Below are 121,896 nucleotides of genomic sequence, written 5' to 3'. Positions count from 1 at the left end.
TTGAACACCCGAAATTGCATTTATTTCTGTTAGCTCTTAAATTGTATTCTTTTAATTTATTGAAAATTTCTCTGAGACTTTCTATATGTTCTTCAAATGTTTTAGATCTCAAATGTAGATCATCTAAGTACGCTAAAATATATTGTGATTTCAGCCCACGAACGAAACGATCCATGAGCCTCTGAAAAGTTGCTGGAGCATTGCGTAACCCAAATGGCATTCTCTTAAATTTATATGTTCCGAAGGGAGACACAAATGCTGTTTTGTCTTGGTCATTAATATTTACAATTATTTGCCAGTAACCTGACTGTAAATCAATTGTAGACATATATGGCATTGCTTTAGCTTGATGTAATAAATCATCCATCCTTGGCAAAGGATATCGGTCAGGTTTAGTTATTTCGTTCAAACGTCTGTAATCAATACAAACTCTTACATCGTTTCCACCTTTAGGAACGAGGATAACTGGTGCTGCCCAAGGTGAGTCACACTCCTCAATGATATCATTTTCTAGCATTTCATCAATTTTCGTCCTTAATTGTTTCTGACGAAGAGGTGATAATCGATATGGTTTTACAGATACTGGTTGATGATTACCGGTATCAATTGTATGCTCTATGTTTGTAGTTGGGAAACCATTTTTATTAAAAATTGTTTGATACTCAAACAATAGATTATTTAATTGCGATCGTTCTCTATCACTTAATAATTCAGCCTCATTATTTCTTAATAAAATATCTGGTTGATCAATGATTGAAAAATCAAAAGAATAAAGTTTAATAGGATTTATTGGTATGTATTGTACACGAGGATCCTTATGCTTTAATGTGTCTTCGTTTTCTGCTCTAGGCTCCCTAGGACGAATAATTGGAGGTGGTGTATTCAATCGCCTTAACTTCCATTCTCGTTTATGTACGGGGCTTGTTTCGGATTCATCTTTAATGTAAGGAGGAGTATCCGGAATAGGAGATAACATTTTAATTTCATTAAACCATTTTAAAAACTCTGTTGGACTGTCGTTTGTTTTTGAAGTTAAATTGATATTTGTAAAATCCATTTTTTTTACATTTTGGGAATTCTTTATAATGAGTGCGGGTACGTTTTTAATTTGTAAGAATGGAAAAATCGTTTCTGGAGCATCAATGAAATACCATGACCTCTGAGGTAAGTTAAGTACTATTCCTGCAGATTCTAGAAAATCTATTCCCAACAATGTTCTAGTATTCTTTTCATCTGGCATTGCAGAGAATGTAATGGGAACACAACGATTACCTATATTTATTTCAATGGTTATAACTTTGAGCTTCGTGTGTTTTGTGGAGACATCAGCTAAATTAATTATAGCTTCCTTGTCCGTGAAAGTGTAGCCTTCTTTTAATAATAATTCGTATAATGTAGAACCAGCGATACTTGTACGAGCCGCGGAGTCTAAATAAGCGTACCCATTTGAATTTTTAATCGTTACTTCAATTATAGGTATTTTTACGCCATCTTCTATAGTTTTATTAATAATAGAATAAAATTGTACCGGCTTTGGTGGCGTTTCCTTACTTTTACAGTTCAAGCAATTGCTCCTGTACACTCCCGGAGTGCCACAACCATAACACTTAACACCTGGCTTCTCCATATTCTTTGCTTTCTCATTATATTGTTTTTTCCTGCACTCATCTTCTGTGTGACCCCTCTTGTTACAATAATTGCACCTTTTGGTTATTAATTTTTCTCTCTCTTCATTATTTTTTAAACTTTGAAAATGACGTCCTTTTGTAAGTAGATCCCGAAAAGTTTTAATTTCTGACCTTGGAATATGTTTTTTCAAATAAATGTTTAGCAAACCATAAATTAAATCAATTTGATCCTCTTCCTTGTGTCGTTGTGTTGGTAATTGTGACAAAAGTGCACGTTTTGTACAAAGAAATGTGTCAATTGATTCCTTGAGACCTTGGCGTGTAGAAAATAATTCTAAATAAATTTCGTGAGGTTGCTTTTTCGGGGCGAAAGATTCTCTTAACAGATTTATTGCTGAAATCCAAGTTTTTGCCTCCGTTTTTACTCCTTGCCACCAAGTTGATGCTTGACCAGTTAATAATAACCCCAAACCTTCTATGGCATCATCATCCGAAATATTTTCAATTTTCTTGAAGATACTTATAGTGTTAATAAATTCTTCCACCACATTGAAATCTCGTTCACCACTAAACCTTGAAAAACATTTAGCAAAACTTGTACGTTGCATATTGGTATCTGAAGTAGATATCGACGAAAAAGATTGTATTAGTCGTTCAAAACTTTCTTCTCTTGAAGACAATGATGTTCTTGATATCGCTTCAATCAAGTGAATGAGTTGATTGTCACTCATAACTATATTTGTAGCTTGTTCGCTCATTTTGAAAAAATGCGGGTAGTTTAAAATTTTAGTACACCCGTATATTTATTTTTACTGTTGCCAGTTGAACGACGCGTAGATAAACCAGTTGTTAACCAGTTGTAGGCCAGATGTAAGGCGCGTTAAAAATATTGCGGGTCTGTTTAATTTTAATATACCCGTCTTCTTCTTTTACATTGAACGCCAGTTGTAAGGCGCGTTGATAAAAAATGCGGGTCTTTTGAATTTTTAGTATACCCGTCTTCTTCTTTTACGTTGGGCGCCAGTTGTGAGGCGCGTTGATAAAAAATGCGGGTCTTTTGAATTTTTAGTATACCCGTCTTCTTTTACGTTGGGCGCCAGTTGTAAGGGCGTGTTGAGAATTAAACTCAATTGTCCTTAAGAAAGTAATTTATTGTTCTTCTTGTTACAATATTGAAAACATTACAGTAGGTAGGTACAATACGACTAACCTAACATTGAACCGTAGGGAGGACGCGGGGCATCGCAACCCTTATGTTCACCTAGCTAAGGCTTAACTTAACGACGCGGGGCATCGGTCAAGAAAAGCTACTGAAGATCCACAAGCAGACGACCCGGTGGGCTATCGTACTTGCAGACGTCTAGCTAGCGAATGCCACGAGCTTGATCGGACATCGCATTATATAGAAGCCGCGCGCTTCTATGTGTGCGTTGCGTGTATGCGTCTTGGCCGTAGTGTGACATTGTTTACGCCAACGCGAGTCTGTCGCGTTACAAACTATATTTATTATAAAATACAACTTTATAGACCACAAGCCCATGAACAAAAAATACCTGTGAAATGACCCAACCTGAATTACGCTTAGAAGGCTGTTACTATATCTGAAAATAGCTCTGAGCACTATGCCGTCATTTCTGAGCGGTACATGTGAGTACGTGAGTGAATGGACTTTCTCAGGTACAATGGGGGAATTTCGACTAATTATTAATGTACGGCTTTGTTATAAGTGTATAGATGATTAAAAATAAATGTCGAAAAACCTAGTGCCGTACAAAAGTGATGGTGCCGGAAGTCGGTGCAAATTTTTTATTCGACGACAGTTGCAGAAGCAATATAGGTCATTTATTACTGTACGGCATTTGTGTGATTCCTTTTGGACACATATACAGATACTTTACCCGTAAACGCCGTACATATTTCCAGCGGAGCGGTCGAAAGCCAAGGGTCGGAACCCTACCCCTACACCCATATACCCTAAGGTCATTGTAAAATGTACGGCAACATGTTCAAAATATTATTTAACACGGACAATAATGTTTTATAATTATGCCGTCCAAATATTATAGTTAATATTTGTGTAATTAAATATTTATCGAAATTTCAGGATTTACCAAGTTCTTACTGCTGTAAGATCAGAGAATAATGTACGGCAACTTGTTTTTTTACATAATGTTACTAAATATTACCGTTGTACATTATAGCCGTTCATTATAAATGGTAACAAATAAAAATATTATGATAAAAAATATATGAAATTTCCGAAATTTTGATGACTTTTCAAATACTCCTAGAGTAATATGGGGAGTAATATTTTCAAAGATTATTGTTATTTTATATGTAACAAATATAAATAAACAAAAAAAACCAGATGCCGTACATTTTACTCCAGATTATTCTTTACAGCTGATAAAAACTTCGACGACGTTTGAGGTGTCCCTTAAGGTCATTAATAACTGTACATATCTGAGTATACTACCATAAGGCTGTAAAGTATATTTACAGCCTTATCGTACCAGCAGAGAGAGGTAAAGGAAAAATATTTTTAACAAAAATAAAAATATAATACAGGGCGTCCCAAAGTTATGAGACATGAAGGGAAAGTACCTTAAATATCGCAGATAGGGTATTTAACTAAAAGAAGACTTTATGTTATTTATAAAAGTTAGTAATTCTGCATTCAAAGATTTTTTAAAAACTACTTGCCTCGTCTGGAAATCGAACCGGCTTAAATTAAAAAAAAAAACACCCCTACTTTTATGATGCCAATCGAAAGAATGGCCAAAACCTAATAACTTTTCTAAAGTAACAGACTCGTAGGGGATTTTTTTATGCCGAATACGATAGATGTTTTTAATTTGATTAAAAAGATATATTCACGCTGTTCCTTTCTTTTAAAATACTATGTTACTTAAGAAGAGTTATTAGTTTTTGGCCATTCTTTCGATTGGCATCATAAAAGTAGGGGTGTTTTTTTTACATTTAAGTCGGTTCGATTCCCAGACAAGGCAAGTAATTTTTAAAAAATCTTTGAATGCAGAATTAATAACTTTTAAAAATAACATAAAGTCTTCTTTTAGTAAAATACCCTATCTACGATATTTAAGGTACTTTCCCTTCATTTCCCATAACTTTGGGACGCCCTGTATTGGTAGGCGGTGTTAGCGGACTATCGAAAGTGTACGGCATTTATCTTTTATTGAAGATTGTCTAAAGTATTAATAACCTGTGTTATTGCCGTACAGATAAAAGTCACCGGAAAATGACTCTTTTCTGAAGAAAGTAATTTACCCCATACACCTATGTGTTCCACAAAAAATGTACGGCATGCTGGAAAATGTTATCTATTTGTGAAGTACTCTCAAGATCATTTAATTTTATGTTGTTTCATATCATCATCACCTATATGCTAATCAGACATATGGGTCGCAACACCCTTGGCTTTCGACCGCTCCGCTGGAAATATGTACGGCGTTTACGGGTAAAGTATCTGTATATGTGTCCAAAAGGAACCACACAAATGCCGTACAGTAATAAATGACCTATATTGCTTCTGCAACTGTCGTCGAATAAAAAATTTGCTCCGACTTCCGGCACCATCACTTTTGTACGGCACTAGGTTTTTCGACATTTATTTTTAATCATCTATACACTTATAACAAAGCCGTACATTAATAATAAGTCGAAATTCCCCCATTGTACCTGAGAAAGTCCATTCACTCACGTACTCACATGTACCGCTCAGAAATGACGGCATAGTGCTCAGAGCTATTTTCAGATATAGTAACAGCCTTCTAAGCGTAATTCAGGTTGGGTCATTTCACAGGTATTTTTTGTTCATGGGCTTGTGGTCTATTATTCGGAATAATCAAATCCTGCGAAAGAAACGAAATATTCTATCAAATAAAACAAAATTTAGTCTATTTTACCTGTTTACTATTCGGAAAAAATATAGTCAGTTTACGTTTAGTTAGTTTACGCGTTAACATTCCAACCAGTAATTTGGAATGTTCCTTATAAAATCGGTAGATTATAATATTAAACCGGTAGATAATAGACCAGTGCCGATAATTTTTGAAACCTAAAAAAATAATAGTAGAATGAAACCTATTGGAAAAGGAGGAGAATATTATAAAAATTAAAGGAATAATAATTTACGGGCGATCTGAGGTCGGGAAGGGGTAGGGGGGAGGTTTAAGGGTAAAAAACGGTTTATCTCGATTTCCGGCAAAACTAAAAGTCCTATCGAAGAAAGTTAAATGGCAAAGTTGTAGGTAATAAAAAGATCTAAAACTTTTGTATTCACACATTTTTCACATAACCTCAAAATTTATGTGAAAAGTTCAAAAAACCAACTTTTTGGTTTTTTATTTTTATCTTTTACAAAAATTTATTTTTTCAAACGAAATTTGGTAAAAACTTACCTTTCTATGTCCCAAATACGCTGTAATTTATTTGACTAAAAATATCTATTTTTTAAAGAAGATTCATAGGGAAGGGGATGACGGGTCTGGGCGTTACTGCATACGATTTTTTGCATTTTCTGAGAAGATTTACTATGGCAATATATATATATTTTTTTACCATAGGAAAGTTAAGATTACAACGAACTTTTGCACACCAACTTTTTGAAAAAAGCTGATATTTTGACGGGTGAATTTTCGATTGAAAATTAGCGTGTTTTTTCGATATTAATTCAAAATAAGGTGAAAAAATAAATATTTTTAGTCAAATAAATTACAGCGTATTTGGGACATAGAAAGGTAAGTTTTTACCAAATTTCGTTTGAAAAAATTAATTTTTGTAAAAGATAAAAATAAAAAACCAAAAACTTGGTTTTTTGAATTTTTCACATAAATTTTGAGGTTATGTGAAAAATATGTGTATATAAAAGTTTTAGATCTTTTTATTACCTACAACTTTGCCATTTAACTTTCTTCGATAAGACTTTTAGTTTTGCCGGAAATCGAGATAAACCGTTTTTTACCCTTAAACCTCCGCCCCACCCACCCCCTTCCCGACCTCAGATCGCCCGTAAATTATTTTTGCTTTAATTTTTATAATATTATCCTCCCTTTCCATAGGTTTCATCCCACTATTATTTTTTTCACTTTTTATTTATTTTAAAGGCTATCTGCACTGGTCTATAATGCTATAAAAGAGGACGATTACGTGGGTAACACTGAAAATGTTTAGAATTGGCCAATTAGAAACATTGCCAATAAAAACTTTTTTGCATTTCAATTTTAGAACTCTTTGGTAACCTAATGTATAGTATATTGGCGGCAATTCTAAAACTTGTTACACGTGGAAATTAACCTAACGCGAGAAAATTTTCGGTCAATGATTTATTATGACTTTCGTTTTGGGCTTACTCTACAACAAAGCTATGATAGCCTGCGGTTAGCATTTCTTAATGAAGCCTTATCTCGTGCAACTATTTACAATTGGTTTAAGGAGTTTAAGCGTGGACGTAGCAATCTCAATGATGATCCGCGTGAGGGACGTCCTTTATCAGCGACTACTGAAGATAACATCAGTGCTGTGCGACGCATGATAGAGGAAGATAAGAGAGTGACCTATCAGCAGATACGGGCAAGCCTAGGCAAGTCAAGTTCAAAAAATATTACACGATCATCTGGGCGTCAGGAAGCTTTGTGATGCATGCATGACCAGATGCATTCCCCATACTTTAATTGATAACCAGAAACACCTTCGCATGGACTGGTGTCGCCAAATGTTAGATAAGTTCAACGGCGGCTCAAATGCTGTATTTGACATCGTCAGACGTCACAGTTGATTAAAGCTGGATGTATTACGAACCCAAAACTAAAGATAAAATTCGATGTATACGCTTTACGAGCCCTGAAGATGCGGTGAAAATGAAAATTCTATAGAAGAGACCTCAGACCCCTAAGAAAGAATGGGCCCACTGCTTTTCTCAGTGGTTCCATCGAATGTGACGATATCTAGAGAGGAACGGGTTTACTTCGATAAACAATAAAAGTATCGGCAACTTTCTACATTAAGCCGTTTTTCATTTTCTAAACATTTTTAGTGTTACCTAGGTATGCTATTGAACCGTTAGATTATGCGGCATAATAAGACACCCGCTATACATAATATTTGTGTATAAAGCTATCCGTTGACGATATAGGTTATCCTCGTTCTCTGTTTGTCTGTGCTTATGTCATTTTGACGTACGTCAAGCTAGAATGTGATACGTCTAGTTTACGTTTTCTCGAAGCTCACTCGAGCTAATTTGTATTTTGTTACATTTTAAATATTTCTACGAAAAGTATGTTATTAAATGTTTTATTTAACATAAAAGTAGAAAATCGATAAGATATTATTTTGTGTTTATTTAAAATTGCAAGATGGAGGCTCCTTCAATGGATACAGTTTATCAGGCCATAAGCGCCTTATATGATAACCCTAATGTTAATGAAAAAGAAAAGGCTTCGTTATGGCTCGGAGATGTACAAAAATCGGTATGTTACGTGTTTTATAGTTTAAAGTTTTGCAAGAAATTTTGAATATATGACATGTATTTATTTCAGATACATTCTTGGAAAGTAGCCGACGAACTGTTGCACCAGAAAAAAAATTTTCAAGCTTGTTACTTCGCAGCGCAAACAATGAGATCAAAGGTTCAACACAATTTATCTGAACTGCCCGATGATGCTGTAATTTCTCTCCGGGACTCTCTCATATTGCACTTAGAATCGGTATCTCCAGATGTCAACTCAGCAATTCTTACTCAACTATCTTTAGCCTTAGCTGATCTAGCTTTACAGATGCCCACTTGGCAGAACTGTGTTAGTGACCTTATAAAAATATTTTCTAATAAAAATAATTTTGCTCTGCTTGAAATATTGACAGTGCTACCTCAAGAAATAGACTCATCAAGTCTAAAATTAGGAGACAATCGTCGTGAGCAGATAAAATTAGATCTAAGAGGAAACTCTCCCATTGTAGTCATTTTTCTTAAGGATTGTATAAATAGTTCACAGACTTCTAACATAGCATTGAAAATAATAAGGTGCATGACATCATGGACCCAAGTGAAAGCAATAAATCTTCAGGAATTAGCTCAGAACCCTGTGGTTGGTTTATGTGTGCAAGTTTTAAGGGATTATAATACAAACAATTCATTACATGAGGCAGCTACAGACTGTATGTGCGCAATACTAGACTGTTTAGAGCAAAACAACAATGGAGACGAGGTTGAAAGAATGTTATTTGACAGTTTGTCAGCTTTAGAAGAAAGCTATCACTTAGCAGTAGCTCATGAAGAAGAGGAAAAAGCTGCAAACTTAGCTAGACTATTTACAGAACTGGGAGAAACATTTTTAGAGAGAATAATAATTAGTACAGCAAATGGACAAGGCCATTTTGCAATTCGGTCTCTGGAGCTTGCTTTAGTATGTGTTGGACATCATGATTATGAAGTAAGTATTTCACATATAGCACTTGTCAATGATTATCCTAAATAGCTTTTATAATGCTTAGCTGTTATATATAAGCTGCAAAAAAACAGTGAAAATAGAACTTATTTTTATTTCCTATTAAATTTTTAACAAATCACAAATACATAATTTATTACCATTACAACAATAAGATCACTGAAATATTTGAAATTACAGATAGCAGAAATCACATTCAATCTGTGGTATAGATTATCGGAAGAAGTGTACCAACGGGATTACCAACAGTTAACGGATGCTTTTAAGCCTCATATCGAAAGATTAATAGAAGCTTTAGCACGACACTGTCAGTGTGAACCTGATGACCAGAGCTTGCCCGAAGAAGGGGACGAATTCTATGTTAGTCAATATGTTAAATGTTCTCTAGAAAATTTTACGATTTATCTAGACAATCAAGTCTTGTATCCTTTCTGTGAGGCCTGAGGTCTTTCACTGGCAATTTTTCTAATATCACAAGAGGACAATCATTAAACGCAAACATAAATAAACAATACACATTTTTTTCAGGATTTCCGAGTGAAAGTATATGAGCTTATAAAGGATGTGGTTTTCATAGTCGGATCTAGTTCTGTTTTCCGAAAGATGTTCTCAGTACTACAAGCAAACTTGCCATGGGAGCAGACAGAAGCTGCGCTATTTATTATGCAAGCAGTAGCAAAAAATATTCTTCCGTGAGTACACTAGAGATTGTTAATTATTAAAAGTTATTTGGTCAACAATGATTGACTAATCTTTTCTAGCAGTTTATTTACTTAGTTAGAAAGTTTACGACATCACGCACAGTACTAAATCTACTAATTATTTTACAAAATCTTACATCTAAAATGTGTGACAATTAATGTAAACATAAGTTTAACAAAAAAAAAATAGAGGAATTAAAAATACAATTAAAACATATACGATAATACAAGCTCACAATAAAATAAAATTATAGAAATTTGTTGGCACTTAGAGCAGAAAAAAAAGAAAAATCATCAGCACAACAGCAAAATTAGGTTCGAGAAAGGCACCCCACAATGCCTTCTCTAAAATGATTTTGAATGAAATAGAATGTAGAAAACATATTTTACGTATTTAGACCCCTAAAATAGACCCCAATAATCATGTTTTCAGCAGAGAAGAATATGACTTTGTCCCTAAAGTCATAGAAGCAATTTTGTCTATGCCTGAGGACAGCCACTTAGCTGTTATGAATACTTGTATTCAGCTTCTTGGGGAGTTGTGTGACTGGATTGAGAAGCACCCGCAATGCCTGGAGCCATGTCTCCGGTTTTTAGTCAGATCTCTGGTGCAACCTAAATTGGCTAATGCTGCTGCAGTTGCTCTACAGGTTATAATATATATCTACAGGATATTATAATAGGAAATGTAAAATGAAAGCCTCACAAAACATTACATACTCTAACAAGCTATTTTATCTTCAAGACATTTATTTCTCTGATAAATTGTTATAACTGTGCGATGAGAAGAGACTAAAGTTACAGTTAGTTATTAGACTAACAAAATTTAGTTTTTTAATATTAATAATGTTTTGAGAATTGTTTCTCCATATTCCATTAGGGAGCGTTCAAGTATTAGGTAACGAATTTTAGGGGGGGGGGGGGGGCCTTTTCTAAAAATTTACGATGCGGGTCGGGGATTCAATTACGCGGTATTGTTAATATTATTTTCGACTTTCCAGTACTTTACACCACATAATGGTATGGTAACTTTTAGGTATAAAGGAGTCACTGGGTGGTCACGAAAAGTTTAACTATACTTGGGTACAGATAAACGTTACGGCGCGTTACATGGGGGGGTCAATAATCTCCAAAAATGCGTGACGTAATACTTGAATAAACCTACTTTATGAATTTTCCGAAATTATTATAGTTTTTGACAATTTATATGTATTTATATGCAATACACCTATGCATATTCGAGAAGCACCCAATTCCATTAGTAATAATACTTCCAAATTAAAATTCTGTTTGTATGTATTAAATTATTCACATTTTGTGCAATCTCTGATTTCTCATAGAACATCTGCAAAGCCTGTCGTAGTGAGGCGTCGTGTCATGCAGCATTAGTGGTGGAAGCAGCTCGAGCAGCAGATCAACTCGCTCTGCCCATTCACACTGCTTCTACACTCATGAGAGCCCTCGCTGCTGCCATCTCCCGGTTACCACATGATCAGGTAAATAGTTCTATTATGGACCATTACTGTAACAATTTTTTTATGGATGTTCTCAAAAATTATTGGTGATGAATATTCAACAAAATTAGGAAAAGTATCAGAACTCGCGCGAGCAACATTAGAGGTTTTATTAATGGTATTCAATTTTAATCTCTCCCTAAAATATGGCGAGGGGGCCGATGGCTGGCCATGCGTCGTGAACGGGTGCTACTTGTGGTGTCTGGTCGTACTTGAATTCGGTCGGTGATGTTAGTTATTTCGACTATGTGTTTGCGTGTTCCCACGATAATGTTAGTGCGTGCTCCTATTTCACCATGCCTCCTGCTGATAGAGGACAACTATTTGTTTTTAATTTATGTTATTATTATTAATTACCTAAGAAGTCATGTGGAACATGGTTTAATGGTTGCAGCTCCTTACAAACGTTGTGTAAAAAAAAACATGGCGATTAAAAAGAGTGGTGGAGAGTTTATTTGCCAGTTCTTCTCTTCCGTTCTATGCCCTTGATTTGAGAACTGGCACTAAATATAAAATTAGAAGCATTAATATGTATTTCTTTACTGACAAGTCATAAGTGTACAATGTGTTACCCATATGATTAAATGTTTTTTTTTTGAATGTTTTAAATTATTTCAACGAAATGTGGCATAGACAATACAACAACGTGTTATAGACAATACATGAAATTCAATACCCCATGTTTTATAAACTATTATTTTTTATCAGCTATGTTCAGCGATGCGCGAGTCAGTAGGAGTGCAGTTGGCAGGGCTGTCAGCCCTATTGGAGAGTAACACAGAACTGCGCAAGGGGTCCCCTACTGATCCCGTTCTGTGGCTCGACCGGGTGGCAGCCCTGTTCCGCGATGTGGACGTGGCACCCCCTTCTGACCCCACAAAGGGCCACCCTTGTATGCCGGCCTTTAAGGACGCCTGGCCTGTGCTTCATAGAACAATGCAGAAGTTAGTTTATTTCTTGATTCATTTAGAATTAATAGAAAATTATGTATTTTATCTCCATTCACAATTTTAATAAAATCATTCCAGTAGCACACTAAATAAAGGCTTAAAATTACAAATTTCAATAATTTAATTAAAAGGCTGCACCACATTACACACCACTTAAATCCAAATTGATTCAATTTAAATCAGTTAAAAAAAATTTAACAATGTCCAAAAATTACTGTAAATGGTGAAAAAAAATAAAAGAACTTTAAACAAAAGTTTTATTCATGTTTATGTACACTGCATGCAAAGTAGTTATAATGAAAAAATAAATATTGATACTAAAACAATAGAGAATGTTAATTAGAGTAATAGTATTTTTGGAGATGAGCCTTTATTTATTAATTAATTGTATTAAAATTTATTTATAAAAGTTGACATAAGAAAAATTAACTTACAATGTCTATTGTCATATGCTTTATATGGGATAGCAAAATTTTACGATAAAAGCAATAAAAATTTCAGATACGTACGCGAAGGGCGTGTAATGGAACGTGTGTGCCGTTGCGTACGTTTCTGCGTAAGAGGCACGGGACGTGACGCAGTAGAACTGCTTCCCGCTCTTGCTACTTCTCTTCCCCCCCTTTACGCAATCTACCAGCACTCCTGTCTTCTCTACCTGACTGGAGTACTGGCAGATGCATTAGGAGGACCATTGAGTGCCCCGCCTTTAGCCCATCTCCTACATGCCCTTTTGCCCCCAGCGTTAGAACTCTTAGGTAAACCTGACGGACTCAAGGACAACCCGGATACAGTTGATGACTTGTATCGGCTTTGTGTGAGGTAAGGAATATTATTTTAATAATAATAATAATAAAGCCCGTTTTATTTCCAATCATGACAAAAACAAATTATAATACACAGCTTAGATTATTTTACATTTTTAAACATATTTTTTTTGAAGTTATACTTCTTTAGGCGCGTTATGAAAAATTGATAAGAGTGAAATTTTACGATGCGCGCGCACCGTGACACAAAATTAACAGAATGATGTTGCCCACGGAAGATGCTACGGCATTGGACATAATTTAAAAACAACATTCGAATAATAATATAGTTTATGTTACACTTAATGTAAGAGAATAATAATAAATTTTGCTTGTTATGATATATTCTAGCTTCCTTCAGTACCGTCGATCAGACCCCCTTCACGGGTAAAGGCCCTACTCCAGCTTTTTCCAACTGTCTCTGTCTCTCTTTCTCCATTCGTTCCCTGCTACCGCTTCTATTTCTTCTATCCACCTTGTTTTTGGGCGACCTCTTCTCCTTCCTCTTGGTGCTATCCATACAGTTGTCTTTAAGGTCCACCTATCTGGACTATTATTTTAACATGCTTTAATTATGCAACTATATGATTGTACCGCAAATGTTTATCTATTAACAGCATTACTTTTTGAACCAGCGTTTACATGATGAATTACGGTGCTGTATTTATGTTTTTTTGTTACATTATGTTCTATGATCTATGTAAATAAAATCGTGCTCGGCCTTTGATCCATACTTTTAATCGCATATTAGTTTTCTGCTTACGGCTCGTCTTGTACTTAAGAAATTCCTTTCTCATTATTATTATTATTTACTGTGTGAAAATCTTTACGAGTTTATAACGTATTGGTATAAATGTTAAAATGCATGACACTGCTTTAACTTGAAAATTTATTTTAATAATTAATATCAGAAACACACTTCATCGAATCACCATAAACAAAATCGTTGGCCACAGCTAGTTTGGAGGTATAAAGTAAAATGAACAAATTAAATTATTTTTAGGTAGTTTAATTAATTCTACTTTTGCTTTTGAATAATAACCGCAGTTGTATGATATTCATAATAAATTGTATGTATCTTCAGTTTTTACCTCATGAAATACGTTTTGAAGTGCGCAATATATTTGCTACTAACCTTCGAACCATAAGACATAACGAAAATAATATTAATTGTATTTTAATCGAGCATCACTCGGATGAATGTGCGTTTCCAATATCGGGTGGTTGACTACACCCTCAATATGTCAGATTCTCTTCTTAACATACAAAGTACTACTCTTCTGTTGCTCTAGGTACCTCCAGCGGATTCCTCTCCAATTCGTGGAGTCGGGATGCTGCACGGCAGTTGTTTCTTGTGGGGTGAAAGCTGCGCGTCTCGATCATCGCGACGCAAGCTGTTCTCTCATGAGCTTCCTCTACGATCTGCTGAGGCTTGCGCACGAGTCGGATCCCGCTACGCCTCTCGGCTGTGAGTATCATTTTTACAATACATGCAGGTTAAGTCTAGTAGACAATTCTTAATGCTGCTGATAAGGGGCCATCCATAAAGTACGTCACACGAATTTTAGGACTTTTGAACCCCGTCCCCCCGTCCTTGTCACAGGTTGTCACATTTTTATAAACCCCCCCCCCCCTCCTGATGTGGCGTCACACATTTTTTAAATTTATGTATGTATTTACCATTCAAAATTCTCGTGAATTTGAGTGTCTCACTTGCATTACAACGCCGCTCTAGAAGTTAAATGACGTTACGAATAAATATACCTAGATCAAGTTCGTAAATTTTTAATTCACATCCAAACTTTGCGTTTTAGTATTTTAAATTTTAACATGTGACGTCACAAAAGTATTGACCCCCCCATGCCCCTTGTCACACGATGTCACACTTCGGTGATACCCTCCCTCCCCATTAACGTGTGACGTACTTTATGGATGGCCCCTAATATAAGGTTCAAAAGTATTAATTTAATTAGTTTTACTATGAAAAATTGTTCTTTACACAACTAGGTATTCTCTACCTGAATGAGGGATTTCATTGCCTTAAATTTATGCGATGTATTTTTCACCCTTTCGATAATTAAGGGATTGGAATACTGTGGGGAAATTTTACTTGTTAGCTTTAACATAGCTCTAATTATATCTGACGGTTTAACAACTGGTAATTATTAATGATTTTTGTTTGACAGCACAAATCAATGCAATAGTGTCAGAATATGGTGAGGCGCTGACGTACGCATTATTGGAAGCTTCTGCGTTGTATTTACACGCGTACATGCTTAGTGAGGTAAGAAATATATGATTAAACATTACGCTTCATTACATTGCTTTATATACTGTAACGAATTTGAAAATATATGTTAATGTAAGTATTTGTTAATAAACATTTATTACTACAACGGGAGTATAATAAATGACATATTCAAGAAGATCTAATGCTCTAACAGGTGGGTAAAGTTCTACTAGAACTCGTGGATTGGCAACGGCGTCATGGAGTAGATTGGGTCGCGGCCGCACTACCGAGGTTACCGAGGGGTCGCGCTCATGCCACGGAACAACAGTGCTGGCAGTTCCATCAATATGCTGTCAAGTGAGTTATATGAAAAAATAGTTTTTTTTAAAAGCTTGACAAGTTGTTTTCTCTGAAATATTTTTAGCTGGAAAAATTTGCACATTTAATGTGGTTTATACAGATTTAGAATGAATATTGGTCAAAAATTTAAATTAGTCTAATCGCATTTACTTACACACTTCATACAAAAGATATTACACCCTCAATGGTCAAGAACAAATCAGTAAAATTGCAGTTTTACTAAAGTACTATTTTATTTCTTTCTACTAAATTGTTTTTACACTGCGATGAAGAGATAAATGATTATAATGGTGCTGTTGGACTCGTTTATTTAATAAGAGTTGTGTATTTCTAAATTAAAAATAGGGTACTTACTAGAAGTGGGAAAATAAAATTAAGAACATATAATAATTATTTAATAATACATTTCTGTGTCAATGTTTTTTCATATTAAAACCATTAGTGTTAAATTTGGAACTGATCTGATTACAGTTTTTGGACAATATTATGTACATATACAATTTTACGCTTAAATATTCATTTTTTGTTTCAGAGCGGAAAAGTGTAAAGAAGCAACTCGACTTCTGCGTGACTTTGCCCGGCTTTATCGATAACTCAAGACTGATCCCAATATCTGATCCATGTTCAGTGGAAGTAAAACTATAAGAATGTTTTGTAACTTTACAAAACAGTATATGAAAATATATCATGTTATTATAGTTCGAACAACTAATCATTAAAAAACATTACATCATTCGATTGTAAGATTTCTCCAGAATCTTGAACATTTAGGTAAACTCATCACTGACTCAGAATTGTGGATAACAAAACGGCATATTACCATATGTGAAATTACAAGGTTTATTTGAAAATCAGTTGTACATTGAAATCAGAAAGCAAGTCATACTTTATGTAAATTTTTTGTGTTTCACCGTGATTTCATTTTGACATACAGAACAGGTAGGTAAGTAAAGATATGTTTAATTGATAGAATATATTTTGTTACAAACGTACATGCTCTTTTTCATTGTGATAAACACCATAATATTTTTAATGTAAATATTTATTAAATTTAATTTTTATCACGATTCGTTATTTATTCAATTTAATCTTTTTTCAAATATTAATCGAATCTATGGTGAACTTATTTTAGTACGTACCTGCAAGCGAAATGCTTCCTTAAGTACTCTTTAAGAGAGTACAAATTCAAACAGTACCCTCTATTAATAAATAACGTATACAGTTTGATTGAGTTTTATAGGTCTACTTAATTGCATAACTTTTAGTCCTATCCAAAGATTAGTTGTATATTGCCCTCGATTGTACCAACACTAATATTTTAGATCAAACTCTAGTTCTTGTGATTACTGAAGATATTTTCTCTTAGAGATAATTCAAAATATTAAACCTTCAAATACCTGTTAACCGAAATTTAGTATTTTCTTAGGTACCATATACACTTTCCACTTTATTCACGCGTGGATTTATCAAAAAGATTTTTTTTTATTTGAGGGTAATCTCATTATGATTAAGTTACCATGAAATTTATGGACAAACTTACTAAATTAAACTAACATGCTTGGATACTATAAATATATCAGACATCACACTTCATATCCAATCTTGTTTTCACTATAACATATGACATTTTCAATGTTGGTTAAAAACGTTTTTATTTTAACATGACTTTTTATTCTTAGGACTGGAGAGTGTCACAAAACTGACCCTTCGCGGTGCTTTAGGGCTCGGAGCTGATTTCACGGCCACCGCTTCTTTTATATCCGTCACTTTAGCTTGTTTTAAGAAATCCACGTTTAGAGTGCGTTGTCTTGAGCCCTGCGTTTTATTTTTAGGCGAAATTTTAACTGCCTCTTCGGTTTTAGGTTTTTTTGGGTCATCCGAGTTATTTTCAGGAGCGTCCGATTTTTCCGTTACACTTAAAATATCCGACATTTTAGTATCCATTTCCTTGTTTGGAGATATTTCCTTAGCTGCTGTTACAGAACTCTCAGATTCTTCATAAAAAAGTTTAATATCCGAACTGTCTTCCAGCACAATGATTTCAGTTGCCGATTTACTATCCGGTTTATTGACCTCACTGTTGGAGTTATCTGACCAAGAAGACATCGCCGTTTCCACTAAGAGGTCCACTTTGACGGGAGTTTTTTGTTTTATCGTTTCAACTTTTTGTTTTTTTGGCGACTTTTCTGTGGGCGTTTTGAATTTTATAAAAGAATCTAGTTTTGGCAGATCATTTTTACTCTTCACTGGTTTTTCTTCTTTTAGCTGCTCTGGCATGATTTCCGGAGCTGGTTCATCTATTTCCATCGCTTCTGTAATAAAAAAAATATAGATTTTTAATTATGTGTACAAATACTTTTGTAAATTTGTTTGGTTGATTACTCTGTAAGGCAAATAAGGAATCAGTTGATCCAACCTGAAATGTTTCTTCAGGAATCAACTTATAGAATATGTACTCTTACCTAATAGTTAGCCCTACTCGATAGTAATTTGTATAAATGTACGCGCTGTTTCTGCACATTTATTATATTATTAGTAAACACAAAAGATTAGAACGTGTAGGTACTTTAGACTTTTAAAATCTACTGAGGTTAGGTTAGCAACAAGTCCGTTCCGCACGAAGTCTCGAAATAAAAGTGAGTCAACGCCGGTGTTGCCACGCTTTATATAGGTTTCTGCTAGAAGATGGCGTTAGTCCGCTAACAATATATATTTATATATAAGATGAGACTATTTAGCTTCTTATAAACAAATGCATGCATATTATCGACTTATCCCAAATTTACCTATAGGTGCATCATTAGGAATCACTTCTCCGAGTTCCCCTTTCGAAAAAGTGACGACGGAACAAAATCCATCTGTGCTGGAGGCCACCAACGCTTGACCCTCATTTGACCAGCTTAAGTCTGTCAATCTGCAAAATATAATAAATAATTTTGTAAAGAGTTTTTTTTGTAGCTGATCAACTGAAATCAGTGCCTATACTAACCTTGTATAGTGTATATTCGATATAAGCGCGATAGGGCTCTTTTGCTGCGTGTCATATATAAGTATGGAGCGCTTAGTCGCCACTGCAAGTACAAGTCTATGTGGAGTAGGAAACGCCGGGGTGGGACCACTAGTGCGCAGAGCATATCGCCGGCTGCTCCATCTCACTGCTAGGGCAGGGTCCGCACATGGTAGGATACAGGCTGGACTGAAATTTATATCGCTTACAGTCTTACAGAGTCATACATTATCTCAAATGATATTACAATATCCATATATATTACTTTTTTTTTTAAATTTCTTTATTTTACAAAAAAAATATAATACAATCATAACAAGTTACATTAGCAAACCGCTGTGGTTTATATTCATGTAACCATAACAATCTTGTTTAGGAGCGCGACAAATGCATATAAAAGTAGTTTTTTAGTTTGCTGTTTATATTGGTTGGCGTTAGGCAATCTAATATGTGATTTGGTAGACCATTTATTAGCCGCGGTAGCAAATACCTCAACGTTCTCTCGCCATATACGTTGTTTGCTCTTAATGTACAGAGCCGGACTTGCGTTACCGCTCGGGTCTGTACGTCATGGTCTACTCGTTTTTTTAAGTCATCTCGAAAAAAGTGCTCGACTAGAAGACATTTATTAACTTCTTCTGATACCGTCAATATTTTACAGTGTTTGAAAACTCCTTTTTCTTCATTTTTATATGAGACGAGCACATTTCTCGAGACAACGTGTTTGAGGATTCGCATTTGGAGGTTATGTATTCGGCTGAGATACGTTGGATAAGTTCTCCCGTAGCTACTTAGACCGTAATTGATGACTGATTAACTACCTTATATATGGATATTGTGCTACATTGATATGCAAGACCTAAAAATCCCTTTTTCCAATAAGAAATTATGTTTTAGTTTTAGGTGTAATTTCTGCTGCCGAAATATATTTAAATGTATTTGCCTTAATAACATATCTATTTTTATTGTGTCATTGATTAAAATTTCCAAATATTCCATTTCTTGGTTAATGTTAAACATAGTTGAGGGTGTCAATTGATGAATCAACTATAATTTTTTTATATGATTGGACAATTCACACCAATTGACCTAGTCCCATGCTAAGCTGGTGAAGCTTGTGTTATGGGCAACGAATATACATACATATTATAGAAAGATAGACATATAAATACATATTTAAACACCCAAGACCTAAGCACAACACCAAATGCTCATCACATTGATGTTTGTCACAGCCGGGGATCGAACCCGGGACCCATGGATTCGCATGACCAATGAGCCGTCTATAATAAACATACAAACAACTTACACTTTAAGTGAATAACGCGTATAAATATAAACTGCATTCATTGGCTTTACATCTACTTTGCCCTGCTCTGCTTCTATTCTTCCCCCAGGCACTGCAATAGAAATAGAAAAAAAGAAGCTGAAAATTTTGTTACTACTTAACATGGAATTTTTATTATTTCATATATAGTAGCTAGTCCAATTTTGCCATCTGTTAGATAATTTCCAAATTGCTTTAGAACTGAAACTTGACATGGAAATTATTTTCTTATAAAGAAATATTAGATATAAATTTAAAAGCTAAAATCTCAAACTTTGCAAGTCAAGCTTAACATGATATATAGTATGGTTTCTTTATACAAAATCTTAGCAGAATATATAATATTAACTGACCAGCAATAAAGAGACCATCAGGGCTAAAATGTAACCGTCTATAGTATGTCTGCAGCGTGTCATCATGATACAAGCGAACCCTAGTGTCATATAGTGTATGCTCCTTTGAAAAGGGCAGAACGGCTTTACTGCTCCGAGAGTGAACCTTTTTGGTTGATATATCAATTGTTCTAAATTCTCTGTAATTGAAATAGAAGTCAATTTAATAAATAGCTCAGTAAACAACTCATTAAGTTTGTGTATCACACAATAGAGAGAATTTTAATGTAAGATAGTATCTTTTCTGTGAATAAATCAACAAAAAACATAAAAGTGTCCTACCTATCTGAACAGGCTGTAGCAATTAGCTGCCCCAGAGGATCCCAAGCAACACCCTGCACAAAGCCCTTATGGTCAGACACTATGTGTGTGTAACGACCACGGGAAACATCCCACAAAATTAATTTGTTATCTATAGAACCTGATGCTAAAGATAGAGAATCACTGCTCCAGCTTAAGTCTAAGACATCTTCCATGTGCCCTCGCAGAGTCTGTAATGTGATAATAAACTTGTAGAGTATGCAATTATGGTCTAGAATGAAAGGAATATAATATATATATATAAATTTATACTTCATATAGCAGAGTTAGATTCTTAACAGTTTAGAATGAGAATATTAGCTTTCGTAAAGGTAATAATTTTTTTTACTCACTTTATGTATAACCCATGTTTCTTTATACTGTTCTTCGCCTTCCAATGGTGGAGCAAGGTCCTCCGTTTTTTGTTTCCAAACAAATATGATAGACTCATCATCACCAGATGCTAGGAGTTTCCCACTTGGTGACCACCGGACAACATTGACCGCTTTTTGATGTCGGGTTAAATCGGCTGCCACTTCTAAATTCACAGAGCCTGTATCGCTTATTGAAATATACCATATCTAAAAAGATTTTATGCAAATGATTAACTCGTCCTTACTGTATCCATTAGATATTCAATTACAAGATTTTTTTTGACTAAACTTACGACAACATGAGTATCAGTGCCACCAGTTGCTAATCGCAATGGATCGTTCTGTTCATTTTTAGGCTGAAAATCAACGCTCAACACAGGATCCCTATTATGCCAAGATATTTCAGGAATTGCGAATTTCATTTTACTGTAAGATATTTTTTTATAACTATTTAAATTCTTATCATTGAAATAAATTTTCTTTGGTAGAAACTAGAAACAAACTGTATACTATTCGGTTATCGGTAATAACTTTTCACTTTAGTGGCGCGAAAATGAATTGAAAACAAGTAGTTAGTAGACGTTGTTAATGTGTACAGTACTGTCAATTGTCAAACAAACAATTGTAATGGGGCGTTCCCACGGAGCGTTAATCACGACAGTCAACTACGCTAGTCAACTGTCGTTCGTGACACTCACGAAAGTGTGAATTGATGAAACGTTCACATGGTTGGGGGATTTCGTGCCGTTCACGCTTCGTGTTTCGACTTAGTCATTATCGAAACATCGATATATAAATCTCTATCACGGTATTCCTCCAAACTTGGATCATATAACACCTTTTCCATAGAATATAACTCCAAAAAACGCGTAGTTTCACTGTCGTTAAACTTAATTCCACGTTGTTGTGACGACATCTTGGCTTCACGAACGGTATATCACGACTGAAAATCAAACACGTTTGATCTATCCACGCTTGAGTCGTGCGCCGTTCCTCACGAAAGCAAGTTTAACGCCTATGCGTTCACACAGAAGTGTATTTCACGAAAGCGTGGTTGACTGTCGTGATTAACGCTTCGTGGGAACGCCGCTTAACGCATCTTTTCAGTTTTCCGGCACTCTACTCTCGCGAGTCGCGACATTGTCCCAAACACTTGTAAGACTGCCATTAATTCATAATTTTTAAATGCTCTGATCCGCCCAACTACCACCCTATAGTCATCACCCCTTGGTTGATGGTTCTAAAATAATGGGGTCCATTATAAACAGCCAGCTCCTCAGTAGGTGGTACCTAGTAGCACCAGCTGATTAGTGACCGTCAGTACGGCTTTCGTCGAAGTCGCTCAGCTGGTAATATTTAAGCTTACCTCATACACTAGTATAAAATAGAAAGTGTGGCGGAGAGTTTATTGCCAGTTCTTCTCTTCCGTTCTACGCCCTTGATTTGGCACTGAATTTAAAAAGTGTTTTACACTGGCAGTGAATGTAAAATTAGAAGCATTTAATATGTCTCTCTTTTTTGACGATCATAAGTGTACATTGAGTTAACTATTTGAAGGGCAGAGTCCAAAGGGGAAGCACTGGCCGTCAGTTTGGACTTTACGAAAGCCTTCGCTCAGGTTTGGTTTCTCTCAAAACTCCTACTAGGTAATTGACTCCCTGTGAAATCATTAGGTTTTTGGCCGATTAAAACATCGTGGTCGAAGATGCTGGTAAGGACTTAAATCCAAAAATGCTAAAGTTCCCCAAGACTGTACTATTCCGTCACTGTTTCTCCTGCATATCGATGATATGTAGCAGTGTAGCAACGTTTATTGCTGTGCAGTGTGCGGGTGTCTGCACTGGGCTTGACACCTTTTCTACCGGCCGTGCTAATATTTTTCGGATTGATGTCGAGCAGTGCCACAGCCACATGCCTGTGGCTGAAATGAAGACCCTTTTTACATGGTGTCTCGGACTGTGGTCTACTAAATTTAGTCAAATTTATCACAAGTTCGCGGATGATGTTGGGGAATTCCCTGAAGAATTGATCGGACTAATACACGCGGCTGAATTGCTTCAACGCATATCGAGGCAGAATGCGAAATGCCAGCCTTTCCATCTCGACGCCTGGTGTTCCACAACAAAGCGCTTTCTAAGGCAGTTTCTGCCGCCCACCAGTAGAGATATTTCCAAACCAAAACTACTTAGGGTGCGCCTGCTCGTTTGTCTCCTGACCAAAAAAAAATTAGTATAATATGTATTATAATAGACAACCCAAACAATGATTTCTTGTTATTGTATGGAGGAGAAAATGCAAAGCTAATTGCAGATGTCGCTATCATCGCTTGACCCATATCAATACGTTGACAGTTTTCAGCAATTTTTACGTATATCTTAGGTACGATTTAGTAAATCTTAAAAGGTGTTTACAAGTGAAAACTGCTGAATAATGTATTCGACATGGACTGTTCCATAATTATAAAGTAGAATTGAAGACCCGGGGAGATTATTTAAAAGGAAGAAAGGCAGATCTTGTCACGAAGTAATGACATTGGATATTTTTCAAAATTCATTGAATTTTTTTTATGAGGATAGGGATGAAGAATTTTATCAATCATATGTTATGTATAAAAGTATTGAACAAATTTTATGTGGAATATTTTAAAAAGGCCCTACTTTATAAATATGCTTATAAGAATGACTAAGAAACAATAAAACCCACTAATTACTTTGGACTTTTATTTTACAATTCCTTCTTTAAAATTACATAGCATAACACAATTGAATCCACGGTCAACCATTATTGCATCTTTTTCATCAATAACAGCTTAAAGGGAACTTCTTTCAGTTATTTGATCACCGGTAGAGCCTGCATATCCATCTGAACAAAACGATACGAGATGAACTGAACAAACGCCACCAGATGTTTATATATTATAATTTATATATTATTGGTATATATAATAATGTTTATATATTATTAGTTAGCCAACGTTAGTAACTGAATGCAGTTGCTAAATTAGTTATACTTTTATAAAACATTTGTTGTTTCATAAAATTATATTGCTTTATATAGCCTAATCTTTACATTCATTTACAAACAGATTATTTATTAAAGCTTAAAGCTGATTACGATTATTGTACGACTCTGTGGTATGAAATCTGCCTATCGATCATAGAGTACATTATAATACATAGAATATACATAACGCTATCAATTGTAAATTGTCTAACTGACAATCACAATATAGAACTAAATTTTATAAATCTTTCTTTCATTGTGACGTTTTGTTGGATAGAAGACGAAATAATAAAATGGTGTGTAGTTTTATATAAATCCACTAAAATCGCGTCTAGTTTTGAGTGAAATAGAACTATTTTGATTGTGATAAGTTTATTTGTGTATTAATTGTTGGGTGTCGTGTGTATTTTATTAACCGATTTGTTTATTTCAGGTTAACGTACCAAAACAACGCAGGACTTATTGCAAGAAATGCAAGGTTCACAAAGTACACAAAGTGTCACAGTACAAAAAATCCAAGGAAAGGCATGCTGCTCAGGGTAGAAGACGTTATGACCGCAAACAACAAGGTTACGGTGGACAGTCAAAGCCCATCTTCAAAAAGAAGGTAAAATCCTAACCTCAACCTCCAGTCAAGATTAGCCTTTGTAATTTTTTGAAAATATGTTTTTCTATATATCCATACTATTTTATAAACAAACAGTTTTGTAATATAGGTGTACAATTTAAAGCCATTTATGTTTAACTTTTAACTTTTCCCCAAAAGAGTAATTGGTTGCTATAATAAAAAAAAACAATCATGTTTTAAAGTTTAGCTTAAATGAATTGCTAAAAGCTGTTCAAAATTTTGATGCATTGTTTAATTATGTTTGTGGGTGTATTATCTGTTGCTAACTATTCCTAATTTCAATAATAATCTGAGTTTTTAATTTTACCTTATTCCAGGCTAAAACTACTAAGAAAATTGTGCTCCGTCTTGAGTGTGCAGATTGCAAAGTGAGGTCCCAAGTGGCTCTAAAGAGATGTAAGCACTTTGAGCTTGGAGGAGACAAAAAGAGGAAGGGACAGATGATTCAGTTCTAGATTGGTTAATAAATAAGTCACAGCAGTTTTTAGTTTTATTTTATATATTTAATAATGTCTTTCAACTAAAATCAAGATCTATGTCAATACATGTAACACTCTTTCAATAATTTCAAATATGGTCTCTGTTGAATTGACCACCTAGACTAAGCCTAATCTACTATTTTGTGAAATAGTTTTGCGGGGAAAATGTGGTCTCATGCTCTATGGATAAAAAAACATAATTAACTTTAATCCCAAATCCCAATACAAGGATTAATAATAATTCTCTAATTAAAGTATATTTTCTTCAATTTAGATCGAACAATAAAAAGCTGAAATTTTCCCTATTCTACTTACAGCAAGTGATTAAAAATTAATTAAGTACATACATCAAAGGTATATTTAAAGTCAATAACAATGGTATTATGGAGTTGATAGTAATAAAACTTTTAGTTAAATAATTTATTAATGCAATTGTGGTATTTAAACATTAGTTTATTACATTAATTTAAACTTTCAAAATGATGTCTAATTCATTAGGATCCAAACCTTCTAATGACACCTTCAATTTGACTGCTTGTAAAGGCACTCCAACATGTACCATTTTTACAAATCTCACATATTCCGGTTTTATGGTTTGTGTTGGGTTTTCTTCTACATCTGTTGTTTTTTCTTCTGCATCTGTTGTAGCTTCAGGTTGAGTAGTATTTTCTGATTCAGTTTCAAATTGTTGATTTATTAATGTAGGTTCTGGACCACTAATTTCTGGTAATGATGACAACTGCAATTTATATTAAATGATTATGACAGCAACAAATTTATTTATATTCAACCAAATTTTTCTTAATTAAAAAAAATGACTACTTTTATAATTAGTATCTAGTAGTAACTGATCATATAAACAATTTAATTACCCTTGTTTCTAAGAGAACCAAAGATGCATTGATTTTCTCTAATTTATTTTCATAACACATTAATTTCTGTTCACACTGCTTAGCAAAGTTGTTTAAAAATTGAACTGTAGTTAATATGAAATGATTTACAAAAGCCAGTGTTCTTTTTTGTTGTAATGCAGCCATCTAGAAAGTTAAAGATAAGTTAATCGGAATATTTTTTTTTATTTGGATATAAGTTAACATCAAATTCCTTACGCTATCATAATCAATATTCCCTGATACAGGATTCGACAAATTATCATGCATGATGTGAATTGTGTTCCACAGTAGAGTTAGTAATATGATAAGATTCTAATGGTTTGTGTCGTTTTAAATTAGGTATAGCTATTCAAATCGTAACTAATTAGATATCAGGTTGTATCTTTTGATGTCAGGTTCAGGTCAACGGAAATTGATTAAAGTTGGAGATAAACTTAGATTTTTACTCAAAGTACTTTTAAGTAATGTTGTATTTTAGTATTTATAATATGATGTTAAATTAATTAGTGTTATTTTTAGTGCACTAAAATTCACTAAATAAACAGATTTTTTATATTCTATCAAAGTATAGTTGTCAATGTCAAATATCAATGTTTTCACAGATAAAATAATATCAAAATTTAGAGACATAAAGTAAAGTAAGAAATATATTTTCATTTTGCATGTGTAGATGAGAAGTTGCTGAAAATATAATTAATAATAGTACCTCCACTTTCACGTCGTACGGTCGATTATCTACTCTGGTCTGTGGTATTACTTTTTCAAGATTGATTCGTTCTCCACCATCTTGGATTTCGAAGACCTCTAGAGTCTAGATCTGCATAATATCATGATGGCTTTGGAATAGTTTGTGCGCTATTAGATAAATTGAACATCCTATTATTAGTAATACGACGATCTAACAAATAAAAAAGTACGCAGTAAAAATAATTATTATATACAATGAATTTAAAAAATATTTGGTTCATCATTTTGGTCAATCATGGTTCGTGTATTTACTTACCTTTTGACACAGATTTTCCGCGGAAAAAGCCTGCTTAAATTTTCTGAAATCCACACATAATAATAGTTTGGTTCATAATATTGATTGAATACTTTTTTAATTGTGTTAAAATAAACAATCATCAAAAAGATGCAGTGACTTTTATGCTAATCATATTATGTTCACTGCTATGAGAAAAACGATCTCGAGTTGCCGCCGTCAACCGACCGATGGCGTTGCCGTAGCTTCGCCACGATATCCAAGAGGCCTATAGCCAAAAACGTGTTTTCACCCCTTTTTCCAAGATGGCGGCCGAGGGACAAGGGCGCCAACCCCATAAACTTGGGTTTAAGCTTGTATTGACCCCCCCTACATGTCCCATAAATACAATTGCATCCTCTAACAAATGTTTAGCCCATGTAATATTTCATTGGACTATTATGGTAAAGACTAAATATATCGACGCTGGAAACGTGTGGAAACGTGTGTGCTGGAAATACATAGTAAACGACACATTATGAAAAAACATTTTATTGTGTCATGTAAATTTACATAGAAATTACACATACATTATATTTCAATACATTAAATTTAAATGGGATTGTTGTCAATATAGGCCATTATTTTTCTATTTTGAAGCAAAAGCTGTTAAAAACAAAATATTCCAACATTGTTTTTCAACATTTGTGGCAATTATTTTAACAACCTTAAATGTGTAACTTACAACATTACTACTTTTTCATCTCTAGTATGAGGGCATTTTTGCAGGTCGTACATTTTGTTTATTCATTTTATTTATTTACAGCATTACTTGGGTGATCCTTATTAAAATTGTGGTATTTGCCACACTTTATGCGGTATCTAGTTTTTAGGGTTCTGATCTTCAAAGGCATAACATAGCTTCAGAAGAAAAACCACTGTATGGAAATTGTATTCGTTTTTACAACGAACTCCCAAGCGAAATTAAAGCATTATCACTGAATAAATTCAAAACTCTCGTTAAACGTAAATTAATCAATAAAGGTTTTTATAAATTTGACGATTATTTAAATTATACTAATCATTAGGATTGATTTGCTCCAGTTCAAATATTTATGGCTGCTCTATAGTAAAACAATTTGTATGACAAAAATTGGCAGTTAAAAAATAAATTATTAGTTTAAAACTTTTAAAAATTAACTGTATTTCTTTTCTATACCTCTCACAGCAATCTATTTTGCATTTACTGTTTAACAAATTTATATTAACCATAACATTTTCACGTTACGAAAAATAATGCTATTGACAAAATAATAATTGATAGATATTATATCGTAATGCCGTTTTTTTACGTTACCTAAATTAATAAATGTTACTACATTTTCGGTTTCTATATAACATGCATTTAACATCGTATCATCAACATCATTGTTCAAATACTACATATTAACAGGTAGTAAAAATATTTTTCAAATGCTATATCTAGGAAAATCATTTAAAACCTAGTTTTACAACTTCTACATTATCTAGCTTAGCAAGATTCATGAAGCAAAAAAGGATTATTATAAATTTGGTTTTGCTGCTTTACGCTTTTAACCGTTGAAATATTTATGATAATTATATGTCATACCAAGAATATACGTACGTCATGCGTTTATTCCCAGTTTTATTTATATATATTGCTAGATATTCTTATGGGATATTTAAGACATTCTCATTTCAAATTTACGCGTATTCGAGCGTATACGACAAACAATTTTACAATTTGTAATAAATAAATCATAATTTTATAAAAGCAGGACAGTAGAATTTATTAACTATTCTATTTAAGTTGGTCATCATTTTATTTGGTAAGAAAATTCTAAACAAAATCAGAAAAGTATTTTTCTCGTTTAAAACATATATATAGGAAAATTTCTTATGATTTTACAAACAAACTTTCAATTTATAGTATTTCTCATTGTTGTTTCTAGACGCAAAGACAACTTTGGTAAACTAATTTACCAACTGCAAGGTACACCAGCGGTAGTGTACCTATTACCTTGTACTAATGAAGTTTATTTAACCAGCGACAATAAATTTTACGATTTTTCAAAATTAAATCATGAAGTATTTTCAATATTTCCGCGCTATTATGTCCACCTACGGTCAAAGACAACAAATTATGATTATAGTCTTGCTTCTGTGTGCGTACAATGCGCAAACTCAATATTGATTGTTGACATCGTGATCGGAATTCGGAATCACTATTTAAATTGTAGTGCCGTGTGGTGTTCGTTCACAATTGCTTTTTCATGAATCTCTGTTGATAAAAAAAGTCTCAGCAAACACTACAATGTAATAAAACCGAAAAATATCAAACACCTAATACATGTGCTATTATTTTTACAGTCATTTGTTTGACATAAATAAAACCCAGAAGAGGCTAATATTACCTTCGTGGTGTAATCAAAATTCTTTAAAAACAGTAGTTTTTTTGCCAAGACAGAATTTTAAATTGTATTTTAAGTGTACTGTGTAGTATTCAAAGTAGTATGTCACTCGTCAGTTTAAAAGGGTGAAACTTTTCAATTCCTTTTAGATATTAATGTTTTTAAGTATTTTTTATCTTCTTTTCTTTTTGGGTTTTACTTTAAAGCATAAACTTTACATATTTTAGACGAAAAACATATTTAAAAGCTTAATAATTTAAAGTGAAGAAACCATTCAAATTAATATGTTTACACGTGATCGTCGTTTATCACTCGAGTGCCATCTAGCGGCACTATTTTCGCCATTTTTACTAATGTCGAATTATCCTAATATATCATATTAAAGCAAAATATTCCTTTACGAAATGGCATACGGCCTAGTGGTAAAAGGCGGAACTATAATTTGAATTGGAATCTTCCAGATTCTGTTATCGCATCAACTCATCTATTCTAGCAGAATTGTTGCGAAGTGGGGCTCCGAATGGGAAACATCAACGTTACAACTGTGACGTTACAGTAGTAAAGAATATAATTTAGTACGGAGCTATAAGCCACGGAGGAAGTGTGAATTTCTGTATCATCGCTTCTGAAAGTGTTGATTAATTAATACTTAATACTAATTTATAAAACATAGAAAGGTAGATTTTTCTGTAATTTGTTTATAAATTGGGTGAGTTTTTACTTATTAAATTACGTTAACGATTGGTTAAAACTGACCATTACCTATTATATTATTATTAATAAAAATCATTATCGCAATTTAAAAGTTTTTAAATAATTACTGTGTATCTCTTAAGACGTGAAAGCGACAAAAAGGAAACAAAAACAAAATCTTTAGATATTTAGGTTCAAAATTTTTCATTATTATAATTTTACGCCCATATATCGACAAAATTTAAGTGTTTATTATATGTGCTTCCCTCCATTTTGCAAGTAGATAAAATTATCAAAATCAAACCGTTAGTAAGTAGTAACGTTCTGTGCTTGGCCGAAAGCCTTGCGAGTTGCGGCTTGGCCGCTAGTGCTCTATTGCCCTTAGACTTCTTGACCCTGAATGTAAATTGAGTATCATCAACATATGTTATCCAAATTATTTCGCGTAAAAGCTTATCTATTTTAAACACAAAATCGATGAAAAAATTCTATAACGAACTTTGAGCGTCACAATTCCAAGGAATTGATTGTGAAGTAATATTTAGTAATTAATAAGTTTTTATCCACTTAGTGCAATTAAAACAATGTTCTGTAGTCTTGTCTGTAGCAGTAGATAACAAATATCTGCCCATCAGTGTGTCCTTGGAAAATTTGCGTTGAATATATTTTTACGAGTCACTTACAGTTATATATAGATTTTTATTGAAAAAAAAAAAAAAAATTTATTAACACACTCAATAAAATAATGTACTTATACAAACTAATATAATATTGTACCATATTGCATCATCATAGTAACTGCACAACAGTTTAAAAAAATGAGTTTCATTGATATTGTTTCATCAAGCTAGGAGTATCGAGAGTGCTGTCTGATAAACGGCATCTTATGTTAGTCGCTATGTACCCGCGGCTCTCAGACTCAACCATACGATAGATATATTTTCGAGGCCAATCATCATTATAATTACAGGGATTTTCAATATATTATATGGATATTCGACGCTCCGAGATAGCCTCTTAATATCGTTTAGCTTTAGTTATAGCTAAGCTTCGGGATTGATCTCGAAAAATGGCACGAGATCTCGCGAGATCCCGATCCCGGGATCGCATCCCTAACTGTCATACATCGTCGCTCTTTGCGTATAAATACACGATGTTTTACGGTTTCGCCGCGATGTATTCGACGTACGAGTACGCTGTCGAACTCTACATTGAATTGAGGGTCGCACTTTTCCATTAATTAGAATATGTCAATATTTTTTTTCAGATAATATGATGTCCAATAACTATGAGCCTCGTGTCGAATTTGATGTGAATGTGGCTAAAAGATATTTAAAGTAAGTTCGTTTGATTGAGATTCGTTTATTATATGAGCATTGTTTGTGCAAATTCGTTAAGGCCCGATCCGCTCAAGTAGCAATAATAAGCTAATTGCTAAAAAATAATTCAACTGAAACATACATAAATACACGACTCTAAAAAAGAATTATGCTCATGCTCAAAGATGTAATAGTAATGATACTCATGATTTTGAGAGTGGAGTTTTTACGTTCAAATAGTGCCGCTAGATGGCAGTCGAGTGATAAACGACGATCACGTGTAAACATATTAATTTGAATGGTTTCTTCACTTTAAATTATTAAGCTTTTAAATATGTTTTTCATCTAAAATATGTAAAGTTTATGCTTTAAAGTAAAACCCAAAGTTTGTTTTATCTGTCTGCCTCAATCCATTTAATGTATGCTGAAACAATACATATGGCTAAGAAGGCGTATTATAGTATTTAAGAAAATAGGAAAATATATGATTAAACTTTTAAGAAATAATTATTTCTTTTAGATTCCGCTATGAGGAGCAGGGCCGCAAAGGTACCCCCATTTACGGAGAAACTAATGGTTCAAGGCAAACATTTCCTGCAATAAAAATTCATTGTCCTTTTGACACAACCGCAACAGTCCTAGTTTCTTGCTTCACTGACGACGTCAACGGAAAATACATGTATGTATAATATTGTATTTTGCATATTGCAAGTACCAAGTGTATGGTAATAAAATATTTGTAAAGGATATAATCGTTAGTAGATTATTTCGATTGCCAGATGGCTCGCAAGTGCGTTGCCGGCCTTATAAGAATTAGTACACTATTTTCTTGAAGGACCCTCAGATTCTACTGAGGGTTTGGAAATACATTTGTGGGCAGATGATTCGACATAGTGGTAGTGAGCGGCAAAAACTGCCTTAACCGTTTGTTAACCGCAACGGCCGCTTGTGGCACGACGGAAGTCGAGGTGATAGGATGGCATTTTGTATTCTGAATTTACGTCCGATGATGAAACTCAGCTGCAGGTATTCATCCCAACAACTTCTCTGAACACTCTCCATGGTAAATGCGGTAGAAGATGCAGAGAGACCCCACATCTCTCTTAAGAAATACGTTGCGTGTGCCTAATACTGTCTCCGAAAATATCGATATTTTTATTGGTTCACAGTGCGAATTCGTAAAAGCGACATTTTATGTTCTATGTTAAATATTATTTAATTATATTTTGTATATTATTATTAAATTTTCTATACTTAAGTTAACAAATAACAATAAATAACCCTTCTAATGTTTTTTTTCAATTATTGATATGATACACGAGATAGTAATAAATAAATATCACGAATACATTTAAATTTTAGGCCTCATCCAAATAAAATTGTGCGGCATCCCAAATGTGAGAATGGAGTCTCTGTAGTTGATGTGACAGTAAAATCCGGTCAGACAACGCATATATTCAAGGATATTGCTTTACAGCTAATTAAGAAAAATAGTGATACAGTCATCAAACAGTTAGACAAAAGAGTCATGTTTATGAGGAGAGCCGGTGCCAGAGACAATCCTTTTGGAGGTTAGTATGGCGATTGGCAAATGGTCGCATGGGGTTTCTTGGGTAATTTGTCAAGAGGCCAACTCATTGTGAACTTTATTAGGTGGCTAGCCTAGAATTCGAATCGATCACCCGTGGGTGGGTATGTGTTCCCCGGCCTCTACACATGCTTATGAGCCTTTGAGCACACTTCAGCCGAACTGGAACATTTTTTATTGATTGTAGTAATTTAATACTAACAACTTTAGTTTTAGTTTTATTTCCTTTTTCTATATTAGTTATTACGGATATGGAGTTAGATAGGTTCTTGGAAACTAATATGGATACACAAGATATTGTTTCCTTCTGGTATTCTTCGTGGGATAATTTTGACGTCTTTATATACCTGCATTTGTCTGTTTCGTTATTGCACATAAACGAATGTATAATATATAATAATAATAATAATAAAGCCACTGTAATTTCATACTACAAAAAAAACAAATCAGATTGGTGTTAGTTTTATTATTACACACACTTAGTCTACGTTAGTTATTGTTATTTCCATTCAAACTCAAAATAACTTTATTTACTACACTTCTGAACATCAGAAAAGAAGTTAAATTAATTCTAAATTTACATTTACTACCAGTTCGCAAGTCAAGGGCGTAGAGCGGGCAAGAAGTACTGGCAAGAAACTTTCCGCCACTCTTTTTAATCGCTAAGTTTTGAGTCATACAAATTGTTTATTATTACTTTGTGTTCTTCAGTATATGGACCCCTTTTGGGTAATCTGTTCTTTGCTTCCTCCATCTATTTTTCTCCAGAAACTTTTATGATGTCGTAAGCTTATCGCTTTTGTGTCTTCCCACGTTTCCTGTTCCTGGAAGCCCCCTCCAGCGTGTTCGGCGGTCCATCTTTTGTCTGTACAGCTTGCAATGTGGCTTGCCCATTTCAGCTGTAAAGCGTTGGTTAGCGCGTCTGTGATCTTAGTTTTCGCCCTGTTCTGAACGTATTTAATCTTTTATTCTTAGGATGCTGATGGATCGGCCAATGCTTGTTGGGCAATAGTTACCTTCGACTTCGCTCATTCCGCAATCGTCCAGGTTTCGCTTCCGTAGACCAGGGGGAATATGTTATTTCCTTTTAAAACTTGGTCATTAAAAGAAGTTTTATTAGCTATTCCAAGCTTTTGATATCTTTATTGCCACTTCTAATTATTATTTTTATTAAAATACATATGTTTACCTACATAGGTATATTTTCACATTTAATAATTAATAATTAATTTTTTAACCTGACATTCTTGAATGTATCTATCTTTAAGACAGGCGCTTTTTTTCAGGACAGTACGCCTATCCCTTAAAGTTCGATATGTATCGTGTTAGAATTTGTTTTCAAGTATTGCTGAAAAAAGATGGTCGCATCATAGAATTGGAACCTTTAATAAGTGAGCCATTAATTGATTATCATGCAGTTAGTGATCTAAATATTCTTGAAATGTGTCCGGATGAGGGCAGAATAACAGGGAATACAAAAATAATGCTGCTTATAAAGAGAGTAAGTTGTATGTAGAGTTTTCTTTTTATTTTTAAAAAACTTAGTAGCTTGGCACTCGTTATATTTTATTAAAAATTTCCTTGTTCTTTAATATTAAGGACCATGATAAGGACATATATAACATCTGCTGTTCCTGCAACCAGTTCCTTGGTCAGTCTGAAATGACTGTCTGGTCTGGTGGCCTCAATGCTCAGTCATTGAAAGTCAACAGTCAGTGAAATAGTCAAAAACACAATTCTGGACACGACATCATCGTTCCGTTTGTTACTGATTGTATATTACGCTACATGATCTTCTACCATTCTTACATTTTATGTTAAATCTGATTTAATTTTAAACTTGACCGTAATTTTTAGGTTAAGAAAACGGACAAGATTAGTGTTATATTTATGGATAAGGATTCCAAAGAGATCCCCGCAATAGTAGAAAGCACTCAGCCCTATGTCTTATCTAATGGCTATGGTGTACTTATATGTTACACGCCTAAAATCTATCTCGAAGATTCTGCTGGGTGGAAAGAGGTATTGTTTTATTTATAAGATTGGAGTTGAAAAGACCCTACGGAAGAGCCACAAAAGACAACCACCGCAGGACATATACACATATTTTAGTGAGTGGTTTGCCGGCCTTTAAGGGAGGAGTAAGCTCTCTTTTCAAAGCCGGAAGCCGACTACACAGTTCGCTAGTACCTAAGCAAAAATTACTAGTAAAAGCGGAGCGTGGAGCCACCAAAGTGGTGTGAAAAACTAAAGTAATATGTAATTTTAAATCCTTCTTTTGTGGGACCTCTGATTAAAATATTATTTTATTTTAGTTTGCAGTCAAAGTGAGATCAAATAACGTTGAAACTCTTGCTGAGAATATGCGAGGTTTTGTGTATAAAAGAATTTTATATCCTGATTCAGGTAAATATTGATTTTTTATGTATTTTACAAGATGGCCACACAAATATTCCTAACATTTTACCTAATTTATTTTTAGTTTTGTTTATAATTATACGCAATGTTGTGTACGCATGAATGCGTTGTTTAATGGAACGTCAAAAATCAGTTACGTGCGAAGGCATTCAAATTCGTCTTGACTAATATTGAACTTGGGCAGGCCATGGACAATGGACATGGCACCAGTTTCACATGTATTTTTCCATGAAAATAGTTGTTAGCCTTTGTATTTTGCACTTAAATCAAGGCAGCCATCTAAGTTTAAAATGTTTTCCTCTACGTATAAACCAATACTTTTTTTTAAATTATATTTCAGATTATTCGGAGGAAGCATATTTAAAAATGCTTAAGGAAAAAAAGGTTGCCTACAGCTTCATTGCCGAATTTGGTAAGTATAACTACTGCTAAGTATATCTGTAATGTGATATAAAAATAAGTCGGGTTTTCCTTCCTGACGCTATAACTCCAGAACGCACGAACCGATTTCCACGGTTTTGCATTCGTTGGAAAGGTCTCGGGCTCCGTGAGGTTTATAGCAAAGAAAATTCATATACGAATTATCAAAAAATTAACATTTGCTAGATATAAATATAAGGATTTGTTAACTTTCAGGTGAAACAATGAGCATTTCGAGTGACCAAGAAAATACTCAAATGGCGGCCCAAGAAGTTTATAACACACCCAGCACAAGTAACTCCTTCTATACTCAAAACATGCAAACTCATCCTGATGCAACTCCATCTGATTATCTTTTTCAAAAAAATTACTATATCGAAAACACCAGTAATAATTTTCATGCGAATAATGTTTACCTTACAAATAGCATGTATGAAACTCCAATTGATGTGTTACCAAACTTTAATTCCCTAAATTTACAAGCCAATAGACAGGACTACTTTCAAGATAACGGAACAAATACAGGAATTCAGCAGGACCATAATTCCAGAGTGGAGCAACAAAACACACAAGATAGACCGTTAATAATTGAACCGAGCAATAACATGCAAATTGATTTGGACAATTTAGATTTAATTGATTTATATCAAGATAACGGAACAAATACAGGAATTCAGCAGGACCATAATTCCAGAGTGGAGCAACAAAACACACAAGATAGACCGTTAATAATTGAACCAAGCAATAACATGCAAATTGATTTGGACAATTTAGATTTAATTGATTTATATCAAGATAACGGAACAAATACAGGAATTCAGCAGGACCATAATTCCAGAGTGGAGCAAAAAAACACACAAGATAGACCGTTATTTCAACCAAGCAATAACATGGAAATTGATTTGGAGACTTTAGATTTATTATAGATGAACGTTTTGGACTATGGTAGAATTTCTAAGTTGTCATGATTTTAATAAAAACGTCAATACGTCAAAACATTTCATAATATCTGATTGTTAGATTATAGTATATGTTTTAAATATATCAATCTCTTTATTTAAAAAAGTATGAAGTTTAATGCTTAATTATAAATGTGTCTATATGGTTTATATGTAGTCTTTAGTATATTGTATTTAGGGGAAAGAAGACTGTCGGTCGTCGACCAGCCATGCGATACTGTAACTCACTTCACGAACTCACACAGCGGTTTTCGCGTCGGCGGTCGCTCTCAAATCAGTCGTGAAGCAGTCATTTTATGATTTGGCATTCTGAAAAGGTGGGAGCTTGTACTTTATTGTTTATCAGAATGCCAAATCATAAAATGACTGCTTCACGACTGATTTGAGAGCGACCGCCGATGCGAAAACCGCTGTGTGAATTCGTGAAGTGAGTTACAGAATCGCAGGGCTGCTCTGCCAGGGACATAAGGCCAAATCACTACGACAGGCGTGACCTACTTCTACGAATTTCACGGGAATGAAAATAGCTTGGTAACGAGACTACGAATTTGTTTGTTAAAGTGTTGCCACTTTTACGGTTATAATTGTGTGCGTGCGTCTGACGCACACAATTATAACCGTAATAAAATCTATCCCTTATATAATAAAACTTTTTTAAATCTACTCAACAAATAACATCAAAATCATAAAAGAAACATTAGTTTCACATGAAACAAATAAAAAAATTAAATGAATATATAATGACTTGAGTTAATTGGAATTTTTATTCTATAAAACAACAAAATATTATATAGGCGTTGCAATAAAAACGGAAAAATTAAGTAGGTATGGCCAGTCCATTCCCAAGTCTAACCCCATTACATTCATCTATTTTGTTCTTAGCGTTTTTTATCATTTCTTTAGTATGTCTCTATAGTGTAGGTACATAATTATATAACTTGACTTGTGACCTATGTCATAAATGTTTTATTGCAATCCGGGGCACAAAAATATATGACATTTAAAAAAATCCCTACTTTCTTTCAATAATAACACAGATAGGCAGGCAACAGACCACATCAAACTTAAGATTTTACCTTCAAGTTTAAAATTAATGTTTTCCAGTTGTAAGAAAAATACAACAAGACGCCCAGATTTGGAATTTCACCTTGCAACACAGAAAATAGTACACCAAAGATCCATCGCTGACCCATAAATAATTATAAAGATCCCATGAGTCCATCCATTATTAATTTCGGCGGATAAACTATTTTATATTGGCGGATAATATTATTTATGGTGGATTAAACATCCTAGTGGTCCATACACATCTTTAGCATTTTACCCTCCCACATATGACCAGGCCTTCAAATGCGGTCAACGGATGAAATTCTTAACGAGAAAAGTCTATTGGAAGACACTATTTTTTTATATTAATAAGCTTATAATAATGCTTTGCGGGGAAATAAACCCAGCTATTACCCTCTTTTATATTAGGAAAAGATTCACTTCGAATTACTAGCAGTCTTCGCTTAGGAGTGAAGTAGCCTTGGGCACCATGGCCTCCATCACCAGAAGAGTACAAGTTGTTTTTGCCACGGTGCGCTCAACGGCATGCGGTTGGAGGGTGTGACGGGCCTTGGGGCGGGATGTTAATTGTGTAGACATGTTAGTCTTAAGCTTAGGTTTCCTAGAAAAGCGGTGCCGTTATCTAACGGCCGTAATGTAGCGATGGGTGACGTCACGCATACGTTGTCTAAAAATTACATCAGAGTAGGTTTCCTAGAGAACGTTGAGTGGAACGATTTCGCGTGTAGCGGTGCCCATATTTAATTAAAACAATAAGTGGAAACATGAGTTGGATGAGCGAAAATGATGTTTTTTTGCATTATGTTAAAAAGTAAAGACGGCCGTTATTAACAACCGTAAAATGACGGCCGTTAGTTAACGGCACCGCTTTTCTAGGAAACCTAAGATAAGTTGGCGCCTGGTAGATGGTACTGATGACCCCAGAACTGATGCTTTCCTCACTCCACGAATTAGGATAAAACATTAATATTATGTACTAACAAATTATTATTTAAAAAATATTCGAATTTTCCGCGTCCTTGCATTATATAATACGTATTCTTTTATTTCAGTCATTTATAGTCTGTCACTTCAAAAGTTTAGAGAATTTGACATTTCGTTAATATATGTGACGTGTCGCTCGAGAATTTGACTTAAACACTAAACATTCCAATTTCCAGCTAAAAGAAATAAGATCATATTTTATTTAAGTTTAATTGTGGTTCGTAAATAATGAAGTGAAAATCATAAAATATTATTTAAGTGTAACTATAGACTTATAATTTTTCATCATATATGAAATAAACCCATTATAATGTCTACCTTACGCGAACGACAATTAAGTGAGTTTTATTAAAATTGCCACAAAATTGATACATTTATTTAAACTGTCTAAATTCGCCACTTATTTTTATTATAATTTACGGTGGAATTACACAAATAACATCATATATTTCAAGTCATTATACAATTTCAATTATACCACAAAAATATATTTTCAGATGCTTTGAAGCAAATGTTAAATCTTAATCAACCTCTAACTAAAGCAGTTGCTAATGAGCCTACATGGAAGGTACTTGTGTATGACAGGGTGGGACAGGATATTATTTCCCCCTTAATATCAATTAAGGAACTGAGAGAATTAGGAGTTACACTTCATGTGTAAGTATATATAAAGTTTAAACTTTATTGCAAATGCTCGGATAATGTTTTTTTAATAGAGAGTTGGGGTAGGATGTGAGAGTGCTGCACCCGAATCTGATGATACTGATTATGCAGGAGTGGGGGGTGATTACTACACCCCTCTCCTCACCCCTCCGCAACCCCAAATTTGGATTCATTGTTTTCGCATCGTTACTGAGAGTTGACTCTATGAATTTGAATTATGCTGAGCTTAGATATATTTTTTATGAAAACTGTTTGAGTCTCGATTAGCTATATATATGAAATGTTTCTTATTAGACAAATATACTTTATTGTAAATCTCATATTTAAAATGATGTACTTATGTGTGTCCTAATAGTAAAACTTATTAAGCTAAAAGCTAATGTAACAAAACAATAATTTCAGCCAGTTGCACTCTGACAGAGACCAAATTCCTGAAGTGCCAGCTGTATATTTCTGTGCACCTACTGAAGAGAATCTGGGACGAATTTGCCAAGATTTAGATAATGGTGTCTATGACCAGTATCACTTAAACTTTATTTCACCAATAACAAGACAGAAATTGGAAGATCTTGCAGCATCTGCCATACAGTCTAATTCAGTTATGAGTATACATAAACTGTTTGATCAGTATTTGAATTTTATCTGTTTAGAGGATGATCTATTTATTATGAAACACCAGCAATCTGATTCACTATCTTATTATGGTATGTATAAATCAGGAACAGGACAATTTTAATTGTGAATAAATAAAACAAAGCCGCTTTTACAACAGATAGTGCTTATATATTGCTATACTCTCTGATTATATATTGCTATTCTATTTATTAATTTCTAATTTCTTTCTTAGCCATTAATAAAGGTGACACAAAAGATACAGAGATGGAGGCTATCATGGATGATATAGTGGAAAGTTTATTTTCCGTTTTTGTAACTCTAGGTAAGTCTTAAATTATTTTGAAAAATACATTTTAAGAAAGAAAACATTGTGATATGTTATTATATTTTTAACTCCACCGCTAAAACGCAAAAGATAGATTTTTAATTTAGTCTGGCTATCATAGTTATTCAATGGGTACAAACTAGCATATAAAATAAATTATAACTTAAAATAAAAATATAGCCATGGGTTAATTACTCTTTTGTTTACCATAGCTTCATTTCACTGATGTCATTATATTTTTTCAGGCACTGTACCAATTATTCGAAGCAGCAAAGGAAACGCTGCAGAAATGGTTGCAAAAAAACTGGATAAAAAGCTTAGAGAGAATCTTTGGGATGCTAGAAATAATCTTTTTCATGGAAATACTGGACAAGGGAGCGCTTTTAGTTTCACTAGGCCCATGTTAATACTATTGGATAGGAATATTGATATGGCTACACCTCTTCATCACACTTGGACTTACCAGGCCCTGGCTCATGATGTACTCGATCTTTCACTAAACAGGTATATTAAAATTTAAGCTAGGTCTGAATTTTAGTTAATTGCTTGAATTATTATATGGAGTATAGGGGCACATTCAATAAGAGACAAGTCAAAAGGCAAGAAATAAGGAGATATAAATGGCGCTGGGCTGGACACATGATAAGAGGAAAAGACAAATGGAGCCAAAATTGTGACACAATGGTATCCTAGGGAAGGCAAAAGGAGTAGAGGAAGACTACAAAAGAATGGGCGACATCAGACAAGTGGCAGGAGTGATGTGGAACAGAGTGACCCATGAAGGACACAACTGTAAAAGGTTGAAGGAGGCCTTTACCAACTGGCAAACAGATCTGCAGAAATCAAGCAAGATCCAAATATTAAAATTGTTTTTTTAACCTTCTAATACCTAGTTTAATATAATAATGTATGTTTATGTGTATACCTAAGTCAATCTGAATAAAAGGCTATTTTATTTTTATTAGGGGCACTTTAGTGCTTGAATTTTACTATCTTATAGATACCGGCAAACATCTTCAATAAATATCCTTGCCTGCGCAGAAGCGATTTTTAGGTATCACTGCGAGGGGGGGCGGTGGTGCGCGGCGGCGGGAGAGTGACGTGACGATCGCGTGATTGGTAAATCAGTTGACGTTAGTTTCCGCGCTGCGCAAACTTTCCCCCACTCCCTTGTTTAATGTTCAAGATGTTTGCCGGTATCTGTAGCAATTGTTGTTCTGAAAAATGTACCAATATTGTGATTTAACCGGTTTTAGCTAATTTTTTGTAATACTGAGTTTCGACAATATTTTTGTTGCAGAGCTGTAGTACCAGAAAACTCTGGTCCAGCTTTACCTGGACAGAAAATGAAAACCAGAACTTGCGATTTGGACTCCAAAGATCCTCTCTGGTGTGAACATAAGGGCAGTCCATTCCCAACCGTTGCTGAAGCGATTCAGGAGGATCTTGATAAATATAGGTACTTTCAAAATTTTATTTTTTGTTTTAATTGCTGTTTTATTAGATCAGTATTTCTGGTCAATTTATACTTTATGGTTGCAACTGCCAAACGTCAAATCCAATAGGTTTTGACATAAGGGAGTGACACTTAGCGCTCAGAAATGTATATTTATTATACAATCACATGGATTATGAATTACTGTTATGTTGAATAGGAGTTCAGAAGCAGAAGTGAAAAAGCTGAAAAGCTCAATGGGTTTAGATGCAGATAGCGATTTAGCTCTGAGTTTGGTCAGCGATAACACTCAGAGGTTGACAAGCGCTGTCAACTCGTTGCCACAGCTTATGGAGAAAAAACGGCTTATCGATATGCACACTACTATAGCTACAGGTTTGTGCTATTATTATTACAGAACATATAAATAAACGTCAAGCCAAATTCTAGTTATAGGATACATCCTAAACGAGTTTAGAATGGTCTAAGGCATGCCGGTTTCCTAATGATGATTTCTATTACCGTACAAGTGAATGATAAATCCGCACATAGTAAGTCCATTTTTGCACATCCGGGGATCGAACCTATGACCTCAGGGATTAGAGTCGCACGCAGAAGCCGCTGGGCCAACACTCTAACGTATTTGCAATCCAAAACAATTCATAAAATATCTTTTTTTTGCTTGTACAGTAAAAACTCTTTATAACGTCATTCGTTTTGACGAATAGTCTAGTCGACAAGTTGAAAATGGAACAAAATAGAGATACTGCTCTTAAAATTATGTGCGATAGCTCATTGGATCCGGAATGACGTCTTGAAAAATGTGCTAAAAGCGTGTATTAGCACAAAAAAAATTGCAAAAGTTATAGACCATTAAAGATGAAAAAAAAATGGCATTTAGTTTTTTGCCAATATTTAATAAACTATTAATATTTAAGAAATTTCAAATAAAGATTCTGAAAGAGGAGGAATATTACTTATCATGAATATTACTTTTATTTAAAATTAATTTTTTTTCTATATTTTGTTATATGTATATGGTTGTTTTTGTTAATCTTAGAAATTTTAGAAAAAAAATAAAAAAAAGTTGAATATTTGTTTATAACAAATTGGTAAGTTAATAAACAATAGAATTGTTGATTAAAAAAAAATATTTTTCTGTTACTTTATAGAGGACTGTCAATTATGATTTTTAGAAAAAAAAATTTTCTTAACTAATTATTTAAACAATAGAAAATTAAAAAAAACGATCATAAACAATTAAAAATTGTTATTTAGGAAAAAATTTTTTTTTTAAAATCATAAAATTTTTAATGTAATAAAGTTGTGTTAATTTTTTTAAAAAAAATATTGATTTAATCAATTTGTTTAAAAAAAATTTATCAACAAATGGCGGGAATTTTTTTTTTTGCAAATCAATAAATATCTTGTATTAATAAATAAAAAAACTATTATGTGATGATTTAGAAAAAAAAAATTTTTTTTAACAACATTACATGGATTTTTAAGTTTTTGTTTAAGTAAAAAAATTGTTATAAACAAAGTATAAATATTTTTTTAACTTTTATGGCACGATCTTGTTAAGTATGTATGTGAAAAAGGCTCTACGAAGCAAAATATTTTTACGACCATTATTTAAACATTTTTTTTTCACTTACAATTAAGACGGTCGTTCGAGAAAATTTCGTTAGTTAACAATTATTTAACTTGTTGAAAAATTAACTTTAAGTAAAATTTTCAACGGGAATAAATTAATTATAGTGTTCAGAACACACCATAATTTTTTCGAATTTAAAAAAAAAAATTCAATACCTTAAATAAATTAATTAATGTGCCGTAGTCGCTTTTGACGCCACGCGCGAATCCTAAAAATGTCACCCGCAGACCTATTTTCAGCGTTAAATTAAAATTATAAATAATGGATATAGAGTTCCGGGAGTCAGGAGTTTTTTATTGGAAATTTCCTCCTCTTTCAGAATCTTTATTTGAAATTTCTTAAATATTAATAGTTTATTAAATATTGGCAAAAAACTAACATCTTTAATGGTCTATAACTTTTGCAATTTTTTATGTGCTAATACACGCTTTTAGCACATTTTTCAAGACGTCATTCCGGATCCAATGAGCTATCGCACATAATTTCAAGAGCAGTATCTCTATTTTGTTCCATTTTCAACTTGTCGACTAGACTAGAAAGACTCCATATAACAAAAAAAAATGTGTTAAATTTGTTTGGTTTAACATGAAACGCATACATTAATTCAGTCTTTATAACGTAACAGCTCTTCTCTATTACGAAGAAATATTGTCATATTTAGATACCATCAACATACTTAAGTGTAATTGTTTTTATAACCAGCTTACAAAACTAACCTTTTGAGATGTCGAAATTTTAAAGAAAGATACCTGAGCTCATTGTAGTTTAACCAATTACAATAATTTCTATAAAAAAAATGTTTTTTTTCTCTTCCCTCCCTATAACGAAAAAACATGCTCGGTTCCATAAATTTCGTTATAAACAGTTTAACACTGTACTTACAAAAAAAATTTAAGTATTTCCACTTTAGACTAAATGCGCCTTTTATGTCACTTGGATTGGAATGTTGTATTCACATCTCTCTGATGAGATCGGTGACGTAGCGTAAGCGCGGCCGGTGCAAAGAAAAAACTTACTTCAAAGAAAAATAAAATCTGCACAAATAAAAATTTAATAAATAATTATAATTGTTGTAATTATAAGTTGATAAAAAATGCTATGCAATAGCTTTACCGCGGCAGTCCACGAGTGCCACACGTTTTATTTTTTTGTTTATGGTTTTTCTGTATGGCAATAACTTTAAAAATTCGTGAAAGATTTATAACTTTTCTCCCGATTTCGACAAGCCTCAGTGGTTATGACGGCCCAAAGCTTATAACATCGCTGCAGTTATCAGTCCAGACTTATAATAACTATTTTAATCCACATTTTAGCTATACTAAACGTAATAAAATCCAGGCGGCTGGACTCGTTTTTTGAATTGGAAGAGAAAATAATGAGTAAAAGCAGCGCAGTTGAGAGCAAAACTGTACTAGATCTTATCTCTGATGAGGAAGCCGGTACTCCAGAAGACAAAATGCGTCTTTTCATCATATATTATCTGTGTACTTCGCAATTAAATGAAGAAGAATATAAGAAATTCGAGGCCGCTCTCCAAACGGCCAATTGTGACATTCAGGCTATGGCGTATATGAAGCGATTGAAGTAAGTTTTGTTTGAAAAACAAATTTGGTTGCATAAAACATTTTTGGGGGTGATATTGCGGTCATTTTAATATTCTCTTGAAATAAAACCCGTGAGATCAGGATTTAAATTGTAAAATAAATTAATTGTGATATCAATAGAATATCTATATATATAAAAATGAATTGCTGTTTGTTAGTCTCGCTAAAACTCGAGAACGGCTGGACCGATTTGGCAAATTATGATCTTAAAATATTTGTGGAAGATCAGGGATGGTTTACACGATGGGAAACGTTAATCATAATTAAAGAAAAATACTAAAAACGACAATTGAATTTCCCAATACAAATTGTTCTTAGATGGGGAATTGGACGTCTTTTTAGAAATTAAAATTATCACTTGGTTATATTTGTCGATATATTTGTAGATTCTTTCAAAAATATGTGTTTCATAGTATTAGTATGTAGTCTGCTGTATGAGGGCCGACCTCTTTGGTCTGTTTTAAAAGTTTTGACACAAATATATGTTGGTGAAAGTTCACGGGGTCATCTAGTAATATATAGATATATGTATGATAGAAAAGTGTCATTTTTGAAATTTATCATCAGATGTTAACTGATACCACTGCCCATAGACTCTCAATACCAGAGGGCTCGCGAGTGTGTTACTCATACCAAAATATAATTTATTCATTCAAGACTAGCGACCTGGCAACTCTCTGTTTACCTTTTAAATCAAATAATATTTGTAGGCTGCTATTACATCCTGGTTATCGTCACTTGTTAAAGTAGTTAATAATAAATAAGAATAACAAACGTTTAACCTTCATCAAAAATAGACGTAATGTATTGTGTATAATTCACATTTTCATGACTTTATTTATTTAGATTTCGATGCGAGAAATTAAAAAAAATATATGAAAACGAGGGCAACTGGCGGCCTTATTGCTTTCGAGCGAACTGTGCCAGGAAACACCTTATTATAAATTATTAAATTTCAGGAGCTTTACAAAGATGTCGAGCCAATATGAAGGTGGTGGAACTAAAACAGTGTCGATGTTTTCAAAACTCGTATCACAAGGCTCTTCATTTGTCATGGAAGGGGTCAAAAACTTAGTTGTCAAGAAACACGTAAGTTGCATTTACTTTTAAAAAAATGCTTGTGTTTAGTGAGTCAAATGTGACAATCGGCCGAGTTAAAATACCCTCATCAAAATTTATTAAATAAACGAATTTCGAACTGACTGCCTGTCTTAATTTTTTTTATGGCTCTGGCACGGTTTGTGCATTAGCCAGCGTCAAGTATGAGATTTTTATAATTCGTGCTTTTTGCCTTAGAAATTCGATCATATCCATGTACGGTTTAGGCACTCGCCCGGTACCGCACAACCCTCCCAAAGGCCGAGAACAAATTTAAATTAAATTAAAACTTGCCCTCGAACCGGGAATCGAACCCGGTACCCCGCACCTAGCTGCTACTTAATAAGACCGCTAGGCTATGAGGCCCCCGCCTGTCTTCGTTAGACTAAGGTCTTTTAAACTATCCTTTCCAAATTGTTTGTTTGCATAAAATTTTTTTTTTTATCTTAATCAGAAACTGCCGGTAAGTCGCACAGTGGAGTCCGCGTTGATCGGATCGGGAGATGATTTGACATGGTTCGACCCTCGCACGGCGCGAACGGACGCCGCGGCTCGTGCCAGGGCGGCGAGGCAGCCGCCGCCGAATGACGCGGTTGTCTTCATTGTGGGCGGTGGCAGTTACATCGAGTATCATAATCTTATCGACTTTGCTAAGGTATGGCTTATATTAGATATTGTTTAACCTCAATAAGGGGTTTCGCTGTGTGTGTGTGGGAACATTGACGTAACAATAGGGTGGCAGGGCTGGCAAGGGAGACCCAAAAGGTATTATGTTCTATGGATGAATGTGAAGGCTCCATTACGCATTGGGCTAGCGTGGGGACTACAGACCATTCCCTCTCGCCTAAGACAGGAGGCCTATGGACATTAGTGGGACATTGGAACGTGTAACTGAGTACGCTGAAAATCTCGAAGTTTATTAATATTAAACTGAGTACAACGTGAAGATTTTTACTGATAGGGCCCCATCAAAAGAATTTGCCACGGGCCCCAGATGGTATAGTTACGCCACTGTGTGGAAACTAGATCTTCTAATATATAAAATTCTCGTGTCACCAATGTTCGTTCCCATACTCCTCCGAAACGGCTCGACCGATTCTTATGAATTTTTTATCCATATTCAGTAAGTCTGAGAATCGACTGCTATCTATCTTTCAACCCCAACCTTAGGGTTGCCCACCCCAAAAAAATATTTTTATTGTTTGGATATTTTTTTTAATTTTTTGTTTGCTTATGTGTCATTAAATAATAAATACAACCCTTAATTTTCACCACTCTACGATTGAACCTATTTTTATTATAGTCGATAGTTATTTTTATTGAACTAAAAATGTTTCCTAGAAATAATATATGTACATACATGGCAAAACAACGTTTGCCGGGTCAGCTAGTAATATTTAAATATGTTCTGTTTAGAAAGAACTCAATGGCGAAGCGTTGTGGACGCCTTCTTGCCCCACCTAGGGGTTATAGGATATTTAGTATGTTGTCCACAAATTTATCAGAAGTCAAGTTTTATCATCAGATTTAATAGCGTTTGAGATATTTAATTTCTAGATGGAACATATATATTGGTACTTAACTATGTTGTTGCAGTTGACAGGTATCCGGAAGTCGGTTTAATTTTTCTATGCTTTTTATTACGCCAAAGTGTTTGTTTGACTCAAATTCTAAGATACTGCTGGTTCATATTTAAAAAAATGTATTCGATAATCCATATCGCAGAATATCGATTTGCAAGTTACATATGGCTAAATGTATAAAATATTCAACATTAATTAGCAAATAATTTCTCGAACTATACGATTGTACCGCGAGATATATTTAATATTGGTAAAAATATTTGTAAATGTTACAGCAACAAGCGGCGAATGGGGTGAATAGAAAGATAATTTACGGAGCAACCACACTTCCAAACGCATCGCAATTTCTCAAACAACTCTCGCTTTTGGGTGAAGAACTACAGTGAACATTCCTTTAATAATAAAATGTGTTAGGTATAACTGTGTTACCGTGAGTTCTACAGAACCATATTGTAACCTTTTGACCTCATCCTTTGATCATTTTTATTCCATAGACAAGTGGGCCATTTGACTTCTGACACTATGGATTTGAGACATGCTGAGTGTGCCATGAGTTAGACAAAGTCTATTGGTGCCGAGGATCAATCCTATCACCTCAGGGATGAGAGTCGCACCTTAAGGCCATCACTGCTTTGTCATTAACATTGAGATATCCACTATTTATATATTTTTAGCCTTAACAAGCTTTAGGTGGTATATTCTAGAAAATGTGTGCTTAGGGTAAAAATTATAACATGATTATTTTGTCATGTACATTTTAATTGTATAACTTTCAGCTAGCTCACGGTAACCCTAATAAATATATTTATTAAATCAAAACTTTTAAACTAGTAATTACATGAAATTACCAAATTTCAAATAAGGTTATGCAATTTTGTATTTAATTAATGTGTACATAATATATGCTGTGGATAAATAAAAAACTATTCAACAAGTTGGCATTTTATTTACATTGACATTGAAAATAGAGCTAACATCTATTATCTACTAATAAATTTTGATTGTTCAGAACAAGAAGTATAAAATCTAAATCACAAGATCACTACAGATTTTAACCCATAATTTCACTTCACACCTCGACTAACGGACAGACGCAATGTGGAAAAAAAATCACAACCAAAATTAAGAAAATGTAACTTTTGAAAATTAAAATCACATCCAAAATCTACAATCTACTGTGCTAAATAAAAATGTGTTAATTTTCAACACAACAATTTTCGAAAAATATCTTTGGTACGTTCAAAACAACGTACAAATAACGATACATTTGAAAAGGAACTCGTATATAAGGATGTTTATAAACTGTTTACGCATTGTGAGATGGTTGGCTTGGCGTCTAGGAGATATTTTATTAGGATCTATACGGAATATAGTTGAAAACTTTAATGGTGGCTGTACACACTCGTCGAGACACCCCGAGACAGGCCGAGTGCGAGAGTGTACAGTAGAGCTCTCGTCTCGCCTCGCTTCCTCGCAGTTGGTCTCGCCTCTCTCGGTCGCCTTCGGTTTTTTGCGCACGAGTCAAAGGGTCTCGCGAGTAAAACGAGAGCGACCTGTACAGTGTACACACTCGTTCAATCATTAAATTTTGGATAATATTAAAACTTTATGATCCTAATTACCAATTTCTGTTGCGGTGTATAGTGACCATCTTCTTCTTCGCCATGGCTTCGTATTTTTTTTAATGGTTAACGTGAAGAAAATTATAATAAATCATTGCACAAAGACAAACAGCAGCAGCGGTTGCCACGTCCATTATTAACGGTGTTTTAAATACAATTAACGTAACGAGTGTGTACAGGCTGCGCTTTTCTCTCGGTCCTCTCGGTCGAGACTCTCGGCGAGAAGCTCTCGCCGAGTGTGTACAGCCACCATAAGACTTAAATATTGCATATAATTTTCGACAGATAAGTGTGACATCCGTGAGCCAAAGCGTGATACTTCTACAAATAAATAATATAGACAAACCAAACCGCTCGCTAATGCGTAATTTGCCAAAAAAACATAAGGAATACAGTCATGATATGGTTTTGGCACAGTCAAAAAAATAAGAGCAGATGATATAGATTCTGGGTGAAACATTGCTTTCCATAAACATTCTCTATGCAAAACCATTGTGCTCAATATTTTATTAAATAAAAGAGATGAAGCATCCAGAATAAGAATTCACAAACATTTAGAACAGCTCTTATTTAAACATTAGACATAAGGCGAGACCTTAATTATATTAAGCATTAGATAATTTCTTATATAAGCTGTATAGAAAAAAAGTAGAAACAAAATTCTGACTTATTTTAAGAAAAAACGTCTAATAAATCGAAATTTTAGGATGGCTATTAAAATTAACGTAAAATGCCATCGTATTAACCGATAATCTCTAATTAAACATAATTTTATAAATATAATTTCGTTTCATAACTTTTAAATTTATCACGATTATGAGTTAATGATATTGTTTAACAAATTTACCAAAATAATCATTAATATGCAGTATTTAGTGATTACTTAAAATTGGCAAGTTACAAAAAAAAACTCATATTGTCATTCATTCTCAAATGATTGTACAGAGCGAGTAATCGCTTACAAAACTATTATGATAATAACAAGGCTAAAGGTTATCCAATAATAAACTACAGATTTTAATACATAAACAACGTATCATTAAAGATATTAAATCACATAGACACTTGCATTATATTGTTAAAGAAATTTAATTTTTTTAATATAATTATAAAATGTATGCACATAAGAAATTACAAAAACTTAATACTACATTAAAAAGCAAAAGAAGTTGAATATATATTACATTTATACTTAGATAAAATATTATTAAGTAAATATGGCTTTAATGATGGCACACATTCAGACATTATCATAATGGCCATAAAGTATACACTGATTCAAGCCACAAATTAATTTCACAAATACTATAGAATACCTATAAACAATACAATAAACATTTAATTGGATGATAATTTTAATAATTAAAGTCATGGAATGTTTTTAAAATACCAATAAGATTATTAGAGGAATGTTGTTTAATACAGAAAATAGTAAAATTTTATATCAAAATAAACTCTTGACAATTCTAATTCTTCATAAATTTTATATTTTAAAAATATTATAATTATAAACAATTTATTTGTGTTAGTTAAAATAATATTAAGGAATAAGAAAAAAATGAGATTCAATGGTCAGAATATATAAGATCTATTTTGTCATGATATTAAAATAAAGAGAGCTATCAGAATTTGAAGGAATAAACAAGAAATGCATTAAAAAATCATTAAGGTGAGAATTAACTATGTTGAACATTTGAAGGGATACAGGCTCATTAGTAACAATTATCACAACTTTGATCACATTTTGTGAACCCACCTAGATATTTTTAAATATTTCAACCTACTGACTTGATTTATTTCGATAATATGAATAGAATATGTTAAAGATTCAAATAATAAAATTTATCTTTTCAGTCTTAGACAGATATTTAAAAATACTTTTCCTACTGATGTGTTCTTTCTATACAATTTGCAATATAAGAGGCAGACACTAGAAGGCTGTTGTTGTTTTGTTTCCTTGAAGTACAAAGACTGCTTGACAAAACAATGAATTTTGCTAATGGTTATAGCAATTTGTCATTCAGCTAAGGAAGCGTTCAAGTATTCGTCACGCAATTTTTGGGGATTATTGAAACCCCCCCCCCCATGTAACGCGCCGTAACGTTTTTCTGTTCCCAAGTATACTGAAACGTTTCGTGACCACCTAGTGACTCTTTATACCTAAAAGTTACGATTATGTGGTGTAAAGTACTGGAAAGTCGAAAATAATATTAACAATAACGCGTAATTCAATCCCCGCCCCGCATCGTAAAGCACCCCCCCCCCAAATTTCTTACGTAATACTTGAACGCTCCCTAAGGAATATCCAGCTATGGCATTAACATTCTTTAGGCCCAGATGAAATGCATAATTCTATCATAGTCATAGAAGAGTATTATAAGACAACATTGAATCCAACAGTGCAATAGGTATATATAATATATTATTTACTTGAATCATGTATTCTTCTCTAGAGATAGGAAGGATTCAGTTTTAGAATAAGTAGTAAAACTTACAATCTATATTAAGCATAATATACCTTTTAATGGCTATAATATATAGGATTATTATATAGGGCTTACAAATGTACCATAATATATTGAATTCCAATAAAAATTGTCAAATAAAAATTCATAAGTAGCAAAAATCAAGTACACATAATCCAGATCCAATATAATCAGTTTAGGGGTTTTCAATTTTACCTTACAAGGCTTTTTCTGACATGCAAGGTGCAAATGAAATTTTACCGAACATCACATATAATAGCAAAACAATTAACAAACTGCTTTTAAATAAAAATATAGCCCATTTGATTAATTTACAACAATAAAAATTATGCAACAAAATCTCTAGACAAGATGGATAATTCAGAAAGACTTAAAGAAGGTATACAATTTCACACTTAAAAATTACACATCTAGGTGCCTTGTGATCAACTAGCAGTGACTATCAGGTTATCACAACATCCCATGTCAAAACTATAAACTATTTTTCTTTAAGTTCTTTCTGAAGCACCGTTTTATTCAAAACCGTTGAAATATTTTAAGCCTTTTCAAGTTAACATTATTTGATAATTTGCTTTATATTAACAACATCCGCAACAATCCTAAAAATTGAAATTGATAATCACCATTTATTATTAATAAGTGTAACAAGATTAGAATTCTAAAGAGAAGACAATCTACCTATAATATAATAGTTATATAGTTAAAACTTTATATCAGCTATGATTACACATTTTCAGTAAAGCACTCACATGGACTTCATCATTTAACTGACATGTTTAATGCCTAGGTTCTATATCAAATTTTCTATAGCGAAGAATGGTTGTAAGTGGACTTCGTCTTAGGAAAATTTACACCTCATAGCAATTAGCTTTGGTATTGTCTATATAGAACTTAGGTGTTTAAGAATGAGATTCTAAATAGAAACAACTTATGACAATGAAGGTAAACATATATTGGTTTCATGAAAAGCCAGTTTTGATACCATAAAGCCATAAAAAGGGTTTCTTTACTATTAAGTAAACATAAAATGGCTGTATAGTTGTTCAAGTACAGCATACATTTGTTAGTTCCCTATGTAACCATATTAACTGTAAGAGTCAAGGAAATTTTAGTAAAATATAAGTTGAATAATATTGTTAAGTTTTAGTGTAGGTAAGAATATCCTGACTAGTTAAAAATATACCATTATACTTCATTGATTAATTTGACACCTTTAACTTCTTTCATTAAAATGATGTCATTCAATGTAGTAGTGCAATTAACACTTCAGATCTTAGCATATTAAGTATCAAGATAAGTTTATCCTTTTAGCTTAAATATTCAAAGCATGGCTGAGATTTACATAAAAAATTATTTATGAAGTACATAAGTAGTAACATAACCTTGAAAAAGAAGACATTTAATGAAGAAAATCTCAAACATATGACAGTAGAGTTACTGGCCAATAATATATATATATATATATATATATGAAATCTCAGCCATAATAAGTACCTTTTTAATGACGATTACTGCTGTTGATTTTGAGACTTAGTTGGGGCATTTGTGTTGCGACTTGAGCTACTGCTATTAAGTATCATAAGTTTCTGCATTTGACGGATGACAGTTGTCGCATGGTATGCTTGTTTCCAACGGGATTTAGCGAAGTTCTTCTTGAGTTGCTCTGACACAGTACCATGGATGTTCTTGCTGCTGGCTTCATTACCACATATCCATGGATGGGCCAGAGCTTGTCTGATAAAAGAGGAAAAAAAATATTCAAAACTGACTCTGCAGCTTAATTGTGTCTTAACAGTGGTACACATAGTATAAATGTCTGATTTGTTTTCCAACACTAAATTGTAGCTTGGTACAGAAAGCAATAGAAAGCCTTTGGTTTTTAGATGATCACTAAATCACATACTTGCCCTATAAAATGTTGAAGTGTAGGTAAATCTATGCTTAATAATAAATATTTGTTATAAATTGTTTTACAACAAATATTTTGTATTTTATAATGATTATAAAATGTATATGAGAAAATTTTTGCAAAAAAACTTAACATGTACATTAAATGTATTTAAACTTAATTTGAAGGTCATATTGATTAACAACATAATATTCAACACAAAATATCAATACATTATTATTTTAATTATCATAAGGATATAATACCTAAGAATGAGTAAGTTGAATATAAACTTTCTAGCAATCATACTTTTTGTCTTTAAAAGTAACACAACCTAAGTTGGCACAAATAGGATAACTTACTTGCAAGTGTATCTTTTCTCAACATCCACACACATAAGATGTCGGATAAAGTCCTTTGCAGACTCACTTATATCATCCCAGTAGGGTGAATCAAACTCAAAATCACCCTTGAGAATCTGTGCAAATAAGTTTGAATCCTGCTCATCATAAAAAGGTGGATATCCACAGAGCAATATGTAGGATATTACACCTATGCTCCATACATCAACTGCTTTGCCATATGGTTTTTGAGCTAATACTTCTGGAGCCACATAACCGGGTGTTCCACAAGCTGTTGCCATTATGCCTGAATCTTCTATTTTCGATAGACCAAAATCACTAATCATAATCTTGCTATCTTCATCAGAACTGTAGTATAGTAAATTTTCAGGTTTTAAATCTCTATGGACAACTCCCTGAGAATGCATGTAATCCACTGCTTCTAAAACTTGTCTGATAAGATTTGACGCATCTTTTTCAGTATATGAACCCTTTTCAACGATTCTGTCAAACAATTCACCACCAGTAACGAGTTCCATTACTAGATAAACTTTATTTTTGTCTTCATATGTTTCAAGCAGCTGTACGATATTAGGGTGTGAAAACATTTTCTTCTCTCCACCATCTGCCTTTGCGTTCTCGCTAAATCTTTTGAGAACTCTGATCTCATTCTCTAAGGAATCCTCTTTACCCTTTAAAGCTTTCTTGTCTATAATTTTGCATGCAAACAGCTGTCCATTTTCCTTACTCTCTATCAATCGTACTTCGGAAAAGGCGCCTGTTCCTAAAAGGTCTTTTAGAACATACTTGTCCTCAATGGATGGCTGCTTATCTGTTTCTTTCGCATCCTTTTTTGACTTTCTACCAAAATCCTTTTTTCCAAATAGAGGCATCGTTTAGCCCAACACGCACTACACAGTGATATTATTAAAATACACTACTTCAATACTACGCTATGTGGAACCATTGGAAGTTGGAACAAAGATGAAAGATGAAAATTGAAAGATCAAAGATGTTACTTGTTAGATGAGTGAATGCTGATGTCCGATTGGATTACCGAAACCTTTACCTAGGTGACCTCTGGCAATTGACAAAAGGCGTCACGACAGCCAGTCACAGTTAAATAATATTTTATGGGTTACCTATATTAACTAAAAAAAATAAACTTTCGATAAGTGCGATTCTGCGATCTTCGACAAGAAATTCGAAACCACAATTATAATTACATATTTTAAAATTAAATAATAGAATTATGTGTATTCCGATTTAACTTGAAAAAATATTTCTTATCTATAAATAAGAATTTCGCGCCAAGAAGTAAAGTCGAGCAAATGTAATGATATGATCATAAGGTAAATTATAATGATCGATGTTTAAGCCCAATCTTTATATTATATATATATTATATATATATTATATATATATATATATATATATATATATATATATATATATATTGGGCTTAAACATTATATGGAAATTACATTAAAAAACTAAACAAACTTTCAAAAAGTTGAAGTATTCTCCTTTTTTTCTTTAAATTCCTAACAAAATTATTTGAATTATTATATTTCAGCATCAAAGCTGTTTTAATTAGGTAAAAACCAATTTATATTTTATTTCATCGTTCAATCATTAAAAAAAAGATAAAAGATTTATTTACATTTGCGTATGTGTAAAGGCTATATTTTTTCCTTATCGTAGTATTATTTGTCAGAATTAGTACTTATAGATTTGTATTTTTAAAATCATAGTGCTTCAGTTTGAGTTTGCTTCAGGCGAACATCAAAATCCTCAGGGCATTCACTCAATACAAAGTGCACAATGCGGTCATGCGACACAACGTAGTAGTGGCGACAGCCCCTATACTTTCTCCCCTACCCTTACAAATACAAAATATTGTCTATGCTTCCACCCTATGACGTCACACTGAAAATCGACCAATCCCATCGAGAACAGTGCTAGACGGCCCTCGTAAGCGGAATCACTACCGCAAATATTTTAGGGCATCGTTTTAATAATTTTTAATGTTTTTGTTATGGGACCATATGTGCCGTGGAAATGTATTCGTCTGTGATTGAAATTGTGAAATTAATCGCGATTATTTCTTGTCCTATGTAATACGTTTTAGTCGTAAAATATATTCTTAGTGTTACAATATTACGTTAGGGGGCGGTATCGTGATGCCAGTTCGAAAGCAAGGTGAATATGCTTATAAAAAATATTGTTCTTTAATAAGGGACTAATATTTACTACAAAGTTTTTAGCAAACAGGCTTTTACAGATTTAAAGCTATGATTATTAACTGACGCTGCAGCTGCTTCAGGGATTGTGTGGTTTCAAGTCATATTATCGTATGTCCAATCAACTATTATGACATAGAATTACAGGGTCTATTCAAATACTACCATAGTGTAAATATGTATCATAAAATTAGGGTATATATATATAGGGTATAGGATTATTAGGTTACGCTATGAACTGTAATATAAAGGTCTTCTATTGTGATCAGGGTCAACCTAGATTTAAACTAATACTCAATACATGTCTACCCATGATTATTTTTTAATGAAATATAACACGCTTTAAAAAATAAGGGAGAAATATTGTTGCTATATTATTTGAATTCTCATATATTGTAATGTTATCTTTATTCCTATCAGTTAAGTTGTATTTTACATTGCACAGAGTAATGTTGTATCACGGTTGCTCTGACGGTCATCCCCCGTTTTGCAAAAAATCTAATATATAAAATTCTCGTGTCACAGTTTTCGTTGCCAATATATATGTCCTCCGAAACGGCTTGACCGATTTTGATGAAATTTTTTGTGCTTATCCGGTATCTATGAGAATCGGCCAACATCTATTTTTCATCCCCCTAAATGTTAGGGGTAAGTCCACCCCTAAATTTTATTTTTTATTTTTTAGACAAAATTTTTGATCTTTATTTTTTTATGATACAGCATTAAAAAATACATACAACCCTTAACTTTCACCCCTCTACGATCAACCCCTATTTTTTTATTATAAATGATATACATGGCAAAACGACGTTTGCCCGGTCAGCTAGTATATATATGAAAGTACAGACAACAAACTAAACAAATCGTAATTTTACATTACATTGTTGCCGGTCTCTTCGGTACAGCTTTTTAATGTTATTGAATTGGAGATTAGTGAAAAAAGGCATTTTCGTGTTTTATTATAAATGTTTTACTGTAGTAATTAATAAGTTGAATTACTTCTTAAGCAATTTTACGGCTCTCAGTAATGATCGAGGACTATTCTCATGTTTAACAAAAATCAGTTCCAGGTCGAATGATGCGATAACTGCAAAATCAGAATCAATAACTATTAAAAATTTATAAAGGGGCAATTATTTTGTTGCTTACTTGGCGGGGTTCTGTTTTCACAAATTATAGAGTGTTAGCTATGGTTCAGCTTAATTGGCCATTCGGAAAATAGAAAAAACACTAACTAGTAGCGATCCGCGATTTTTGTATTACCAGTTCACAAATTGTTGTTAACACGTTATTTAGCGGATTACCAATACATAGTAAATAAAACTCAGTCATATTAAAAGGTATGTATTATTAAATATAGTACATACAAGTAATACAATCTCGTCACATTCCATTAAGACATTTGGTATATATGCCATATAGCAGTCGCAGAACGACACAATTTACTTTGAATTGAATCTGAGACCTTCGAGCGGATCATCGTGTGCGATACCAACGACACCACGGAGGTCTGAGTACAATTAAAAAGTATGTCATCGGTACGTTCTTATCGTGAACTATTTCTATGAAGGACGACTAATGCCGCGATGCTTTTAAAAAGTCACATTACGGTAAAAAATAAAACCTACATTTTATACTATTTCGAGCTTATTACCTTTAGAAACGATACCGGCTGCATACATCGCATTTAACAATTACGAAACAACTCATAGCAATTACGATTAATCTAATATATAAAATTCTCGTGTCACAGTTTTCGTTGCCATACTCCTCCGAAACGGCTTGACCGATTTTGATGAAATTTTTTGTGCTTATCCGGTATCTATGAGAATTGGCCAACATCTTTTCATCCCCCTAAATGTTAGGGGTAGTCCACCCCTAAATTTTATTTTTTAGACAAAAATTTTATTTTTTATTTTTTTATGATACAGCATTAAAAAATACATACAACCCCTAATTTTCACCCCTCTACGATCAACCCCTATTTTTTATTATAAATGATATACATGGCAAAACGACGTTTGCCGGATCAGCTAGTTTTACATATAGAACTCCGGCTTAGGTATTACGTTTTCGTGCAATAATAATAATAAATAGCCTTTTATTTCAGATACTTTGACACTTAAACGCATTTATATTTCTATCATCTCATTTATTACTTTCATCTTATTACTTTTTAAATATCTGTGTGATCTTTTTGGCCTCCTAAAATCCTAAATCCCGCCATTCCTGTCTGCCACGTACCACCTGCTCTTTCTTTAATCTGGTCTATCCATCTTCTAAATTGTCTTCCACTTTTGCGTTTATTGTGTCTTGGGCACCAGTTTGCTGTTCCTCTTGCGTTACGTTTTCATATAAGATTTAATAATAATTATAACGTTACATTGAGATGCTAAAACGTATAATATGATTTTTTATGTACTCTCTGCGTGTGGCAGTTGCGTCCGATAGTTGACATGGCCACTTTAAAGATTGTTTTATTATTACTTTGTGCAGTAAAATATGTTAGCTACGCAATTACGATTCACCACCGTTGTTTGAAGGTATGCAATCTTGGAATACTCAAATTGTTATATTTTCAGAAGCCCACCGAGCATTGGAATTGCTTGAGGACTACCATAGCAAACTCATAAAGCCTCAAGATCGTCAGCTTCGTCTCGCTATCGAAAGAGTCATCAGAATATTTAAATCACGCCTTTTTCAGGCACTTCTTGGTAAGTGTTTCTAAAACATATTTATTAAACATAAAATAAATATATAATACTAAAAAAAACATGTTACAAAAATTCTAGAGCTAAGGCAAACGGATTAGCTCTATAATGTACATTATGACGATATTGTACGTATATTTTAGCAAATAGATATCACACTCAAAATTATTAAAATTAAGTTTCATTAATTTCAGTTAGAATTAGTATTGTTTTAGTAATCATGATAAATATATATAGTTAATTTAGGCGAATAGCACACTTGTGTGCAGGTCTAGCACAATTAATGATAATAAAAATCTCATTTTAATATCACAATTGTATAATTAATTCTACAATGGGTGATTATAACATACGAATGTATTTTAATCCGTTAAAAGTATATTTTCTTTTAAGTGAGGGAAGCTCGCGTTAATATAAACAAATTTATATGATATTTACTTAATCATTATAAATTTAAAACTATGTTAAATAATTGTAAATGTATAATAATACATAACTTTAATATGGTTAAAAAGTTTTTTCTTTAAATGTGTCAAGGTTATGTCAATAAAAGACAATACTATGATATTTACTGGGCAATGGAAGGTGTACTTCCTCTAATAATGAACTAAATAGTTTTCGTATCAGTTAGCTATAAATACTCAATACGTGCGCGTGACCGCATTTTACGTCACAATCGCTCTTGAGTTTTGTTTGTGCTTGACCACGACACTGTTATTGTAATACATAGTATATTTAGAATGTAATACATTAATTTTGTTCGATTCTCATCTATGTTTAATAATTAGTTAACAACAATTGCTTCTATAATTATTGTAGGCGCTATATAGTGGTTTATCTCCGATTTAAAATTTGGCTTGGTTATTTAAATCGCGTTTAAATGCGTATTTTATAACCCGATGGAGAGTTCTCAGCCAGTTTTAATATTGTACTATTCTCATCCCTGTCACGAATTGACTTTTTGTCTTTGTGCGCATTTAACACTCGTAAAAGCATCGTGCAGAAAACCCAAAAAGTCAGTGTGTATCAGGCACAGATGGCTAATCACCTACTTGTCTATTTGAAAAACAAATGTTTGCAAAACAGATATAGAAATCTGAGGCTAAGAGGTTACTGGTTTTTTATAGTTCTTAGGGTTCTACAATATGTTAGTTAAATTACATAAGATAAGTGGATGTGCGATTTCACGCAAATTTGAGTTTAAATACATGGACATTATTGGTAGAATGTGACCTAGTTATTCTTATACGGGTCATAGGTTACTGGGTACCTTCAATCATACGTGGAACGGCATGTCGACACAATTCGTTCGTGTTCAACTATTTCCAATTGATATTTTAATAACACTGTTTAATGGACAAATGGAATCTGATAATTAAGAACTCTAGAAACATGCAACGCACTTTTGAAGTTGGATGCAATTTTAATTTTAACTTTGTGAGTACACTTTTTAGTTTCATTATGATGCAGGTATAAATACATTTTAAATCGGAGCATTTATCGCAATACATGGTTACATTTTTGGTAGAAATATTTTATATAGGACTTTTTATATGTAAATGTCATGAATGTATCCTCCTAATAATATAACTTACATTTTTACTAAAATAATTATGAAAATATATTCGGAATGCTTCATCGTTAAAATGTTAAAGATCCATTAATTAAATTATAAGTTAGGATATAAGGAACTTCCTTAATAAGACCGATTAATTATTACATTTAATCTACTTCGATAATTTAATTAATTGCAAATCCATCTGTTGCCAAAAATGCTGGAATACAGCGCAATTAGTAAATGTAAATTTTAGGTATTTTTAATATTATGTAGGTAACTAGTAGGTAACCAGTAGTATTTACACCGCCTCCGTGGCTTAATATCTAACACATATATAACCAGCAGTGTCCTAGTGGATTAAGGATGAGACTCTCAACACTGAGGTCGAGCTTTCGAATCACGAGTTAACACCAATGGATTTTTCATACTAAGTATGTGCGCAATTTACTCTTGCTCCTACGATGAAAGCAAACATCCTGAGGAAATCGTATCATCATAACACGGAGATAGTGCAAATATGCAAACTAGGTTTTCATATATTTATTAATACATTTACCCATGTATTATTGAAATTATACTTCTTTAGGCGCGTTATGAAAAATTGATGAGAGTGAAATTTTACGATACGCGCGCACCGTGACACAAAATTAACAGAATGAAGTTGCCCACGGAAGATTTGACATAATTTAAAAACAACATTCGAATAATAATATAATTTATGTTACACTTAATGTAAGAGAATAATAATAAATATTTATTTATTTAATTTTTCAAATGTAAACTGAACTTTATTGACTATAATGACTCCTTTTCCAGTCTTTGAATATTTAATTGTAATTAATTATTTGCATGCAATCAAAAACTATTGCTAATAATGCCACAGAAGTATAACTTCTTACGCGCGTACATAAGTAAACGCACCCTTTTTTATTTGTTCGATCGTGTCGTTTAGACACCTTCAGCGACAACACTGTCTTAAGCTTAGAAGCCCCACAATGAAGGGATTTCTTATCTATTCTGTTCTGTTCTTCAATTAATGATTATTGGAATATTTTTTTGATGATGAGACAACCACTTCAGGAACGAGAGCTTTTGAGACTAAAGTTCTTTTTAGAACACTTGATTCAGAAACGAAGATAAGGCAAATATAGCTTATGTTTCATTTTTAAGCTCGCTTCTTGATCGCCTTTAAAATATCACGTTTATTTTGACGAGTAAAAAATTTAATATTATCTATTATTAGAGTCGTGTTAGCTAGCCTAAAGGTCGGTTAAATCCTACTGAGGTTGATTGTTCGAACCCGGACCATACACTGATGGATTTTTGAAAAAATTACACGATTTAAAAAAAAATACAGTGTAGACTCTTTATAACAACATCGTTATAACGAAAAAGTCTATATACTTAACGTAAAAATGAGTTAAATTTCTTTGGTTTAACCCAATACCTATACATTTATTCTTCCGTCCCTATAACGACGCCTCTCTATAAGGAATAAAAAATGCTCGGTCCCTTGAAATTCGTTGTAAAGAGTTTTCACTGTGTATGAAAATTCATAAAGGGTTACTGGATGATTATTAATTTCTGTTAGGTTAATTAGTATCGATGAATCACTTCTAGTTAATATTCAAAGCATATTATTAATCAGACGTCGGATGTTTGCTTTGATTAGCATAACCTGAAAATAAAAATTTCGTGGGGTTACTGGCCGTTCTCAATATCGATTTTAACACTCACGCGATTTGCCAAGCAGCCGTGGGATATAACATAGTTGCTGTGTTAAAATGTCCTTGTAATTTTATGTAATAAAATTTATAAAAGGTCGCTTTACCACTAAATTGATATTGTAAGAGGGACACATTTTGTGTCTGTTTTCTCAAACTCTTGTCTATTTATTTCATTGTTTCTATTTCACTGTTACAAACTTGATTGAATAGGCGATGGTCGAAATACTTGTTAACTTACTGATATAAAGTAAGTAGCCATTTTAAGTGCAAACAATTAATTCAATTGTAAACCCGAATTATTGTTTAATTTAGATTTACCGATCATCAGTCGACAATTAGACAGTCCGTATAATACTGGACTGGAGGACTAAAGGCCGATTTACATTATCTTAGTGTTTAGGAGAGTGCTTTAGTACAAGTTGAAAGGCAAGTTCTTTAGCGTAGCGTTTACTAAAGCAAGTAGCGTTTACATGTTTCAACTAAAGTACTATCCTAAAGCACTCTCCTAAACACTAAGATAATGTAAATCGGTCTTAAGACATCACAGACCCAGGAGCGAATGGCCAATTTGGGTTCTGCAGAGACCTAATTATTTTAATTATAATTGCAGATATTCAAGAATTCTATGAGCTCACTCTACTTGATGACAACAAATCGATTCAGCAAAAGACGGTAGAAACTATACGTATCGCCAACAAATGGGAAACGGATGGAGTTCGTCGTGAAGTGAGTTTAAAAATAAAAACTATGGTCATATCAAAATATCGCGTGAAATGTCATAGATCTAAAATCGACCTACATCTGAGTCAAAGACTAATCACCTAGTTGGGTTGTACAAGACGAACATGGCCAATAAACAAAAAAAACTGGTTATAGCATTTTCGTCTTTGTATTTACCTATATTAAAATATATATAAAGTCTAAATTGGTATTATTCAAAATGTTTTCTATTATTTAATATAGATTCCAAATGATGAAAGTGAATACAGATTAGTATCAAATGCCTTTCTCCAGGACAATAGAAAACCGGAACGGAATGTCGACACTCCGGATTCAGCGAAGGTTTGTACACTATTTTGTAATAGGTACCTACTACCGTTCTTTAAACGATACAATGAAAAAAACGTACTATTAAAGTTCCTGATACTACCAAAAATACTGTCCGCAGAGTAACTGACCTAGTAGTCATAGCTGTGTAGTATTAATGTTTAAAAATAATTGTAAAAATTTACAAATAAGATTTCTCTAGAATTTTACAATGCCCAGGTATTTTTTTTATCCCTTGGCCGATCAGCCTGATAGAGGCAGCTTAATAGTGACAGTGCCATTTCTTATATTTTTAAACGAGTTTTGTCAATGACTGGCTTTAAAAGCCAGTTTAGTGATAATTTAACTTTCTTTATTTAAAAAATGTTTTATTGTATATAGTTCTTATTATCTAATAATATTTTAGCAGATCGGGACAGTGCCGACTACAATCATATCACCGAGTGCAGACACGGATGAAAAGAAGGTAGCTCTTTTGTTATTGTTTATTAGTCTAAAGGGTTCCTTCAAGACAATTGGTTGAAAAGCGTAAACGTATTAACTAGTAAACATATTTTAAATACAGACCGACAAAATATTATAACTATTTATGTGTGCTTTGCTTTCCAGGATTCCCTTATATCTTTTTAATCATTTTTATTTTTACACCGATATATAAGTCGGATATCAATGTTGCATGTTCTTTGAACTTTTCTTAATCTGTGGACTGTTGAGGTCAACTGCAGTTTAGCGCATAGTGCACTGTTTAAATCAGTTATTCAGAGCCATCTAGGGCAAAAACTTCAAACTATCTTAGTAAATACGTATACCGTACATCATACAACGTCATTCTTGCAAACTGCAATGAGAAATGGCGCAAGCGCAATTTCTAACATCAAAGTTTTAGTTTTCAGTTTAGATGGTTGGGTTTCTTAAACGCCTTTTCAGTTTTTGACCTTTTTGATGACGTGAGGTCTACAAAGTTATATTAAAGTAGTGAAACTACGAAAAATCTCTAATGGCGGATCGTTGGTGCTTCGCGTCTCGTAGTACTATTTATAACCTACAACACAGTTCTAGTTTTCAGCGATATGTATACTAACGTTTGTTCGTTCTGTGGATTTGTGCTGATAAACTTCACGACTGTGCCAATATCAAACGAACGCTATATCAACTAAAGCCTATTGAAAACTGCACATATACCTTATCCAGTGAAATGTTATTGCACGTAAAATTTTGACATTCACACAACTGTACCTACTGCTGTTATTTCGTACCCGTCTCAAGTAAGGCCATATAATGTACACTAATCTATTTTTAAACATTTAGTAATTTCTTGATAATTTGGGAACGATTTCAACCATTTGGGTGAGACTAATGCAACTTATAGGATAGTTTTGCTTGTTAAAATTCGCTAGCTGTTACTAGCTGATTGATTTAATAAATACTTCAGACTCAAATGATACTAAAGTGGTCTCTATTGCACATAAATAACGTAACACGGACGTTCTAATTAAACTTCATCGCTTTGACATTCATACTATTCCATATCATCATTGACTACAAGTTGATAACCAATTAACTACATATCCATACTCTAATAAACACTATCAAAAAAGGGCTAGGCTCATGTAATTAGATAAGGATTGGTGCAATTCAAAATGGATCTAACAAGATAATCAGCTTACGCAGTGGGACTTTGTGCAAATATTTAGGATGTGGATAATAAAGTATTTTGGTGTAAGCTAGAAATGGGTTCTAGGTAAATAATGGTGCATGTCAGAGATCGTCCAGTAAGATGCTGACAGCAGTCACAAGTGTGTAACTAACAATGCATGCTGTGTACATATTGTAGTGCAAAAATACAAGTTTTGAGACACACTGGTCAACAAAATGACTGAAAGACGGAAGAAAAAAACCCATAATGGATTCCTTCGAAAAGTGTCATCCTTATTTAATCTTGACACGGTAAGTAGGTTTATTGTACTGTACTTGGCCAACTGGCCATGAATATGTTTACTTGTTAATACTTTACTCAACCAAGCTTACCTATATGATGAAATAAGATGTTCATGGTCATTTTTGTATTCAAATTTAAAACCATTCTACTAATCATCAGATTTTAATAACAAGGTAAACAAAATAATTTGTATAGGTATTTATGTTTATTTAAATTTTTGGGTAAAATTCAATTAACAGCACATAAAAAAAAACATTAATACATCATGAGGGAATATGATTATAAATATTAATCATTATAGTAATCATTCTAGATCTTAATAATACAGTTGAATTCAAACAATGCATTCCATCACCATGTGTGAACCCGCAGTTACATTATAACAGTAAACAATGAAAAAAGTATTGATTTATTACTGTCATAAGGTGTAGATTACCAGATTCAAGTACGTTGTAGGAATATGAACGTAATGATGTGTATTGTTTTCAGGCTCATGTTTCCTCGCCAGAAATGAAGCAGGTAACCTAATAAAATATTCTAAGGAAAATTTAAATAATCAAGTCGTAACATAAGAGCCCTACAATCTAAGCATGTATCAATTTTTTATCTTTATTTAATAATCAAAACAATAATTTAGCTGAGAGCGGTAATTGGTTGTTTTTGTGTAAGTGCTAATAGTCAAGCTATTAGCATCCTATAAATTGATAGTATTCATTAAGTTAATGGAAAATGGTGTAAAACAATATTCTTATATTTTTCTTTAATTATTTATTACTAGTCAATTGTTTTCCTATTCTTTAATTATTGAGATAAATTATATAGCCAAAATACATATAAAATTCATTTGACAGTTACAGGTAAATGGGATTGAGGGGGGTGCTGTGACAGGTGAAGATGGCCACCAGTACCTGACAGTGGTTTTATCAAGGGCTGGCGGTGCTGGACTCGGATTCAGCATTGCTGGAGGTTCTGACAATCCCCATGTGGCAGATAATCCCCATATCTATGTCACTAAGCTCATTCCTGGCGGAGCAGCGGCAGCTAGTCAGCTGCAAATCAATGATGCAATATTACAAGTAGGTTCTTGTTATTCTTATTATTAAAAATATTTATACCAATTAACTTATTATTTATGTTTTAATTCTACCTGTGATGAATAATTAATAGAAAAAATAAAATAGATATGGAACTGTCTATGTCAAATATGATAGCTAAGGTTTTATATATTAGATACTAGCTGACCTGGCTAACTTCGTTCCGCCCTACAACCTTACAATATCGTAGTTACTTTAATTTAACTTATTTTAGGATTTCATTAATGTTAAGTATTACATTAATACAACTTTTTTGCAAATACAGAAATGTTTTATTGCTTGCCATTGCGAAAGAAGAATGGCAGTTTTACACATTAGGCATCTTCTCTCTAGCGTCAATATGGCGATACTGCATGTTAAGCACTTTCTGATATCCAACATCTTTTGATCAGGATCAAAGCATGGTTATGCATCTCCTCATTCACCTCAAGATCGGAATTTCTAGAACTGACACGAATTCGACGTAAAATGATGCGTAGTTTTGTCAACAGATGGCACCATATGGTTTTTGCATTCGTAAAATTAATTTATTTATTGTTATTCGATAACTTATCCGATATTTTATTGCTTATTCTGCTATTCGGGACGGAAACAAATCCAACAAATCAAAAACCATGGCAATCGGTCCAGCCGTTCTCGAGTTATAAGTGTTGTAACAAACACGACTTTCTTTTATATATATAGATATACACTGTCTGTATGCTTCTAGGTATAAAGACAAAATTTATATTTTGTAATTAAATGCATAAAAATTTAATAGACTTAATTTAATATTTCTAATAATTAAAGTGATTTGAGTTTATCAAGTACAAGTAATACATAATTTAAAGACATTTATAATATTAGTGTACATTCAAAGCATGCAAATATTGAGTAAATACAAATAACACGGTTTAAATTTTCTTATCCTATTCAGGTTAACGACGCGAATGTGGAAAACGTGACGCATGCAGAGGCAGTAGACGCATTGAAAAAAGCCGGCAATACAGTCCGACTGGTAATTATACTTTTTAAATATTTCGCTTTTTTATTAAAAAATTACCATTTACTAAAAAAGTTTTAAAGCTTTTGTAATAACACAAATAAATGTTTGTTAAATTTATTAAAAATAATTAAGTAACACATTAATATTAAATTTCCAATATTCACTTATAATACCACAAGAGCTTCAAAATTATCGGATATTTCCCGATAGGTTCGTTGCAAACAATTAATATAGTCGTCATGACGTCTATATTTGTTTGCAGGGAACCTTGAGGGAAATGGCCGATAATTTTGAAGCTCGTGTGGTATTCGGGGGATTATTTTTCCGACCCAAATGTCGGCCAATACAATTGCACCATGAGACGAAATGTACAGTTAACAAATAAGAATTTCATAATGAATAAAACAACTACTTAATACTTTTCTTGAAGCAACGACCAGAGAAAATTTTCACAAAAAATTTTCAGTATAATACCATGTAGGTTGTACCACGTGACGTCGAATGGTGCAATTCTATTGGCCGATATTTGGGTCGGAAAAATAATCAATATTATAAAATTAATAAGAATATTGTAATAGTATTTACAATATTCTTACCCAACATAGTACATATTTTGAAATAATAATTATTAAAAATTGATAAATAGAAAATAAAGTTGAGCGAGGAACGCACCTTATTAATATTAAAAACAATGTTTTATACAGAAAGTGAAACGACGAGCGGGAGAAGCAGATCACCTGAGCGTGTCACAAATATCAAATAAGGAAGAAGCTGTTGAAATAGAACTTGTTAAGGGTGGTTCAGGGCTTGGATTTAGCATAGCGGGGGGTCTTGGAAACCAGCATATACCAGGGGATAATGGTATATATGTGACCAAAATAATGTCTGGTGGAGCTGCTCATAGAGATGGACGCTTGAGGGTTGGAGACAAACTGTTAATGGTCAAAAATACTTCGGTGAGTTGTAACTATTGTATTTTAAACGAGTAAAATAAATTTGTTTGAGAATTGATTGTCTTTAAGTTACGGTCTTATAAATATTTTAAAAATACACTAGGTACAGTGAAAACGACGGTTTTTAGCCCATAAGCATATAGTAGATGTATTAGAGTCTGGCTAATGAAAGAAGATAACGAAAAAGCGCGGCAAATTCAAAAAAATATTATTAACTTAATGATGAGGGGCCTCATAGCCTAGCGTTCTTATTAAGTGGCAGCTAGGTGAGGGGTACCGGGTTCGATTCCCGGTTCGAGGGCAAGTTTTAATTTAATTTAAATTTCTTCTCGGCCTTTGGGAGGGTTGTGCGGTACCGTACATGGAAGACACGGTCGAATTTCTAAAAGACAAGCACGAATTATAAAAAATCCTATACTTGACGCTGGCTAATGGACAAATCGTGCCAGAGCCGTTTTAAAAAAAAAACTTAATGATGGATTACTTTATCTGAACAAATAAATAATAATAATAAAATTTGAATTATATAAGGAATATAAACGATAACATTATGTAGTCTCATTTAATTATAAACCCTAAAACGTCGAACTTACTCAACTTCGGTTGGTGGTCTCTATAAAGCCTGAAATATTGCAGTTCGCATTTAACTTTTACTATACAGTGGCATATTTTCAGAAAGGCGATGTAAATCTTGACAACGTGACCCATGAAGATGCCGTGGCGGCGCTTAAAGCGTCTGGTGAACGAGTTCTCTTAGTACTCATTCCGGGACCAAGACATGGACAGCCTTCACCTAGAACTTCGAGAGCTAATACACGTTAGTATTTCCATTTATCATAATTGATTAATCTTAATATATAAATTACGTGTCACGTTGTTTGTCCGCTATGGACTCCTAAACTACCGAACCGATATCAATCAAATTTGCACACCGTGTGCAGTTTGATCCAACTTAAAAGATAGCGTACATCTCAATTTATACCCGCAATATTATTTTATTGCAAAATAGTTGTTTATTATTTGATAGTGACAATTTTAACAGATGGCGCTGTGTTGAAAGTACCAACGTTTCACATAAGCTACAATTTAATGGCATAACCACCAAAAACGCATGGTGGTCCCAGTGACTGGTGTTCTCCGTTTCCCTTGAATTACTATTATTATTTATTACTATGTAATATAACTAAAACCTTAGCCACATCAACGCTTGGCCGGTCTGCTAGTATATTTATATAGTAATAGGCAACACATCCTGTGCCGGTATTCAGTGATTTCCAAAAGCGATTGTATTCCCGATTGTTGAGTTTTTGTGGCGATTCCAAGGTTGCGTCATCAGCGCTACGAATACTGAGAGAACTGCAGCGAAATCGTTATCCATATTAGACGTTAAAGAGTAATGGCGCTGGTTTGAGAACAATTAATTTACAATACCAGCTTAGAAATGTACACAACTCATTTCACCAACAAGTACTAAGACGAGAGTCAAACTTGGCGCTAAATCTCGTTTCTAAAGATTTCCCGACCTTATCAGACCCTTCAAATAATTCTTTAATAAGATACGATTACAAATTATCACAGAAACATAATGATATTTAAAAAGTAAACCAACGTATTTTTGAAAAATCTAGTTACCCTCATTATTTAATTCTTGAACAAACTAACTACCCTCATTATTTAATTTTTGAACAAACTAACTACCGTCATTATTTAATTTTTAAATCAGCCTGCCCAACATCGAGTACGACAAATTCGCTGCGACGCGAGGACGTAACGGATAGTACCGAGGAGCCCCGTGTGGTGGATATTGAGAAGGGAACCCAGGGCCTTGGGTTCAACATAGTAGGGGGTGAAGATGGCCACGGGATATATGTCTCGTTTCTCCTTGCCGGGGGCCCCGCGGAAAGATCGGGCGAATTACGCAGAGGGGACCGTTTGCTTGCCGTTAATGACACTGATATTACGCATGCCACACACGAACAGGCCGCTAAGGCGTTGAAGGTAAGGCTGTTTCTATACTGTTGTTTTTTTTTTTTTTTTTTTTTAATGTTTCTTTTATTTAGCTACTCGTTTGCCAATAAAAATGTATGTGGTATGGCGCGGAATTTTGGCTCTAAATGTTTGATGCTTGCGAGAATTTAACTGATTTTATATTAATTATTAAAGCAATATTAATTAAGAACTCATAATTTTAGTCTTACCTGATTATCTTTTGAAAGAAAGAAAGAAGATAACATCTATCTATCTACATTATGATTAATGCACACATATATAAAAAGAAAAGTTACTATCGCTATCACTTTAATAAAAAAATTGAGCCCAGTTTTTCTAATAATTAAACAAAATAATGTAATATCAAGGACTCCTTTATTTAAACATCAAAACAAATACTTTTGTTTATAATTTAAAAAATATATATATAAAAATTTAAAATAAACATATACTTAATGCAATTTTTTAAATAATAATATAAAAAGACACACCATTGTCAAAATACTTAATAAAAATTTACGTGTCCTTGAAATCTAAACACGATGAGATACAATGATCTTTTTATTAAAAAGACTATACAAACACCTTTAAAAACAACGCAATGTACTTTATCGTAGGTTATTAATAAATCACGTAAACGGTACTTTACGCATTGCGTCATAATCGATTGTCATTGCTTATTAGAATATGTATTTGGTCAGTGTTAGTCATGCGATATGTACGCAAACATCGTGAGTGAATTTAACTGCTGTGATTTTTAATTATCGTAGTTATATCTAAGTGTTTTTAATATATCATATGAACTGATTTTTTTTAAAGTGATTTAATCGTGTATGACAATTTACACAGTATTCATATACACTTATAACTATTGATAAAAAAATAAATATTACATATAGCTTTAGTGTTGAACATTAAATATGGTTGCTTAATTTAATAAGCAGTTCACGTATTGTAAGTAGAACGCATAACGCGATCGTAAGGATGCCAATCAACCAGAGAGCAAACAGGTAATACAAAATGTCATTTATTTACAGAGTACCGGCCAAAATGTAAAATTAACAGTTGTATATAGGCCGCAGGAATACAACAAGTTCGAGGCACGTATCAATGAGTTGAAGCAACATAATACGCTACTACGAACGTCGCAGAAACGATCTTTATATGTCAGGTATGTATTGCTTAAGTGTTACCTTTTAGGTCTGGGGATCAGATATCTGTTTCGTGATCATTTGTTTTTATAATAGGAATGTAGGTTGTGCCTGACACACGCCTTTTTTTGGGTCAAAGTCTAAGTTTCCTCACGATTCCTTCAACGTACAAGCGAGTGTTAAATGCGCACATATAAAGTCCGTCAGTGAATAACCGGGATTTGAACCTACGACCTTAGGTATGTTAGTCGCTTGATAAGTAGACAAACGCGCTATATTGGTTATTTTACATACTTTTGTAGAAATATAAAAACTATAACTTCTAATGTTTTGTTTGATAGATCATTTTGTTTGAAAAGAACAAATTCATACACCAATCAAGCTTTGGTGGTGACTTTGATCGTGTTTTAGATGCGAAGTCTACAATTACAATTTCAATAAGTAAAAAACAAATTAAAAACGAGTTATCTTGATGTTATGATAAATAGGTACCTTATTAACATATTTATCGATATCAAACTATTTTTATTACAAAATTTGAATATTTTAAATAACTATTGCGTAGTTAACACTTCTTACGATTCCAAAACAATAAGTGTGTCCCGACTTCGCATGGCTGGACTTTTAGTTTTTTTTTAAATATCCTTGGAAATAAATAGTCTTTGTTACTGATAATGTATCATTCTCTTGTCTTCCCTCTAGTAGGTTTTTTAAAATTGTTTCTTTCGAAGACGTAATGATGAAATAAAAGTATTTTTGCTAAAATATGTTTGTTAAGTATGTAAGACAAAGTTTGCAAAATCTGTTTGCAAAAAGTTCTCGTTTTGATTTAAGCAAATCTTAATATATGTAAATAAATTACGCGTCACCCTGTTTATCTACTATGGACTTCTAAACTACTTAAGCGATTTTAATAAAATTTCCACACCGTGTGCAGTTTGATCTAACTTAAAAGATAGGATAGCTTACATCTTAATTTATACCCGCAGTATTATTTTTTTGCAAAATTATTTGACACTCACAATTCTAACAGATGGCGGCGCTCTCTTGAATGAACCAACGTTTCACATAAGCTACAAATTAATGAAATAACCACCAAAAAAGCATAGTCCCCATGGGTCCCCATGACTGGTGTTCTCCTACCTTTACCCTTGAATAGTTTACTACTATATAATACTAGCCGTTTCGCGCCCGCTTTGCTGGACGAATTAAAATAAATTTTATGTTTCATTATTTTATTTTTTTTTCATATTTTTATTATTCTTCTTTTTAACTTCCCGCTAAGAAAATTGAAATATTTCGAAAATCGAGTTTTTAACAGATGTTGACGTTTTGCGGTTCTAGGAAGCCTCTTTTGTTTTTATTAGCGGGAAAAATTTTCATAAAAGTAAAACAGAAATAAAAAAATTAAGGAACGTTGGAATTAATAGCCAAAATAAATAGCCATAAACCATCTAGGAAAAATTTCGCATCGAATGGTGGTAGTTTCATGTCGATACGATCAGTGGTTTAAGCGTGGAAGAGCCTCAAACGAACACCATTTTCTTTTTATATATATAGATAACAAAAACCTTAGCCATAGCAACGCTTGGCCGAGTCTGCTAGTATATTATAAGTTAGAGACACAGTATCATTATAAGTTTTGATGGTTTTTGTCATTATTTTCGCACATAATTCTCTAAGTAAACTCGGATAGTGAATATAAAATAATATAGATTCAATTTTCATTGATTTATTAAAAATTTCAGAGCGCTATTCGACTATGACCCGATCCGTGACGATGGCTTACCTTCGCGAGGTCTTCCATTCCGTTACGGCGATATATTACACGTCACCAACGCTTCGGATGACGAGTGGTGGCAGGCCAGGTAAGTCACTAATATGTCTCTCTCCCTAAAATATGGCGAGGGGGCCGATGGCTGGCCATGCGTCATACTCGTGAACGGGTGCTGCTTGTGGTGACTGGTCGTACTTGAATTCGTGTATGCGGTGATGTTAATTATTTCGACTATGTGTTTGCGTGTTGTTCCCACGAGAATGTAAGTGCGTGCTCCTATTTCACCATGCCTCCTGCTGATAGGGGACAAGTCTTTGTTTTTATTTATGTTCTTATTATTAATTACTTAAAATGTCATGTGGAACATGGTGTAATGGTTGCAGCTCCTTACAACCGTTGTGTAAAAAAAAAAAAAAAAAACATGGCGATTAAAAAGAGTGGCGGAGAGTTTATTGCCAGTTCTTCTCTTCCGTTCTACGCCCTTGATTTGAGAACTGGCAGTAAATGTAAAATTAGAAGCATTAATATTTATATCTTTAATGACGAATCACAAGTGTACATTGTGTTACCTACGTGAATAAATGATTTTTGAATTTGAATTTGAATTTATTCCAACAGTATTGTAATCAAAGAAGGTCTTATATTGTTGAAAAAATCTTGACCAATAACAGATAATATTTCAATAATTTTAATTTCTAGTTTAAACGTTGCCTCTATTATATATTCTTAGCCTAGCGGTCAAATTAAGTGGCAGCTAGGTGATGTGGTGTGTGTGTGGTGAGGGGTACCGGGTTCGATTCCCGGTTCGAGGGCAAGTTTCAATTTAATTTAAATTTGTTCTCGGCCTTTGGGAGGGTTGTGCGGTACCGGGCGAGGGCCTAAACCGTACATGGAGTACACGGTCGAATTTCAAAAGACAAGCACGAATTATAAAAAATCCTATACTTGACGCTGACACAAATCGTGCCAGAGCCATATAAATATATATATATATATTCTTGTCATAGATTTCCGATTTGTTTCTTTATTTTCGTAGATTTTCTAATAATCAAATATTGTAGGCGACTAGACAGTACTGATCCAGATGCGATCGGCATAATACCATCGAAGCGTCGTTGGGAGCGGAAACAGCGTGCACGCGACAGGCAGGTCAAATTTCAAGGACAAGGGACCCCTGTTAGTACTGTAAGTATTTTTTATCCGTAATGATAAATTGTATGCATTTTGTATTCGATATCCGGCTCGAAGGACCACGTAAAATGCTCCCAATGTCTTTGATAAGGTTTAAATTATTTTAGTGTACTGTTTTGCATCCATATATCGCGGTAAACAATAGTCATTATTTAACCTTTAAGATTCTAACGCTTTGCTGCACTCGATTTATCGAGTTGTGTGAATAATATTAGGGAATTGCCTTTATTTCCGTTCAAGAAGTTTTATTTAAATGTCTAGTTTTCAAATATAACATCCACCATATATTAAAGCACCTATATCGCCTTTTATTTAGGATGTTAATCAAATATAGATTCTTTTTCAAATTCGCTTCAAATCCGAACCATTTGACACCTCCATCGACTAGATCAATCACGGACGGCGGAGCTAGGCTGAAACATACACAAAAAAATTACTCGTCGACTAATCCTCCTTTTTTTAGTCGGTGAATATTTTTAACTTTAAAGGAGACTTTAATAAGTCGTCCTTTTAGTGAAACAAACCCCAATTTATGTATATCATACCTGTGTAAAACAAATCTTAAATATTTAATCGTATTTTTAAATTGAAGCTATATTAAATTTCAGAGCCAATCAACGCTGGAAAGGAAAAAGAAAACGTTATCGTTCAGTAGAAAGTTTCCGTTTATGAAGAGTCGGGAAGACGGCAAGTCTGAAGATGGCTCGGACCAAGAGCGTAAGTTTCATAATCAGATCATCATCATATTTAATAACTTCATCTTCTTTCAGCTTAAGATATGCCAGGAGTTTGCTGGACTTCTTTTAACCACATTATATATATTTTTTAAATTCACCTTAGGCACAGAGAGCAAATACCGATAAGGGATATTTATTTTTTAAAAACGGCTATATGCAATAATACCAATCACAGCGGTTTTCTAATGTAACATATTATATTCTGTAAAATAAATTAATTAAAAAAAAACTAATTATTTCAGCTGTTAAATAATTTTATACGTAACATTGTAAATATAACGACACTTTTTAGATATAAGAGTAAAAAATTGGCATCTTCAAGTGTCATCCAATCATCGCTATGTCTAAGTTGGCGGTTTATAAATTATGAGGGTAATTGTAAATTCTGTTACAGCTTTCATGCTTTGCTACACGCAGGAGGACACGAACGCGGACGGTGAGTGCCTATCTCTTTCTATATATACAGCTATCTCGCTCTTGTCGTAGGACATTCTCTTATCGACCTTCAAGCTGATATGACGTCTTTTAGCCATTGTTGTGTGTAATTGGATAAAGATTTCTACGAAAGCCGATTGGAAGTTGGCTAATAGGCGTATTGATGCTGTTTAAATTACAGAGTTCTTGGACATTTAAAAAATACCAAATATTTTAGAATTTTCAGAAATTAAATTACTAATTAATAGGCGGTTGGGATTAAAAAACATTTCTTTTTAACATGTCTGTTGCGCTATATTATGCATTACACTTTCAATAATTTTTTATACTTTTACTTAAATCATGACGTGGTCGATAAGATTATGTTGGTGAATACGCATTTTATCTCATGCGGCTGCTAATATACACTGTATGGAGGTTTATTATTTATTATATTTATTAAGTTATCTGCTTTCTAACCACGATGTTTAAGGTTTAAATATGTATCGATATTCAAATGTTCATTTATCGTACTTTGAATTCATACTGTATTTCAGTAGTCACCGAGTTTTCAGTAAAATAGGTTAAATCTTATATTTCAATATATGGTACATTTATCTAATACTTAGTAAATTGGTTTTATCGATTGTTAAACAAATTTTTTCTGGATATGTGTGAGTAAATTAACGCTTGTAGTGTATATGAAAGGCATGAAGGTGCTTAATAATTCGCAATTAATTATATAGAGGTTTAGTTATTTGACGCATTTGTTGCTTGTCAAATAATACGCGGGCTCGTACGTGGGTGCGCGTATGATTTAGACGTATGCGTCCATCTAGTTTGTGTGCCACACAACCGTATGGGCCGAGTGTCATTTTAAAAGATGGGGCAGCCTCTTCCTTTTGTTTCTTTAAAAGGCCCTACGGTCTTCAAGATTTCTGGATGCGATACAGTTAAAGCACCCATACCGTCCCAAATGAACATTTGAACAAGCAATTATTTTATTTAATAATTGGATAAACGCTTACGGCTGTGTGGTTGTCGTATAGTTTACGATTTATTTACATGGCATAAATGTTGTAGCCTGGTCATACAATAATGAGTCGTAAGCACACGGATGGGTTTGACAGACGGCCGCCGTCCCGTGCTTCTAGTTGCCTAGAGCGTTAACTGTCGTAAATAATCTCGGTAATTCTCGATTCAGGCGTCGGCGATCTAAACACGTAAAATGATGGTAAATGTGCCAAATTGTTGATAAAGAGTTTTGGTGAACCGGTTTCAAAATGTTAAAATACTATTAAATTTGTTAATTTTTCTACGTATAGGAGAAATCTTGTACCGAGTGGAACTTCCCATGATGGAGGAGATAACGCTCATTTATCTCGAGGACGAGAGTAAGTGTTGGGAGTGAGGCGTAGCTTGCGAGTGCCGTAGCCGTTACCTTACCTCCCGCATTCTGGTTATGATCATCAATTAGAAACGTAGTATTCATTTAAATAACACTCGATTTTCTATTATTTGTCATTTTACGTTTAGTTGTTTTACTCTCTAATTCATACGCGATGATTCTAATAGCCTCTCCACACATCAATGTTTCAAAATCACGAAATTTTTTAATTGAAAGAGCACTCGTAGAATGGGCGACGGCCGCCAAGTGCAATGAAATTTGATATATGAATAAGGCTTTGATTATTTGTGGACGGAGAGAGGGCCACTGGAAGCACACGAGGACACGAGAGCCGCCTCTTTCACGCAGCTTCACGCCCGCACGCGTATGCGCTTCCTTTAGTTGCATTACATCCGTCATCAAGCATGATCAGCTACTCGGATTTATCAGTACTGCGAGCACTCGATGTCCCAGGCTAATCTTGAGAAATTTGACGAACCTTAAGATTGGGTGAATGGGTACTGGTCGTATTTGTCGTTCATATGTTGTCGCTTAAGTATTGGGTTCGCATTGTCGGACTAGTGAGCTTTTATATTTGCTTTGTAAATATTCGCTATATTTAATTAGTTTGAATTTAAACGCTTTAATTTGTATACAGAGCTGCTGCTTATAATAAAATATCTATTATTTGCATAAAATGATTATGAAATGGTAGGTTTTAATTGTATTACATTTTACAGGTGGTAAGAAATTATAAAAGTAGAAAGAGTTGATATTAATTAGTCTAAATGAATATGTATAAATTATTAGCTTTATTACTATAGAATAAGAGTTTGAAATGTATCCAATTGAGTTCACATTATTATGCTAACTAAGCATATGCTTTAAGATGACTCCATTGGTTACGAAGTTAATTTTAATGCACTTAAGAAATTAGAAGACACGAGTTTATTTAGTGAGGCACGCTAGTTTGAGTGATTGATTGCAACACAGATAGATAGCGGAAGTTTTATAATTCTATAGACAAGGGCATCATAAATAACTGTCACGGTATAATGCATTCTAGAGACTAACGCATAGACCCTTAGTGAAACGCTATATTTAAGAGTTGTATGACCAAAACAAATGTATAGATTCAAATATGCTCCATATAATCTGACATTGACATAGGAATCATTTTGAAATACAATGATGACCAACCAAATTAAAGACTCATTTCAATGTATGGAAAGGTTATTGATGCCCATTTGTTTTGGTACATCAAATTTGAGATCATTCCATAGAGTCTAGAATGCTTACTAAATATTTTTATTGCAGGCCAAGAGGAGAATGTATTATCATACGAAACGGTGCAACAGATGACCATAAACTACACAAGACCTGTTATCATCCTTGGCCCGCTTAAGGATAGGATCAATGACGATCTAATATCAGAATTCCCTGATAAATTCGGCAGCTGTGTTCCCCGTAAGTTTAAAATTTTAATTAAAAATAAATAGTATGTATGTACATGTGAAGTTGCAAAATATTTTTCGTTATTATTTCATTTCTAATTGTAACCGACGGAGACTGATGGAACCCTATATTTTTTTATACAGTAATGATATAATTTGATATCCCGTCCCGTACCCACAAATGGGAGCAAACAAATTTTAATCCGTATCGATGATATATTTTTAAGTCAAGAATATAAAGTAGACACAAAAGGCTGACCTTTTGTATCCACTCAAAATATTATAAACACTTATCATAATAATAATAGATACGACGAGGGCGCGACGCGACTACGAAGTGGACGGTCGTGATTATCATTTTGTGGCGAGCCGTGAGCAGATGGAGCGAGATATACAAAATCACTTGTTTATTGAAGCTGGCCAATACAATGAGAATTTGTATGGAACATCTGTTGCATCCGTTAGAGAAGTCGCTGAAAAGGTAATTATTAATACTAAAAACGTCCACTATTCGAATCTAAACGTTATCACTTATTCCCGTAATTTATATAATTTAATTAGTTTAATTACGCTGTTTAAACTTCTTTCGTCTCAACCTGTCGAAACTGTGTTGTACTAAGTTATATTAAAAAATTAAAAAGAAATTAAAATATTTGTTTATTATAATACCTAGGCACATTACAAAACAAGATAAAACTTTATTGAAATCTATATCCGCGAGGAGCGAAATTATATTTAATAATAAATATTTTTTTAACAATATCTAATGTATTTTCAGGGCAAGCACTGCATTTTAGACGTAAGCGGAAATGCCATAAAAAGGTTACAAGTTGCGCAACTGTTTCCCATCGCCATATTCATCAAACCAAAGAGCGTAGAATCTATTATGTAAGTTTCTTTCAAAATAAAATTTATCCATTTTTTAAAACAATATTAGTTATTAAATCTATTATTCCAGGGAAATGACAAAACGAATGACCGAAGAGCAAGCGAAAAAGACTTACGAACGCGCACTAAAGATGGAACAAGAATTCGCTGAATATTTTACTGGTATATAATTTTTTTATAATTCAAGGTATCTTAGCAGATTCCAGAACTTTGTGCCGTGCGAAATGAAGACCTGGGTCTAGCCCAGATCTTATTATTTTTTTTATTAGAATTGAACATTGGGGAGCGTTCAAGTATTACGTAACGTATTTTGGGGGGGGGGGGGTCCTTTTGTAAAAGGGGCGGGGATTAAATTACGCGTTATTTTTAATATTTATTTCGACTTAAACCACATAATAGTAACTAAAGAGTCACTAGGTGGTCACGAAACGTTTTACTGTACTTGGGTACAGTACTGTTATTGGGTACTGAATAACGTTACGGCGAGTTACATAGGGGGGGTCAATAATCTCCAAAAATTGCGTTACGTAATACTTGAACGCTCCCTTGAGGAAAAAAGGCAAGCTCATTAAATCTACGAAGTTGAAATTGAAAGTTGCTTGCAAGGTTGAATATGTATTGAAACTATTGATTTAATATTAAAATTGTATTTCCAGCCGTAGTGACAGGCGACACGCCCGAAGAGATATATGCTAAGGTGAAAGCTGTCATAGCAGCGGAGAGTGGGCCCTCTGTTTGGGTGCCACGCCGCGATCCGCTTTAGGACTTCATCAGCTATTAGTGCAACACTTGAACTATTACCACCTGCCGATAGATGGCGTTGTTTTTAAATTACTCAAATTGTTAAATTAGTGCAGGGTAGGATTACCATTACCATAAGCTTCGAAGCAGGACTGATACACTGAGGCATTTTAGAATGCATCATTACAAAGCAATAAATCGATTTACTAAAACTCAAGTATATGAATCAGTCCCGCTACGCAAATTCAGAATGCAACTACCGCTAAATTGTATAACGCCATCTGTTGGCAGTTTTGAAAACGTTACCACGGGATTGCACTGAATTCGAGATACTAACGAAAGAAATCGCACTTAATTAAAGTACCTGATTGTGACTATTTGAATTTTTCAACTTTAAGGGCTCAAAACTTGAATCTAAAACTTAAGTGTGATTTCTCGTCCTTAGTATAATAAGAATACAAGGACTCAGAATTATTCGGAACTTCGATGATCCTTGTATTTTTAGAAGTAGATTAATTCTTATTCCGATTTAGACTGCTTCAACCCGCCCTTGTATTCCTACGGACGATCAATTGTGCCTCCAGATATGTTAAGTCCAAAATATTTTGAATATAGATAGAATCTCCTATGGCCCCGGCCAAAGTAGCGACAGGTCTCCCTCCAAACTGAAGAAAAACTAATTTTACATATAGTTTTGCGGGAAGGCCCGATAGATAGCTGCACGGCTAGTGGCCTACCGTGAACTTCATAAAAACATGTCAAGACAGGTCAACTCCTGCTGACCTGCAATTGCCCTATTGCAGGTGTTGTTTCTGGCTAACGTACAGAACGAGGTTTTGGTAGTCCAAATATGGGCCTGTTTTTATTTAGTACCAAATAACCGGTCAGTTTTAATATCGCCTTTGATTGACCGGATATGACGTCACGGTAGACCCCCAGAGGTTCATAGTAGTCTTAAAGTTTGACTTGATTTGACAATTTACATTGACACACTCCTATTACATTTTAACGTTCTAGTTATAAGTTGGTTTTGAAATTAAGATTTTATGTATCACTTAACTCGAACGTGAATTGTTTAATAAAGTTTTCGCTACGTTTCAACGCTTTCTCTGTAGAATATTTACGCTTACGTTCATTGTGCGTTTAATAGCCGTATATGATTGCTTTATACTAAAAATTATTTATTAAAATCGGGTATTAAGCTTCATCTCGACTATGTAAATGAAATTGTATATTGTAGAAAAATAAATGGTATTATTCATGTTGATTTGTTATCGGATTGCTAGAGTAATGTGAATTTTCTTCAGCGTTAGAAGTATACACACGGTTAATAAAACGACAAATCACAGCACAGTGATGTTACATATTACAAACTAATTAGTTATAACTTACTTTAGTCGGAACCCACCTCCTCACGGACCCAGTCCTGCATGGCTAGGCTAAGACAATCAGAATTATTTGCTCAAGCGGCATCCAATCATAGCCATTTGAATCTCATGACACACACCGCATGCGCCGGAGTCGATTAGGTGCAAGTTGTTTGTTGATCATTTTTATAGTAAGGAATTGTGTTAACGGTGTGAAATGTCTCACCCAGAATAGCGTTTGACATTTATTTATTGAGAATTTTATTTTCTTACGGAGTAACAGTATGCTCATCTGCAAATATGGCACATTGCGAGGACATAATGCTTTAGATTTTATTTCATACATATTAATACCTATGTAGGCTTTTACTTTTAAGAGCAAATATTTTATGAATTGATGTGAATTATAATATTTCCCTTGTACTTAATTTTGTTTACTGTGTATGTCGAGTGTTTAATTATAATTGACTTGTATAGTTATACATATTGCAATGCAAACTATGAATTTATTTAACCCGCCATTACATAAATATATGTAAACCAAAGATATTTGGCAACATCCCATTGCTTTTACCAATTACTGATGTAATTACTTAACAATTTTTGCTTTTTATATCCCTGCTTTACAAATATAATGCCATAATAATGATTGCTTAATAAGCATGTTTTTGTAATTTTTTCGGAAAGTTTTTAATATTATTTTGTGTCTTATTTTTATGAATGATATCTAACATGAATTATTGTGAGAATGTTCTTTTAATTAGGTATTTATTGTCGTACTAAGTAGCTATTTTATTAAATTAATAAAATGTGTTTATTTCTGTATAATAAAATGTAAGTATAAATATTTTAACAAATACATAGTTATTACCTATTTTAACATTTTATTGAAATCCATATTTGCAGATGTTCAATGTTTATCAGTTAGTGATGTTCAATAGAATTAGTTTGAATAAAGTTATTTACGTTGAAAATTCTATGTTGTCTTATTTGCTAATTGTTTAATTATCGTCGTGATTGGAGTTGGTGTGGCGTATCTACATAAATACCCTTCCCCTTCTTTAAATTATAAGATAAGACATTTAAAAAATTCAAATTTTAAACCCCATTGGCTAATATTAAATTGATTTAATTACACTTCCGTTTTTTCATCGGTTTTGTTTGAAAGAAACTATGAGCACTTTAGTATTTAACAAGGGGAAGACTACGAAGTGCTGCAATAGAAATAAAAAATACAAACTTAAAATTTGTAAGTACATAGTTTGATAAGCACACGGGCGAACTCGCGGGAACAGTCTTTAAATAGCTCTTTTAATAGTGTCCTAGGGGACAAAAGAATTGTTAGTGAAGGGACGGACTAGTTGGCACTTACAAATGAATTTTTAACTTGAGGTACGCGATTGATATTTCTCATGCAGGTAGAATTTCAGGAACTTTATTAGTCAGTAAATCAATATTTCATACTTAATGCAAATTTGTTATTATTTCTGTGGCTTACTAAAATTGTAAGAAAATACAAAATGGCTCAAAATGATCACGATGCTGCCAGTAAATTTTTTGAAGTTATACTTCTTTAAGGTCGATTTACATTATCTTAGTGTTTAGGAGAGTGCTTTAGTACAACTTGAAAGGCAAGTTCTTTAGCGTAGCGTTTACATGTTTCAACTAAAGTACTATCCTAAAGCACTCTCCTAAACACTAAGATAATGTAAATCGGCCTTAAGGCGCGTTATGAAAAATTGTTGAGAGTGAAATTTTACGATGCGCGCGCACCGTGACACAAAATTAACAGAATAAAGTTGCCCACGGAAGATGCTACGGCATTGGACATAATTTAAAAACCACATTCGAATAATAATAGAATTTATTTATTTAATTTTTCAAATGTAAACTGAACTTTATTGACTATGACTCCTTTTCCAGTCTTTGATTATTTAATTGTAATTAATTATTTGCATGCAATCAAAAACTATTTTTAATAATGCCAAAGAAGTATAATTTCTTACGCGCGTACATAACTACACGCACCCTTTTTTTTTCAAATAAGAGACCCCTTTGACTAACCCATATCTTAACTACCAAGTTAATATGGAATACGAGAAAGACGAATAATAACAGTCAACCATTTTTTTAGTTTTTCTATCATGATAAGTTATAGATTTTAAAGGAATTTGTGTTCACAAGATGGTAAAAAAACGTTTTTGCATTGCAATGTCACTATGTTTACAACACAGAATTTTTGGAAAGATGATGAACCGATATTTATGATATTTTGGCTGTCAGAATTTGCAATACAGTCGGCCAAGCTTAGGCCAGTACTTGATTAACAAAGTTTCTGTACCTGACTTTAAATGGTACAAAGCAATATGTAAAAAAACTGCTTTAGGTTTAATACCCACAAAGCCCCTACCCATATTTTTATGACTATGGATATGAATCATTATTTTGTCTTAGTACTAGAACACCATTTAAATTCCACATAATTTACCTAAGTTAAAAAACAAGTGTGTTATACAGGTCATATTGTTTGAGAAATTTTCATGTTAATTGTACAAAGTTAAGTCAAATTTATAGACATCAACATTAAGCCATGTTATATAGTTGAGTACCTTCACCTTCACTTTAGACAAGAAATTACAGTGTTGTTTATATATTTTAAACAACTTTGCATACCATTTATGGTAAGTAAATATAATAAAACACTTGAATACGGCTTAAAATTTATTACCCTTACGCTTCATCTACAACAACAGTTGTTTTATCAGACACATATAGACCGTCCAAGAACTTTCTGATGTCCTTGTTTTTAACTGTGGTAGACTGTTGGATAAGGGCTGCAGAACTGGAAACATCCTCCAGGGAGTTGCCTTCAATGATCAACTCATCCTTTTGTTTAGTGGAGTTGACTACTGTTACACCAGGAGCCATCTTTACCCTTCTGATGTATTTTTCACCCAAGAAGTTACGAATTTCAATAACCGTGTTAGCTTCTATGGTGACACAGTTGATGGGGAAGTGAGCATATACAGCCCTCATTTTGTATTGGAATCCTTTAGTTACACCTGTAAAAAGCCAAATTGTTGCTATGAAGATAATATAAAATAATAATCTATTAATAACATTTGAGAATGTAGGATGTTTAATCTGATCTCTACCACTCATTAAAGGGAAGGGAAAGGGTAGATGACTAATAATTTAACATTGTTAAATTATTATTCATCTACCGTAAGTATAATGTATTAGTATAATAGTAAGTGTGGCAAAAGTTTGATAGATTTTAAGATATAAAATCATCTACTACCTAGGTTAAAGTGAACAACACCGGACTGTTTATGATTGCTTATATATTTCTAACTGTGTTATTTTAATATTTGATAATAAACATAACTATTTACAAGCAAATCATAAAACATTTAATTGAGTTAAGAAATTTCCATTAAGGTACATTTGAGTATAACCTATACTAGTTTTGACTAATGAAAGAAAAGGAAATATGTTGTAGAAACGAATCATTCAATAGCTATATATAAATAAAAAGACCACATTGAAATGTTTTCGTATAATATTGTAACGAAATTGTGACTGAAGTGACGCCTTGTTTATGATCTGAACCTCAAAATAAACACTAATCTTACCTTTGATCATGTTTTCAACGTGAGAGCACACAGTTCGTACTGCTGCAAGTTCTTTTTTGGAACCGAACCATTTTTCCACTTTAAGTAACCTGGGGTTTACCATCCGAATGTCCACAGCCAAGTGTTTGAAGTTCCTCTTTAGAACACCTCGCGGGCCTTTTACTGTCACAAGGCGAGATTTCACATGGACTGTAAGCCCCTCGGGGATTTTCACTTTTTGATTAGCAACGATTTGCTTCATCTTGAGGCCTAAAAAATAATACGCTGTTTCAAACTTGTATCAGAGCAACACTTTAACCTATGTGTGTATTTTGGTTATTTTTCACACTTAACACAAAAAATACGAAAAATATGAATGAAAACGAACGTCAAAAACAATTACATATAACTGCGTTACAGCAAATTTATAAAATTGCCAATTTCACTTTGATTTTATTAGATTTATTTTAAAAATTATTTCATTCCTTACTTTCAATGCCACAGAGAGCCGGAAAAAGGCAAAATTTTATGTTGCCAACTTAGTTGACGTAAATCGTTATTATGACAGCTGTCAGACTTCAAATTGATCATTGACAACGATGAGTTTATAATATAGCTTAAAATATATTATGCACGATGTTTCGTTTTCATGCGCTTTTTTTAAGGTACGACCTAAATAAAGAACACCAAACGTTTCACCTCTATTAGCAAGGCACGGTAAAATAGAAGGACTACAAGCTACAATACTTACTCGTATTAGGCTAGTCTCATGAACTCGCAACGTAAAATCCGTCTAAAATGTACATGTGTATTTTACCTAGATATTTTACATGCTTTTTACTCTATATCTATAGTTAATCTGTATTCTGTAATAGATAATACAATACTTAATAGTATTCTATAAAGTATAAACTGAAAAAACGCGGGAAACCTTCGAATTTGGCGGGCGCAGTTTTTGTTTGAATTTGTTGTAAAATAATATTTTTAATCAATTAGGTGATCAGAATAGTTCAAACTTGTATATATTTGTAGTTTGTATTATTATTTATACTTTCTTCGAGTTGGGGTAAGCTTTTCGGATTTTTATGAACGAGCCTCCGGACCCGGGGGGCACGGCGCCCCCCGCGGTTGCATTTATCACGATTTCTAACGAATCCGGTATGGATTCTGACTGCTCTTTGGTTTCTAAAAGGAAGCTGAAGCGCAGCCATCTCCACAAAGTTTGTAAACATTGCAACAAAAAAAAACGAAAAAGTAGTACTGAAAGTAGTAAACACTCAGACTGTCAATGTAAAGATGTATTTCCTGAGAGCACTGTTAATTTGCCTGCTATTCCTTGCACTGATACTACTTCAATGCCTGTTCCTCCCACCAGCAATTCTCCCAAAACCCCCACACAAATTGGTAGGGCTAGTTATGATGCCAATGACCATGGCCCGTTTGTGGTACATGTGCAGAAAATACAACGTGATGATAATGATAGTACAACTTTACACCCAGTTGTGTTTGGCAGATTTTTAAAAAATTATCTTTTTAAAAATATTGTAAATGGAAGCTTAAAACGTATTGGTAGAAATAAAATGACACTATCTTTTCATAATTACACAGACGCTAACAGCTTTATCACTTCAAACTGCTTACCTGCTAACAACATGAAGGCTTTTATCCCAACTTTTAATATTACAAGGATGGGTTTAGTTAAGGGAGTCCCAACCGAGTGGTCTCCTGAGGATATTATGGAGAACACTAACGTACCCATTGGGTGTGGAGAAATTCTGAAACTCAGGCGACTTAACTATAAAGTCATGGTAAACAACACACCTACATGGAAACCTTCGCAAACAGTTGTGTTTACATTTGATGGACAAGTTTTGCCTAAACGTGTATTTATGTGTTACAACTCTATGCCCGTTAATTTATATATATATCCGACTATTCAATGTTTTAATTGCTGCCGCTTTGGGCACACTAAGGTCCAATGCAGGTCAAAGCCTAGGTGTTACAAGTGTGGTCAGGGCCACACTGGAAATACTTGTAATGTGGAGGAAGACCACGGTTCTTGCTGCTCATGCTCTGGGCTGCACTTTGCTTCAAGCAAAAAGTGCCCAGAGTATGTGAGACAAACCAACATTAAACTATCAATGGCAGAGAATAGCCTGTCCTATGTTGAAGCATCAAAACTACATCCCCCCATATCTAAGTCATTTGCAGATATAGTATCCTCTATCCCAAATAAATCTCTTCCTGGTGGAAATACAGTTTTGCCTGGTTCACCACCTACACGTACACTATCTTACAAAAAAACTTTTTTTACTAAACCTAGAACCCCTCCTCAACAAAGTAAAGGTTACGATCATGTTGCACATGAGTCTCTTGTAAGAGACTATAATATGCCAGAGCCATCTAATGGTTGTGCATATCCATCATCCTCTAATGTAAACTCACAGACAATAGCAGAGCTAATTACTACATTAATCAAATTACTTTCACAACCCAATTTATCTATACCGTCCCACGCTGCTAATTTAATTCATACCTACACTCATATTAATAATGGCCAACATGGACAGGCTAGTTCAATGGAACTGCCGCAGTATAATTAACAAAAAACATGAAATTATACATATTATAAATACTTTTAATCCTTTTATTTTTTCTCTATCTGAAACCTGGTTAAAGCCAGATCATGTATTTAAAATCCCTGGTTATTTATGCTTAAGAGAAGACAGGGCTGATGGGTATGGTGGTGTATGCCTGCTCATCAGAAACTCTAGCACCTTTTCTTCCTTCCCTCTTCCTTCACATAGTGACAGCTTTTCTATTATTGCAGCTATTGTTGATGATATCTGTTTTGTCTCTATCTATGTCCCTCACCCCTCCTTGCAAATTTTCAATGAAATTAAAAACTTTATTTCAGTGCTTCCTCAGCCTTTCATGATTCTGGGTGATTTCAACTCTCATCACACATCTTGGGGTAGCTCGGTTTCTAATAGTTATGGGTATGCATTATTGGATATCTTAGACATGTATAACCTGTGCATTTTAAACTCGGGTTCTCCTACTCGCCTCACAAAACCTGGTGAAGCAATTAGTGCCATTGACCTGTCCATTTGTACTCCCAATTTAGCATCTTCTCTATCTTGGTCTACTTTATGTTCATCTTACAATAGTGATCATTATCCAATAATCATTTCATTTCCCTGTAAAAAAAATAGTAACATGTTTATTCATAACTCTCGCCTCAAACACAAAATCATTGACTCTAAATGGAGTCAATACACTTTATTAGTAGAAGAGAAAATTAATACTTGCTCAGAAATTAATGTCACAGATAGTAATTATTTCAAAACCGTTTTATTAGAATCAGCTGATAATGTTTTTCCAAAGAAAAAGTCGCGTAGTAATAAGTTGCCATCTCCACCATGGTGGGATGAAGAGTGTACCACAAGTATTAAAAAACGCAAGGCAGCTGAGCATAATTATCGCAATGATATGTCTATGGAAAACTACGAGACCTTAATGAATGTGATGAAAGAAGTTAAAAAGCTATTTAAAAAAAAGAAATCTGAGGGGTGGAGGAAATATTGTAGCACCTTATCACCTGGAACACATTCAACTGTCATTTGGCGAAATATCAAAAGATTTAGGTCAGCTGTCAATCCTTCTAACACGTCGTTACTTCCTATAGAGTTAGCTGATCAATTCCTTGATCGCTTGGCTCCTCCTTCTGCTCCACTTAGAGATTTTATCCACTCTTCTAAACAAAATAACTCTGATGCCGCCCCTTCCTCTCTAAATCTACCTTTCACGTTAGTGGAATTAAAAGGTGTATTAAATTACGTCAGTGACAGTGCACCTGGGGAAGATGGGATCCCATATTCATTTCTGTCTCACCTTGGTGAAAATGGATTAAATTTCTTTTTAAATTTAATAAATAAAGTTCTATTGACAAATGACATACCGCCATCTTGGCGAAGTCAAATAGTGCTGCCATTTTTAAAACCGTCTAAGGTACGATCTGATATTAAATCATATCGTCCGATTGTCTTGTCATCGGTGATAACAAAAGTTGTTGAACATTTAATTAAAAATCGGCTTGAATGGTATATAGAAAATAACGAATATCTGTCCCCAACTCAGTTTGGATTTCGAAAAGGTAAAAGTGTATGTGACAATTTAGGCATATTAGTTACGGACATTCGTAATGCTTTCACAGATAAAAAGTCAGTAGTCGCTGCTTTCTTGGATATTAATTCGGCTTATGATAACGTTTTGTTACATATTCTTAAAAGTAAATTAAATAAATTAAAGGTTCCTTATTTTTTAACTAATTTCATTGTAAATCTTCTTTCGGAGAGGAAAATTATTTTAGATGTTGGCGGCCCTTATATGCCTAGTAGGCTGGTATGGAGGGGCTTGCCACAAGGGTCTGTTCTGAGCCCTTTATTGTACAATATTTATACATATGACCTAGAAGATTCAATTGGAGATTCAGTTAGTTTATTACAATATGCCGATGACTTAGTTATTTATGCCTCTGATATGTGTGTAAGTATTGCTGAACAACATGTTTCCTCCTCTTTATCTTTGCTAAAATCCTGGATGGATGCAAATGGCCTAGATCTGTCTCCCTCAAAAAGTTCCGTTGTACTTTTCACTAAATCCCGAACTCCTCCCTCACCTACTATAACATATGATCGTCATATATTACCCGTTTATAATCAAGTAAAGTTCTTAGGAGTTATACTTGATTCTAAACTAACAGGTCAACCACACTGCGAATTTGTAGTTGGTAAATGTGAGCGACACTTGAACATGCTGAGATGTCTCAGTGGAGTTTGGTGGGGTGCTCACCCAGCCACATTGAGGTTGGTGTATAATGCTGTTATTAGAAGTGTACTGGATTTTGGGACCTTTTTCTTAGATCCAGGTAATGTAGCTGGCTTTAGAAAACTAGACCTCATACAGTCTAGGGCTTTAAGGATTGTTTCTGGTGCCATGAAATCAAGCCCGGTTAATGCTTTGCAAATAGAATGTTGTGACCCTCCATTAAACTTAAGACGTCAATATCTGTCAGATAGATTCATTTTTAGAATTGTCCAGTTCCATCATCCCCTCATCTCCAAACTGGAGTCTCTTTCTCTAAAATTACCCTCTTCACATAAACCTATACCTTGTCTATTAAAAAGCTTCCTGAAATTCAAACAATTACAAGCCCCAACTCATTCCTTTAATGTACTTCCTCTATTTAGCTCTTCTTATGATTCTCTTCTTCTTTCTCCAGAGATTTGCTTTTCTCTTGGCATTGAAAAATCTGATTTTAATGCCAATGCAATTTTTAATTGCAATGTTAATAGCAAATGGCCTAACTGGCATCAAATGTACACAGATTCATCTAAACACTCCAATGGGTGTGTTGGTGTTGGAGTGTTTCACAAACAATACAACATAGTTCAGAAAATTAAATTACCTCCGGAATCATCGGTCTTTACCGGTGAATGTTTTGGACTACTAAAAGCTCTTGAATATGTGTTGTGTTTCAAACTCAAAAAAACCGTTATATTTACCGATTCCTTAAGTGCTTTACAGAGCTTAGCAAAATTTTCACTAAAACTTAGCCCATTTTTTCATGTAATATTTGAATGTAAGAGAAAGCTGTTGCACTGCCAATTACACAACTATTTAGTTTCATTCTGTTGGATACCTAGTCACTGTGGTATCTCTGGAAATGTAAAAGCTGACAGTTTGGCTAACAGTGCTACTGAGACCGGTGACGTACACCCGTACAAGAATTTTGGCCATGATCTTGCTGCTTTGCCCGGCATATATCTCCACAAATCGTGGAATATGTGTTGGGAAGAGAAAGGCCGGATTAAGGGTCGTTTCTTGTATGCTATACAGTCTTCCGTTCCCAGGAAGCCATGGTTTGCCAAATTGTCGCTTGGTAAAACCACCACTTCTACTATAATCCGTATGCGTCTGGGACATAACAGCCTTCCAGTTCATTTGCACAAACTTGGTATCGTAACTAGTACCGCCTGTGAGTGTGGCGAGAGCTATTCTGACCTGAATCATGTTTTCTTTTCTTGTCCTAAATATGACCATTCTTCCTTATACACTTCTTTAGTATCTCTCTCTGTTCCCCTTCCTACCAATATTTTTTTACTTCTTCGAGATTTAAATCCCCTTGTATATAGTATTATAAGTATATTTATTGTAAATAATAACATTAAACTATAATTTTGATTAATTTTTCCCCTTATGTAACTATTCTGATTTTGTTGTAAATTTAATGCGTTTTCAATCATCTATGTTATGTCGCGATTAGTTTCCTTCGTTTTTTATTATTCATAAACTGTAAATAATTAAAACAGCGACTTATAAAAATCTTATACCTACTTGACACTGGCTAATGCACAAACCGTGCCAGAGCCATAAAGGAAAAAAAAAAAAAAAAAAAAAAAAAAAGTATAAACTGTATAATTATTTAATATTTATGGTGCATATTTGTTTTATTGTAAACAAATGTATTTATTAAAATTATCTGTAAATATATTACAATGAATTTAATTACAAATAAAATTGTGTAAAATAAAAGTGATGTAAAATGATGTTGATATTATCATCATAGAGATGCAATTAAGTAACTAAGAAACTGAAATTGACCATATTTGTAAAATAAGTAAACAGTTACAATGGATATACCTGTACAAATAGCAGTGCGTCTTAAGCCTCCAGGTATTGCAGATTCTCTACAATGTATATTTAGCAATCCTGTAACACAAATCGTCATAACAGAGAGTGGGCAAACATTTCACGTAAATAGAGCACTACCAGTGGACTGCACACAAGTTCACTTATTTAATTCTTTTATGATACCACAAATAAATTGCTTTCTGGATGGTTGTGATACGTCAGTCGTTGTTTTTGGGCAATCAAAGTCAGGAAAAACATACACTTTATTTGGACCAGGTTAGAAGATTTTCTAGTATTTGTACATATTCATAATTTGAACGCTAATAATATGACTTTCGATTATTTCTAGGTTTTGAATGCATTCACAGTGAATGTGATCAAGGTATTGTACCACGATTTTTATCTGAAATCTTTCATAAGCTTAGCCAGATGCCAGAGAGAGAATTTATATTGCACATAACATGGATGCAAGTAATTAATAATAACATTTTTGATGTGCTGGGTGGTGGATTAGTCCGGTGCTGTAATATTGAAGAAGCATTTCAATATCTTCAATTAGGCTGGCGTCAGAGGTGTCATGGTAACAATCATACAGTTTTCACTGTTAGTATGGAACAAAAGTGGGTGGGAACAAATGGTGTCCTTAATCACCGTATGTCTACTGCTAGTTTTTGTGAGCTTGCAGCATACCCTGAACCAGGATTGTTTGCTTTAGAGAATATTATTAAGGAACTAATTGCGGGTAATCCACCTAAACAAATTAACTATGATAGATGTATATTGACTGCCATGCTACGTGATTCTTTTGGTGGGCGAGCTTTTACATGGGTCATAGGCTGTATTAGTACTGAACCTGAAGAATACCAAGATACTTTAAAAATACTCAATTTATGTTTATGTTGTCGAGGTATAAAGAATTTTGTAACTGTCAACTTATTCGCTGACAATAATACACCAGTGTATTCTGAAAAGACTTTACCTTCAGATAATGCTTTCAACTTACAATTTGCAACAGCACAGTGGATCAAATTAGTGTCCAATGCAGAAGGTTTATTCAACAAAATTTTACAATCTAAATCAGTATCAGATGCAGATATGAGCCAAGTCAGTGAATGGTTGTTTCTGAAAGCAGAGTGTGATGAATGTCTGAATAATGATATATCTGTGGATAATAAAGAAGCCAACACAAAGCAAGGACTACCAAGAATAGCTGAAGATACTGAACCTAGTGAACCCAGTGAATCTGATGTTGAATCAGACTCAGAAGACAGTGATTCAGAAACTGTTTTTCAAGATAAAGTTGAGAAAATGATGGAATATTTTAGAGAAAAGAATGATCAATTGTTTGCTGACAGATGTGAAGACTATTTGAATCATATTGATTCAGATGATATCACTATATCTGAAACAAGTGGCTCACAGTCACTACCTATCTTAACATCTCAATCAAATTCAGGTCGCAGAAGAACTATACAGCCCGGTGAAAGTTTATCAGGAGCTCAGCTAGAACTTCTGAGAAAAGTTGCAGCTAATGCTATCTCTCCAGAATCTCAAAAGATTATTATAGAATCTCATAAAAAAGAAATTGATCCAGAACCTAAGCTAATTGAAAGAGAATTATTAAAAATGATTGACTCGCCAAAAACAAATGAAATATGTAAAAAATATAAAATGACAAAAGAGAAGTATGGGCAGAAACAAATTTTAGCTAGAAAATTATCGAAAGAAATAAGCACAAGTCAGTCACAGCTAAAAGAGTTAATTAATCTTTGTATATCAAAGAAGAGGTTGATTGATGATCTGGGTAAAAGCATTTCTAACAACACCCGAAGTAAAACTTATACAGAGAAGTCAGAATCAAATCTTATTGATATTGATGCAATTAAGGAGATTAAAAGGCATGAAACTAATCTTAAAACATATAAAAAACAAATAGATCAAATAAAAAGACAAATAAAGAAAGACGAAAAACGAAAAAACACCTTAGATGTTGAGTTACTTAAGGATAAGTTGAAGTTAGATGAACTCTCAGAAACATCAGTTGAAATAAAAGATAAAAAAGTACATACCATAAAGCATTTTACAAATAGAATTACTCAGTTAGATACTATATTAAAAGAGAAGGCAAATGATTTGGCTAATTTGGAACTTTCAAGAGAAAAGGAGCTCATGTTAAGAAAAGAAATTAAAAATCTACGGAAGACCAGGGAATGTTTACATGAACAGAGGTGTAGTTTAGGACACAAGCGAAAATTATACAAGTCTTTATCAGATTCAGAGGTATGTTTTATTCTACCAAATTATATAATTTTTTTAATAAGTTCCATATTCATTAATATATGTACAGATATGGTTGCCTGGAAGAGATCGCTTGAAAGGCCTCCAGTTGCCCTCCTTTTTGTTGAATCTGTTCTGTACATGCAACAAAGTGTTAATAATTTAAAAAAAAAGGCATAATTCTGCATCTTTTTTATAATTTTTTTTGCTTAAGTAACTAATATTTCTTGTGAGAACCAACCTTACCGCCATGTACATGCAAATGTTGAATTAAAGAGAAGTAACAATTAGTATTGAAACGAAGTTCCTTATCGCGCGTTGTGAAAGGGGGCTAGACGGAAAAAATTCTTACGAAAAGTTGTCACGACACTTTTTTGCTATTTGCTATTGTAATACACCGGTTCTCGTCCGATCACCGAAGTTAAGCAACGTCGGGCGAGGTCAGTACTTGGATGGGTGACCACCTGGGAACACCTCGTGATGTTGGCTTTTTTTTTCGTCGTAAGATTGGTGTCGAGAAAATCTATCATACTGTTATGATACCAATTAACATATAAATTAATCGAAAGGAATTTCTTTCCATCCGGGTGTCCCTTGACACCTCTAAAGTTTTTTGTCTCCTTTCTGACTTCTTTTTCTTTATAAAAAATTGATTACAATTTATAACATAGTCTTCTACCTATCTATACGACCATAAAATCTTACCAACGAAATATGTCAGTAAAGGTTTATTTTTACAATTATTTCTAGGAACGTAAAATACTTGAATGCGAAGAAGCAATAGAGGCAATAGACACCGCTATAGAATACAAAAACAATTTAATATGTGGCCGATCCCCGTCAGCTTCACTATCAGACTCACAGGATAACAAGGACAGTAGGAATAGAGGTGAACAAATGTTGATGGCGAGACTGGATAAACTGTCCCACGATGAAATTAAGACTTTGCTTTATAGGTATTTTCAAAAGGTGAGATTTATATTAATAGATGGTGTGATGTTTTTCTGAAGTTTGAGAAGACCGAATCGTCTTATTTCTGGGGAAACAAAATCGTAGTGTGTGCAATACTCTTCTTTTTCTTAAATTTTTTTTTATTCTTTGAAATAAAAAACGTAGTTCTACCATAGGGTATACTTTCATTTATTATGTTTTTATTTCCTGTGATTATTTTATCTTTAAGGTCGTAATATTGCTATTACAGATAAATAAAGACATGTGTGACTTATTTTAAAAACGCTATGTGTATAGCCAATTAAAGTTGAAGTTTAACAAAATAATATATTTATGGCAAAGTCCCAGTACAAAATCATATTCTTTTGGCATTTTTGGCAGAGCCCGCTAGATATTTAGATTTTCCGTTTTCTTTGAAAAACTACTGCTTAATCATATATCTAAAGTATATATGATAATTAAGGTGGTGGACCTCCGTGGTGCTTGTGCGGCGTTAGAAGCCAGTGCCTCCGCAGCGGTAGAAGAGGCAACCACATGGCGTGCACGCGCAGCTGCTGCTTGGAGACACGCGCAGAGGTCCCGACCGACCACCAATAGGTATGTTTTTTTCTCTCACAATTGTATTAAAAGTTTTTTATGTATATTTTTAACTTTTAACCAACCAAATAGCAGGAATTCTATTAGAATATTATATAATACTAGCTGCCCGTCACTGCTTTACACGGATGGACATTTTTTTGTAGATATTGATATGTTCTTTAATATAGTATGACATTTTTTTTTGTTCTATCATCAATAGTTTTTCGCAGCGCATGTTTTTTTACACCCTGGGTAACATTATTGTAGTTTGTGAAGTGTGAACCCTACTAGGATTCCTTATTTTTTTCTTACAATTAAAATTATTATATATATATAATCATATATTATCAGTGATAATGTAGCATCAAAGTGGTAAAAGAATTTTTAAAACGGTCCAGTTTTTGAGCCAATTTGTTACAAACATACTTATCATCTAATATATAAAATTCTCGTGTCACAGTTTTCGTTGCCATACTCCTCCGAAACGGCTTGACCGATTTTGATGAAATTTTTTGTGCTTCTCCGGTATCTATGAGAATCGGCCAACATCTATTTTTCATCCCCCTAAATTTTAGGGGTAGTCCACCCCTAAATTTTTATTTTTATTTTTTAGACAAATTTTTAATTTCGATTTTTTTATGATAGAGCATTAAAAATACATACAACCCCTAACTTTCACCCCTCTACGATCAACCCCTATTTTTTTATTATAAATGATATACATGGCAAAACGACGTTTGCCCGGTCAGCTAGTACATATATAAATACAAATCTTTCCTCTTTATAATATTAGTATAGAACTTATAGAAGTATAGATTGATTCTTAAAGTAAAAAAAATAGTTTGAGGATAGCGAAAACTTGAAAGTTTTGGTAATTGTGGTGAACAACCACCACATCAATCCAACCCATAGGGCTAGTCTCCGTTAGTCTCTCGATACATAAATTGTAAATATTGATTTTTTCACTATTATAATATGTGGGTTACAACTCTGGGCTTAAGAAGCCGTAGGGTTGCTAGGTTCTTAGTTTCCCTGTACTATACTAAGTCACCGTACAGTTTGCCTACATTGATTGATACACAGTCCACTGGTAGGCAAGCTGTACAAATTATATTTTTGTGTATTCATTAGTGTTTATTAATTTCAGGTGTCTAGTAGGCAACATGGATAGAGCACTTTCATTGGGGCTGACTACAGATTCTGAAACATCGGACGATGCCATGCGTTTAATGGATAGAATGCGGCAATTTGCTAGATGTCCACCGGTAAGACCATGGCTGTGTTAATAAAGATATTGTTCTGTAGTCGTTTTTTAACGGAACAAAGTGGTTAAAGCCGATTTAGAATCAAATATCAAGCTTATAAGAAAGTTAGAATTTCTTTTTATTAAGCTATTGTATAGATTTTATCGTGGGCTTTGAGCGCGGCGACCGAATCAAGAAATTCCGTAACGAAAATAAATATATAACACACGATGACGTAATATAGGTCCGACCAATACGCGTTAGAGCGGGATAGAACGCATACTGCGTATTCACATCTCTCTGACGAGATCGGTGACGTAGCGTAAGCGCGGCCGGTAACGCGTTAGAGTGAGACAGACTATATAGGCGTGTTAGTCTATATAGAGTCTGGTAGAGTGGTAGGTTGAATTAATATCAAAGAAAAAAAATACTGCATAAATAAAAAACAATTATAATTGCATAAGTTGATAATAAATGCTATGCAATAGCTTTACCGTAGCAGTCCCCGAGTGCGACACGTTTTTTTGTTCACTTTTACGTTTCTCATATCAATTCATAATTAGGCGATAGTGAATAACTAACTAGCAAGGAACTTTGTTCAATAATGTAAATAATTTCAAGCTCACGACTTTTAACTCATTAACTAATAGATAATATTATAGAAAAACACGTTTCTTTCCGGAACAATTAAATTTTAAACTTACGTTTACTTAGAATAATCAAATGGAGGATACTAAGCATTAGCTACTACCCTGAATATCATAATCCCGCAAAAAGTTTGAATAATAATTGATTTCCAGGTCCCTGTAATTCCCAGTCAAAACTTGCGTCAATTGATGCCGGCGACGCATATGCCAGCGGCAAAGGTCACAAAGGAAAAGAATAAACTCGTCATTGTCCAACAAAAAAAGCACTAAGTACTCATTATATTTATAATACTCATGACAATTTATAAATCGTGTTTGGAAGACTTACGGCCGTACTCAGAGTCGTTCATTATTATGTATGAAATGTAATGCCCAATTAGCTAAAGATTGAAATTTAAGCTTCCTTATTTAAATTATAATTAAACTTAATTAATTCTTAATGAACGACTCTAGGTATGGCCCTGAATTTTATAATGATCTCTAAATTTTTCCATCACATTTGAATAGTTCTAATTGACTAGTTATTGAATTTTACATTTATGTATATAGTATTATAATTAAACACAATTTTATGAATATTTAACTATTATTTATCACTTGAAATTCCACGGTATACATAAAACTCCCTCGGAGAGTACAGAATAGTAGTGTGTCACATACAGAATATTTCCTCGCAGTTTCTGGAACAATTAAAATGATTTTAAATCTAGTTTAAATAGTAAAAATATGATATTGATAAATCATCATCTCTCAGCTCATCGGATAAGTGATACCGCAGCCCATGGACACTAACACTGGCAGAAGGCTCGCAAGTGCGTTGCCGGTCTTTTAATAAATGCTCCTAAGTCAAATTGGTTTGGAAATACTTGTGGGGAGCTGAAAACTCCCTTAAGAAACGCTCCGTTGTGGAACGACGGACGACCGATGATATAACTCAGCTATTAATCAGAATACTTTAATGTGGCTATATATTACATTCAGTAATTTATTATCCAAACCACACAGAGCCCACAGTATAGATAAAATCATTAATCAATTTGTAATCTCAAACATCACACATGTTAGAAAGAAGACTTTCAAACAATTATGATTCTCTTAGAGATAAATTCAAGGAAATTAATATACTTACCTTTCCCTCGCAATATATTTATGAAAATATTATGTATGTATACAAAAATAGTGATAAATTTACTAGAATAGAACATACGCACAATGTTAATACACGGAACAAACGCAGGCTGCATTTTCCCCGTACTAGACTATCTAAAGTTAGTAATTCTTTTTTGGGGAAAGGGATACTCTTCTTTAATAAAATCCCAGAGGCTCTTTTATCTTAGGCCTTTCAATAAATTTCAGAAATGTATTAAAGAAAAGCTGTGTAAAAAGGCTTACTATAAAGTCAATGATTATCTAGTTGATAAAAGGGCCTGGGGCTAGTGCTAGACAGGCTACTTCTAATTAATTTGCGATATTTGTTTTAAATAAGTGTTGTTTGATATATATATGTTTATAAGAAATCAGCGGACATTTCATAAAAAATTACCTCGTCTATGGTGTCAATCCGAGTGAGAAGCCTTTGGCAGCAGAGTATCATCAGCCCAGGTGTAATACTGTCATCTTTAATTAGGTCTAATAATTGGAATCGTTCTTTTACTTCCTTATATAATGCCTTTTCAACATGTTTATTTCTGAAACGACATTTTTGTAAGGTCTAAGTTGAATTATTTTATATGGATTTGAAAGTAGGATTTTAGACGTAACTCTTTAAATGCTTGCGCGTGACGTGTTTAATGATTTGATTACTTTTAGTAATTGTTCGCTTTTGAGAATCAAATCAAATTCATTTGAAATTCAAAATCAAAATCAAGTGAAAAAATAAATACATATTAAATGCTTCTAATTTTAAATTTACTGCCAGTTCTCAAATCAAGGGCGTAGAATGGAAGAGAAGAACTGGCAATAAACTCACCGCCACTCTTTGTAATCGCAATTTTTTTGGTTTGTGTAAACAAAAAAAATTGTTTACAAACAAATGTAGCTGCAACCATTACACCATACTCCAAATGACATCTTAAGTAATAATAGGTAATTAATAATAATAAAATAAATTAAAAACAAAGATTTGTCCTCTATCAGCAGGAGGCATGGTAAAATAGGAGCACGCACTTACATTCTCGTGGGAACAACACGCAAATACATAGTCGAAATAACTAACATCACTGCATAAACGAATTAAAGTCCGACCACTCACCGCAAGTAGCACCCGTTCACGAGTGTGAGATTTAAGGAGCATATTCGGCAACGAAACTCCGAAACCCCGTATGTCGAAATACGAATATAATAATACTAGAATAATACTACGAAATTCAGACTTAGCGATAAGTTTTGCTTCTTCTATACAAAAGTAGAATAAACCAGTATCCCCTAGCTCCCTAGTTATAAAGAATAAACATACATCATCGATGAATGTACTAAGATTCACTTACATGCTATACTCAGTCAAAAGGAGCATTGCGTCGTCAAGGTGTTTAGCTATGAAAGCAATCAATTCATCCGCTGGACATGATGATGGCGTTATAAACTGACCGGTTGGTGACACCATTAGAGGCCCCGCTTCCCTAAAAAACAATGCTTTTTGAAGTTATACTTTAGGCGCGTTATGAAAAATTGATGAGAGTGAAATTTTACGATGCGCGCGCACCGTGACACAAAATTAACAGAATGATGTTGCCCACGGAAGATGCTACGGCATTGGACATAATTTAATGTAAGAGAATAATAATAAATATTTATTTATTTAATTTTCCAAATGTAAACTGAACTTTATTGACTATAATGACTCCTTTTCCAGTCTTTGATTATTTAATTGTAAATTATTATTTGCATGCAATCAAAAACTATATTTCAAAAGCCAAAGAAGTATAACTTCTTACGCGCGTACATAAGTACTCGCACCCTTTTTTTTATTACTAATGTCGGTACCCAGAAGCTATCTATCAAAGAACAAGAGGGAATTTTAATTTGTGTAATGATTCACTTTTCGTGAGGAGGTAGAAAAGTTTACTAATTATCTTTTTCAGCTGTTTAGAGGCCAAAAAGAATGTGAACTGAAATTAAATGGCCAGGATTCCTACTCTATGAAACCAAAATCATTAGTTTACGATTGGCTGGCATTGGTACCCACAAAAAAGAACTCTTATGCCGTAGGTAGCAAGTTAATAATAAATATAAGATAATTTCGATATTCAACGTGGCCCTTGGAATTACGTGGTATGAAAGCTCAATAGTCTGTATGAAAGAACAAGAGAGAGACAGTATAATTATTATTTGGTGAGCGCCATTTCATTTACTTATAAATACTATGTATGTACTTTTTTAAATACGACTTGATGACATGCTGCCAGCAACAGAAGTAATTTTCTGAAAACTATTCTCTTTCCACATATATCTCTATACTCTGATTTTTTTATTCCGTTGAATTATGAACATTCATAAGTTACTACTAAAAAAGTTCCCCACCAAAAAAGGGACAAATTTGACATATTCTAGGCAATACATTTTTTTTTATGTTTAACTACATAAAGGTAAATCTAATTATTTTCTTACTCAAGTGACCTAATACAAAAATAACAGAGTATAGAGCCTTCTTTCCATGTAATTATTGGAAACATATTATTTAAGTTAGAGGTAATTCTCAGCCGTCTAATAGTAACAATTCTGAATACTAGCGTCCACTTACGGTTCAACAACGATTTCATATTTTTGTAATGATTCGGGAACAGTATCAGGAATTTTACTTCCCCGTCCATAAAAATCGCCAATAGATGTTATTAACTGTCGCAAATGACTACAATATTGAGCTGCCGATACCTTCGGCATAAACTTTCTAAAACAATAAATATATTACGTTAAAATTTATATTTTCTTTTGGTTATAAAAAATACAATACTTAGTTAACAACCCAAAATCATTTATTAATTAAATTCAGGGAGGTTCCTTTTCACCCAATTTATTAAAAACTTGTTTAAATAAAACAGAATTTAAATCATAATATATACATAGTTTCTGTATCTTTTTTAAGAATCATGCAGTTAATTTTTGTGATTCAAGGAGGAAACGCGACAAAACTTAATAATAATTAATAGTTATTTTATATTATTTTTAATTGCTTCACAGATAAAGTTCTTTATTTAAATAGGTATTTTTTTTAGCTTAATAGGGCTTTCTAGAACATTTAGTTCAAATACTGTATGATTAGTTATTTAGTATATTATAACTTATAGCATTACCTTCTACAAATGTGAATATTTCGTAGAATACTTGACAGCGCCTTCTCATATTGAGGTATCTCCGTTAATGCACTATCCTCTTGGCTAACTTTTTTTATGAGCTTCAATAATAACATAAATTTATAATTTTAAATTCAATTAAAAATTAAACATGGTAAGTAAATCTTATTAGGGAGCGTTCAAGTATTACGTAACGCAATTTTTGGAGATTAACCCCCCCATGTAACGCACCGTAACGTTTTTCTGTACCCAAGTATAGTAAAACGTTTCGTGACCACCTAGTGACTCTTTATACATATTAGTTACCATTATGTGGTGTAAAGTACTGGAAAGTAGAAAATAATATTAACAATAACGCGTAATTCAATCCCCGCCCCGTATCGTAACGTTTCACAAAAGGACCCCCCCCCCCCCAAATTCGTTACGTAATACTTGAACGCTCCCTTATTTGTGAAGTTAATAAAAGATATTATAAGTGAAATAGCTTAAAACTTTACTCACAGAAAGCCACTCATGCCTAACGTCAATTATATTAAGGTATACATCTCCATCCAAGCTTACACCAGTAAACTGGCCAAGAGCTATTGTTCGATCTAAAAAAATTGAATTATTAATTAATTATTAACTAGAATTATTTTTGTAAATGTAGAGATTTTGATGTTTAAAAAAAATCAGTGGCCCTACAACCTCTAGATCTTGGCCTCAGATTTCTGAATCTGTTTCATGATCATTTTTAAATCTAACAGAGGCAAGTAGGTGATCAGCCTCCAGTGCCTGACACACGCCGTCGACTTTTTGGGTCTAAGACATGTCGGTTTCCTCACGATGTTTTCCTTCACCGTTCGAGCAAATGTTAAATGCACAGATAGAAAGAAAGTCCATTGGTGCAAAGCCGGGGATCAAACCTACAACCTCAGGTATGAGAGTCGCACGCTGAAGGCCAACGCTGCTTTTGATATGCTTATATGTGAGCTAAATGTGTCATATGGTTATTGATTGAATAATAATTAGTTGCATATATAAATAATCATGCTTAAGGTATAGATACATTTTTTTGTTAACTATTAGATGTTTTCTAAAAACTGAAATATGGATTATAGTAAGTTTCCTTAAAAAAAACAAATACGTCAAATTTTCATCTACAAAATGTCTGAAGACATGTTATAACACCTTTTAAGTTATCCATGTGTTGTGGATGTTGAGATGCCATAGATGTTAGACTCTGCAAAGCCCCTCTAATATGGCTTATATTCCACCCACTGTCATACTTAACCTGAAATATTACTTATTGTTCTTAGGGCCGATTTACATTATCTTAGTGTTTAGGAGAGTGCTTTAGTACAACTTGAAAGGCAAGTTCTTTAGCGTAGCGTTTACTAAAGCAAGTAGAGTTTACATGTTTCAACTGAAGTACTATCCTAAAGCACTCTCCTAAACACTAAGATAATGTAAATCGGCCATTAATCTAAATAACAGATCACAGAGCACCATATTGGCTTAAACCCATAGTTATTAATTCTCCTTTTAATTTTTAAAGTATATATTAAGAAATAATAAAATGTATTGGAATTGACCAATTTAAATATGCTAGTAGAACATAGATTATATCCTAATGGAAACAAATAAAATATATTTTAACCTATGAGGATTGTAATTTCAAAAAAAAGCAACAAATTCTTTACCAACTTCTTTTATACCATAGGTCTTGCAAAGTTGCTCAATAAGTGATTTGACTTGGCCTCTTGTTGCTTGTGTCGATTCATATTTTTCCTTGGCTTGCTGGCTGTTTTCTGAAATCCAATCACTGAAAGGGAAATTAAAGAGAAAAGAAACCTATGAATGTCCAAATTTATTTAGTGAGTACCATTTTTTAAAGCCTAGTCTATCTGCTTGAAAATATAATGTCTTAAGAAGAACTTTTTTTTATATATTTCCATTATATCTATCAACATACATATAATGTTTGTTATATTTATTGTGAATATTATGATTGTGGTAACTACTATTGTATATTAATTGGTTTGTACAATCAATACTTACATTACGTTAGTTATAGCTTTCTTTTCTTCAACTTTCCTTTTCATTCTGGTTGCCTTATCAAACTCATCCTTATACTTTTCATATGCTTCATTAAATTCTTTTCTGAAAAATTTTGGTTTCATAATTATTTCAAATAAATAATAATAATATATTTCAATAAGTTCAAAACAATCTCAAATTACCTAAACTGTCTCCCTTTATCTTGTTTCATTCTTGGTATTTTGTCAATGTAACTAGTAGAAATATCACAGGCATTTAAAACTTTCACAACAGTTTCTCTTAAATCATTACTATCCAACTTAATTTTTACTAATTCAAATTGACCTGTATACAGAAAAGTATATTCATTATATAAAGATACATTTGCCAATAAATATAATCCCAAAGTAAGTTTACCTTCCGGCATATCATTTTTTCTTAAATAAAAAGGTAATATTGGTGTTGCTATATTTCGACTGGACTGCTGAGCTTCCAATAGTGCACTAAGCTGTTGTAAAGATATTTCATTAATTTTCTGCAACAAACAACAAAAATATATATTTTTTAATAGAGACATTATTTGTAAAGTATTTGTTACTTACCCTTTGTTCTGGATACTTTCCGAACAAATCAGGATGAACCCGAAAATAGAACGGTCTTAAGGCTGTCGAAACTTCTGCTGAGCTTAATTTTCTGTGGAACACTCCAATCGGACATCCACAACTGCTGAAACATATAGAATGAATAGCTGAGTTTTGGTATGATCGGTCCCGTTAATATCTTTAGCTCAAGCGTGCTTACCTTAATCGTAACCGGCAAAACATTTTGAGTAACTAAGTTTAAAATCTCTTAATTTTATGTTTTAAAATTTACATAAATTATTGCGCGCTAATCATTATGAAAATACATGTTTTTTTCTTATAGATAGACATTACAATCGAAAGAAATGTCTGCCTTCTCAGCTGGGCTATCGATATTTGGTAGCAAACAACTGACACTGATAGATGGCACATGACAGTAAACAGCAGACATCACGTTAGTGTTTAGTCAGTTACTGTCATTATCTATAAAAGTCAATGGTGTTCCATTCTACGCTAATAATTCAAGAAATATATCAACAATCAAGTTTGCAAACCCAAAATTTCATAACATCGATTATATAGCTTTAAGTCAAGTCCACTTAATTCCAAATTTCGTAAAAATATTTCTTTCGTTTAAAATGTTTGCAGAAATGTGCTGACAAACCCAATAAAAGGACGTTTGACGTAATCTAATTATAGAAATGAAAAAGAAAGTAATATCCTTATAAAATATTAATTTTAGATTCTAAGTTCTCTGCAATATCGACATTGCTGTTAGTAGGCACTGATTTATATAAATAAAAAATACTAATCGTGTACGTAGGTGTGTTTTTGTTGCGGAAATATAAGGACAGGAAGATAACTAAACGTTATGTTTGTTTGGAGGTTAATGTTTTGAAATAAATAATAGGTGAGAATAGAATTGGTTGAGATAAAATCTGAAGGCTGCGCGTGCGATGGCAATTCGGAGTGTGACGCAACAATTGAACGCAGACGCGGTAGCGCCGTACGCCCTACGCGACTTGCGAGTGTGCTGCGCCTTCCACTCACGAAGCTGCTTCATAATTGACACAGACGAGTTTAATAATTAAGCGATAAATATACCAACACAGTGTCCGCAAGAGGAGGGCGGCAGTCGAGTGGCGACCGCGTTACGTGCCAGACACACGCGACTTGTGATGTCTTGAAGCTTATTCGACATTTTTCTATCGGACATCGAAGGAATCTCACCGGACTGGTTCCCGCGCAATGCTGCGTTAGTGCGCCGCTCTGGTGAACCCTTTCGCTTGTAAATGTGCCGATATTTACATATGCGCGCTCGATCTCGCGTCGAACTTTCGATCAGCGCCCGTGGTTCATCTGGTGTGCCAGCGCAGGCGCCCGCGCCCTCGCCGCCCCAGCGCGCTCACCTCCTGCACGACGTGCGATGATCCACGTACGTTTTTTACTCACCCTATTCAATGCACCTAGGATCAACTAAGTACGTTGCACTCTCTTGACGGCCACATTGCAGAAATGCACTGATCTTTATCATTTCCTCTTAACCATAACCTGTTTGAATTAGATTTTACTTGTTTATCTCTGATACGTACGTACCAATTAGATATTAATGACAAGCCTCATATTACCATACCGGATATGTTGAGAATACATAATAATATGTACTGCTAATTTACTGTTCAATACTGCTAAATATCGAGTATACTTTAAACCGTCATACGTTCAAAATACTACCTATTGTTAATCTCAATGTGATTAGAAATTTCTAAGGTATTCAAACAAACCCAACAATTTTTGCACATGTACTTCTGTAGGTATCTGGCGTGTAGCAGTAATACGCGTCGAAGTTAGAGGCAGCCAACTAAGCTTGCTTGGATAAATTAAAGCCTGTTCTACGCTGTATTGGTCGTTTTTGCATTTCAATTAATGTCTTGTGAAAACCGTGCCTCTATAAAACAACTTAACGCGAGGGAAAACAAACTCATTATCTATATTCACGTGACTCGAAATTTCGAATATTCTAGCTCTAATTCTCATACATAATAAGTTTTATATAATATTTTATACGCGAAGAACTTTATAATAAATTCAATAGATATAAATGAGGAGTAAAATGAAGTTCTTAAAGATCCTTTTCATGATGTTAAAAATTATTAAATTTTTAAGTATAATAATTTGGTGTCGTTATTTTTTACTTATTACCAAATAATTAATGCCTACAGTAAAGTAATAATGAAATTAACTAAACAATTAGTTTCAATTAAAATTTCGATTGGAGAAGGCGTTGAACGGAGTTGGAAGAGTTTTGATTAGTTGCTGTATTAAAAGCCAGTTTTATTACTTTACTACGACATTTACCACCAACACCTGCTAATTTACCACAAACTACAGACTATAACTTTTTAAAATAAATCTTCCAACGGAAAAGCTTAGCTGAACATCCACTGGAAAATTTTGTCGAAATTTAGTAATTTGAAATGCTGCTGATCATGATTACTTTTGTCTTGTCTCTTCAGTTAGCTAAGCAATATACCTACATTTGGAAAACCGAAGTGATTGGAGATCACTGGAGCATACTAAGCCATATTTACGGTTCGATGGTTAGGCCTCGCCCCTTATATTGTAGGCAAAAGAATTGCTTATCTTGGTTCTTTAAGTTATTAGTGGCATGTGGCTTTTTGAAGATCATTTCGTACACAGTCTCTGCTAAAAGAAATGAAAGAATCACGACTCGGATAGAGTTGATTCGCGTAATGCTTTATTCATTTGTTTTAGTTTAAGATGTTCGTATAGCCCTCCCCTTTATAAACACAAAACAACTGCTTCTAAAAATTTTACCTTAATGGACAATTCTATGAGGTTAGAGCATGTTAGGTGCCTCATTAATTACTAACAATTAACAAAGTATCAACATGGGACTACAGACTGGATATTCAGACAGTTTTAAGGCTCTCAAATTTTATATATCTTTGACAATAGTACTTAGAGAGAAAGAGATCGTATGATTCCGTCGGATTCGTATTTAAGTCTTAATTTATCTGTTCAAAACTTTGAATAGATTGTAACTACAAACGTAGTTCGATACTCTTTTTCATTCTGTTGTTTTAAAATAAAGACTTTATGTAGTTATTTTTAATGAAAATAATTTATTCATTTCTTTTGCTACATAGTACCGATATGAAGGACAATATTAAAAAAGTTGGATTTACCACCATTTCTCAAATTAAGGGCGTAGAGAAGGTGAGAAGAACTGGAAAGTGACTCCACTCTTTTTAATCGCCAAGTTTTTGGTTTAGAAACAAATTGTAAGGACATATTAAAACAAAATCTCGTAATAAAGTAATAAACGCCTAGCATCAGGAAAATACATATAACTAACCAAAGTTTCAATCGCGTGGGTTGCGTGTATTTTGGCAAGAATTTTTGAGACCCCTTCTAAAATTACAGCTGTATTTCAGGCAATTTACATTATTTACACACCTTAACCTTCAAGCATTACCCTATTGGTGACAACTAAGTAGTTTCGCGGCCGGGAAATAAGTCTGAAATATATCTATAATTCTTATTCAGTTAGGACTTTATCCTGTTGTCAATTGACATCGGCTGCTTAAATTGCTGCATTGCTGCATCGTTGTGTAAAAAAAATGGGGATTAAAAAGAGTGGCGGAGAGTTTATTGCCAGTCCTTCTCTTCCGTTCTACGCCCTTGATTTGAGAACTGGCAGTAAATGTAAAATTAGAAGCATTAATATGTATGTATTTCTTTACTGACGAGTCATAAGTGTACATTTTGTTACCTATATGATTAAATGATTTTTTACTTTACTTGACTTTACTAAGTTAAATAACAGATTAGCAACCATCTATTAAATTTATATTCAGTCAGATATTTTTATCTTACATTAGATTTTTTCGTGTCCTAAATCTTATTATCTATATAGGCCATATTATAAAGTGCAGTACCGTATTTGCTAACATTACTTACTCTAATAGTCTTCTCCACTTCACCAAACGGTCGGTTTGAGGCCGATAAAGTCACGTGACTAAATAGAAGTCAAAGTTAACGGGCTGTTCAATAACTAAGCTAGTTTGGTATTTTGATCTTACAAAAATTGTTCCATTATCACCTAAAGTAAAATCATACTGTCTCGCCAAGACATTTCCATGAGATCTCAGGTCGTCAGTGTAGCAATAGCGTTTTCGTGTGTGTGTTTGTGTCTATGTGTGAACCGGTCTTATATAGACTCGAGCCACCGTTCGATACGACTACATCATTTAAATAAATTATTAAGTCTCGTGCTGCGTTTCACAATTAAAACTGTTAAGTACGATTTCGTTTACCCGTTACATAATTAGAAAGCAGTTGTAGGCAGATCAAGTGTCTCTGGAAAGAAGCCAAAGAGGTCGCAATGGGCGCAGAATTAATAAGGACAATTTGAAAATCAAAATTTTTATATGAAAACTTGTTTCGCCTCAAAATACTTAGACTTAAAAAGCTGCGCATTAGCGACTTTTGAGTGTTTGTAACGTGTTTTATAGTCTTCATTTCTTAAGTATGACAATGATAAGAATATAATACCTACTATATTGGGATGGTGATATATGTTTTAGCATAACAAGTTTTACAAGGCTGATCGTCGTTTCGACTATACAATATATTTTAAATTGTCCCTGAATTGTTAAGCTGTTATCGACTCTAATATAATATATACGTACACATAACACATGTATTCGTAGATTTCCCGATTGTAAGTTTACACGAAATTTTAAATTTCCGGATACTGGACACCTTTTCCCTACATCCAAGTATACTCTTCAAGTTTTTCTTTGGACTATCCGACACAAATAATTCAAATCGAACTAGTTTGTGAAATTAGTGCGTTCGTCACAAACAAAACACGTTCTACGGCTAAATAGTATCAGTAAAACGAATAGATTTATACTAAATAAATGGCTTTTTAACACGAATGGTCTGTGAAAAACTACAGATTATTTTTTTCGTTAATAAAGTAAAGAACCAGAGACAATATACATATATAACTTATTTTGATTACATTAGTTTTGTCTGTTTTTAATCGGATTCATAAAGAGTCATTCGCCGTGCAAATATGTAAATAAAAAACAAAAATGCCTTTTTCAAAATTGGTGTCGTGAGGTTAAATGTATTAAGAAACAAAATAGCTCGCACTGAATCTTTATGTAAAGCGAAAAATATTCTCCAGTACTAACAAGATGAAGTGTAATTGATAGGATTCATTAAACCAATTAAAGGTTAGTACATAATACACGTTTGTAGTCCATGTCTATATGAAAAGCACCTTAGGTGATTCAAAATTGTTGGTAAATGTGATCCATAGCACAGATTTGTATGTATTAAGTACTAGGTTAACACACACCTCTATTGCTAAAAATGGTTTTTGCCTGAACTGATACTTTTCGTATTTATGTAGGAACTTTCATAGAGTTTTCTATTACAGGGAAAATACAATTTTTCGCTCCAAGCTTACGTAAAGTAAAACAAAGATAAGTTGCCTTCCTTCTGGATATATATAACGAAGTGTTTAATACATATAATAATAAAAAAGCTTTAAATCTAACAAATTATAGCTGTTACTGTTTCCTTCCTCGCTGTCATCTCTCTGTTTTACTGACTACACTTGACAGGCAGACTGGAGCTTTTTATAAACCCCATGTTCCAACAATTCTTAGGATAATTAAATAGTTTATTAAAATGTTATCGTGAATATCTTCCGGAATGCAAAAATGACCTTCAATTTGATACGTCGTAGACTATCATTATTATATTGCGTTTATAGGCAATTGGAACCTTCATATGCAGTTGCATGCATTACGCAAAGGGAAGTGAGCTTTGTACGAAGGACATAGAATGTATTATTTCTTTTATAAAACATACTTTTACAGGGAAGTGAAACTGAATCTTCGAAACTTTATTCCTAAACGATATTTGGGGTTATTATTATAATACTAAGAAGGTATCTTATAAGCTATTTAAAAGTGTGACCAATATGTGTATCCATAGTTTGAATTAGGTCATGAATACAATTAATCTGTACCTACCGTAGTTAATTGGACTAAAAATGTGTGAGTAACATACGTTTTATAGAGATTTGTACTTAATTCAAAACTCAATAAAACTCAAAATATCTTTATTCAAGTGGGTAACCAAGTACACTTTTGAATTGTCAACTTAAATTAATTGTAAATTTACATTTACTACCAGTTCGCAAGTCAAGGGCGTAGAGCGGGTAAGAAGAACTGGCAAGACACTTTCCGCCACTCTTTTTAATCGCCAAGTATTGTCAAACAAATTGTTTGAACTGGAGCAAATCAATCCCAAGGATTAAATACACAGATTTAAATAAAATACAGAAAATCATAGATCGGGCCTTGTAATAGGACATAGTTCGCATACGAAGTTAATTTTTTGTCTATAGAAGTGTGAATTGACAAAAAATAATACGTTAGATACAGGTATTAAATCAGATCCAATAAACTTCCGTGTGTAATTTGAGGTAGATTTAGCAACATGTAGGCAACAGCTGTTGAAGTTTTCTTAGAATGACGTATGCGAGCAAGATAGACATAAGTGTGCCACAGATCTCGGACAGGTTGTTCCTATGCCGTACTAGAGAGGTGAAATAAGTATCAATTATATTACATTTTATCCCGCGCTGATGGCGAGGGGACGTAATCTTCTCAGCTATTCCCGACGGTCGTTGATCTAATTGAGCATTTGAGTGGTGCGTGCGTGCTAATGGGCTAATTACGTTCATGACATGTGAATTGGTGAGTAACGCAGGACGCAGCGGTCGTGGGTGGCTGGCAGACCGCATGGCTCCGATGCCATAGTTTGTTGGACCGCTCAACACAATATTTGTCTTTACGCAGGTGCAAATTGACATGATTTCTACTTTTCCCGCTTAGTAGGTTAGTGAATTTAGATGTAATTGAGGATTTGCGTTTTTCTGCGCGTAGATGGCGTTGTGCGCCGTATTCGAATCTAACTTTCGCTGCGAGCGTGTAACGGGTCGCGAGAGACTCGCGCCAAAAAAATAATAAAAAAACAAGAACAGTTCGGTGTTTTCGCGTAACGGCTCCGGTAGCTGGCTCATAACGATAAGCAATCACAGTAATTTCAATTTAATGGATGCAATTTTACAACGTCTAAATACAAGCAATTTAAAATATGACACATGCCTTTATTTAAGAGATATCAACCAACAGTACTATTAATTTGTCACACTAGTTGTTAGGATTAGGTGAGAAGAAAGAGCTGGTTTAATTAGTAAAAAATATTAATATAACATATATAATTATGTAATGTATAGCAACGCAAATGTTGGTAACAGCAAATCGTGGTCGGGAAAATTCCTATTTATATACCAAAAATAATAAGACATAATTTAATTATATATAACATGAATTTATTTATTAAAAAGCATCCATCATAGACTTTAGAGCTAGTAGCTAATTCTTCAGAGATCAAAACCTTCTAAAGGTACTTTCTAACCTAACCTAACAGATTCTCGCCAAGATCTCTTTAGATCTAAATGGAAATAATTACAAAGCACAACAGCAATCATAACGTGTGTATGTGATAAAATTTGTAACATCAATGATATGTTACATCGACGCTATATAAACTTATCTGCAGATGAATGGTTAAAGTGGAATATTGAGTATTACAATTGATTTAATATTTGTATTTCTTAATCTAGTTTATTGTCATTTATTTATAGTATTAGGTATTTCATTTCTGTTTTATAATAGTAATGTTTTCCTTAAAATACACACACACTTGTCATTTATGCACATGCATGTATTGTGTTTTTTGTATGTTGTGTTAAAATAAACAATTGTTCCGAGCTTAATACCTCTTTTCAATGTGTGTTTTAGAACTGGCTTCCTCAACAGTTTCTTAGTGATTCAAAGTTTTACTTTTTCATGTATCGCAATATCAGTCGCTTTAAATTAATTTTCTTTATCAGCTCAAGGACACAAAACACCAAAGCGGTTTAAAAATAAATCATTTGAAATTATTTCGCATATTTGTGTCACTTGATATAAACGGATTTCATTGCATATCAGACAATTATCAATATTTTTCACGTTTACTTGCACGTGCATTATAGGGACAAAACGTTTAATAGAATATGTATTGTATTGGGATATTATAGTACGCTTATGAATTAAGGGTTTATGATTACATTGATTAGTCATATAAAAGTTTTAATAATATATTTTTCGGTAACTGGACGTAGATAACTCTAGCATAAGATAATAACATCAGCGTAAAATTACTGAAAGATTTATCTTACCGTAAATAACGCGTAGTTTTTTGTAATTTTTAAGGAAAATCAAAAACTCGATTCATATGTTTGAAGTAATGAAGTGCTTGGTCAATATTAAATTAATTTGCTCAAATGAAATGATACACGATTGATAATGAAACATAAACTCGATAAAAAGTTTTCCTCATTTCTCCATTGATAGCAAATTTCTTCAGGTGCGTGAAGTTTTATAATAATCACAGCACCTGTCTTCATTGTCAGAGCGACAGTCATGGCCGAGACATGCATTTTTCTTCACAATATTTACTTTCTATTCATTTTTATCAGATACCACCCAGGAAACCGAGTTAAAAACAACGGTTAACTTTAACGAACGTGAAAAAGATTAACACAAAGGTATTAAATTTAAAGGAAACACATAATTATGATAAAATTTGTTTCTTTGTTAAAAATTGAGCTTATCGCATGAGTAATGCTTTGGTGAAAAAACCAAACACTAATTACATAAACATTAACGAGGTTTAATGGATTTTAATTTGGTTTCCTTAGAGGTAGAGCAGTGTTGGCCTAGTGGATTCAGCGTGTGACTCTCATCCCTGAGGTCGCAGGTTCCATCCCCGGTAGTGCACTGGACTTTCTTACTATGTGCGCATTTAACATTCGCTCGAACGGTGAAGGAAAACATCGTCAGGAAACCGACATGTCTTAGACCCAAAAAGTCAAGGGTGTCAGGCGTAGGAGGCTGATCACCTACTTGCTAATTAAATTGAAAAATGATCATGAAACAGATTCAGAAATTTGAGTCCCAAACCTAAAAGAGGTTGTAGCTCCACTGATTTATTTTATATATGTTTAATTTGGTTTCCTTAAGCTATTATTAATATGATAAAAGTTTTATTTATAACTGTATATGCCAAAAAATAATTTACGGGTTTATTTTGTATTTAGGGTAATAAAGATTCTATCCTTGAAACTTAAATTTTTAATTATTCTATTTTGTAATAATTAAAAAGTAACCATTAAATAAGTTCTTCAGTAGTTAAATGATTGATTCTTATACACGTAAAAGGTAAATAATAAAAACTAAGCACGTTTAATAATATACAATTATAACAAAATTCTGAATATGTCTTAATAATTGTTAAACGTCCAACGGGCTCTAGTTATACTGGGATGCGAATATGTGAAAACTTTATAATTTGTTTATGGTTGGGTCACAGATTGTCAATCAATCATACAGACAATTATTGTATCTAGTTTCAATAAAACTTTATTGGATATAAAAGGTATAAGAGTATCGAGGCGAAATGTTAGCTCATAAAATAAAACTTGTAATTAATATTATGTAAAATGTTATAAAGGTCACAGCGATATCAATATTTTTAGCGTAGGCTACGCATCTCTCCCAAATTGTCTACGACGTAGAGGTGACGAGCCGTGATAAATATTTATGATATTAAAATGTTAAATGGCACTGTCTCGCTCTGTGTTCGTCACCCTACCCCCACCACAGGTCTGGATGAAGCCGCCTAGCCATCAGTAGTAATCACCATTTATTAAACACCGTTCAGTGATTTTGACCACTTCTTAAATTATCGGCAATTTGAGCGACAAGTGCGATTGTGTATTTGTGATTTAAATTTGGAATTTTTGAGGATTTTTTTTTAATTAAGGTGAGATTTTAAACTACGTTAAAGATTTAAATTTGTTTTTTTTAATATTTGTAGGTTTAAATTAAGTTTTATTTATTTAAAACAGATGTAATGAGAATAAGGTGTGAAAACTTGCTCTTATAATAAAAATAGCAGTTCATTTTTAATAATTTTTGTAACTTTATGTAATCTTATCAACATATTTAGGTCAAATCGGAATAGTAGTCCCAAATTCGTAAATCAATTTCAGGTTCTACAAATTTAAACTATGGAAATCTTATCTTCCATAGTGCTCTTCGGTCTCTGAGGCCCAAAATGTTATATTTAATTTATAGAAAAAGAATATAAAAATCAAATTCGATTAATATAAGATAGGTAATTACTAATTATGTACGTTTATGTCTACTGAATTTTTCAAAAAATTACCAAAAATATAAACGTCTTCTAGACAATTTATCATTATAAAATTATGACAGAAACATTGCCCTATCGTAAAACTTTGGTATGAATAAATAAAATGGTAGAGCTCTGTAAAATTTATTTTTATTTAAATATTCATATTATAATTTAAAAATATATTTTTTAACATGAGACATAAATTATAAAAATAAAAGTTATTATATATAAAGCAATGTCTATATAAAGAATTACTGTATTTTTAATCGTATTTTTTAAGAAATTAATCACTCGATGTTATTAAGATAAATTTAATCTCTACTAAAGTTAGTCATGAAAAATTCTTAAGCCAAAATTAGGTAATGTATAACACTCGTACTCGTACACGCGTTTAGCAAAACCTAGGCTTTTTGTTAAACGATAAAATCTATTCAAAAGAAACAATTCTAATATTTTAATACGTTAGGTGTCATAAAACATTTCAAATATTAGATTTAAGGCTCATCACATTAAGGATTCGGAACTCTCATTGTTTTATTAACTCAAAATATCTGTGGGAAAAATTATCTCATTAAGGTCTTTTAGAACTTGCGCATTCCAAGAACATTCCAAAAAATGCATTTTAGCGAATCCATTCTTTTGACTTCTATTCATATTGTAAACGCATAATTGGCTTATTTGGCTTGTAGTTTAATCCTTTAATAATGTTAATGGTGTGAGTAAAATTTGTTTTATACGTTTACTAATGACAAAGAATTTGCATACTGTGTTGTACTTCTAGGATGTTACTAAATTTTAACCTCATGTAGATGGTAAGATTGTTGAATTAAGGACTGTCTCTATGTTATTTCATAACTTTCCCATAGCTTGCATCATACCTGTCCCAAAAAGCAAATATATAACGCGTAGTGCTCTATCCCCATTGCTGGGTTGGCACAATGGGTGTCGTTTGTGGTTGGCCTGGATCCTTGGTGGTGTGTGGGGTGCGTTGGTCGCGGGGGTCGGGGGTCGGGGCTTGCGGGGCGGGGCCTGGGTCGGGCCGCTCGGCGACGCCGCGTCTGGAGCGGCGCGATCACTCCCGCCGCGATCTCGGCGCCGTGAGCACGTAATGTCCGCAGGTCCCGCGAGTTCCGCCACGCACGCACACGCACGAGCGTACTGCGCTTCCCGCGCGCAAACACGCGCCAGTTATGTTACCCGTTCGCTCAGCTGTTATGTGTTTGTTCCATTGTGAACGAGTGCGACATTTATTCCCGAAGCGTTGACAATTGACCACCCGCGATATCGTTTGTGTAACTATCGACGTTGGATGCGTTAAAATTTCGGGTGAGTGTGAGAGCGACCGCGCTAGCGGCCGGTTTGACCGCATTATTTTCGAAATACGTACGCCATGATCCGGTCCGTACCAGAGATCAAAACATAATAACAAAATATACACATTTGCAGAACCGTAGTTTAATACTTGATTTCTCTCGAAGAATAACACTTAATTGAATACCATCTTGATAAACTTCTATGCCTACTTTGATAACGCTTTTCTCTCGATTTTATGTGCCGTAAATGATTATATAGAATGGTCGTGTGTATGAGATTTATGTCGACTCAAGTATTTTAATCTGTGACCGAATTTGTATTAATTATCAGCGATGGTTATCGTAGCACAACCGTAGCCAAGATATCTCGTTGATGTCTTTTACTTAGGTAACGCTTTTCGAAAGTGATCCGAGCTTTTTATTATTTGACGCATCGTAATTAAAATATTATGCTGTATTTGGTGATAAAAAATCTTAAAATCGGCTTATAGTTTAGATTTATTGTAATTTATTTTAATTTGTTCATATAAATGCAAAACATAATATAAAATGTGACAACAAAATTAAGGTCTAAATAGGAACATTAAGATGGTCGTATTTTATAACTGCAACCTTGTATAATGTATCGTTTTAGATACCATTTACTAAACATATTGATGTCATGTAAACAAAACTCGTAGTTATTTTATAAAGTATCATTTGATACATAATTAATTTCAAAATACATAACATAATTTTGATTAAAATAATTAATTAGAGATTAGATTTCTTATATAGGTATACATATATAATATGCGTGAGTACACTTAGAAAACACAATATATTAATCGAAATTAATGAATTCTAAGAGATTTTAAACAGAAACTCATAATACTTATAGATGAGATATTTTTTGTTAGAATGTAAATTTAAAATGAACCTAATCCTATGAGTACAAATGAATAAAAAACTATTTACTAAAATTGAAAGAGTTCACAGCTTAAAACAATTTGGTAGCGTAGAAGAACGAAATCAAAGTACTTATTTTAAATTCTAATTTCTAACTGTCATTATGTCATCTGTCAAAAATTAACTTGACGATTCAAAAGTGTACTTGGTTACCCACTTGAATAAAGATATTTTGAGTTTGAATTCGTACACCGACGTCGCGTTCATACCTAGTCTTGTATAACTTGCGTCAATTGTTAGATAATTAATTAATGGCACACGCGAATGGTGTTACAAGGCCTTAAATGGTCTGTCCCAGTTCCCTCACTTGTATGGATATAGAATACAGATTGCATTGTATTTTTATCGATTACAGATAAACGCATTTGGCATTATAGTGTTTCATCTCGAAGCATTGCTTTGCGTAAACTTTGTATATTAGCTTACATTTTTTCTTATACAATTTATATTCTTTATTTAAATATTGTTATGGAATTATTAGAATGTACATATTTTGATATTTCAGAACTACATTTACCTATAACTCAATTTATAGTCTGTTTTTTGATTAAGTTATCTATGCTTATTTTATCGTCAATGAAAACTTATTACATAAGAGATAGTATTATACACATTGTGTCGGTGCACTTGTTAGAAATATTGAGATAAAATGACTACCGGTTGCGCACAATGTTAACCTTTGTTGATTAACTAGTAGTACTGTTTGAATTATTATTCATGTCTCTTGGAAATTCATATTTCGGAATTGTAAAAAAGAATTTCGATGTAAGGGAATTTGAGTTCAGTAAATGAAGCAAGCCAGTTAATCTAATTTGTATATTGAATGGTTTCTAAGTATTGAATACATTCATCATTGATACATTTTATTTATTTTCATTACAATTTCGAAATTTAAAAATTATCTTAAAGGAAAATGGTGAATGGATATTTAAGTTCAATGAATTAATGTAGCGTTTGTTTGTTCCCAGGTGGGTCGAGGAGAATTATGCGTGGGGCGTGCGCATGCGCGGTGGTGTGCGCGTTGGTGGCGCTGTGTGCGGCCGGCGGGCCGGACGAGGAGAGCCTTGCCGCCGCCGAGCGGCAGCTGCTGGCACTGCTGGGGCTGCCCCGGCGCCCTTCGCCCCGTTCCCGCCCGCCGACACCAGTGCCGCAAGCTATGCGCATCTTGTATGATGCGCGAGGCGCGCTGCCTGCCGCCGCCGCCAACACGGTGCGCTCTTTCTACCACACCGCTACGGACCTCGACGACCGCTTCCCTCAGGAGCATCGCTTTCGCCTATATTTCAACATAAGTGGCGTACCCGGCGACGAGGTCGCTCGCGGCGCGGATGTCACCTTTCAACGCGCCGTCGGTGTCGTCGGCACGCAGAGGCTGCTGCTGTACGACGTGGTCCGCCCGGGCAGACGAGGAAAGAGCGAACCCATTTTGAGACTCCTCGATTCAATTCCGCTCCGACCCGGCCAAGGCTCGGTCGCGGCGGACGCCCTCAGCGCGGCGAGAAGGTGGCTCAAGGAGCCGCTACATAATCATGGCCTATTAGTGCGCGTCATAGACGAGACCGTAGGCAATGAAAGTATAAAATTTCCACATATTCGCGTCCGACGGCGTGCCACAGACGAGCACGAGGAATGGAGCGCTATCCAGCCTCTGCTGATGCTTTACACGGAGGACGCGAGAGCCAGAACGGCTCGGGAGCGTGGAGAGACGTCGCTGACTAGAAATAAGAGAGCGACGCAGCGCAAGGGCCACCGGCCTCACCACAGGCGCAAGGAGGCGCGGGAGATCTGCCAGCGGCGCCCTCTGTTCGTGGACTTCGCGGATGTGGGTTGGAGTGACTGGATTGTCGCTCCCCAGGGCTACGAAGCCTACTATTGCCAGGGCGACTGCCCTTTCCCATTAGCGGATCACCTCAATGGTACCAACCATGCGATTGTGCAGACTTTAGTGAACTCAGTGAATCCGGCCGCGGTGCCGAAAGCGTGTTGTGTGCCGACGCAACTTTCCTCTATATCTATGTTGTATATGGACGAAGTGAACAATGTGGTGCTTAAAAACTATCAAGACATGATGGTGGTAGGGTGTGGCTGCCGATGACGAAGGCTGAGCCCAGTGTGGACCTAGTGATATATCGTGGACCCAGTGTATATATAGTCGTGGCCTCGAAAATTGTACATAATCAACTTGTATATACATATTCTTGTAATTATTATTATTTTATTGAAACGATAATGATATAATAAAATATTAAATTTATCTTCATGTATTATTTTTCACCATTACAATGACACATTTGCGTAACTTGTGGTTTAAAAATACGTAACTTCTAGTATATGCCACATTGTAATAGAAATAAAGTAACTTCCTTGAATTAATAAAATACACACACACACACACACCAGAGGATGTGTAATCTGCCTATTTTTCATAAATGAGTTCGGAATTCGTAGTAATGTTATAACGGCACACCTAACAAAAATGCCTCGTAAATATTAGCAATATAAACAAAACTTAGCACTTGCTACTGTTACCAGTTATATGATACTCTTACAAAAGGTCCTTTGTGAATGTAGTCATAATAATTATTTGAATAATACTGATTAACAAGACCATGAGGTCATTAGAATTCTACTTCGATGGGATCTTTGACATTAATCATGGACACAATTATGGTAAATATTCGACTTAACTGTACGCCGTCCATACATTCAAATCTCGTTTATGAAGTGGTTGACAAAGAATGCTAAAGATAATATTATTTAAAATCGAATTCCATTTAGAGTGTGGCAGGTCTCCAAATTTAAAATATTTCGTCACAAAGCAGCGATATATCATGTTTTTGCCGGGCCGCAGGAATGCCCGCCTGTATAATTTGGCCGGCCACCCGGCAACGCGTCTGCCGGGCCCGCCGCCCTACGTCTATATTATCAGTAGATAAATTTAAGCTTTGTCTTTGGCTCGTATTTCGTCCTCTCGAGCTTTGCTTTTGTCTTTTTTCATCGTGGATGGCAACAAAAAACTGAGTGGAGGCGAACGAAGTGGGTATAATTTATTTTATAGTCGGTCCGCTCGTAACTCGGCCGTGGACGGCTGGACGCCGATTTATCCCCATCTCGTCGTAATTAAGGTAAATGGATTGGCCAGCGTGGGTATCTTTGATTGTGACGCTCTTTCGGCTGTCAGAGAACCACACCTATCGCTAATTAAATTTGGTTCTGTTCTGCTAGGCATCTCGGTTTAGCTACGAGTGGTAATAATCTTTTTAGTCCAATTAAGCCAAACCGCAATCCGAATGAGATGTAAAAGATAGTGGAGAAACGAGAACCCCTTGTGATTACGTGAGCTTGATTCTGAAGCGACCTATCCCTGAGGGAATTATAATTGTTTTGCATTCTTGCATGGGTATAAAAACAAAAGGCGATTGGCCCCCCGCACTGTGTTACAGACCAGACTAAAGTCTGACAACTCGCATTCCCTAGAGACAAAAAGTATTAAATGAAGTTGGACGCGTAAACTCTTGCTTTTCGTCTGCATCCTTATAAATTCTTGACCTAATTATTATTTTTTTCGTACTTCATATATAATATATGTAGGCGGTTGTTTATACACAAATAAAGTTACTGTTAAATGTTAATGTTTTATCCAACAAATAAAGTTACTGTTATCCAATATTATACATAAATAGGTTAAAATTATTAAAACTATTCGTTTCAATAAAGGAATGATGCTTTTATTATCTCTGTCAATTATTTATACATATTACTGTATAGATTGGTATTTATAATAGATAAAAATATTCTATTATATTAAAAGCGTCGAGTCGATATTATTACACAAGAGTGTGTGCTATGTTTGTGATAAGCTGTGCAATGCATTGATAATAATAATTATTGTCAGTCGCACTTTATCTACTTTATAAAGCTAAGCAAAATCAAACCGTGCGGCCATCGACCGCCAGCCTCTTCGAAAATATTTCGAGTATGCACAAATTAAACTGGTTTTTTTTTTCATAATACATTTTCATACATTGTATCGTCGTACAACTTCATGGTTAGTCTTATTAATTTATCCCCTTACATACGGCACGTCACTTTTGTAGATTTGCGAGGTCTATGCTAGTGAATATATTGGCGCCGGATTAGTCAGCGACTTAAGGAAAGTTGTGGTACTAAAAATAGATAAGTTGTCTAGAATACTTACGCCGTCTTGAGTGCAACTTTGATCTTGATAATATCGCATGATGTCTTGCGAACAAATTAACATTTGATGCGAGCAATTTAACCTTATACGTCACAGAATATTTGATCTAAATACTTTAAATAACAAACGAAATCCACCTGATTGCATTTAAACATAAAAATTATCTTCCATATTGCCATTTTATTTCAAGAGCATTTTTCTAATGCGCTTCAGAGACTTAGACTAGCCATACAAAAATTTCAATAAAAATCCCGAAATTAGGCGCTCGCGTGCCAAGCTACATTTTGTCCCGTAGGCATGCTGGCACCTCAATAACAAACTTTCACCGTAAGGGCCTCGTCACATCAAACATTTCGATGGAGTGGAAAATTCCTGTAGATAATCAACAATGTTGCAACGACCGTTTATACCATTGGTGATAAACAATGCTTTTTCTGTCTCACCACGTACCTCATGGACGTGTAATAGACATGCTATGTTATAAGCGAGAACGTGTCCGGTCAACATTGGTAGGAACAAATTCAATGCTTACTTGGCTCTATTTAATTAAATTGATCAAAGATTTACATTTAAAGCTCTTTGTGATTAACACATCCATTAAAAAAATAAGAAAGCCT

The 121,896-nt window shown here is 33.7% G+C and overlaps 13 protein-coding genes and 2 long non-coding RNA genes across 36 annotated transcripts; 7 read left to right on the top strand and 8 right to left on the bottom strand.

Annotated features, from left to right (window-relative positions):
- Window positions 1-405: 405 nt before the first annotated feature.
- LOC125055566 (activity-regulated cytoskeleton associated protein 1-like) lies at window positions 406-2,236 on the bottom strand. Its single transcript, XM_047658025.1, has 2 exons — window positions 1,273-2,236; window positions 406-413 (listed from the first exon to the last, which is right to left on the bottom strand). The coding sequence occupies exons 1-2, from the start codon at window positions 2,234-2,236 to the stop codon at window positions 406-408; spliced, it is 972 nt and encodes a 323-aa protein (XP_047513981.1).
- Window positions 2,237-7,867: 5,631 nt separating this feature from the next.
- On the top strand, window positions 7,868-16,716 carry LOC125055098 (transportin-3). Of its 2 annotated transcripts, none has more exons than XM_047657338.1 (12): window positions 7,868-8,116; window positions 8,186-9,076; window positions 9,272-9,451; window positions 9,620-9,783; window positions 10,229-10,442; window positions 11,133-11,288; window positions 12,015-12,250; window positions 12,758-13,075; window positions 14,352-14,527; window positions 15,246-15,343; window positions 15,504-15,646; window positions 16,182-16,716. In XM_047657338.1, the coding sequence occupies exons 1-12, from the start codon at window positions 8,003-8,005 to the stop codon at window positions 16,240-16,242; spliced, it is 2,751 nt and encodes a 916-aa protein (XP_047513294.1). In that variant the 5' UTR covers window positions 7,868-8,002; the 3' UTR covers window positions 16,243-16,716. The 2 variants fall into 2 exon arrangements, with proteins under 2 accessions (XP_047513294.1, XP_047513293.1); XM_047657337.1 differs by having other exon boundaries at window positions 7,869-8,116; window positions 10,226-10,442.
- Window positions 16,717-17,207: 491 nt separating this feature from the next.
- LOC125055099 (chromatin assembly factor 1 subunit B) lies at window positions 17,208-21,559 on the bottom strand. Its single transcript, XM_047657340.1, has 8 exons — window positions 21,343-21,559; window positions 21,029-21,256; window positions 20,658-20,866; window positions 20,337-20,515; window positions 19,966-20,056; window positions 18,639-18,845; window positions 18,436-18,563; window positions 17,208-17,961 (listed from the first exon to the last, which is right to left on the bottom strand). The coding sequence occupies exons 1-8, from the start codon at window positions 21,469-21,471 to the stop codon at window positions 17,306-17,308; spliced, it is 1,827 nt and encodes a 608-aa protein (XP_047513296.1). The 5' UTR covers window positions 21,472-21,559; the 3' UTR covers window positions 17,208-17,305.
- A 2,645-nt stretch (window positions 21,560-24,204) lies between these two features.
- On the top strand, window positions 24,205-25,160 carry LOC125055456 (60S ribosomal protein L44). Its single transcript, XM_047657921.1, has 3 exons — window positions 24,205-24,348; window positions 24,486-24,659; window positions 24,998-25,160. The coding sequence occupies exons 1-3, from the start codon at window positions 24,346-24,348 to the stop codon at window positions 25,133-25,135; spliced, it is 315 nt and encodes a 104-aa protein (XP_047513877.1). The 5' UTR covers window positions 24,205-24,345; the 3' UTR covers window positions 25,136-25,160.
- Window positions 25,161-25,610: 450 nt separating this feature from the next.
- Window positions 25,611-26,618, bottom strand: LOC125055582 (WASH complex subunit 3). Its single transcript, XM_047658038.1, has 3 exons — window positions 26,269-26,618; window positions 26,032-26,196; window positions 25,611-25,898 (listed from the first exon to the last, which is right to left on the bottom strand). The coding sequence occupies exons 1-3, from the start codon at window positions 26,317-26,319 to the stop codon at window positions 25,626-25,628; spliced, it is 489 nt and encodes a 162-aa protein (XP_047513994.1). The 5' UTR covers window positions 26,320-26,618; the 3' UTR covers window positions 25,611-25,625.
- Window positions 26,619-29,768: 3,150 nt separating this feature from the next.
- On the top strand, window positions 29,769-36,881 carry LOC125055539. 2 transcript variants are annotated; one of them, XM_047658002.1, is made up of 10 exons: window positions 29,769-30,122; window positions 31,406-31,475; window positions 31,978-32,136; window positions 32,820-33,028; window positions 34,332-34,546; window positions 34,903-35,067; window positions 35,361-35,451; window positions 35,804-35,875; window positions 36,100-36,390; window positions 36,535-36,881. In XM_047658002.1, exons 2-10 carry the CDS (start codon window positions 31,411-31,413, stop codon window positions 36,807-36,809), a joined length of 1,542 nt encoding a protein of 513 aa, XP_047513958.1. In that variant the 5' UTR covers window positions 29,769-30,122; window positions 31,406-31,410; the 3' UTR covers window positions 36,810-36,881. The 2 variants fall into 2 exon arrangements, with proteins under 2 accessions (XP_047513958.1, XP_047513957.1); XM_047658001.1 differs by having other exon boundaries at window positions 29,772-30,154.
- Window positions 36,882-39,030: 2,149 nt separating this feature from the next.
- LOC125054984 (protein sly1 homolog) lies at window positions 39,031-48,808 on the top strand. The gene is made up of 11 exons (XM_047657140.1): window positions 39,031-39,232; window positions 39,392-39,551; window positions 39,960-40,261; window positions 40,405-40,494; window positions 40,743-41,001; window positions 41,798-41,956; window positions 42,153-42,328; window positions 44,903-45,173; window positions 46,153-46,282; window positions 46,746-46,946; window positions 48,150-48,808. The coding sequence occupies exons 1-11, from the start codon at window positions 39,205-39,207 to the stop codon at window positions 48,258-48,260; spliced, it is 1,887 nt and encodes a 628-aa protein (XP_047513096.1). The 5' UTR covers window positions 39,031-39,204; the 3' UTR covers window positions 48,261-48,808.
- LOC125054986 lies at window positions 48,801-51,448 on the bottom strand. The gene is made up of 2 exons (XR_007117805.1): window positions 49,747-51,448; window positions 48,801-49,254 (listed from the first exon to the last, which is right to left on the bottom strand). It is a non-coding gene; the product is annotated as an uncharacterized LOC125054986 (long non-coding RNA).
- A 282-nt stretch (window positions 51,449-51,730) lies between these two features.
- Window positions 51,731-55,720, bottom strand: LOC125054987. Its single transcript, XR_007117806.1, has 3 exons — window positions 55,711-55,720; window positions 52,223-53,246; window positions 51,731-52,177 (listed from the first exon to the last, which is right to left on the bottom strand). It is a non-coding gene; the product is annotated as an uncharacterized LOC125054987 (long non-coding RNA).
- LOC125054985 (calcium/calmodulin-dependent protein kinase type 1-like) lies at window positions 53,242-55,267 on the bottom strand. The gene is made up of 2 exons (XM_047657141.1): window positions 54,233-55,267; window positions 53,242-53,716 (listed from the first exon to the last, which is right to left on the bottom strand). Exons 1-2 carry the CDS (start codon window positions 55,102-55,104, stop codon window positions 53,491-53,493), a joined length of 1,098 nt encoding a protein of 365 aa, XP_047513097.1. The 5' UTR covers window positions 55,105-55,267; the 3' UTR covers window positions 53,242-53,490.
- Window positions 55,721-56,164: 444 nt separating the features above from the next.
- On the top strand, window positions 56,165-82,541 carry LOC125054990 (disks large 1 tumor suppressor protein). 15 transcript variants are annotated; one of them, XM_047657150.1, is made up of 22 exons: window positions 56,165-56,413; window positions 59,040-59,168; window positions 63,061-63,176; window positions 63,414-63,512; window positions 63,904-63,963; window positions 65,926-65,955; window positions 66,288-66,512; window positions 67,447-67,527; window positions 68,220-68,471; window positions 69,144-69,285; window positions 70,192-70,466; window positions 71,495-71,628; window positions 73,357-73,476; window positions 74,447-74,570; window positions 75,185-75,293; window positions 75,708-75,749; window positions 77,053-77,121; window positions 78,432-78,581; window positions 78,877-79,049; window positions 79,347-79,456; window positions 79,527-79,618; window positions 80,113-82,541. In XM_047657150.1, exons 1-22 carry the CDS (start codon window positions 56,395-56,397, stop codon window positions 80,217-80,219), a joined length of 2,658 nt encoding a protein of 885 aa, XP_047513106.1. In that variant the 5' UTR covers window positions 56,165-56,394; the 3' UTR covers window positions 80,220-82,541. The 15 variants fall into 15 exon arrangements, with proteins under 15 accessions (XP_047513106.1, XP_047513111.1, XP_047513109.1 ...); XM_047657155.1 differs by having other exon boundaries at window positions 59,037-59,168; window positions 63,465-63,512; window positions 63,907-63,963; XM_047657153.1 differs by having other exon boundaries at window positions 59,037-59,168; window positions 63,465-63,512.
- Window positions 82,542-84,272: 1,731 nt separating this feature from the next.
- On the bottom strand, window positions 84,273-85,800 carry LOC125054997 (60S ribosomal protein L9). The gene is made up of 3 exons (XM_047657176.1): window positions 85,669-85,800; window positions 85,200-85,448; window positions 84,273-84,626 (listed from the first exon to the last, which is right to left on the bottom strand). The coding sequence occupies exons 2-3, from the start codon at window positions 85,438-85,440 to the stop codon at window positions 84,295-84,297; spliced, it is 573 nt and encodes a 190-aa protein (XP_047513132.1). The 5' UTR covers window positions 85,441-85,448; window positions 85,669-85,800; the 3' UTR covers window positions 84,273-84,294.
- Window positions 85,801-91,676: 5,876 nt separating this feature from the next.
- Window positions 91,677-98,148, top strand: LOC125055026 (kinesin-like protein costa). Its single transcript, XM_047657220.1, has 6 exons — window positions 91,677-92,150; window positions 92,224-94,154; window positions 94,902-95,120; window positions 95,566-95,699; window positions 96,829-96,946; window positions 97,726-98,148. Exons 1-6 carry the CDS (start codon window positions 91,874-91,876, stop codon window positions 97,840-97,842), a joined length of 2,796 nt encoding a protein of 931 aa, XP_047513176.1. The 5' UTR covers window positions 91,677-91,873; the 3' UTR covers window positions 97,843-98,148.
- On the bottom strand, window positions 97,820-104,875 carry LOC125055027 (T-cell activation inhibitor, mitochondrial). Of its 3 annotated transcripts, none has more exons than XM_047657224.1 (13): window positions 104,682-104,875; window positions 104,483-104,606; window positions 104,298-104,388; window positions 104,084-104,225; window positions 103,902-104,003; window positions 103,548-103,665; window positions 103,032-103,134; window positions 102,363-102,454; window positions 101,862-101,962; window positions 101,312-101,458; window positions 100,059-100,190; window positions 99,116-99,260; window positions 97,820-98,252 (listed from the first exon to the last, which is right to left on the bottom strand). In XM_047657224.1, the coding sequence occupies exons 1-13, from the start codon at window positions 104,702-104,704 to the stop codon at window positions 98,166-98,168; spliced, it is 1,407 nt and encodes a 468-aa protein (XP_047513180.1). In that variant the 5' UTR covers window positions 104,705-104,875; the 3' UTR covers window positions 97,820-98,165. The 3 variants fall into 3 exon arrangements, with proteins under 3 accessions (XP_047513180.1, XP_047513177.1, XP_047513179.1); XM_047657221.1 differs by having other exon boundaries at window positions 104,298-104,415; window positions 104,682-104,874; XM_047657223.1 differs by having other exon boundaries at window positions 104,298-104,415; window positions 104,483-104,603; window positions 104,682-104,874.
- Window positions 104,876-105,440: 565 nt separating this feature from the next.
- LOC125055028 (protein decapentaplegic) lies at window positions 105,441-119,335 on the top strand. 4 transcript variants are annotated; one of them, XM_047657226.1, is made up of 2 exons: window positions 105,441-105,896; window positions 118,050-119,335. In XM_047657226.1, the coding sequence occupies exon 2, from the start codon at window positions 118,067-118,069 to the stop codon at window positions 119,174-119,176; it is 1,110 nt and encodes a 369-aa protein (XP_047513182.1). In that variant the 5' UTR covers window positions 105,441-105,896; window positions 118,050-118,066; the 3' UTR covers window positions 119,177-119,335. The 4 variants fall into 4 exon arrangements, with proteins under 4 accessions (XP_047513182.1, XP_047513183.1, XP_047513184.1 ...); XM_047657227.1 differs by lacking the exon at window positions 105,441-105,896 and adding an exon at window positions 105,922-105,941; XM_047657228.1 differs by lacking the exon at window positions 105,441-105,896 and adding an exon at window positions 113,953-114,445.
- Window positions 119,336-121,896: the final 2,561 nt, after the last annotated feature.

Source organism: Pieris napi, chromosome 13 (assembly GCF_905475465.1).
Source record: "Pieris napi chromosome 13, ilPieNapi1.2, whole genome shotgun sequence".
Taxonomy (NCBI): Eukaryota; Metazoa; Arthropoda; class Insecta; order Lepidoptera; family Pieridae; genus Pieris; species Pieris napi.
The sequence above is the reverse complement of the archived record's forward strand: the minus strand, read 5'-3'. Positions and strand labels throughout refer to the sequence as shown.

Coding starts and splice junctions, on each gene's coding strand:
- LOC125055566 (XM_047658025.1), bottom strand. CDS start 2,236: ATGCAACGTACAAGTTTTGCTAAATGTTTTTCAAGGTTTAGTGGTGAA.
- LOC125055098 (XM_047657337.1), top strand. CDS start 8,003: ATGGAGGCTCCTTCAATGGATACAGTTTATCAGGCCATAAGCGCCTTA. Junction 9,452..9,619: donor AAGAAGGGGACGAATTCTAT/GTTAGTCAATAT, acceptor CATTTTTTTCAG/GATTTCCGAGTGAAAGTATA. Junction 14,528..15,245: donor TCCCGCTACGCCTCTCGGCT/GTGAGTATCATT, acceptor TTTGTTTGACAG/CACAAATCAATGCAATAGTG.
- LOC125055099 (XM_047657340.1), bottom strand. CDS start 21,471: ATGAAATTCGCAATTCCTGAAATATCTTGGCATAATAGGGATCCTGTG. Junction 21,257..21,342: donor GCACTGATACTCATGTTGTC/GTAAGTTTAGTC, acceptor AAATCTTTTTAG/ATATGGTATATTTCAATAAG. Junction 20,057..20,336: donor TGATGGTCTCTTTATTGCTG/GTCAGTTAATAT, acceptor TTTCTATTGCAG/TGCCTGGGGGAAGAATAGAA.
- LOC125055456 (XM_047657921.1), top strand. Junction 24,660..24,997: donor AGCCCATCTTCAAAAAGAAG/GTAAAATCCTAA, acceptor ACCTTATTCCAG/GCTAAAACTACTAAGAAAAT.
- LOC125055582 (XM_047658038.1), bottom strand. CDS start 26,319: ATGCATGATAATTTGTCGAATCCTGTATCAGGGAATATTGATTATGAT. Junction 26,197..26,268: donor GGAATATTGATTATGATAGC/GTAAGGAATTTG, acceptor TTAACTTTCTAG/ATGGCTGCATTACAACAAAA. Junction 25,899..26,031: donor TGGTTCTCTTAGAAACAAGG/GTAATTAAATTG, acceptor TATAAATTGCAG/TTGTCATCATTACCAGAAAT.
- LOC125055539 (XM_047658002.1), top strand. CDS start 31,411: ATGATGTCCAATAACTATGAGCCTCGTGTCGAATTTGATGTGAATGTG. Junction 31,476..31,977: donor GTGGCTAAAAGATATTTAAA/GTAAGTTCGTTT, acceptor TATTTCTTTTAG/ATTCCGCTATGAGGAGCAGG. Junction 35,068..35,360: donor ATTCTGCTGGGTGGAAAGAG/GTATTGTTTTAT, acceptor ATTTTATTTTAG/TTTGCAGTCAAAGTGAGATC.
- LOC125054984 (XM_047657140.1), top strand. CDS start 39,205: ATGTCTACCTTACGCGAACGACAATTAA. Junction 40,495..40,742: donor TTCCGTTTTTGTAACTCTAG/GTAAGTCTTAAA, acceptor ATATTTTTTCAG/GCACTGTACCAATTATTCGA. Junction 41,002..41,797: donor CTCGATCTTTCACTAAACAG/GTATATTAAAAT, acceptor TTTTTGTTGCAG/AGCTGTAGTACCAGAAAACT.
- LOC125054985 (XM_047657141.1), bottom strand. CDS start 55,104: ATGCCTCTATTTGGAAAAAAGGATTTTGGTAGAAAGTCAAAAAAGGAT. Junction 53,717..54,232: donor GAGAAAAGATACACTTGCAA/GTAAGTTATCCT, acceptor CTCTTTTATCAG/ACAAGCTCTGGCCCATCCAT.
- LOC125054990 (XM_047657148.1), top strand. Junction 75,294..75,707: donor AGATGGCTCGGACCAAGAGC/GTAAGTTTCATA, acceptor ATTCTGTTACAG/CTTTCATGCTTTGCTACACG. Junction 79,050..79,346: donor TTAGAGAAGTCGCTGAAAAG/GTAATTATTAAT, acceptor ATGTATTTTCAG/GGCAAGCACTGCATTTTAGA.
- LOC125054997 (XM_047657176.1), bottom strand. CDS start 85,440: ATGAAGCAAATCGTTGCTAATCAAAAAGTGAAAATCCCCGAGGGGCTT. Junction 84,627..85,199: donor CGTTGAAAACATGATCAAAG/GTAAGATTAGTG, acceptor GGCTTTTTACAG/GTGTAACTAAAGGATTCCAA.
- LOC125055026 (XM_047657220.1), top strand. CDS start 91,874: ATGGATATACCTGTACAAATAGCAGTGCGTCTTAAGCCTCCAGGTATT. Junction 92,151..92,223: donor ATACACTTTATTTGGACCAG/GTTAGAAGATTT, acceptor GATTATTTCTAG/GTTTTGAATGCATTCACAGT. Junction 94,155..94,901: donor AGTCTTTATCAGATTCAGAG/GTATGTTTTATT, acceptor AATTATTTCTAG/GAACGTAAAATACTTGAATG.
- LOC125055027 (XM_047657221.1), bottom strand. CDS start 104,704: ATGTTTTGCCGGTTACGATTAAG. Junction 100,191..101,311: donor TATGAAATCGTTGTTGAACC/GTAAGTGGACGC, acceptor ATTGTTTTTTAG/GGAAGCGGGGCCTCTAATGG. Junction 98,253..99,115: donor GGATTGACACCATAGACGAG/GTAATTTTTTAT, acceptor TAATTGTTCCAG/AAACTGCGAGGAAATATTCT.
- LOC125055028 (XM_047657226.1), top strand. CDS start 118,067: ATGCGTGGGGCGTGCGCATGCGCGGTGGTGTGCGCGTTGGTGGCGCTG.